A 113,894-nucleotide genomic window follows, 5' to 3' on the forward strand; every position below is an offset into this window, starting at 1 on the left:
CCTGCACAGAGATACCACTAGGTGGCAGTAGGTTCCACAGTTGCATGGCAACCACTTGCAGGAGTATGTATTGAAATTGACTACACCTGTCTCTTGTACTATATTTCTATTTTAAGTATACAAAATGAAAATATAAAAGTCATATGTTATACTTTCTTTTTAGACAATAGTGTTAGCACCAAAGAAACATATTGGATACCTTCTTCACTAATAATACCAGTTGAGCCAGTTAAACCTAATTAGCCATAACAGACTTTGGGCAAACTACTTCTCAGTGTTTTAGTTTTCTTCTGTAAATGAGGATAGTAATACTTTTCACCTGACAGGACATACTCAAGCTAGTCAGTCTCAATAAAACCCTCAACTCTAAAATTTTAAGGATGCCTCTCATAGTCCAAAACACTCCCCACATTTTGTTTTCACACTTCAGGGAAACTTACTTCAAAACTCCTTTGGGACATCATTGGCCTTGGATTCTCTGTAAACCAACTAAAGGTGGTTTAGTGGCTCACTTTGGACCAGTAGAAGACATCAAAGAATCCCTTTGCCTCTCTGATGTTTCTGATCAATTGTGAGCTCAATGCTGCCCTTTCTCCTGCAGAGTTCTCTGACTTCTCCCCTATATTTAGCAAAAGCAAGAATGTGGAATGAAAGTGTTAGTCGTATACCTTAGCTCTGTCCACTCAGAGGCAAAGCAGTACTTGGGGAAAGAGAAGAACTACTTCTTACAGGTCACTTGTCAACTAGTATAATCAGTACAAGATAGAATGAGGCTACCTACTCCATAATGTGAGAAACAATTGCTTATTGACTTAAAACTATCTGATACTTGTACTTTTTCTTAATTTTCTCACCCTGATTCATTCCTGATACAGGATTATGGGTATAAACAATTTGGTGAGAATTCTATTTTTAAGAGCTATGGTAGCCAGGCACTGGTGGCTCACACCTGTAATCCTAGCTACTCAAGAGGCTGAGATCTGAGGATCATGGTTCAAAGCCAGCCTGGGCAGGAAAGTCTGTGAGACTCTTATCTCCAATAAAAACCACTAGAAAACCGGAAGTGGCATTGTAGCTCACGTGGTAGAGTGTTTGCTTGAGCTGAAGAGCTGAGGGACAATGCCCAGTGCCCACAACCAACCAAAAAAAAAAAAAAAAGAGCTATGGTAAATGTCAGATGACACCTAAAGACAGAAACTTGACAATGTAAGTAAGGCACATTGTGCTCAGGACTACTAAGAAGAAGAGAGAAGGTACTGTGAGACCTCTGAAAGAGAAATTTTAACCTGAGAAGTAGAGTAGTAATCAGGCAAGGCTTGCTGTAGAAGGGAATATTAATCCAAATTGGGTATGTAAGGAAGCATTTATTGAGCACCTACCATGTATCTGACCCTAGATTTGATAGTAATGTTTAGAAGTCAAGAAAGGAGAAAAAAATACTGTCAACAAATATTTTTTTCCACAGCGGCATTGGGATTACATCCATGAACCTGGAAGTCTCCTAAAGAAACAAGATTACTAGGAAAGAGAAGAAAAAAAAAAAAAACATTACTACCTGAGAGGTGATTTTTTTTTTTTTTGTCAGTCAAAGGGCTTGAACTCTGGGCCTGAACACTGTCCCTCACTCTTCAGCTCAAGGTGAACACTCTACCACTAGAGCCACTGCACTACTTCTGGTATTCTGAGTGGTTTATTGGAGATAAGAGTCTCATGGACTTTCCTGCCCAGGCTGGCTTTGAACTGCCATCCTCAGATCTCAGCCTCCTGAGTAGCTAAGATTACAGGTGTGAGCGGCCAGCGCCGGGCTTGAGGTGACTTTTTTTTTTTTTTTTTTTTTTTAAGAAAAAAGACAGAAGTAAGATGAGGTAGTTTTACTTAGTGACCAGGAAAGGGCTTTCTAAAGCAAGAATGGTTAAGATAGGCTTAAAGGTTAAGAGCCAGACACAGAAAACATGAGAGGAAAGGCAATAGTATGTGCAAAGATCCTTTGTGTATTTGAAACATTTCAACACTATTGCAGAAGAAACATGACCAGCAAAAGGAGTAGTAGAAGATAAGGATGGAGGAAGCAGGCAGTTAGGCAGGTTTTGGATTTTTACATCCAAGTATAACAGGATGCCACTGAAGGACCTGGAATAGGGGATACAGAAAACCATCTGACAAATAGATGTGGTGGGGACAGGCATGGGGAAGCACCCCATGGAGAGTGGCCGTGAGCTCATTTAGAGGTGAAGGGACACAAGAGCATGAGGGTGGGGAAGGTATGGCTGAGTGCAAGGTTGCAGGGACTGGCAGGTGTGTGAACTCAACTTTGAAACTTTGAAAGCCACTTTTCAGGCTTCCCTGATGATTTTAGCAGGTGTAGGAAAACCAGGGCCAGATTCTGAGCCAAAGAGAGCTGGTCTGGCTCTGTTTTAGAAAACAGCTAATGGGAAGGTTATGTTTCATGTTAGTAAGAATCAACTTGAAGTCAGGTGCTGGTGTCTCAAGCCTGTAATCCTAGCTACTCAGGAGGCTGAGATTTGAGGATCGCAGTTCAAAGCTAATCTGGGCAGGAAAGCCCATGTGACTTATCTCCAATTAACCATCAGAAAACCAGAAATGGCGCTGTGGGCTCAAGTGGCAGAACACTCACCCTTGAGCTAAAGAGCTCAGGGACAGCACCCAGGCTGAGTTCAAGCCCCACGACCGAAAAAAAAAAATCAACTTGAAGCATGGATTGGATCTGTCAAAATTAAAGACCAGAGGAGAAGTAGTGGATGAAGAAGGATCCCAACCAGGCTTTGGATTCTTGAGAAGATAGTTCAGGCACATTCACGGTAGGGTCTCTGAAAGGGTGAGACTCCTAGGACAGCAGATGTGAAAGGAAGAGTAGCTGATAATCTTTATCCAAACAAGGTGTGGACAAATCCATTTCTATCTCTGAGCCTCAGTTTACCTGTTGATATGTGAAAGGAGATAGAAGAGAGTGACCTGACAACAACCCTTTGCTGTCAAAGCTCAGAAATACGTTTCTGTTGTGAGCCTAGATACCCAGGTAGCAGAGAGAAGTGTGGGTGTATGTGTTCCTGGGCCCTGCTGGTTGTAACAAAACCCAGAGGAAAAGAGCCCCAGGCTGAGAGATGGTAGGTCATTCAAAACTTGGTTTCAGGGCTGGGAAGGTGGCTCAGTGGTAGAGTGCCTGCCTTGCATGCATGAGGCCCTGGGTTCGATTCCTCAGCACCACATAAGCAGAAAAATCTGGAAGTGGCTCTGTGGCTCAAGTGGTAGAGGGCTTGCCTTGAGCTGAAGAACTCAGGGACAGCGCCCAGACCCAGAATTCAGGTCCTAGGACAAAAAAAAAAAAAAAAGATGAAGAAAAACTTGGTTTCATCCCAGTCTTGCCATGTCCAGTTCTGGACAGACAACAGAGCACTTTGGTCAACTGCAGGATCCCTGTGAAGTCGGCAAAGGGATGAGATTGTAACCATCAACAAACCGAAGGGAAAACTGACGCTAGGACAAGTATAGAAGGAAGCCATCCAACAGGGCGCAGGGCGGGAGATAGAAATCAAAATTCTGGGTCCGCCCATCATGACGCCAGGTTACAAACTACAATTCCCATGATGCTTCTTGGCGGTGGGCCGGAAACGGAAGTGGGCGAGACCAGCTGTGCGCGCTCGACGCTGCGCTAGACGACGGAAGCAGGTACGCTGGGCTGAGCGTGGGGTATGGCGCGGGCCGGGGCTGCGCTCACAGGCAGGTGGGGTACTGGGAAGGCAGCGTTACTCCCACCTTCTTGGGGCTCCCTTGCCTGTCTTCCCTTGCATTCGCAGCCTATCGACCAAGGGCACCCAGGTTCCCTCGGGCTTAGTGTTCCTCCAGGTGTTCCGGTGTTGGGGGGTGGCAGAGAACGAGAACATGAGAGAAGTGTGCAGGCGAACGCGAGTCCGGCGCTCAGCGCCCGCGAGGACACTCGCTCATCCGATCGGGGAGCTCGGGGGGCGTGAATCCAGCAAGTAGTTACTGAGCCGTGTAAGCAAATAGAACAGATGCCCGGATTGTAGGGATAAGGGAATCTGGGACAAAAATCAAGGAAGAGCATTGGGCGTATAGACAGTAGCAAGTGCAGAGACCCTGGGGTGGGCATATCTTGGTATTTGGGGGGAACAGCAAGTAAGTCAGAGCGCAGAGGAAAATTGATGGAGGCAGACCTATATGGACCATAGTCCCAAGGCAGGATAGATAAGGGGAGATGAGGCATGGTAAACAGCTGCCAGGAATTATAAAATTTAAGCTTAAAGCAAATACAGGAGATAAACATCCATCTACCTCCTTTAAGATTAAGGGGCCAAAGTCATTTTAGGGGAAAATGAGGCCTGGTGAAGGCAATTCAGAAACAAGGTATTTAGAAACTCAGAAGCACTGTCTTTGCTTCAAAGAGAGACAACAGGATGCATCCCTTCCTGAGAAAAATGTTCCCCAAAGTAACTAAAGGGAGGACCCAAAACATAAAAGACCAGAATGGTAAACAAAAACCAGGAATTTCAAAAGTTGTTCAGACAACCACCAAGAAAGATTGAGAGCAGATAAACACATCTTTTCATAACTTTAAGTTAGAACCCCTCCCTTTATCATATAAATATCCTTGATGCCAAATACATGTCTCTCCTTTTGAGCACCCACACTTTGTTAAAGTGTATTTCTGCCTTCCTGTTTGTCTACATGCCTACTTGCCTGTTTGCTCATTTGCCTACTCAATAAATCACCAAGTTTTCTTACCATTGTGACATGTCACAAATTCTTATTCTGTGAAGAGTCTCTACTTTTAAAGGGAAACTTTACACATCTTCATATGTATATGGTGACAGTCCAGTAGACAATAGAGGCATTGTGTGGATTTTGGCTTTCTCTTAATGTTGACAGTTCTAAACAGAAGAATTAATGGCTACTAAACACCTAGGATGCTTACTCTGCAAGGCTCAGTATGAGTACTCGAGGTGTGCATAACAATTAATCTTTTCTTCCCTGGAAGGGTTGGTATGGAGAATCAGGTAGACCAGCCATGGTATAAGGCTTAGTCTGATCACTGGAACCCTATGAAAACAGAATAAATGCCATCCCCAAATCTCCAGCAGGTACCATTATTGTGTCAGGAGCTTTCTAATTCTTGAAGTAAGGAAGGCTCAGAAAAGGTTTTTGGTAGTAGTGGTGATAGTGGTGGTTTGCTTTGAGATAGTTTTGCTCTGTAGCCCAAACTGGCTTTGAATTCATTGATTTTCTTGCTTCAGCCTCATGATAGGTGGGTCCTACAGTGTCTAACTTTAGAAGGTATATTTGATTTAAGAGTGAAATACTAAATCTGGGCACTGATAGTCTCATTACAGGTTCATCAGATCTGTGTTTCTTAATGTTCAATTTGCTCCTTTGCTTGCTGAGGATCTCTAGTCGGTGTTTACTGAGCTTATATTTTAAGCAAGCCCATCATAGACAAAGATGAAAGAGTGTTGTATCTGCCTTCAGGAGTGCCATATTATAATTATAGACTTTGTGGGTAGTGGTTGGGATGACTTTCAAGATTACAATTTTTTTTTATCCAAAATTCTTGGATAAAAAAACATCCGTAGGGACTAAAGGTATTTAGGGAGGTGTACAGTACAAGGAAAGGAAAAGAAAGAAGGAAAATGGGAGTGATGACCATCGTACTCAGTTTTAATTAAAGACCAAACATTACTGTTAGCAAAGTCCTTTCAGGAATTAAATCAGTATCATTCCAAGTTTTCCAACTTTGTTGTGTGTGTCAGTGCTTGCACTCAGGGCCTCAGGCCCTTGCGCTTAAGGCTGGTGCTCTACCACTTACGCCTCCAGGTCTGGCTTGTTGATGGTTAATTGGAGAGAAGAGTCTCTTGGGGTGGGGGAGGAACCAGGTTTCCAACTTTTTAAGTGACAGTCTTGGAAAACATGTCAGACTACTGCTATCAGAGTTTGTTTTCCCCCCACTTCTCAGCCAGAGTTCCTCCAAAGAAGTATCTACATTCCATTATTCCCCAATAGGGACTACCACATAATGAATGGTCTAACAGGAAAGAATACAAAATGCCCTGAAGTTCAAAGGAGGAAGAAGATCACAGATCTGTTAAAAATGACCACTCTTTTGTTTTGTTTTTGTGGTCCTGGGGTTTTATTTAAAGGCCTATGGCTGAGTGCCTGTGGCTCATACCTATAATCCTAGCTAATCAGGAACCTGATATTAAGGATTGTGGTTCAAAGCTGGCCCAAGCAGGAAAGTCTGTGAGACTCATTTCCAATTAACCATCCAAAGAGCTGGGAGTAGAGCTATGGCTTAAATGGTAGAGTGCTAGCCTTGAACAGATAAAGCTCAGGGACCAATACCCAGACCCTGAGTTCAAGCCCCAGGATCAGCACCAAAACAAGGGCATGGGAGGTTATGATTGCTAGGCAACTGCTCTGCCACTGAACCACATCTTTAGCTCTGCTGTTCTTTTTGTCATTCTAATAAGTGGGATTGTCCATCATTGGACCAGTTTATTCTAAAGCTTCTATTCCCTTTAGTTTTTGGTCATATGATCATGACATAATATGTAAAAATATTTAAATTTTTGTAGTTGTGTGTGATGGTGCACACCCATAATCCTTGCACCTGGGAAGCAGGATTGAGAATTTGAGCCTATTTTGGGCTATATAGCAAGATGGTGTCTCAAAAATCCAAGAGCGGGCTGGGAAGGTAGCTCAGTGATAGAGTGCTTCCCTTGCATGTATGAGGTCCTGGGTTCAAATCCTCAGCACCACATAAGTAGAAAAGGCCGGAAGTAGCACTGTGGCTCAAGTGTAGAGTGCTAGCTTTGAACTGAAGAACTAAGGAGCAGTTCCCAGGTCCAGAGTTCAGGCCCAGGACCAACAACAACAAGAAAAAAATCTGAGAGCTAGGGATGAACTTCAGTGCTTGTCTTTCAGATACAAGGCCCTGGGTATGATTGCTAGCAGAATGAATAAATGAATGAATTTGACAGAGTGTTTACCCACTATGTGTGAACCCTAGTTCAAGCCCTAAGCACCATACAAAAAATAATAATCATAATAATTTAATTTGTATTATTAAAATAAGGATTTCTAAGTGGAACTACAAATTTTTTATTTTTTTAACTTTAATTTTTGCCAGTCCTGGGGCTTGAGCTCAAAACCTGGGCACTGTCCTGAACTTTTTTTGTTCAAGGCTAGCACTCTCCCACTTGAACCACAGCACCACTTCAGGCTTTTCTCTTTATGTGGTACTAAGGAATCAAACCCAGGGCTTCATGCATGCTAGGCAAGAACTCTCTACCACTAAGTCTCATTCCCCGCCCAGTCAAACTAAACTTTAGGCAGGCAAAAGTATATAAACTTCTAATCTAAAATTTTGAAAATCTAGAAAATAGTTTACTCAGCCATCTTAGGAGTGGTTCTATCACATGATGTGTAGAGGATACCCAGAACTTCTCAGATGACTTATATTTTTTAGAAAACTGTAACAGTAATGCTAGAAGAGTTTTGGATAGTAGCAGTAACAACCAGTCCTTGTTTTTCATTAGGTAAGCAACATGTACCTGGTCCTTGGGGCATTTCTTTGATGTGGTTCATCTCATCAAGCAAATCTGTGACAGCTAGTTAAGTGTTTTACCTGCTGTTTACTACTCAGAAGTGGGGAGTTGGAAAACATGGCTGAATCCTAAAATGCCTATTTTCCCCTTAAAACAGCCTGTCTAAAACAGTATGTCTAAACTGAAAACTAAAATGTGGCTTAATTTTGATCACTTAGTAATTAGAGCACATGAACAAAACAATATGAAATCAACAATGGGAAAACAGAGCTGTAGGACACGGCAGTGTGTGAACCTCTTGGAGTTCTAATATAAATGCAGCATTATTGGGGATTAGACAAAACATAATCATCATGGCAAAGTGTAAAATCTGCTTTCACCTTGATAAACTAATGTCTGTTTAATAGACCTAGAAAATTAAATGGAGAAGTCCAGAGATAGAGGGAAAGGATGGTTTGGTTTGGTTTGACAGTCTACTGGTATAGAGATTTGGACTCAGTGTCTTGCAGAAGCTGTAGGTTGGAGTATCCTGGTCTGAGCTTAGGCCTGGGCAGAAATGTAAGATCTTACCTAAAGAAATAAAAAGACTTAGGGGTATGGCTCAAGTGGCAGAGCACCTGGTTAGCAAGTGCCAGGCCCAGAGTCTAAACTCCAGTGCTACAGAAAAATAAAAAGTAAAAATGGGTCAGTATATACCCTTCTACCCGTCACTAACACAGATTTGGCTTTCAGGTATCGGGAATTAACCATGTACATGAAATTATGTCATATCTTACATGCTTGTGCCTTTTCCCACTTTGAAAGGACAGAAGACTTGGTGCATGGATGGGGAACTGGAAGGGAGGGCTCATGGAAGGGAGTCACCAGTGCTGCAAGGACCAGAAGGCACCCTAGAGGCCACGGGTGAAGATGGACTCTGGGAGAGTTTCCAGCTTCTGCAAATGGACATGGACTGCGAGCGCAAAGACAGAGAAGGGCTCCCCACGGGCAGCACAGCCTGCTCGGTGAGGGTTATGGGTGCTGCCGAGGCCTGTTCCGTAGAACCCTGTCCTAAGTCCAAAACAGGCTAGGAATAAGTTTGGAATATTCTAAGTGGTGAATTAATTTTCTGCTAATGGGTTTAAAGTTTGCGTTTCATTTGAATCATAAGAAAAGTAGGTAAAGTTCTTAAAAGGGTCAGGAACTGTAAATTACACTTTTGGCCCTGTCACAATGATTTATTGTGTCCTTGAAAAGTCTTTTTAGGGGCTCTGTTTTTAGTAAAAGGCGAAAGATTTATACGATCTGAAGAGAAACCAGAGTATTAGGGGCTCTGTTTTTTCTAAACACCTTCTACTCTTTTTTTGTTTTTCCTTTATTTCTTTGTGCTGGGCCTGGGTGCTGTCCCTGAGCATTTTTGCTCAAGGCTAGCACTTTATCACTTAAGCCACAGCTTTACTTCCAACGTTTTGGAGGTTAAGTGGGGATAAGAGTCTCAGGGACTTTCCTGCCAGGGGGCTCAATTTGAACCACGATCCTTGGCCTCCTGAGTAGCTAGGATTACAGGTGTGAGCCACTGGCACCCAGCTTAGATTTTGGCAGGTTTTGTTGTTGTTGTTGTTGATCATGGGGCTTAAATTCTGGACCTGGATTGTCCCTGAGCTCTTTTTGCTCAAGGCTAGTGCTCAGTGCTCTGTCACTTTGAACTACTGTTCCACTCTGGTTTTCTGGTTGCTAATTGGGAGATAAGCATCTTGTGGTGGCTTTTTACCGTGACCCGTAGTTATCAGCCTCCTGAGTGGCAACAATTACAGGCGTGAGTCACTGCCTGGCTTTGTTTGTTTTTTGCCAGTTTTAGGCCTTGAACTCAGAACCTGGGCACTGTCTCTGAGTCTCACTGTGCTCAAGGCTAGTACTCTACCATTTGAGCCACAGTTCCACTTCAATTTTTTCTGTTTATGTGATACTGAGGAATTGAACACAGGGCTTCATGCATGCTAGGCAAGCACTCTACCACTAAGCCACATTCCCAGGCCTTAGATTTGTTTTTTAAAAAACTTTTCCTCTCTTTATATGTAAATGAAAAAAATGAGTAGCTGTTCCTAATATTCATTTTCCTTTTTGGTGTTTATGAAGTTCTCAAACAATTTTGTTTTCTGGATAAGAAAAATGTCCAGAGAAAACAGAGACATTGGGAAAGGATAGTTGCAGCAAAGAAGAGCAAAAGAAAACAAGAAAAAGAAAGAAGAAAAGCCAATCGTGCAGAAAATCCAGGTAATGATAAGTGAGAATATTGATAATCATATCTACATATCTGCCTTGAAGGGTAGGACTTAATCTAGTTTTACTGGAAAACAGACGACCACAAAGCAAAATTTAAGATGACCCTTTAAGTATAGCTGTCTAGTAGACACATATGGTGTTTAGTATTTTTTTTTTGTCTTTTGCTTTTGGTGCTGGGGATCAAACTCAGCATGTTGTATTTGCTAGGCAAGCACTTTGCCACTGAGGTACATCCTAGCTTGTGTTTAGCATTTTATTAGCATAAATTAATTACACAAAGAGATTGCATTATGATACTCACATGTACAAACAATGTACTTTGATCAAACTCACTGCACTGATATCACTTGTTCTGAATCCTTTCTCTCCCTTCTAATGGTTTTTGGTGTTTTTTTTGTACTGTTTTCATACACATATATAATACACATCTATAATATTCAGCCTCTGTTCCCCTCTCCTCCTCCCTTTCTTCACCCATTAGTTCTTCCTCTCCAACAGACCTTCTTTTACAGTCAGGAGGACATGTGTATTTATAAGCTGGAAAGTAGAAGAAAGGATACCTCAAACAGCCAACATGTATGTATACAGTGTTATGTACTAGGTTCAGTTCTAAGAATTGAAGGGGTGGGTGCTGTTATATCTCATTTTGTAGAAGAAATAGAGGCCCAGATAAATGAAATAATATGCCAAAGATAATTTGGTTAATAAATTAATCAGATGGGAAGGGAAGCCTCTGGCAAATGTTGGCTGAACAAACTGAAGTTGGATGTAAACATAGTATGCTCCAGGTTACACACTCTGTACTGGTCTACCATACATGTTCGATCTAATGAATGAATACCTGTAGAAGTCACAAGTTTCTCTCAGTATGCAAAGATATAAAAAAGAGATGTTTTTTACAAAACACTGTTCCTCTGTATTCCCTTCCTTTTTTATATTTCTGCCATAGGCATTTGCCCCCAGCACAGCAAACGTTTTCTGAGAGCCCTGACCAAAGAGAAACTTTTGGAGGCCAAACACTCAGGACCAAGACTATGTGTGGATTTGAGTATGACCCACCACATGACAAAGAAGGTAGAACATGCACTAAGCCCAGGAGGGTGGAGCTTTTACAAAGAGAATGACCACTGCCAGCATCTGGAGCTCTTTAGTTTTCCAGAAGTATTTGGATTTCTATACTGAGCCACTTAGTTCCAAGATGGCTGTTGGGAAGAATGTGGGTGAGAACATGTGGCCCTAGGTTTTGTTTGCAAATTTTACTTGGTTTTCTGTTCTGAGCTACCACCTTTGCCTCTCTGTTCGTGGCCTGATCTGGATGGAACCTTTCAGATTCCATCTGACTCTTTGTCATTTGGCATGAAAGAGGAATATTTGCTTCATAGCATGTTGTGGGGAGGTTATTTGGTGGAATGTCTTCTTGCTGGGTATGTGTTTTAATACATTTTTGTATCTTTCTCATTCATCCCATTCATGAGGGACTTCTACCGGAATTCTGGAGGTGGCTGAATATATGCCACCTGATAGTGGACAGAGGAGACTGAAGGCAGTTTATTAGTCTTATACCCTCACAACCCAAGGTTAGGAGGCTGTTGCATACTATACAAGGCCTTGTAGGGTTGATTTGAGAACAGAATGAACTACCAGGGCCTGTGGGGTGTGGGCTTTGTTGTATTAAGAGGGCAAGTGCTCTCTGGTTGGTTGCTTGGTCTGGACAGTTCCGTGGGCTGGTAGAAACTAAAACGTGGTACTCAGGGATAAGCAGGAACTATTTCTCATCTCCTTTATAGAGAAGGTTTTTATGAACTGAGTCTGGGAAGACTTTAGTGGTAAGTGGGAAGATTTGGAGAAGTGGCTAGACAGGGGTGTTGGGAAGTGACTAGGAAACCAGATGGGAAGGGAATCCTCTGGCAAGGGTTCATTGTCACATTCAATGCAAGAGGATTAAAAAGCAGCTGACTGCCTGGCACAAAGCTGGTTTCTTCTAGGAATTTACATGGTGGGTGAGGAAACAAAATGTGTCATGCAGAATAGATGAGCTGGTAATGAGTCAGTGCCAACAGGCTTGGGCCAGGTAGAGATGGACCAGGATGGAGCAGAGGCCCATAGAAAGCCCAGTATTGGGCCTTGATGAAAGTTTGTTTCCACAGAGTGGATGGAGAGTTCTGCAGACGAAGTACAGAATTTGAGCTGCAGGCCAGGCTGGTCTGGGGCAGTGAGAATCTTGGATAGGGACAGAGTTGTAGAACTGTAGAACTGTGTACTGGGTTTCTTAGCCTAGAGCTACAGAAGGCCCTGAAAGTAGAAGAGACTCCTGCCAAGAATCTAGGATATTCTGCAGGTAGTATTGTTGTGTAGATTTTGTCCCCAAGGCAAGGAAATACAGCATATGCCTGTGCTGAGGAACACATACCTGAGAGACTGAGGTGGGAAGAGTGCTTGAGCCCAGGAGTTCCAGGCCAGCTTTGGTAATTAAAAAAAAAGGCAAAACAAAACAAAGAAACAGGACGAGAAGGCGCCAGTGGCTCATGCCTGGAATCTTAACTACTCAGGAGGCTGAGATCTGAGGATCATGGGTCAAAGGCAGCCTGGGCAGGAAAGGCCATGAGACCTCTTTATCTCCAGTAAACCACCAGAAAAGTAGAAGTGGTAAAGTGGGTGGTAGAGTGCTAGCCTTGAGCTGAAGAGCTCAAGGACAGTGTCCAGGCCCAGAGTTCAAGCCCCTTGATTGACAAAAACAAACCAAAAAAACAAAAACAAAAAAGAGGAGGAAGAAAACACGATTTTCATGAAATGATAGGCAGATCAATAAATGAACTTATTATAACTATGTAGAACAACAACAAAAAAGAGAAAAACAAAAACCATAGGGGGAGAATGGTAGAAAAAGTGACAAATTAAGATGCATAGTACTTGAGCTGGATGCTGGTGGCTCACACCTGTAATCCTAGCTCCTTTGGAGACTGAGATCTCTGGATCAAGGTTCAAAGCCAGCCCAGACAGGAAAGTCTGTGAAACTCTTTATCTCCAACTCCAGAAAACCAGAAGTGGAACTGTGACTCAAAGTGGTAGAGCACTAGTCTTGAGTAAAAGAGCTCAGGGATAATACCTAGGTCCTGAGTTCAAGCCCCATGACCAACAACAACAACAAAAAAAGAAGAGGCCTTGGAATGTGTCTTAGTGGTAGAGTGCTTGCCTTGCATGCATGAAGCCTTGGGTTCAATTCCTCAGTACCACATAAACAGAAAAAGCCGGAAGTGGTGCTGTGGTTCAAGTGGTAGAGGGCTAGCCTTGAGCAAAAAGAAGCTCAAGGATAGTGCCCAGGCCCTGAGTTCAAGCCCCAGGACAAGCAAGAAAAAAAAAAAAGATATATAGTACTCATAAACTGATGTGTTGAATTGAAACCCCTTTGTATAACAATTTAAAGATTATTTTAAAAATTAATTTAACTGAAAAAAAAAAACAAAACAGGAAAACCCTAATTGAAACTGGGAGCATCTGGAGACATTCTGGGTTGCCACACCCTTGCGTCAGTAGGGATGCTGATTCCTGGTGGGTTGAGACCACACATCCTGTGATGCACAGAGCAGTCTTGCAGCATGCCAATAATGCTGAAGTTGAGAAGCCCTCCCTGTTCTGCAGCATGGTAGACTTTCTCTACAAGTAACCATCAGTTTTCGCTGAGTCTCTCATTTCTCTCCTCTCTCCCTTCTCTCCTCTCTTACACACTCTCTTGAGTTGAACTTAGGTTCTTGTGTTTGCCATCATTTTACCATTTGATTATTGTGTCTTGTTTTTGAGATAGAACCTCACTAAGTGACCAGGCTGACCTTAACCTTAATCTCTTTTCTGCCTCTGCTTCTGGAATATACCATGCCTGGCTTCTCTTATTTCATGCATTTTCAATGTTAGTATCTGTTGGTGGGGTGTTAAGTGAGGTTGCTAATCTTATTTGTTAGTATCTGTTAGTGGAGTGTTAAGTGAGGTTGCTAATCTTATCTGTGGGAGTAGAGTTTGAGGGGAACTTGAACTGAGCCATTTAAAATCCTTCACCAGAAGTCAAGGCAGCCAGGTACTACTGGGCCTCAATTTTAGGTCTTATTCCACAGTATATAAATTTCAAACAAATCTATTTTCAGACTTCCTTGTTGTATGTGCTGGTGTCTGTATGTTTTTCAGAGTGGAGTTGGAGTTCTTTCATAGAACCTCTGTAGCTCTCTGAAGGAGTTAACAAGATTAGCTGAGATAATCAGGTGAATCAATTTCTCTGTTGAACAAATTAGACTAAGTTGTGAAACAACCTTCTAGAAAACAAAGGAAAGTTAAAGCTTCCAACCCTGTAGCATCTCTTAGGGAGAAAGGTGCTAAATGTATCTGATGGAGTACAAGAATTTTGGTCATCTCTATTTTAAAGCATACATATCACATAGTGAATTTCATGTATCATACTAAATAGACAGTAGCAGGGTCAGTAGGTAGAAGAGTTCAGGTTTCATTAACTTTCATCTGTTAAGCTGTAATGGTTAGAGGGTGTAACATGTGTGTGGTCATCCCTGGAGAAGCCATCCTTCTGGATGTAGCCTTTCTGGAGTAGGGTTCATTGAACTTGTTCATGATAGTATATTTAGAGTAAGCTGGCATGTCTCCAATCTGAGTTGTCCATATTCCTTTGAAGGAATTGAGTAGGCTGGCTGGACAGATCCGAAGGTTGTACGGTTCAAACAGAAAAGCTGACAGGCCCTTTTGGATCTACCTCACTGGATTCACAACTGACAGTCCTCTCTACAAAGAATGTTTGAGGATGAATGATGGATTTTCTACTTACCTGGTAAGTACCTTTTTGCAGGTTGTTTATATTTCCTAAAAAGTACAATAGGGTAATAATATTTGCTTTGTTTTACTTTTTTATATTTTGATCTATAGCTAGTACTCTGTGGGTTCCACAGTAATCTAGAGATGAGGGTATGCATAGCTTACCAGTCCCCTGTAGATTTCAAGGGAATATTCCAGTTTTGGTTTTTTGTTTTTTTTTTTTGGAAAATGTCCTAACTCCTCTCCTAACTCCTAATACACTCTAGTGTGAAATTAGGAAACATGATTTTTAGATGAAGAGAAAAAAATGCTTCTAGAAGTAGTATGGATTTGACAAGTTATAGGTAATACTAAGTCTTTTCTACTCTTTGCCTAGGATCTCGTAAATGTAACAGATATGCAAGTGAGACTTCAGATCAGTTTCTAAGAAATGTCACTGAAAATCATGTAGTGTTTGTACAGTATAGCTGGGACTGAGCAATCACAGCCTTCCTAGGAAGGCTCATGGGGGCCATGAGCATGAGGGATGCACTAGGTGGTGCTGCTATTACTGTCCTACTAATCTCCCCTGTAATACAGCCATTTCCAGTTTTCATTCTCTGCACTTTTCTATGATTCTTGTATGTAAGCCAAATGGACCCATTTCTAGGGCTGTGGGGTTCCCTTGCTTTTCTGCCTTCTTGCTTTTCCTAGATGATTTCCTTGGTTGAATTCTTTCCCTTTCATATGTGAATCTTATCTCAACAAGTCATCCCTGGTGATGTTACTCCCTCACCATAGTCCTGGCACAAGTCCCTGTCCCTGTGTGAGAGCCCCATGTCACTGTTGTTCTCAATTCAATGTTTCAATGCCTATGCTTTTCTAAGATCCCTTCTCCAACTGAGAAGTTTTCAGACATGTAACTCCTTAATATACACTAGTAGTGGGCTGGGAAGTTGGCTCAGTGGTAGAGTGCTTGCCCCTCATGCATGAGGCCCTGGGTTTGATTCCTCAGCACCACATAAACAGAAAAAAGCCGGAAGTGGCACTGTGGCTCTACTGGTAGAGCGTTAGCATTGAAGAGCTGAAGAGCTGAGGGACAGCACTTGGCCTGAGTTGAGGCCTCACAATCAACAAATAAATAAATAAATGAAATACACACACATACCTGTGAGAAACCTAGTAACTAGTTACTTAGTAACTACTAGTTGAATTGTGAGCTACATTTTAACCTCATTCCTATTACATTAGATACTTTGCATTTTCTAGCTAGACATAACCGAAGATGACTGCTTTAGTTTATTTCCTCTGGAAACCCTTGTGTACCTGACTCCTGATTCAGAACACGGTACGTATATAACTGCATGGATTCATATAGTACTTTTGTTCCTAGTTCTTTATTTCATTATTTCCTGTGACAGTTTGTTAAGCCACTTAAGGAGTATCTGAGAAAGGGGAGGTACATAGTCACTGCATGCTTTGCATCTACCAAGTATGCACTGGAAACAGACTTAGACCTTCCTCTCAACTGGACCTCATGTTCTGCCCAGCGACCCAGGTTCCCTGGGCAGCTCTCACTATTGCATTCTTGGATCAATGTTAAGTTTTCTTCCTAGAAAATCATTTATTTGCTGGGCGCTGGTAGTTCATACCTCTGGCTACTCAAGAGGCTGAGACCTGAGGATCATAGTTCAAAGCTAACTTGGGCTAGAAAGTCCATGAGACTCTTTATTTCCAATTAACCACCAGAAAACTGGAAGTGTGCTGTGGTTCAAAGTGGTAGAGCAATAACCTTGAACAAAAAGAGTTCAGGGACAGAGCCCAGGCCCTGAGTTCAAGCCTAGGACAGATGACAAAAAAAAAATCTTACTTCACATAATTTTCAAAACTTCTAGTATTGATTATGATATTCCCTTCTAGTTACATTCTTCTGTAGTTTTAATTTTGTTCCTTTTCTGAATCTCATGTTGATTTGGATTTCCTACCTTTTTCTTCATTAGATATGTCAACAGGTTGTCTATTTTTATTGGTATTTTCAGAGAATCAATATTTTGTTTTATTGTGTTTACTATATTTTTGTTTTCTGTTCATTAAATTTCGCCTTTTATTGTTAATATTGCTTTCCTTTTGCTTACTTTGGATTTAGAAGTTATAAACCACTATTTCATTTTTTTATTAGCTCTTGAAGAAATTGATCTAAACAAAGTTTACATTCTTGGTGGGCTTGTGGATGAAAGCATTCAGAAGGTAAGATTTTAGCCTCAAAATCTATTTCTGAAAGGTACTTTTAGAGGCTTTTTGCCTCTTTCCTAAAGGGCTTAGGAGCTTAGAGGAGAGATAGCTCTTCCTAAAGTCACTGTCCTTCCCCAGGAAGTCCCTCTTCTCAGCAGCTATGTCCATATTCCTAACAAAAATCATGAATCAGCATTAGTTTGTAATTACATACTTAGCCACTGTTGAGCTTCTTTAGTTCTGAAAAAATAATTCTGATCTTGAACAAATAAGCATTGACTCAATATTCAGCAGTTTGCTCTTGGTGAGGGACTAATTTTCTATTTCCCATACTAACTTTTGCTGACATATCTTATTCCAGAACTTTGAACTCAGTAGGGTTTTCAGATTTCTTTTTTGTTTCTATTTGAAGTCTTTTCGCTCTACAACGTGAGCCATGACTCCAGCCCAGCTTTTCCCAGTTATTTTGGAGATGAGGTTTCCAGACTTTTTTCCCCAAAACTGGCTTTTAATTGGAATCCTCTGATTTGCTATGTGTACTATTATCAGAATATATTGATGTATAATTTCTATAATGAAGATGTTTAACTGTGATTTACAGAAGGTAACATTTCAAAAGGCCTGGGAGCACTCTGTCAAGACAGCCCGTTTGCCAATCCAAGAATACATGGTTAGGTGCCAGAATGAGAAAAACTATCATTCAGAGATACTGGCTATCAATCAAGGTACTGCTCACATGATCCATACCCAATGTATGCTAGTTCTTAGGCTACCTTGCATGTAGTATGTGTATGTGTCCCTGAGCTTTTTCTATAAAGGCTAGTGCTCTATCACTTAAGCTACAGCTCCATTCCCTGTTTTTTGTTTTGATTAATTGGAGATAAAGAGTCCCACATACCTCTCTGCCCAGGCTGGCTTTGAACTAGGATCCTCAGATCTCAATCTACTGCTTAGGTAGATTACAGGCATCAACCACCAGCAACTGGCTTGCATGTTTTAAGTATAAATGCCTCTTTGACTCTAGAGGCCTCCTGTAACTTATGACTAGACTTCATTGTGTACATTTTGTGGCCTTTATTCTGGCCAGAGAGGCATTCATTTTTTTCCCTGGTCTCTAACTGTGTTAGATACTTGCAATTGTTCTCTTTACTTAGAATGCCTTACCCTCAAAGCTCCCATTAGCCAGTCACTCACTTCTTGTTATCCTGGATTCAATGCAGGAACATCTTAGCTGGAGCTTCCCTCCCTCTTGATGGCCATGTAGTTGTTTTCTTTGTTCCTGTGGAACTGTGTTACTGTGTTGTAGTACTGCCCATTCACAAGCCTGTCTCTAGGTGTAGGTTGAGGTTGTTGTGAACAGGCAGATCTTTTCCTTGCTTCTGTCCCCTAAGACCTAATACATGTGTGTTGCAGAGAACATTCGTTCAGTAAAATATTCCAGAATACCCTTTTCTCATTAGCTTATTTCCTAGTTCTCTTTTCCCTGTATGGTCATTGTATATTCTGTTTACTCTCTTAACAGTATTTGATATTCTGTCCACTTACTTTGAGACTCACAACTGGCCTGAAGCATTGAAGAAAGGAGTATCGTCAGGAAAGGGCTATGTTCTTCGGAATTCAGTGGAATGATAAGTAGCTACAGGAGGTGAAGTTCCAGAGATGTCTTGATGAAAGAACAGGGTAAAAGGTGGCATTGGCATTTGCCTTTACTTGACATCCTCCATGTTTGTAGTATAGGCTAATATCAGGGACCATGTTTTATCCACAGTGCCTAGTTCACAGGAACTTTCCTGCTGAATGTCAAGTTCATAAAACGTTTACATAGCCAGGTGCTGGTGGTTCACACTTGTAATCCTTAGCCACTGAGGAGGCTGAGATCTGAGAATTATAGTTTAAAGCTAGCCCGGACAGGAAAGTCTGACACTCTTTATCTCCAGTTAACCACCAGAAAACCGGAAGTAGAGCTGTAGATCAAAGTGGTAGAGTGCTAGCCTTGAGTGAAAAAGCTCAGGGACAGCGACCAGGCCCTGAGTTCAAGCCCCAAAACCAACTAAATAAATCAATTAAAAAATGTTTACACAAGGAATTAGCCCTCAAATTACATGGCTTTGGATCTGTTAATTCATCCTTTGTATATCTACATGTATATTTCTGAAAGAACTTTTAGAAAAATCATTGTTTAAATTATTAAATAAACACTGCTTTATCAACTTTTCACTGAAGTAGCTTAAAAATTACCTGGCTTTCTCCAGCTCCACTGAGCACATTGATCTTCCCATGCTTAGTGATGTGCTACACATAATCTTGGCACCACCAGCCTTGCCCAGCCCACACAGCACTTCACTTTCTCCTGTGGCTTATATCCTATTTTCCCTTGTTTCATATATGGACATGGAGGGCTTCTCTTCCAGTTTGAGTGAGTGGCTTTGTATCCTGTTGGGCTCTGTACAAAGTAGCTTTATACTCACATGTGCACAGACTCACAAACTAATAGATCAAATTGAAAAGCAAAAACATCAATAAATCTAAGTTGAAAATATGCTGCATTCTGACACATGAGCTTGTCAGATAACCTACCTCTTAGTATACAAATTTATTCCCTTTCTTGTGTCTTAGATATAATTGCTTTAGTTGTTCTTGTCAGTTGGGTTAACTTCTTGGTTACACTGACTGCAATTTAAGAAAATGCATTCTAGGGGCTGGGAAGGTGGTTTAGTGGTAGAGCGCTTGCCTTGCATGCATGAGGCCCTGGGTTCGATTCCTCAGCACCACATAAGCAAAAAAGAAAAAAGCTGGAAGTGGTGCTGTGGCTCAAGAGTGTTAGAGCGATAGCTTTGAGCTGAAGAGTTTAGGGACAGTGCCCAGGCCCAGAGTTCAGGCCCCATGACCGGACCAAAAAAAAAAATGCATTCTAGCTCTCAAAGGAACTCATCTCAAATAAAACTGATTTAAAACTGCTGAACTTTTATCTACTGACAGTCTTCATTTTTATCTGTAAAGACTTTGCTTATATAGTAAACTGTATAGGATTTTCTCTCCAACTTTATCCCAAACCTTTCCCATTTATCCAAAAGTCAAACAGGTAGTTTTGTTTGGCCTCAAGGAATGACTTCTGGTCCCAAATCTTGTTAAAAATAGTTGAAATTGTTCCCTTTGTCTATAATGCCCAACCTTAAACCTCACTGCTTTCAGAAATCCTCATCATACTGTTTTATTACATAATATTAAAAATGAAAATTTCCAAAATATCCTATAATATGAAAATTAAAATTACTGAATTTTAAGAATTATGAAATGTATATTTTGTTAGAAGTAAATAAAGTATGTTACAAAGTAAGCTATCTTTAAGGGACTAGAGACATAGCTCAAGTGGCAGAGCATTTGACTAGCAAGTGCAAAGCTCTAAGGTCAAAAACAATACAGCCAAAATATAAACTTAATAGTGTTACCCTGTAATTCCAGTTTGAAAACATACATACATGTAGTGAGTATGAACATATGTGCTTAATTCTGTGACTCAATTTTACTTGATGAAGAGTGTGTTCCACAGTCACTGGAATGGGTTCATCTATGTAAAAGCACTTGGAACAATGCACAGGGTAAACATGATTACTAGATATTGTATATTCTGGTCCTGACGGTTACAAATGACTTTGATTTGTTTATAATTTCCCTATATAATTTATATGTATTTGACATTTCATGGCTAAGGAATCTTTTTTTTCTAACTAGGATTATTGGATATTTATAACATCATTGGAAGACCATACAAAATTATTAATACTAACATACAGGCTGTGGGCAGTTGACCAGAAACATACAGGTCTGTTCTGTCATGTACCAAGTTACTTTGTAGACCTTATCCTGTCTGAGGGCCAGATGTTCCCCTAGTTTTAATCACAAGAGAATTGTAATGCCAAATAGAATTATAAAAAGCGATAGGTAGCAAAACTAAAAGAGTTAACATCAAATATAAAGTAACTTTTAGTAACTTTATTGTATAAAAAATATTTTATTCAATTCTAAAAGATGGCATGAACATTCACATCTTGTCTTCTGAACATATAAGTTTACCTGAAAGTTTCTCCATGAAACCCATTCTCTTGGCTTATCTGACTCAATAGAGTCCACATATATCAACTTTCTGCCAACCTGGCAAAGATTTGTTTTCTTTGCTCTGATGTCATATGTTCACATGCTTCTAAAATGTTTGCCAAAATTAAAGTCTGTTGGATGGTTTTTGCTTTAACCCATATTCTTCCATTCATTCCAAATACAATCTCCAGAGGATAGAGTTTTCCCACTTCCTGTATGATTTCACAGTCTGGAGCTAATAGCCTGGTGAGGAAGAGGAAGGAAAATGCAATTTAAGAAAGTGATAAGTAGGGTATGTCCTGGCTCTTAAGAGACACCTTTTCTAGGCAGTTCTTTGTAGTCACTGGAAACCTTACCAGCATCATTCCAAGAACAGGGCAAATGATGGCATAGGCTGCCTATGTTTTAAGTTTTGTCTTTTTGAGACTAGAGTCTCCCTATGTTGCCAAAACATGTTTCCAACTCCTGGGTTCAAGCTTCAGCTTCACAAATAAAAAAGGAATATTAGAAATGTGCTACCGAGTCCAGCTTTGTCCCTTATACTCAGGAAACTTTCCATATTCAAGGTATGCAGAGGTCACAATAGTGAGCTACCCCCAACATATCAAAATCATTATGTGATCAATGTTGTGTAATGGATAAATATATTGTTCTTCCCTGAAGTTACTATAACATCTTAATTGTAGATTTTATAACCAGCTTTTGAAAAATTGTTACTGTGCTAAGAGAATTTATTTGTGCTTTTTTATTTGGTGTTTTTATTTATTGGTGCTTTTATTTATTGGCCCTGGGCTTGAAACTCAGCCCTGGGCTTTTTCACTCGGCTGGTGGTCTACCTACCACTTGAGCCACAACTCTAGTTCTAGTTTTTTGGGGGTTTTTAGCAGTTAACTGGAGATAAGAGTCTCAATAGACTTTCTTGCCCAGGCTGGCTTTAAACCATGATCCTCAGATCTCAGTTTCCTAAGTAGCTAAGATTATAGGCATGAGCCACCATTACCCAGCTGAGAATTCTTTAAACTTATTTTCCTAACCACGTAAGTTACTTCCTGGTAATTCAGTAATTGGAGAGGAGCAGGTTTAAAGTCACAAGAGTGTTTGCTGCTCAGTTAATAGTGTGTTTTTCTATATTCAATCTCCAAGTCTGAATGGGTAAGCAAAGAGAAACCTAGAAGAGACCTCTGAATGCCAATAGCTGTAGAAGCAAAGCATTTAACATGATATAGTTTTGGGTAGGTTCAGTCTTACATGTCTAACAGAATATGTCTCAGTAGAACTACTGAATCTATTCGGACACAGTGGAAGAGCCTTCTAGAAATGCCTACATAATATTCTCAATCCCAGGAGCCTAGCTGAATTTTTTTTGGTCAGTCGTGGGGCTTGAATTCTGGGTCTGGGTGCTGTTCTTCAGCTCTTCAGCTACCACTTGAGCCACAGCGCCATTTCCAGTTTTCTGGTGGTTATTTGAAGATAAGAGTCTCATGGACTTTCCTGCCTGGGCTGGCTTTGAACTGCGATCCTCAGATCTCAGCCTCCTGAGTAGCTAGGGTGAGCCACCAGTGCCCAGCTCTAGCTGCAATTTGACCATTAGAAAAACCTGATAATTTTGTACAGTGCACACTGTACCTGTATGCATACTGCACCTGTATTCAAGGGACTTAGTACGAGGGGAAGCTGGTTATATCAGTTTTTAAAAAGCAGGAAGCCTTCTGGGGGAGAAAAAATGAGTAAGATTCTTAACCCAGATATCACAAAAATACACAAATAAATCTGAATATGATATATTTCAGAAGGGGCAGAAGTGAATGAATATAAAGAGGCAGAATTCATGAGTTTTCAAATATGCTAAAATAAGATACTGACTTTTAACTTTGAAGAGAATTTCAAGTGTTAATGAAGAATCTAAATTCATCAACTTTGTAAGCAAGTAATTTTTTTTTTAAGGCAAGTAAGCTAGTGGACATCAGTACTTACTTTCTAATTAAGCCCAGAGTCACTTTAAAAAGGAGACCATCCTGTCCAATCACACCCATTCCATTGGCCCGTCCACAGCTGTCAATACAGACCATCTCTGGTTCCATATCTTTATTAGCAACCACAAATTGGCCATAGATGAGATCTCCAACCTTCAAGATAATAAAACACAGTTACTTCCTCTCAGCAAACCACTCCATAGGTGCTGCTACTAGCTCTTTCTCATAGGGATCAATGCCAGTTACCTATAGTTCGTGATTACAGGACTGGCTAAACTCAGGATTCCACTTTGGAAATGAGTTCTGAAAAAGGGGAAGTTAACAGATAAAACCTCTCTTTACCTACCAAGAAATCCTCAGACCAGTAGCCATCCCAAGGCCTAAGGTACTCCAAGGGTGCAATGTCTAATATGGTAGCTAGTAACAGATAAAACCTCTCTTTACCTACCAAGAAATCCTCAGACCAGTAGCCATCCCAAGGCCTAAGGCACTCTAAGGGTGCAATGTCTAATATGGTAGCTAGTACCTAGATGTAGTTACTTTACTTAACCAAAATTATTTAAAATTTAGTTCCTCAGTTACCCAAATTTCAAGTACTGAAAAGTCATGTGTATCTAGTTACTACTGTATCTGATACCATTAGTTGAGACAGATTGAAACAGTATCACTGTAGAATATTCTATCAATACTATTCTAGTATTTAAATATATGATGGCTACTTCATGAAAGACTTATGAGAGTTGAACTTCAAGATTATAAAACTAAGAAAATAAAAAGCAAAGTTTGCCGGGCACCGGTGGCTCACACCTGTAATCCTAGCTGCTCAGGAGGCTGAGCAGGTGGTTCAAAGCCAGCCTGGGCTGGCAGGAAAGTCCGTGAGACTCTTATCCAATAAACCACCAGAAAACCAGAAGTGGTGCTGTAGCTCAAGTGGTAGAGTGCTAGCCTTGAGCTGAAGAGCTGAGAGACAGCACCCAGGCCCAGAGTTCAAGCCCCATGACTAACAAAAAACAACAACAAAACAAAGTTTTTCTGTTCACTTATTTGTTTTCTTCTTTTTCTTTTTGTGCCAGTCCTAGTGCTTGAACTCAGGGCCTGGGCACTGTCCCTGAGCTTCTTCTGCTCAAGAATAGCACTCTACCACTTGAGCCACAGTGCCGCTCCCAGCTTCTTGTTTATGTGGTGCTGAGGAATGGAGCCCAGAGCTTCATGCATGCAAGATAACACTCTACCACTAAGTCACATTCCCAGCCCTCTGTTCATTTATTAAGTAAATTTTTATTTTTTTGTGGTCGTGAGACCTGGGCACTGTCCCTCAGCTCTTCAGCTCAAGGCTAGCCCCTCTACCGCTTGAGCCACAGCACCACTTCTGGCTTTTTCTGCTTATGTGGTGCTGAGGAATCGAGCCCAGAGCTTCATGCATGCAAGGCAAGCACTCTACCACTAAGCCACCTTCCCAGCCCTCTGTTCATTTAAGTAAAGTTTTTTACTAGAGGAACTAGAGAGGATCAAAAAACACTTTATGCCTTTGAGAAGCATTTGGTCCTACAGAGGGCAGTGGAAGTACACATAAACAACAACTTCATTCAAAGCTAAATTCAGTGTTAGAGGAAAGATACAAAAAAAGTGATGATTAGAGGTGACTTTACAAAGGCAGTCATGTTTAGTCTGGGCCTCAGATGATAAGCATGTGTTCCACAGGCTTACAAGAAAAGTACAATCAAGATAGAAAAACAACGGGAACAAAGACAAAAGGGCATGAAGTTGAGTTCAGTGTTGTTTGGTAATGGTTTAAGCTATTATGGATGAATCAAGACTCCTGAAGTATGAGACAAGCGTGTGAGTATGTTAGCTCTCTGAAAGGAGAAGGGGAGGATAAGAACCAGGGGCCCAAGGCTTATGCCTGTAATAATAGCTAATTGAAAGACAGATCTGAAGATCACAGGAAGCCAACCGAGGCAGGGAAGTTTGTAAAATTCCAGTAATCTATCAAAAAGCCTGAAGTGGAGATGTGGCTCAAGTGGCAGAGCACTAGCCTTGAGAAAAAAAAAAAAAAACACAAAACCTCAGGGACAGGCCCTGAGTTCAAGCTCCGAAAAAAAAACAAAAAAAGCAAATGAGGAAGTCCTAACAAAAGGGAGCTACATTAGCTAAGCGGAACCAAAGGATGGACATGCAAAAGATCAGAGACAAAGCCCAATAGGACCAAAATAACATTAAATACTTATTAGAGGTGAATGAGCCAAGTTTCTGGCTTAGGTACAAAATACAGCTATACTTCTTGAAAAAGACCAAATTGAAAACCTGTGTTTAAAAAAAGATCACCTCTGTTAGCTCCTAGAACATACAACAATTAATAGCCATCTGTCCAGATGGCTATTAATGACAATGCATATTTTGTCCCTCCTCCCTGAGCCTGATGTCTATTTTCTTGTGCAGTAGACACAGGCAAAACACAGCAAGGGGGATAATAGGCATAATCTCTCAACTCAGAAGACTTACGAAGCACCAATGTAAAACTAGTATGTAACTAGCTCCGGTATTGGAGTGTGGCATCTATAGAACTCTTGGATCTTGGAACCATTAAACAGACGCTAGGAGATACTGGAGGACTTGGAAAACAGTTTATCCAGAAGCTATCTGGATATTGGATGTTCTGAGAGGAAAGGCTGTTTTTTTTTATGATAAAATCAAAACTTCCATCATTACCTGCACATTTGGTCTGTTTCTTTTAGTTGCACCTTCAAATGCCAAGTAAGACAAGGAAGCTGGCTCACTCCCTCCAACATCAACTTTGAATATATCTCCAGATTTCGCTGTCACTATGCCAATCACATGGTCCCCTTTCACTGGCACATACTACAAAAGAAAACAAGACAACAGTGATAAATGACAAGATGTCACTGGATGATATCTTCAGCCAGTCTTATCTATGTTTATGCTGGTCTCCAACTTCTGGGCTTAAAGACCAGTCTCGACCTTCCTCGCAGTAGCTGGGTCTACCAGAGAAAAGGAACCTTTGAAGTGCGGTGTGCAGAAGCTACACTCAGCTTCCAGCTCAAATAGTTCATTTGAGTCAGTGTCCCATACTTCATCCTTACCCAAGTCTCTTAACTTCTTTCCCACATGCATCCAAGTGGCAAGGTGATCCTCACAGCCAGGAATGCCTAGTCTGTTGTTTTCCTATGTGGAAGCTAACTATCCCATAAACAAATGTGTCTGCCTGTAATTTTCGTTATTTGAAACTGGTTCTGGCTTCTGAAACCCCAAAAGGCAAACTTAACTCTTTTGTGACACTGGGATTTTGAAGACTCCCATGACAGTCTATAGATGCCTTTTTCTCCGGGTCGTTCTTCTCGAGCTACATGACTACTGCTCAGGGGCCCTCTAAGGAAGGGGGGCAGAAGTGGGCACGGGACTACGGTGATTCTAAACTACTCTCCATGAAGGAGGCCCCGTGCCTGCTGGACCCCGCCTTAGGGTTGCACAGCCTCGCCAAAGCTCCAGCTCACCCGCTTCTGTTGCGAATCCACCCAGTAGACGCCGCCGCCGCCGCCACCGGGCTCCTTGTGACGGAGGCGCCCACATTTAGTGACCAGCAAGCGGTCCCCGCAGCGCCGCAGGCCCGGGCCGCAAACTACCCGCACTCGAGAGCGCGCCCCAGTGTTGAGGCGCAAGGGTCGCTCCCCAGTACCGCCGGGCCCTTCTGGGTCCTCCTGTTCCGGCAGCAGCAGCTCCTCGCCGGGGAGAACCACCTGCCCTAACACGGCACGCGCCGCCCGCACGCCGCGGTCCGCGGGAGACGCCGTAGACACCACTCCAGCCATCGCGGGCTCCACCAACCCCTCCCCCAGGACTTCCGCTTCCTGCGCCGTGTCCAATCGCCAGCCCAGCTGCAGCTCAGCTTTCCGGCAGCGGCGTTTGCTGGGACTTACTCTGAAGTCTCCGTAGTGCGATCGTCGTGAGCGGTTCGGGCGTTCTCGGTTCCTTCTCGCTTCCGGGTGCCCGGGGTTTCCGCCCCTTCACCTGTCCGTGGCTCAGTGTGAGAAATGCACGGCTTGAGTCGACTGAGAAGCCTCGCTTGCCGGGGTGGAGTCGCGTGTGTCGGATACAGGATGCTCGCAGAGCTGCACGAGAACTCTTCTGAATTGCTTTGAGGGGATTCGAACTCTCAGTGCGGGCTGGCCTCGGAGCTCTCCTGACTTCGCCCACAGAAAGGTGGCCGAATTTTTAACAGGATTTTTTCCCCCGAAAAATAAAACCATTCTAGTGGCTGCTGGAGAATTTTCTTATTAACATTGTGGAAAATAGAAGAATTAAAAATACAAAAAATAGGGGCTGGGAAGGTGGCTCAGTGGTAGAGCGCTTGCCTTGCATGCATGAGGCCCTGGGTTCGATTCCACAGCACCACATAAGCAAAAAGAAAAAAAAGCCGGAAGTGGCACTGTGGCTCAAGTGGTAGGGCACTAGCCTTGAGCTGAAGAGCTGAGAGACAGCGCCCAGGCCCAGAGTTCTAGCCCCACAATTGACACACACACACACTCTCTCTCTCTCCATATATAGATATATGTATATATCTTTTTATCTATTTGCCTTCCTTGATATGATCTCATCTGTAGTTCCAATTCTTTATGGCTCAAGTTCTGGCATGCCTGGTGGAGCTTCTCCCCAGACCTTTAAAAACAACAACAAAAACCTGAAAACATACTTACATGATCTAGGAAAGTAAATTAAACCAATCCCTGGTCCTACTTTCACTGGAGCACACTTCATTTGCTGATACAAAAAACAACTGAAACCCAAATCCACAGTACAGGAATTTCAGGGCTTCAATTTTCAACTTTTTTTTTTTTTTTTTTGGTTAACTGAAGTCACTATCATTAACATCTCTAGATTTAGCAAGATGCGGGGCGAGGCACTTTCATGGAGCGTAGTAAAAAGCAAACATATATTCTTTTGAATTATTTGTTAACTAGTTCTTTACTTCTCTGGCAGGGGTGGGGGAAAGCACCCTGGACAGAGAAAGTACGTATTGCGATTTTCTCTTCCCTATCCCAAGCTGGGTACAAGAAGGTGCTCAAGGACTCCAGGTCCTGGCCTGGCAGACAAGAGGTCGGTAATGTTTACTGGACACTCTCAGGCTCCACAAGTCAATAGTGAGGTGTCCTGGAGAAATTAGGTACAGATCTAGAGGAAGAGTCCTACCAAGGCATTGTCTGTGGAGCAGCTCGCGATGTTCCTTCTACACCCATGTGATCACAGAAAACAACTGAAACTTGGTAGGTAGGGCGTCCCCTGAAGATGTAGAGCTCCCAGGCCCGAGGGGGCGTGGCGCCAGCACCTTCCGGGCTCCGCCCATTGGACGCGCCTCGAGGGTCCCACGTGCCGGAAGGCCACCGAGCAGCGCATGCCGCCATGTCGCTGCTTCGCCTGCTCGGCGTCCTGTGGCAGCAAGTGAGTGTGGCAGCAAGTGAGTGCGGCGCGCGGGCTGGGCTGGGGCAAGGTGGGGAGTCTTCCCACCAGCAACTGTTGGGCGTCAAGGTTTCCTGGTGCCTGGGCCTGCAGCCATTGGAGAAGAAATAGGGGGCCCGGGGAACAGTCCAGGCGAGGTGGTCACTGTTTTCTTGAGTGTGCCCCAGGTAGATGAAGTTCCGTCTGGAGCCAAGGCAGAGAAGTCCACTGTGCCTTCAAATGCCTCTGGTTTTCATTTCCACATAGCCAAGTATTTCCCGAGTAGCTGAGATTATAGATGTGAGCAAACACACCCCACTCACATGTTATTTTATCTCTCTGAATACCTGAATATATGTATATGTGGGTGTATACACACACACACACACTCACACACACATACATACGTATATATCCTGCAGAGCACTGCTCTCTCATGTCTGTAATCCTAGGTACTCAAGAGGCTGAGATCTGAGGATGGCAGTTCAAAGCCAGCCCAGGGAGGAGAGCCCATGAGATTCTTATCTCCAGTTAACTACCAGAAAACTGGAAGTGGCTCCATGGCCCAAAGTGGTAGAGCTCTAGTCTTGAGCAGAAAATCCTCAAGGACAGCATCCAGGTCCTGAGTTCAAGTCCCATGACTGACCAAAAAAAAAAAAAAAAGCTTTATTTGCATAATACAGACTGCACTCATTTTCAGTCAGCATTGGGCTTAATTGGGGAGGAGGGGGAGCTGGTCCTTGAGCTTTCTTTGTTTTAAGATTAGGATTCTTACCACCTGAGCTACAGCTCTACTTCCTGCTTGTTGCTGGTTAATTAAAGACGAGTCTCACAGAGTTTGCCATCCTCAGATCTCAGACTTCTGAGTTTATAGGATTACAGGTGGTACCCAGCATCGATTTATTTTTAGTAAACTTTTGGATTGTACTGCTACCATGAAAAATTTAGTCCTACAAATTTCTTTTCCTCTCTCCTCCTCTTCTTCCTCCTCCTCTTCCTCCTCAACCTCCTCTTTTTCCTCCTCTTCTTCCTTCCTTCCTTCCTTCCTTCCTCCTCCTCCTTCTTCTTTTTCTTTTTTCTTCTTCTCTGGGTGCTGTCCCTGAGCTTTTGCTCAAGTTGGACGTTTTGGTGGTTAATTGGAGATAAGAGTATTACGGACTTTCCTGCAAGTGCTGGCTTTGAACTTAGATCCTCAGAGTGAAGCCTCTTGAATGGCTAGCATTCCAAGCTGTTTTGCCTGTAATCGTAGCTACTCAGGAGACTAAGATCTGAGGATTGTGGTTCAAAGCCATCCCAGGCAGGAAAGTCTGTGAGACTCTTATCTCCAATAAACCACTAGAGAACTGGAAGTGGCTCAAGTGATAGAGCACTTGCCTTGAGCTGAAGAGTGCAGGGACAGCGCCCAAGCCCAGAGTTCAAGCCCCATGACTGACCAAAAAAAAAAAAAATTAGATTGCTTTTGTCTTACTAAGTTAAAAGAGTTTTCGTATTTTGGATTTAAGTCTGTTTTTTTCCTTTATTTATTTATTTATTTTTGTCCGTCGTGGGGCCTGAACTCTGGGCCTGGGTGCTGTTCCTCAGCTCTTCAGCTCAAGGCCAGCGCTCTACCACTTGAGACACAGTGCCACTTAAGGCTTTTTCTGCTTATATGGTGCTGAGGAATCAAACCTACTGCCTCATGCATGCAAGGCAAGCACTCTACCACTGAGCCACCTTCCCAGTCCTTCTTTTCATTTCTTAACTGGCATATATTAACTGTACAAAATAATGAGCTTCAGTATGACATTTTAATATGCATATTAAATACCTTGATGGTATTCACTTCCCTACTTATCTTCTCGTCCCCCTTCTTTCCCACTGGCCTCTTCCCAAATACTCCTGCTTTCATATAGCTTGTTTTTTATTTTTTGCTAAATTTAGACTCACATGAGAGAAAACATGTATCATTTGTCTCTCTAAGTTTGGCTTATTTCATTTAACCTGTTGATTCATTTTCCTGCAAATAACACAATTGTGTTATTTGAAATTCATTTTCGTTATGGCTGAATAATATTTTTTTTGTATTTTCTTTATCCACTAGTCCACTAATGGCAGCCTGACTTATCACTGGAGTATAGTCCAGGAGGGTGTGTATTTTTTGGTGGTACTAGGGTTTGAACTCAGTCTTGCTCTTGTTGGATAGGTGCTGTACAATTATAACCATACTCCAAACCCTTTATGTTTTTCACACAGGGCCTTGTATTGTTTGCCTGGACTGGCCTAACCTTCAACCCTCCTATTTATGCCTCCTGCATGGCTGAGACGACAGACATGTGATGGAGATTCTATCTCCAAACCACACCCAGAGTGTTTGTCGAGATAGGGGTTCGTCTCGCTAACTTTTTGCCTGGCTAGCTTCAAACCACAATCTTCATGATCTCTGCCTCTCTAGTAGCTGGGTTATAGGCATGAGCCAACACACAGGAGGAGGAGGTTTTTTGACCTGGGGGATAAAAACCTCAATTCATATCCTGGTACCCAGTTTTCTTGAATGTGTCAGAGAAGAATTTTAGTGGACAAAATATTAGGCAAGTAAAGCAAAGTATAACAGCTACTTAGAAACTGCTTTTGCCTAAAGCACCAAATCCTCACTGGGACTGCAAATGCCCAATGGATAATTAGTGGGATAAAAAACTTGGCATTTCTTGAACTCCAGATTCTGTCTTTGCTCTGAGCCATTCTCTTTGCAGCACCAAGGAATCTAATATTAACCAATAATGTTTTTATGATAAGAGTAAAAAACTCCCAAGAAAAAGATCAGCAGAGCCTCACAGGACAGGACAGACATGAGAACAATTATATGTGATAATCATTCTCACAAACTGATCATCTCATGGGAACCATATTGCTCCCATCAAGTAATAAGAGTGTAAACGACCTTTTCGAAACCCCTCACAGAACCAGAACTGAGATAATCAACCATTTGGTCTAAGATTTATGTATTATGAGATTATGTATACATATCACTCTTGCCCCACATCTTTCCCTATTTAAATCTAAACTCATGTCTGTACCTCAAAGATGGGCTGAAATGTATACTTTGCCTTTATCACATGTCTCTGCCACATTAATAAAACTTTCTATCCCTTTCACCAATCCTGGTGGTGGCTGGACCTGGGTCATGGAAGCCTGAAGTTAGGCCTGTGTCCTCTAATTCTGGCTACAATACTTCCAAGTGGAGTGGAATACAGGTATAGAGCTCAGAGCTCTCCTTTTGGAGCTATTTGTATTAGCTAAAGTAGGTTAGAGGGTATAGCTTAAACTTTCCTGCAGATAAATGATTTCTTTGTATAAGAAACTAGGTGATAGGGGCTGGGAAGGTGGCTCAGTGGTAGAGCGCTTGCCTTGCATGCCTGAGGCCCTGGGTTCGCTTCCTCAGCACCACATAAGCAGGGAAAAAAGCCGGAAGCGGCGCTGTGCCTCAAGTGGTAGAGTGCTAGCCTTGAGCTGAAGAGCTGAGGGACAGCGCTCAGGCCCAGAGTTCAGGCCCCATGACCGGACCCAAAAAAAAAAAAAAAAAAGAAGCTAGGTAATATTTAATTATTTTGATGTTACATGTTTAATGTTTTTTCCCAAACATAGAGGTATTGGGTCTGGAGTAATCTTACAAATGATAGGATCTTATAACATGGGTGCCTGTTTCTGTAACTTGTGGACATTCTTTTGATTAGTAGAAGTGTTAGATTAAGCTAGGCAATGGTGGCTCAAACCTATAATCCTAGTTATTCAGGGGCTGAGATCTGAAAGGAGCCAGCTCAGGCAAAAGAGACTTTGAGATTCCATCTCTGAAATAAGTAAAAAAAAGATGGACTAGAGGTGTGAACAAAAAAAGTTCAGCAAAAGCTTGAGGTCCTGAGTTTAAGCCCTGGTAATAGAAACAAACACACACACACACACACACACACACACACACACACACACGCACGCACGCACGCACGCACGCACGCACGCAAGCAAGCTGGTTACAGCCGGAAACCAGTGGCTCAAACCTGAGGATCGAGGTTTAAAGTCAGCCCAAGCAGGAAAGCATGTGAGACTCTGATCTCCAGTTAAGCAACCCCTGTGGCTCCAGTGGTAGAATGCTAGCCTGGAGCATAAGAACTCAGGAACAGCATCCAAGCCCCAAGACTGGCAAAACAAAAACAAAAATGGTACATAGTGTTCATTATGTAAATTATTGTTACTGTAAGTGAATGCTGATCCTGACAGTCACTTGGTAGACCTGGCACCACAGAAAATCCTCATGGCCAAGAAGAAACCCAGGTTTTATAGTTATTGGATGATACCTGACATGGACTTTAAGGCAGCTTATGTGGGCTACCAGCTCCTCTTCACAAGTCAAACACTCCCAACTGATTACAGCTTTGTTTCATGTTGGACCCAGGATCCTTTTTAGAACTAAGTACTTCAGATCGGGAGATGAAACTGTTAGCAATATCTCCTTAAGGCCCAGATATATTGTAGCTATTTAAGCCATTCCTTTAATAGCTCATCCAAACCTATCTTTGTTCCCTTTCAGACTCCACTTGGCCTTCTGAGAAGTAGGACTGGGAAAAAATTGCCTGTGGTGACCCTGAATATGCGCCTTTATTGGGATCAGAAGGAAAAGCGGTTCCAACCCATTGGTCGTTATCCCATTCCCTACAAGAAAGACCTGCCTTTTGACATGGTAGAGCTCATGGAGGAGGTAGAAAAGACGGTGAGATATCACCTGGGAGTAACTGCAGTGGAGTTACTGTGGAGTTACTCTTCAGAGGGAGTTACTGCAGTGAGGTCTGAGTGGAACCACCTTACTGGTAGTGATTTTGTCATTTGTCCAAATCCCCCACTGTGGATGGGTCCCTCCCTACCTGCGGGCCCTACCACAGTACCATACATTTTTCTTCTCAGCTTAGGTACAGTGTCCTGGTTCTAGGATCCTTCTTTGTCACTCAGGCCTCTTCCCACTTGTGACAGAGATGTGTTCTGCAATTCAGGTTAGCACGTATATAACATGGAAAATATGTGCTAACTACTTAAATATGAAATGTATCTTGTTCTTTCCTATAAAAATTAGTAAGAAAATTCCAAAATAATAAAAATCTGATTCTGTTATACAAAGCCAACCACTAATAGCATTTGATTTGTTTTCTTTTTTTTCTATTTTTTTTTTTGTTTTAAATATACAAGCAGATTTTCTTTAATGAGGCCACATTATCTGTTTGTTTCTAGGTCAAAACATTATTTTAGTAGCTCCATGATATAGTATTGTATAACAGAAAGATCATGATTTATTTCAACAATCTCCAAATTCTGTTTCATAAGATTACTTAACAAAAAAATCACCATTGTACACCTACAGAAGTAACACTTAACAATCCCCTAATGGTGAAAATACTGAGGTTCTATCTGACATTCAGCAGACAATATGAGGAGTGCTGAGTTTCTGTGTGTCTATTCTGCTTTTAGTTTTCATTTTTTGTGACCCACTTTTTTGCTTTCCCCACAGATAGGATTTTTACCAAATACATTTAAAGTGCTATCTTACAGACCAGTGGAATTCAGGGCTTTCTTTGCTTATTACAATGCTATCATCAACAAAGAAACAGGTAAATGGATAAACAATACTAAATCTCTCTTGGATGAGATCCAATGTCTGCTTCCATCATTCCTTCCCGTATATCCCAGATCACTAGTGTTAGTAAGAAGCTTAGCTTCTGTGTCATCTCCGGATGCAATTTTTATAGTTATAGAAAAGATAGTTGGCTGGGAATGTGGCACAGTGGTATAGTACTTGCCTTGCATGCATGAGGCCCTGGGTTCGATTCTTCAGCACCACATAAGCAAAAAGAAAAATGCCGGAAGTGGCGCTGTGGCTCAAGTGGTAGAGTACTAGCCTTGAGCTAAAGAGCTGAGGGACAGCGCCCAGGCCCAGAGTTCAGGAACCACGACCATACCTCCCCCCCCCCCCCGAAAAAAATGATAGTTGGGTGCCAGTGGCTCATGCTTGTAATTCTAGCTACAGTAAGATAAAATTCTGGCCAATGGGATGAAAATGGAAGAAATACATGCAACTTTAGTCAATGACCTTAAAGGAAGGGACATATGCCTACCAGTGCCTACCAGTGTTACTAGCAGGATGGGATCTGAGGATGACAGTTTGAAACCAGCCCAGGCAGGAAAGTCTGTGAAAAAGTTGGAAGAAAAGTTGGAAGTAGAGCTGTAGCTCAAGTGGTAGAGCACTAACCTTGAATAAAAAGAAGCTCAGAGATAGTGCTCAGGCCCTGAATATAAGCCCCAGTACCAGCACAAAATACACACACACACACACACACACACACACACACACACACACACACACACACACACACACACACACACACACACACACACACACACACACACACAGAGCTGAAGAGTAAGTGAGATTATATATGTAAAACTCCCAGAACTGTACCAGGTACCAAAGTGGGATGCCTCTCTCTGTGTTTCTCTTGACCCCCAGGTAGTAGATTAGGAATTCTCTTCCTTCTTCTTCCTACTTCCTCCTCCCCCTCCCTTCTTTCTTCTTTTCTTTCTCCTCCCTCCCTCCCTTCCTTTCCTTCCTCCTCTTCCTCCTCCTTCCTTTTTTACAACTATTATCCCTGTACTTGATGGACCTCATAAAATATTCCTTCAGTTTTGTAATTTATTTAACATATCTGAGCAACTACTATATAGGTTCTCCACTGGGGATATAGTGATAAACAAGTCTGAAAAATGTCTGGGCTTTCAACCTACCCTTGAGAGGAGAAAACAGACAGGGAACAACTAAACAAAATAGAACAAGTTGACTTCAGAAAGTATTAAATACCATGAAGAAAATAAAATGGGGTTGTGGGTAGTAAGGGCCTGGAAATGAAAGTATAAGTTCACAAGTAGGTGAGTAGGTAGAACCTGTTGCTAAACATGGCATGTATATAGGTCTCCTTTCCTCTTCCCTCCAGGTAAGCTCAGCAGAGCTGACAAGGAACTTATTATTATAGTGACCAGCCTGGCCAACAATTGCCTATACAGTGTGATAGTCCATAGTGCCAAGCACAGGGTCTTCTCAAAGAACCCAGAGCTTTCTGATCAGGTTAGTGCCTTTCTCCCCTGTGGCAGTTTTAGGACCTCTATGTACCTGAAGGACAAAATCTGTAACACTGTATTATGCAGGGAACTCCTGCTCTTCTCACTGTTGGAGTTCTCTTCTGGACCCTATCACTCTTCCCAACTGTGTTTGTATGTGTATGATGCTTGCGAGTAGCAGGTGACTGAGCCTGAGCTCTAGCCAAACATGGTATTGGTTACTTGATATACATTCTCTTGAATGTTCATAACTCCCTAAGGCAACCCTTATTTGTACCATTTTATACCTGATGTTCAGAGTGGCAGAGTCTGTTTTCAAAGTTTGTCTTCTACGTGTATTGTTTTGGCCACCCACTAATTATTCCTAATGGGCTCTAACCAGCTTGTTAGGTTTTATTCCTTTCTGCTGGCTCTAGACTTTGGCCTGTCTGCTTATCATTTTGGAACATTCGTTTGTATTTAGTTTTTGAGTTATGGCCTCACCTTGCCCAAGGTGACCTACTTTTACATCCTAAGTTAGTAGGATTACAGGTAAGTACCTCCGTGCCTGGTTAAGCTATGTGATCTTGGGGAATTCACTTCAAGTCTTTGAGCTGTAAATAAAATAGGGAGAAAAGTTTAAAAAAATAGGGCTGCCTAAGGTTTTGTAAGAAGTAAGATATTTGCCAGATGCTGGTGGCTCATGCCTGAAATCCTAGCTACTCAAGAGGCTGAGAGCTGAGGATTGTGGTTCAAAGCCAGCCCAGGCAGGAAAGTTCATGAGATTCTTATCTCCAGTTAACCTCCAGAAAACCGGAAGTGGCACTGTAGCTCAAGTGGTAGAGTGCTAACTTTGAGCTGAAGAGCTGAGGGACAATGCCCAGGCTCAGTGTTCAAGCCATACAAGCAACAAAAAAAAAAAAAAAAAAGGAAGAAGTAAGACATTGAATATGAAACACTGACCATATTCTTAGCATATAGTAATAGCTAAATGTAAGCTAAGCTCTCAATTTTGCAAATATTGTCTTGTTTGGGATAAATTAGGGGCAAAAGCGTAGTCTTGGAACTCTACTTTTCTCATATGAAATATCTATGATTTGGTTCTGAGATTTTTGAAGTATGCATGTTTAAAGGAAAAGAATTTACTTTTATTCCGCCTGCTCCCAGTTTTTATGAGACATAGTCTTGGAACTATCATCTCAGTTTCTTGGGAGGTCAATATCCAAAGACTGAGATTCAAGGCCAAAAAGTTAATAAGACCCCCATTTTAATCAATAAGCCTGAGGTATGTAGTGGTATTTCATCTGTAATCATAGCTATGTGGGAGACTGTAGGTAGGAAGATTACAGACTGAGGCCAGTCTTGGGAAAAATCTTGAGACCTCATCTGGAAAGTAACAAAAACAAAAAAAAGCATTAGAGGTGTGGTTCAAATGGTAGAGCTCCTACCTAGCAAGCATGAAGTTCTGAGTTCAAGGCCTAGTGTCATCAGGATGAGGAGGAAGAAGAGGAGAAAGAAGAAGAGAGAGAAAGAGTGAAAATCTCTGTTGTTCAAGATGGCTTCCAACTCCTGGACTCTAAGAAATCCTTCTGCCTCAGCTATGCAAAAGAAAACAAAAACAACCAAACAGAAAATTTGGTAGAGGTGGTACTGAGCTAGATGTCCAGGTTTATATGGACTTGAATGAATTATCCTTCTTAGAAGTTTGTTTTGATCTGAATTTTCTCCCTTTATTCTAACCTTGAATATTTTCAATAATGCCAATTTTATTAGGTCTTGTGTTTTTGTTGTCTGAAATACATAATAGAGATTCAAATGCTGATAATGTACTTTCTTTCAGGTATGTGTCAATTGGAGAAAGTCCAACCTCCCTGCTCGGGAAAAAGCAATGCTAGAGTTTGCACTTGCTGTTTCCCAAGGTGATGACATAACAGATGACCATTTCACAAAGCTGGAGGCGCATGGCTTCAATCGAGAAGATGCCTGGGACATAGCTTCCATTTCAGCTTTTTATGCCATGGTCAACCGCTTTGTTAATTTTGTCAATCTCATTCCCAACAAAGAATTCTATTCGATGGGAAGAACCAACAATTCTAATAGCATGCTCAGTGATCTCACTGGCCCCTGACAGGAGCAGTAACAGGAAAGGCCAGTGTTTATTATTTCAGTCATGTAACATACCAGTTGGTATATTACAAATCTAGGCATTTTTTTTTAATCTAGGCATTGGATGGAAAAGAAAGTAAATAAATAATTTTGTTCCCTGCTCGCCTAATGAGATAGATTCTAAGTGCTATCGGTATCTGGGGGAGATTGTTACTTGGACCTGGGGGACATATTTCAGAAAAATCCTAATTTACTTGTGTTGTGATCTAACAGGAACATCAGGGGCAAAGGAATTAAGAGGATGCATTAAATATTTTTGAAGAACTGATGATAGCTAACATACCAACTATTACGGTTGAAAATTTTTTAGTTTTCCAAAGTGGTATTACACAGAAATCAATCTGTACATAATGATTTGAAATGAATTCCTTATAAGCAGAGTTAACATGGTTAACAGAGTTAAAGGCTCTCAAAGGTAGGAGCAGCAGCAGGCTCAGTTACAGTTTAGTTTTAGTACCTTTCAATTAACCTGAGATGTTTTTCCTACTGATGTACTTTAGCAGTCCTTATATCAACGGGGTTTTTTTGTTTGTTTGTTTGTTTTTTTGATTGTGGGTCTTGAATTCTGGGCCTGAACACTGTCCCTCAGCTCTTCAGCTCAAGGCTAGCGCTCTAGCATGTGAGCCACAGTGCCACTTCCAGTTTTCTGTGTGGTTTATTGAAGATAAGAGTCTCATGGTCTTTACACCCGGGCTGGCTTTGAACCTCGATCCTCAGATCTTAGCCTCCTGAGTAGCTAGGATTACAGGCGTGAGCCACTGGCGCTTGGCTGTATTTTTTTTCTCTTTCATCTCAGCAATTCACAATTTATTCCTGCACCATCAGCTAAAAATCTGGCAAACAAGCACACAGAGCAGGCAGACTGCCCCCCCCCCCCCATTTATACCTAACCTGCAGGCCCTGCTTCTTTATTTAGATTGATTGAGCTCAGGTTCATAATCTGCTTGTGATTGGCTTTTTCAGAATAAGGTAAAATGTATTTACACAAGGTGACTTTGAAATAAGATTGACAGTGTACAAGTAATCTCAAAATATACCCATACTCTCTATATCATGTATTCTTATTTTCAGTTTTAGTAAAAACTATTTGGAGTACTCACACTGTATATAGTAACAATTTAAAAAACTGGCAGTTTTAAAAATTATCTGTGTTGAATTGCTGCCTTAAGTTTGTAGATGGCATTTCAAGAATCATCCTCATTAACTAACAGTTACATGCAAATCTACAAAATATTTTTGCTCCTAGATTCTGAGTTGTCAGTGAACAGTTTTGATCAGCTTTGAGGTTATGGTATATTAATTCTGAATCCGTTGAACTTGAAATCTGGTTATCTTGTTCCTTGCAGAACACATGTTATTCTATTGGAATTAAACTTAAAATATCTTGGAATACATAATCTATCAAAGCTGAACATTGAGCCAGCACCGGTGGCTAATGCCTATAATCCTAGCCAATAAGTGTAAGGTCCATTCCTGGATGGCGAGCAGACCCCACCCAGTACCTGCGTTACCTAGGCAATTGGGACACCTGGAAGAGGTCACATCTGCATCCCATGAGGTCACATCTGAATCTGATGTGGCCACACCTTTCTCCCACCTGGTCCCACCTCTTACCTGGTCCCACTTCCCTTTACCTGGACACACCTTTCCCCGCCCCTACTCTATATAAGGCATAACCCAGGGCCAGACGTTCTCTTTTGCCAGCCGAGTGGAGTGCCAACCTTGCCTGGTCCCAGCAGGTCTACTAAATAAACCTACCCCTTACCTGAATACCACGTGCGAGGTGCTGTTCTTACTCGGCTACCTCTTTTTAAAATCCTAACACTTAGGAGGCTGAGAGGATCTTCATTCAAAGCCAGCCAGGGCATAAAGACTGTAGGACTCTTACCTCCAATAAACCACTCAGAAAACTGGAAGTGGTGCTGAGCATCAAGTGGTAGAGCACTATCCTTGAGTTGAAGAGCTGAGGGACAGCGCCCAGTCTGAGTTCAAGCCCCACAACTGAGAAAAAAAAAAGTTGAGAATTGTTACTAAAAAGATAATCATCTGGGTGCTGGTGGCTCATGCCTGTAATCCCAGCTATTCAGGAGACTGAGATCTGAGGCTGTTGGTTCAAAGCCATCTCAGACAGGAAAGTCCATGAGAAGCCTATCTACAATAAACTACAAAAACAGCTGGAAGATATGGCTCAGGTGGTAGAACACTAACTTTGAGCCAAAAAAGAAGCTCAAGAACAGCGCTGAGTTCTTGAGTTCAAGGCCAAGGGCCAAAGCTGAGTAACTCACACTTGTAATCTTAACTACTCAGGAGGCTGAGATACAGAGGGGCTCAGTTTGAGGCTAGTCTGAGCAGGAAAGTTCACTAGCCTCCATCTCCAAACCAGTAAAAGCAGAGCTGGAAGTGTGACTCATGCGGTAAAACACCAACCTAGCAATTGTGAATTCAAACTCTGGTACTGAAAAAAAAAATCACATTGGCAAATGTATCATGGTCAAGGTTTTGCAGGTCATTAAATTTTGACTATAATTTGGGGATGGCAGTAGCAAAGGGCCTCTACTACTTGTTGCAACTAGAAGTTGTGGGCCATAGGCACATTATTTGTTAATCATGAAACATGATGTTAATCATCTTCTGCTTTGTAGGGTTAATGTAGGAAATATATCAGCTGTCTTGATCTTTAGATAGACATTTACTTCTTATCCTTAGATCATGGACAGGAAAAACTGAGCAACTCCTCATAGAATGACTAGCTAAATTCATTCCTTTCCTCCAGAAATCTTTCCAGTCTATCCTCACAGGCTAGACCTTCCAGATTATCGCCAGCTGTGAGCTACAACACTGCTTTTGTTCAAGGCCTAGAAAAAATTTGTTCTTTCTATGCTCCCCAAGCTCTCATTTATCAAGGACTCTGATTCCCTCCCCAAAGAAACCCTTAATCCCTGCTAGGGCTTTTCTGCAGACAAGTTATATGTGGTCATCTTCGGCAGCTATGGTCATGTGTCACATTTGTCTTAGTCTCTATGACTGTCAGATGCAGTAGAAGCAGGACACTGTGGGATGCCTCCTGAGAAGTTAATTGGATTCAGGCCTCCAGCTCTCCAGTTACTTCAACATTGGTATAAATGTTTCTACCTACCTGGAGAAAGCTTCTGGCCTTGATAAAAACCTCCTGGGAGTGGGGTAGATATTCAGAGCACCAATAGGCCCCCTCTAGGCATTTTCTTTTGCCAGCGCTGTGAATGGAAGTTAGGTTTTTGCACTCTAGCCATTTGGGTTATACCCCCAGCCCAGGACCTCGGTTTCTAGCTGCATAAGTTCTTGGCATATGTCCTTGGATTCCTAGAGGGAGCAGGCCTTAAGTCATGCCACTTTACTATCTATTCGGCACCTGCACGATGGGGACGACAGTACGTGTTCCTACCCAGCCACAACGGGGGCAGTGGCCCGCCGCCCCCTGACGGCCACCGACCGACTCTCAGTCGCACGCCGGGCCCAGTGCGGTCCCGGCTTCCTCTGTCCCCCTCAGGTCACAGCTTCACTGCTCGGGACTGGGATCCTCCGAGGCGGCGGAACCCGGAACCTGCTGGTGATTCCTCTGTCCTGGTCCCCGGAAGAGGGCAGCAGAGCGCAAGCGCAGGTTTCCTAGCCGACCCGCTTAGGACGCCGCACCCGGAAGTGGCGCTGGAGAGGGAGCACCGAGGTGTAGGCCAGCGGGACGGCGTCCTGAGCTGGGGGTGGGGGTGTCGGTCATGTTTCCCTTCTGGCCCCGCAGCCCGGGAGGAGAGCGGGCGGCCGGGGCGGAGGAGCCGGAGCCTCCCGCGGGGCAGGCGACAGCCTCCAGGCTGCCCTCTCCGGCTCCCCTGCCGGCGCCTCCACAGCCGGGCGCTGATGCGGTTCCTCAGCCGGCCGCCTGGAGCTCTCGCCTCCCGGGCACCCCGGCCGCGCGCGCCACCGAGCTGGCATCGCCCGGAGCTCGCGAGTCGTCGGCTGCCTGCGCCCAAGAAGAGCCGTCGCCGCCCTCCTCGCCGCGCCTGCGGCCCGGGCCGGACTGCGGGGCGGCGAGCCGGGGCCGGCAGGGCCCGAGCGCGGGCCTGAGCGGCCCGGGCGCCAGGTTGTTCGGGTGGCTGAGAGAACGAAGCCTGGGCCGGGGGCTGTTTGTGGACCCGGCGCGGGACAATTTCCGCACGATGACCAACCTGTATGGTTCCATTCACCCGGCGGACTCGGTGTACCTCAGCACCCGCACCCACGGGGCGGTCTTCAATCTCGAATACTCGCCCGACGGGTAAGCGCGGCCCCTCGGAGGGCGGGACCGCCTCCCCGGCTCTGCCCCGGGGCCCGGGCACAGGTATCGGTGCCCGGGGCTCGCTCTGCTCGACTTGCTCGGGCTGAGGTTCTGCCAGTCCACGGGCGGCCTCCAGCCACCAGGCCTTGGTTCTTTCGGAAGCGCGCGTTCGCTGTGGAGCCCCTGTGACCTTTTGAAAGGAGTTAGGCAGGCTTGAGTTACTCCCCTTGCCTTCAGATCCAATCAATAGCTAAGGTTTTTTGGCACACAGTAGGCGCTCGATAAACACATTTAAGATGAGTTTTTTTTTTCTTTCCTCAGTCATCCTACGCTTGCATTTCTTTCATCTAAGCTGGTAAGAGTAGAGAATGCCTGCAGAATCTCTGCCCTTGCCGGAATCTGTCGGGAAGTGACAAGTGTGCATTCATCTGCTCGAGATAGATGCTAAAATAGACCCTAAAATAGAAGGACGTTTGTTATGATTTAGGCCATTATAAAGTTTCCAGGCTAGACTATTTGCATCTGTTAAGAACATCAGCTTTTTTTCTTAGCTGATTAGGTACTTGATGTTTGGTCTCGATATACTTTGGAGAATTTGAAGCATGATGTCTTGAAGCCGGGCCGCGGTGGCTCACGCCTGTAATCCTAGCTACTGAGGAAGCTGAGATCTGAGGATTGCAATTCAAAGCGAGTCTGGTCAGGAAAGCCCAGGAGACTTATCTCCAATTAACCACCAGAAAACTTAAGAGCTCTGTGGCTCTTAAGTGGTAGAACGCTAACCTTGAGCAAAAGAGCTCAGGCCCGGCCCTGAGTTCAAGCTTCACAGCAGGGGAAAAACAAAAGAAAGTATCTTGTTTATATTTAAAACCCTGTTCTGTGAGTACACAGTCCAAGAGACATGTCAGGAAAAAAAAATTGCACACAGTTCCACCCTGTAACGACAGTTAATTCTTATCACATCAAGGCCTCAGAGTTGGGAGTATTTGTTTAGTTCCTCCTTCAGCAAATGTTTCTTGAGTACATGCTGTGTTGTAAATGTAGGGATAACATTGATGGTGACTAAAATGAAAGCAGTTCCATCCCTAAGCTAATTTTGGTGGAAATATGTGTCCATTTGCGAATCTTTCTTGAGCAGATAAACGCACACTTGTCACCTCCTGGCAGGTTCTGGCAAGGACTAAACCCTATTCTTAAAGCTCCCTTCTTCCTCCAAGCACCGACTCTTCTATTCCCTATATCCTCTCTATAACTTTCTACCTATACTTTATAGGACTTTGCAGAAGTTGTGTTTGCCCTTTGAAGATGGTGTTTTAGGTACAGAATGGTGATGGTAGAATGAATTAGGAAAATTGAATTCAAATTTGCAAGGGCTATTAGAATGACAGATAATGCTACCCATAGTTCTTATTTGGATCTGGACTGCATTTTCCCAGAGACATTTTAAAAGGTGGTTAGGTATTCTGATACTTACAATAATAATTCAACAATTTTTAGTGACACTTATGAAAAGTTTAGGCAATAAATGAGCTAAACAGCACTGTGATCCAAGATTAAATGGATTTCAAGAAGCTGGGTGCTGGTGGTTCATGCCTGTAATCCTAGCTATTATGGAGGCTGAGATCTGAGGATCATAGTTTGAAGCCAGCATGGGCAGGAAAGTCTGTGAGACTATCTCCAAGTAATCACCAAAAACCCCCAAATAGAGCTGTGGCTCAAGTGGTAGAGTGCTAGCCTTGAGCAAAAAAGCTCAAGGACAGTGCCTAGGCTCTTGAGTGCAAGCCCCAAGACCACCAGCAAACACCACCCCCACCCAAAAAAAAGAAAAGAAAACAACCCAAGGATTCCAAGGAAATTTTCCTTTTATTTTTAATCTAAACATATAACCATACCAATTTGTAGCTTGCCTTGTTTCCTTACAGTATATTGTGAGCTACTTATGTTAATGAGTAATTTTAACAGTGTTTTCAAATTTTTCATTATCTTAAAATATCTGTGAACAAATCTTTTTGATTTATGTCCTTAGAATGAATCAGATATTAAGATTTTATTTATTAAGGTTCTGTCTGTGAAAATCCTACCAGTTCTCATTCCTCTCAAACATGTGGAGGTTCCTATCATCCCATACTCTTGTCAACACTGTATATGACCACATTTTTTTCATCTTTGTCAAGATAAAAGTAATTCAATTTTTGCTTCATCTATTCTTAGGCCCGACATGTACACTGGAGCTAAAGTAATTTTATAGACAGATCATTTGTCTGTATTTATATCAGTGAGTTATACATGCTTTAATCATTTTGCCAAATAGACCCACTGTCACTTTCAAGGGCTTCTCAGTACAGAGACGGATCAAAAAAAAAAAAGAATCTGAAAAACTTTCCTGTTCTGGCTGGCTTTGAGCCGTAGTTGTTAGATCTTAGCCTTGTGGGTTGCTAGGATTATAGGCATGAACCACTGTATGAGGCTTGAAAGTGTTATTCAAAAGGTAGGTGAGATGCCAGAAGGAATGAAAAACAAAGAAAATAGTAAATATGTTTGTAAAACTAAATGTCTTTGAGATGAACAAAAATGGAGCACAGAAAGACAATATATAATGAAGAAATACTGTAAGTTCCTGATATTTTTGACATATATATTTATTATGATATATAACTTTAATAGGAATACTAAAATTCTCAAGGAGCCAAAAGTAAGAAAATATAATTTTCACACTAGTAGAAGAAAATGTAAAGAAAAAAGGGAAAAGTTCCAAAAGAAGGCAAGAAAAGGAAAATCAAAAAGGGCAGGGTCGTGTAGTTCAATAGCATATATAATACATATATGAAGTCCTGAGTTTGATCCCCAACACTACACAATAAAAAATAATGTCTAATAAAAAGTATAAAGAGTAGCTAAAAATCCAAATAGTACTTGTTAGAATATTAAGGTACTAAATGTTCTTATTAAAGTACAAAGATTACCTCGGTATGGCGGCATATGCCACCATAGTCCTAGCTACTCAGGAGTTGGAGGCAGAAAGATTACTTGAGTTCAAGGCCAGTCTTAACACAGTGAGACCTTATCTCAAAAAATAATAAAAGACAAAGATTGTTCAATTACTGGAGCGAAGAAAGTAAAAGGATATGAAGAGGTATCAGACACATTCTAAAGAAAACTGGTAAACTATGTTATTATAAGAATAAAATTTGCTTCAAGAAAAAAGTTACTAGAGATAGAATGTCTCATCATAACAATGAAAATTCAATTCTCTGAATATGTGCCTGTAGATTTTAAGTGAGTCTGAACTTGAGTAAGTCAAAATTTGATATTTCAAAGAGAAAAGCAAATTTGCCATCATAGAGAAAAAATTAAAAAATTTTAGTGTACATCATTTAGTAACACACATATAAGGGGATACACAATATATGAACATTATCATTTCAAATCTTTAAAAAGCATTATAGAATACTGGGTTCATTCCTAATATTAAGCTAGTATGTACAGTAATTCAGCTGTACCAGTGATTAAATAATGATTTATAGCCATAGTTGTTGAATAGTTATTTCTTCAGTCTTGTTAAATGTCATCCTAGCACATCAGCTAGCACATTATTTGGGATTTCCTAGAGTAATCCATTATATAGTAATTAAAGAGTTATAAACTGGCACAGCAAGTACCTATCAACAAACATCTCCCTGGAGAACTATGGACTGTTGTCTATGTAATTGTTCCTTATCCTTGCTTGGCACCTCCCGACCTCTCCCTCTCCCCCATGTGTGTGTTTTCTGTGTTTTAATCTGTCTATGTCTTTGTCTGTCTGTATGTCTGTATGTATGTTATTCATCGCACACACAGGTGCCCATGCCTGGTCAAATACCCAGGGATCATCTGGCTTCCCTAAGAGTTTGGAGCTACTTAACTTTCTCAGGCATTCTCTCTCCTCACCTCTCTCATGGTCGCTTGTGGATGTGCTGCTTCTGGAGAGATCAGAAATGAGAGCAATCAAATGAGAATAGTAATATTTCTACAGGCATCATCAAACATGATCTCTCTAGGCACCAAATATATTCTGATGGAGGAATAGAATGCACAGCAGATGAACCAGGCCAATGGAAACAGTTTAGGGATGAATGTAGATAAATATAAACTCCTGGCATGAAAATCCCTAATTTTTAATAAATCTCTTTCGTTGACTTGTACCATTATTTGATGGGGTAAGTTTGCCAAAACTTATTGAATGCCTGTTTACCATAGGCATTAATAGCTCTTATTACACGAATAAAAATGACCACCAAAATAAATGTTCTCCGTGCTAGGTTTGTTTGGTTGGCTACCTGAGAAACAAAAAGGTCATTAAATACAAAGGATTTGTACCCTGGCTTATGTGCTTAACTGTCTGTACTCCATTAACCTCATCTGGGCTGAGGGATTAACTTTAATGTAATCAAGTGTGATATGTCAAATTATTTTGTGACTATAATTAAACAGTATTGAATATATAAAATTGACAGTAAACTGAAGAGCTAAAAAAATTGTTTATTGTAACTTCAGTAAAAGCTGAAAAAGGATTCAGCACCATTTTGTTGATATTTAGAGTGATTTTTTTAAACTTAGGACTACAAGTTACTTAACTAACCCTTAGAAGGCTTTTATGTAATTTTCTATTCAGATAAGAGAGTCTAAGTCAAATCAAAGATGATGAGTATCATTTCCAAAGTTAATAAGCACATGTAAATTGGTAATTTCCAGAAGGTAGTGCATCTAGCATATTTTGATGAACAATTTCAACTACAACTAATATGACCTAGTAAGCACTTTTATAATCTAGGTGTTAGTTTATTTAGAAAATAAACAGTTGTGGTTTTTTTGGGTCCGGTTGTGGGGCCTGAACTCTGGGCCTGGGCACTGTCCCTCAGCTCTTCAGCTCAAGGCTAGCGCTCTACCACTTGAGCCACAGTGCCACTTCCGGCTTTTTTTTCTTTTTGCTTATGTGGTGCTGAGGAATCAAACCCAGGGCCTCATGCATTGCAAGGCAAGTGCTCTACCACTGAGCCACCTTCCCAGCCCGGTTTTTTTGTTTTTGTCTTCTCTTTTTTGGTACTGGGGATGGGACCCAGGACGTTCACTTGCTAGGCAAGCGCTTTGCCACTGAGCTACATTCCAGCCCGAAAATAAACTTTTATTTATTTATACTACCAGTGATTATTTTTTTTTTTTGAGGGGGTGGCTGTAGGGCTTGAACTCAGGGCTTGGGAGCGTTCTCCCTGAGTTGTTTTACTCAAGGCTAGTGCTTTACCACTTTGAGCCATAGCTCCACTTTCAGTTTTCTGGTGGTTAATTGGAGGTAAGAGTCTCATGAACTTTCTTGCTTGGATCCTCAGATCTCAGTCTCCTGATAGCTAGGTTAACAGGTATGAGCCACCAGCACCTGGCTGATCAGTCTTTCTGAATATACTTGACTATATGTAGCTGCTGCCTCATGCTTGCTGTTTTCAAACACAAATACATGTAAGATTTTTACATACAAGACCAACAAAATTTTTAAATGTGTTACTATTAAAGTGTTACACAGAGGTGTTACCATTTCATAAATCAGGTAATGAGTACATTTCTTTTCTGGACAGTGTCATCCCTTCTCTTGCTTTGCCCCAGTTTCCTCCTCTAGTCCCTGCCCACAAGTTACATAGTTCATTTTCCATATAGTGTATACTGGATAGCATGATTGCGTTCATTCACTCTTCCTCTCTCCCTTTCTGTACCCCCTAAAAAGAAAAAAAAAAGCCTAAAAGCAAAACCACAGAATACCACCAAAAAAGCCCTAAACGAAACAAAACAAAAACCCATGTTTCCATTTCCGGCAATTAATTTCAATAAATATTATTTTAAATGTTCAAAGAAGTTACACTTTTGAGTTCCTCCCCTAAGGGCATCCTCCTTTAGGATGACAGTTTGTGTGTGAATGCCTAGAGTCTTGTATAGGTTATCATGTCCAATTATACTATTTATCTAGCTTCCACATACACATATGAAAGAAATGTGCTGTTTGTCTCTCTGAGCTTGGCTTAACTCACTTAACATGATTTGTTATAGGTCCATACATTTCCCTGCAAATGACATATTCTTTCTAATGGATGAGTAAAATTCCATTGTGTATATGTACCACAATTTATTAATCCATTCATCTATTGAAGGGCATCTGAGCTGTTTCCATAGCATGGCTATTGCGAGTAGTGCCACAGTGAACATGCATGTCAAGTGTCTTTACAGAATCCTGACTTGTGATGTTCTAGGTAGATGCCCAAGAGTGGTATGGCTGGGTCCATAGGGAAGTTCTATATTTAGTTTTTTGAGGAATCTAAATCGCCTTCCAGAGTTGTTGTCTTAGTTGACATTCCCACCAACATTCTAATAGGGTTCCTTTTTCCCCACATCCCCACCAACATTTGTTGTTGTTGGAATCCTTGATGTTGGTCTATCTAATTGAGATGAGATGGAATATTGAGGTTATTTTGGTTTACATTTCCTTTATGGCCAAGGATGTTGAGCTTCTCCTCATGTGTCTCTTTGCCATTCTTTCTTCTTCTGAGAACTCTCTCTTTAGCTCCTTTGGCCATTTATTAATTGGCTTATTAGTTTGGAGGGTGGTTAATTTTTTTAGCTCCTTGTGTATTTTGGATATTAGGCCTTTGTCAGATGTATTGCTGGTAAAGATCTCCCAGTCTGTTGACTGTGGTAGAATGTTTGGCTTGCATGTGTGAGGCCTTGGGTTCAAGTCCTTAGCACCACATAAAGCAGAAAAAGCAGGAAGTGGCACTGTGGCTCATTTGCTAGAGTGCTAGCCTTGAGTTGAAGAGCTGAGGGACAGTGCCTAGGCCTAGAGTTCAGGCCCCATGACCGACAAAAAAAAAAAAAAAAGTTCCTACATATGTCTGTAAGTTCTAATGTTTCTCCTAATCCATCTTGCAGTAGTTGAAGTTTCAGGTCTGACATTGAGGTCTTTGATCCACTTTGAGTTGATATTAATGCTTCTGACAAACAAGTATCCACTTTCCACTTTTAGTTTTCTGCTTATGGATGCCTAGTTTTCCCAACACCAATTATTGAAGAGGTTATTTTGTTGTTGTTGTTGTCAGTCGTGGGGCTTGAACTCTGGGCCTGGGCCCTGTCCCTCAGCTCTTCAGCTCAAGGCAAGCACTCTACCACTTGAGCCACAGCGCCACTTCTAGTTTTCTGTGTGGTTTATTGGAGATAAGAGTCTTACGGAGTTTCCTGCCTGGGCTGACTTTGAACCATGATCCTCAGATCTCAGCCTTCTGAGTAGTTAAGATTATAGGCATGAGCCACCAACACCCGACTATCTTTTATTCTACTGGATATCTTTGGCTTCTGTCGAATACCAGATAACTAAGTATATAGCTTTATTTCTGGGTCTTCTCGTTTGTTCCATTGATCTTCTTCGGGCCTGTTTTTATGTTAGTACCAAACAATTTTGTTATAGCTGTGTAGTAAAGCTTGAGCAAGATCATTGTTTTTTGTGTTTGTTTTAAACATTTGCTACTAACTAGTTTATTATAAAGAATGTTACAAAGAAAGAATAAAGAAAATAGAAGAACAGGACAAGGTAGAGGGGAAGAAGTTTGGAGCCTGCATGTTCTAGGTATGTTGTTCACTAGGAAACTTGTATATTCAACTTTCTACAAGCTCTTCAGACCCTGCCTTTTGAATTTTTAAAAAAACTTTATTGTTAATACAAAGGTGATGCACTGATGAATGAAATCAGATAATGAATATATTTCATTTTGGACAGTGTAATACTTCCTTTTATTCTCTCCCAGTTTTTCCCTCCTGTACCCAGCCACAAGTTATATAGTTCATTAAAAAAAAAAGTTTTATTGCTAGGTGCTAGTGGCTCACGCCTGTAATCCTAGCTACTAAGGAGGCTGAGATCTGAGGATGGAGATTCAAAGCCACCCAGCCATCCGGGCAGGAAAGTCCATGAGACTGTTATCTCCAATTAACAACCAGAGAACCAGAAGTGGTATTGTGGCTCAAAGTGGTAGAGCACTAGTCTTGAGCTGAAGAGCTCAGGGACAGTACTCAGGCCCAGAGTTCAAGCCCTATGACCAGAAAATTAAAAAAAAAATTATTGCTGTTATAAAGGTGATATACAGAAGCATTACAGTTGTCAGGTCTTTTTGGACAGTGTACCCCTTATTCTCTTCCAGTTTTTCCCTCTTGTCCCCACCTACAAGTTGTATAGTTCATTTTCAACATCATGCCTAATGAATACCACTGCTGCATTTATTCACTCTATAGTCCTCCATTTTTGTGCTCCTCTTAACCTCTCCCCCAAGACAGAAAAATGAACAGACAAGAAAAAAGAAAAAACATCCTCTTGTCTCTATTTCCTGGAATTCATTTTGAGAAATTTTTTTTTTAATTTTTTTGTTGGTCATGGGGGTTGAACTCTGGGTCTTGGTGTTATCCCTCAGCTCTTCAGCTCAAGGTGAGTGCTCTACAGCCATTGTACCACTTCTGGTTTTCTGAGTGGTTTATTGGAGATAAGAGTATCTTAGACTTTCCTGCCCAGGCTGGCTTTGAACCACGATCCTCAGATCTCAGCCTCATGAGTAGCTAGGATTACAGATGTGAGCCACTGACACCCGGCATATTACAGATTATTTTATATGATCAGAGGCACAGAGGCATTAGCTCTGTGTTCCTTCCTTAAGACTATCCTCTTCTAGTTTCACTGTATGTGAATGACTAGAGTGCTGTATAATTTATCATGTGTTTTAGATCTAGCTTCTGCATATGAGAAAATGTGCTGTTTGTCTCTCTGAGCTTGGCTTATCTCACTTAACATGATTTTTTTCTAGATCCATCCATTTCCCTGCAAATGGCATAACATTATTCTTTCTAATGTCTATGTAAAATTACATTGTGTATAGGTATCCCTTTTTTGGATCCACTTATCTATTGTGGGGGTATCTAGGCTGTTTCTATAGATGCCCAGGAGTGGTATGGCTAGGTCATAGAGAAGATCTATATTTAGTTTTTTGAGGAACCTCCAGACTGCTGTCCAAAGTAGTTGTATTAGTTTACATTCCTATCAACAGTACAATAGGTTTCTTTGCCATTCTTATTCCGATAAGTTCCTTGGCCCATTTAGTGATTGGTTTATTAGCTTTGGGAGCTCCTTGTATATTTTGGATATTAGGCCTTTGTCAGATATATTGCTGACAAAGAGCTTTTCCCAGTTTGTTCGGCTATCTTTTTAGTTTGATTTAATACCATTTGTCAAAGTGTCTCTCATATCGGCCATGCCCCTGGGAATCTTCAAAATTTTCTGCCTGTGCCTATGAGTACTAGTGTTTCTCCTATTCCCTCTTGCAGTAACTTTAGTAACTGTGGTCTAATGTTATGGTCTTAGATCCACTTTGAGTTAAAATCAGTGCATAATGACAAACAGGGATTCATTTTTAGTTTTCCGCATATGATTGCCCAGTTTTCCCAACATCAATTATTGAAGAGGCTATCTTTTTTCCACTGTATATCTTTGGCTATCTTATAACTGTAAGTATATGGTTTGCTTTCCAGGTCTTCTAGTCCGTCCTATTGATCTCTGAGTCTATTTTTTGTTGTTGTTGTTGCCAATACCAAGCTGTTTTTGTTATTATAGCTCTGTAGTAGAGCTTGAGGTCTGGGATTGTGATACTACCTGCATTGCTTTTTTGCCTAGAATTGTTTTGGTTATTCCAGGTCTTTTCATTGTTCCATATGAATTTTGGATTGTTTTCTTTCTTTCTTTTTTTTTTTTTTGGGGGTCCGGTCATGGGGCCTGAACTCTGGGCCTGGGCGCTGTCCCTCAGCTCTTCAGCTCAAGGCTAGCGTTCTACCACTTGAGCCACAGCGCCACTTCCGGCTTTTTTCTTTTTACTTATGTGGTGCTGAGGAATCAAACCCAGGGCCTCAGGCATGCAAAGCAAGCGCTCTACCACAGAGCCACCTTCCCAGCCCCTGTTTTCTTTATCTTGAAGACCACAAAATTTAAGATTAATATAATACAAACTAGTTTTTCATCACATGTTAGAAGTTTATGGATGTATATGTATCCTAGGGCTAAGGGTGAACCAAGTAAATAGACTTCATAGAGACTAAAGATGAACTTCAAAGAATTCCTTAGGAAGATCTTATTATAGGTATCTGGTTGAACTTGCGTCCCATAATGAAATGTAAAAAGATAATGCCATTCGGTTCTTTGTATGATTTTTGTAGTTGTTGTATTAATAGTGGGTGGACATTCAGTAAAAAAGTATCCTGGCATACAAAAACATTAGTTGTCTGAACAGCCAATAGAACTGATACATCATAGAAATACAGCCCTAGCAGGGGCTGGGAAGGTGGTTCAGTGGTAGAGCACTTGCCTTGCATGCATGAGCCCTGGGTTCAATTCCTCAGCACCACATAAGCAGAAAAAAAAAGCTGGAAGTGGCGCTGTGGCTCAAGTGGAAGAGTACTAGCTTTGAGCTGAAGAGCTAAGGGACGGCGCCCAGGCCCAGAGTTTAGGCCCCACGACCGGACCCCCCCCCCAAAAAAAAAAAGAAACGAAAAGAAAAGCAATACAGCCCTAGCAAATCCTGACAGACCTTTCTCAGTACATTTTACAGATACTGATAAAGAAATGTATGACTTGCTAACCTAATTTTCTCCCTTAAGTTTCATGATCATTCACGTTTGTTTTTAACTAGTAGTTATCATTAAAAATATGTTTTTGGAATTCTTTCATGGCCATTCAGAAGTTTGATGAAATCTCTCCTCATTCCACTGTCCCACTCAGGACATGAGTAATCCCTTTGCTCACTGTTTCCACACTTATGCACTACCTACTTGTTAGTCACTTAGACTCTGTCTTAGCTATCAGATTAATTTATGGTTTCATGGTGCTTGTATTTAACCCTTATTTTAGGTAATAATAGCTACAAAGCACAAGAGTAGTGATGCTGGCAATTGGAATATGCCAAAGAGAAGCCAAAAAGTTCATCCTTTAAGTGAAAAGGTGAAGTTTTGTTTTGTTTATTGCTGGTATACAAAAATGAAACTGAGTTTTAATATTGACTACTTAATCATCATCAGTCTTGTTATGTTTTGGACATATCCTCCAAGAATAAGGTACCATGGCTTATATAATCATTTGTTCCCTCCTTCAGACAACTTTAAGTTACTTTCTATTTCTCCTTTTTACAACAAAGCATATTTTATATGTGTATCTTTACATTTATATATATTTCTGTCAAATTAATAGAAAACATTGCCAAGACAAAAGGTATGTATGTTTAAAATTATAATACTTCAGAGATGCTCTTCAAAATGCAACCTGTTCTAGTTTACACTTCCTCTGTTACGTCTGAGAGAGTACCATTTTCTAATTTTTTTTGGTTGCTATTGTGTTTTTAAATTTGTTTTGGTGCTGGGGTTTAAACCCAAGGCTTTTCACTTTCTAGACAGTTACCACTTGAGTCATGCCTCCAGTCTTTCTTTTTTAACTGGTTGTGGGACTTGAACTCAGGGCCCGGGCACTGTCCCTGAGCTCTTTTGCTCAAGACTAGCACTCTACCACGTTGAGCCACAACTCCAATTCCAATTTTCTGGTGGCTAATTAGAATGAAAGTCTCATGGACTTTCATGTGCGGGCTAGCTTTGAACCTTGATCCTCCTGAGTAGCCAGGATTACAGGCATTAGCCCCCAGCATTCAGCTTTCTTCTTTCTCCTCCTCCTCATCCTCTTTTTGTTGGTCATGGGGTTTGAACTCTGGGCCTGAACACTGTCCCTCAGCTCTTCAGCTCAAGGCTAGTGCTTTACCACTTGAGCCACTGTACCATTTATGGTTTTCTAGTGGTTTATTGGAGATAGGAGTCTCACGGTCTTTCCTGCCCGGGCTGGCTTTGAACTGTGATCTTCAGATCTCAGCCGCCTGAGTAGCTGGGATTGTAGGCGTGAGCCACCAGCGCCCGGCTTCTTCTTCTTCTTCTTTTTTTTTTTTTTGTTGGTCATGGGGCTTGAACTCTGAGCCTGGGCGCTGTCCCTCAGCTCTTCAGCTCAAGGCGAGCGCTCTACCACTTGAGCTACAGCGCCACTTCCAGTTTTCTAGTGGTTTATTGGAGATAGGGGTCTCACTGTCTTTCCTGCCCCGGCTGGCTTTGAACTGCGATTCTCAGATCTCAGCCTCCTGAGTAGCTAGGATTATAGGTGTGAGCCACCGGCGCCCGGCTCAGCTTCTTCTTTTTTTTTAAACTTTATTTTTCAGATTGAATCACCTACTTTTTGCCTGGGCTGGCCTTGGACTGCAGTCATCCTGCCTGTTTCCGCATAGCTAGGATTATAGACATGAGCCACCTACGGTGCCTGCTGCCATTTTCCAGTGTCCTTGCTAACAGTAAATAGTATCAATCTTTTACATATTTGCTACTAACAGAAACATGGGCCACAAAAAGAGTTTTCATCTCTATGTAATTGTAAATGAATAAATTAGAGAATACTAGAAACCCAAACAAAATAAATATGTTATTGTTTCCAGGTCAGTGCTGACAGTTGCTTGTGAACAGACTGAAGTTCTGCTTTTTGACCCTATATCTTCAAAGCACATAAAAACACTCTCTGAAGCTCATGAAGACTGTGTAAATAATATAAGGTGAGTATGATAGTGAAAAGGCAAACTTGTAAATTGTGATGTTTTCTTTTGGAAGTTAGTATTTCATGCCTTATGGTGCTAACTGATCCACATAATTGGATTGTGATTCTAATTCTTGGTGGAACTTATTCCTTTAATTACAAAATTTACTGTCAACCTTTTTGATTGGAATCTTTCTGAAATTGTTCACTTCCATGGTTTTTTCTTTCCTTTGTATAGCAAGGTCATAATTCTGAACATCAGCCATGTATTCTACTAGTAGTTTTGCTTTACATCTCTCATCAGCATCCCAAAATCCAAACCACTGACAGTAAAATACACATCTATATCGAGAAAGCTTCTTTGTAGTATTATTGGAAGCTCTTTAAATTCTCAACAATTTTTAAGTAAGTACAGATGAACAGTTTGGTGGATTAAAATGCAATTATTGAAAGGATGGCTATATATACCATATAGCAAATGGTTGAGATAATATAAGATAAAATCATGATAAAATTATATAAGCATGAAATGATATAGAAAAAATAGAAGGAATTATTTTTTAATGTTAGCAGTTTAATTAGAATGGGTGGATTACCATTGATTTTCCTACTTGCTAACCTTTATGAAATGAGATTATATTAGTTTTATAATTAAAACTTTTGATGCTTAAAAAATGTAAAGATTACTTCTAGGCAAGATCACATTCTGAGTTTTGATATTTCTCAATTGCTTCAGATACTTAGAGTGGTAGATTAAGTAGCATATAAGGTATAGCAAGTTTCTAAAACAATATAATAAATACCCTGTGGGCCAGACACAGAGCTTTAAGCAGGACTGAAACCACAAGCCCACTAGGTTTTCATTCTAGGACCAACAGTTAGTAGTAAGTGATCTTATCAGGTAAAAGGATTAAAAAATGCTAACGTGTTTCATGTGATGTAGGAACAAGAATCAGAATCACTACATGAAACCCAGATTTTGGTTGAGATGTCTGTCTCATTAGTGAAAAACTGATAAAAGAAAAAAAAAGATTACTTGGGCTATAGATTTTAGCTGATACAATCATAGCCTCCTCAAATGAACCTGAATTAAACTACTTGCTGAGTCACTGACTGAATGTACATGTGTGATCCTTACAATATTATCATGGAACTGGAGCCCTGAAAAATCATCGTAAAGCCTGATTGGATTGGGGGCCCAGATGGCCAAGTAGAGGCAACTCTAAAATAATTTAAAAGGAAGAGAGAGAAAAGAAAGTTAAAAACTTTTCATACTTAAGCCAATAACCAAATTCATGAAGACATCTAATATTAAGATAATAGATTTCAGCCACCAGGCCTGGCATGGTTGCACACATCTGTAATTCTAGCACTTGGGAGGTAGAGATACAGGGCTGTAAGTTTAGAGCAGGCTAGGCTTCACAGCAAGTTCAATGTCAAGCTTAGCTATATAGCACAATCCTGTTTCAAAAAGCAAGGATTAGGAGTATGGTGTAACTCAGTGGCAAAGTGCTTGTCTATCATGTGTAAAGCCCTGGACTCAACCTACAGATCTCAAAAGCTAAAGAAAACCCACCAGAACAGACATTTTCTTTGGAAGGAATTAATTTTAGACAATAGTCCAAGAAAGACTTTATTTAAAAAATAAATTATTTATTTTTTTTTGACTAGGTAATACATGCACGTGGTACAAAATTCAAAGGTACAAAAGGGTAAACAGTGAAAAGTAAGTCTATTTCACCTCTGTCGCCTAGCCACCCAGTTTCCCTCCCCAGAGGCAACCACTGTTACTAATTTTTTGCTATCCTTTCTGAGGTAGTTTATGTGTGTACAAGAATATATATACATATATACACATGTGTGTATACATATATATGTGTTTATATACAGACACATACATATACTTTTATATAAATGGTAGCATTCTACACATATTTAAATGCCTGCCTTTTACACTAAATATATTTAGAGATCATTCTGTTTACTATCCATGGGATGATCTTACCCTATTTAACAGTTGTATAGTATTCCATTGGTTGAGAAAAATGTTTAAGCATTTTTAACGTACTCAAAGGAATAAAGAGAGCTGTTAAAAAGTGCTGAAAATTATAAAAGAGGTGAAACAAGAACAGGTTAATGATTAAAAATTAGTTGGTATGTAAAAACTTGGAAATGTGAGAGGGAGGTTGTAAGTGTAGCTTTGTGATAGAACACTTGCTTAGCATGTGCAAGGCCCTAAGATTGATCCCTAGCATTGTTAGAGAGAAACAAAATAGGAAGTTGGTGCTGGAAGAGGCATGTCTTGATTTTAGGTCTGGTAGTATAACTCAGAGGTAGAACAAGTGCTTAACATGTTTGATGACCTGGGTTCAGTCCTAGCACCAAAATAAGAATTAAAAGTAAAAACTTCAATTGAAATAAGCCCTACCCTTTTACCACTGATGAATGTATTGGTGGATTGGAAAATAGTACTAATCCTAACACTGGAGAGGTTCAAGAAGGAGGATCTGAGTGGAAGGGCAGCCCTGGCCTACACATTGATATCCTATCTCAAAAAGAAAAAAAATACGTTATTTAATATGCTATGTCCAAAATATTTCAACATTAATCAGTATAAAAATTGTTGATTTTTTTTTTATTTTTTATTTTTTCAAGAAATGTCTTTGAAATCCTGTGTGTATTTTTTTTTCTTTTTTTGGTCAGTCGTAGGGCTTGAACTCTGGGCTTGGGCGCTGTTCCCTACGCTCTTCAGCTCAAGGTGAATACTCTACCACTTGAGCCACAGTGCCACTTCCGGTTTTCTGGTGGTTCATCGGAGATAAGAATCTCAGGGACTTTCCTGCCTGGGCTGGCTTTGAACTGCAATCCTCAGATCTCAGCCTCCTGAGTAGCTAGGATTACAGGTGTGAGCCACTGTTGCCCGGCTCTGTGTGTATTATTTTTTATTTTATTTTATTTTTTTGTCGGTCCTGGGGCTTGAACTCTGGGCCTAAATGCTGTCCCTCAGATCTTCAGCACAAGGCTAGCGCTCTACCACTTGAGCTATAGCGCCACTTCCCTTGTGTGTATTTTTTTATACTTACAGCACATCTCACTTGATCCAGTCCACATATCAAGTATTCAGAAATTAGATATGACTAAATGACTGCCATATTGAACAGTGTAGCTCAGTTTCAGACAGTGACAACAAATAGGTTGAATGTTTGAGGGAGTTTTGTTCAGTGAGGGACTATAATATATAAGGCCCATATTATATTTAGACACATTTATTTATTATTGTGCTGGCCCTGGGGCTTGAACTCAGGGCCTCATGCTGCTCCCTGAGCATTTGTGCTCAAGGCTAGCACTCTACCACTTGAGCCATAGTTCCATGTCTGGCTTTTTTGGTGCTGATTGGAGAGAAAAGTCTGATAGACTTTGCTATACATGCTGGCTTTGAACTGTGATCCTCAGATCTCAGCCTCTTGAATAGCTAGGGTTACAGGCATGAGCCATCAATGCCCAGCTTTTCAGAAACTTTTAGATCAGTACGTAATTAAATGTATACAATGAAAGAACTAAAAAGACCTAAAATAAGGATAAACAATTTGTAACTCAGAGGCAGGAGTGAATTTGATCAGTTTAGTAGAAAACAGAAAAGTTTAAAAAAGTTTTAAGTATTTAAAAGAGATGATAAATAGAAAACAAGAAATAGAAAGGGTTCCAAATACGAGTGAGTGACAATATTGACCCAGTACTGGGGCTTGAATTCAGGGCCTCACACTCTTGGCTTTTATTCTGATGGCTAGCACTCTACCACTTAAGCCATGCCTTAAGTTCTGGCTTTTGTTTTGTTTTGTTTTGTTTTTTTGCTAGTCTCCTGTATTTCTCTGTCCAGAATGGCTTTGAACCATGATTCTCAGATCTCAGCCTCCTGAGTAGCTGGGATAATAGGTATGAGCCACTAGCAGCCTGCTTCATCCCTCCCCTCCCCTCCGCTCCCTCTTTCCTTTCTTTCTTCCTTTCCTCCCTCCCTCCCTCCCTTTTTTCTTCCTTCTTTTCTTCCCCTCTCCCTCCTTCCTCTTTCCTTCCTGTCCTTGATGTTTTGTACTCAAGGCTAATGTTCTACCACTTGAGCCACAACTCCACTTGTGACTTTTTTTTGGTAGTTAATTGGAAATAAGAGTCTGACAGGCTTTCATGTTGGGGCTGGCTTTGAACCACAGTCCTCAGATCTCAGCCTCCTGAGTAGCATGAGACACCAGTGTAAGACTACGTCCTTCATTTTTAAAAGGCACAGGAGGGCTGGGAAGGTGGCTCAGTGGTAGAGCGCTTGCCTTGCATGCATGAGGCCCTGGGTTCAATTCCTCAGCACCACATAAACAGAAAAAGCTGGAAGTGGCGCTGTGGCTCAAATGGTAGAGCACTAGCCCAAGAGCTGAGGGACAGTGCCCAGGCCCAGAGTTCAGGTCCCACAACTGACCAGAAAAGAAAAAGGCACAGGGAGAGCTGGGTTCTAGTTGAACATTGGCCAAGCAGGCCCTGAGTTCAATCCTTAGTACTACAAAAGAAAGAAGAAAGAAAAAGGCACAGAGTCAGTAATTTATAAGTTGAAAAATAAATGAAATCATCAAGGGTTAGGGTGTGGCTTTAGTTGAGCCACCTGCCTGGTGAGCAGGAGTACTTGAGTTGAAACCCAAGTGCTCCAAAAAAGAAACCAACAAGCTGGTGCCAGTGGATCATACCTATAATTCTAGCTACTCACGAAGCTACTGACAATCTGAGGATTGTGGTTCAAAGCCAGCTCAGGCAGAAAAGTCATGAGATTCTTATCTCTAATAAATTACCCAAAAAGCCAGTCAAGGAGCTGTGGCTCCAATGGTAGAATGCTAGCCTTGAGCAGAAAAGCTCAGGGATAGCATCCAGGCCCTGAGTTCAGCCCCAGTACCAATAACAACAAAAAAAAGTGAAAAGAAAAAAAAATACTCATGTAACTGTAATCCCTCTGTACAGTATCTTTACAATAAAAAAATTAATAAAGAATATTTAAAGAAAAAAGAAAAAAAAAAACAAAACCAGAATCATCTATGTATACTTTTCAGATGTATGGATATACCAGATATTGCAACCTCCCTCTCACATATACTCTCAGAAATGAGAAAAGAAACCTGATGGAGATTATCAATATCAAATGAAAGATTAAAGCCTAAATAAAGATAAAATACAACAGTACATATTAACAAAAGGAAAAATAAACTTAAAACATACAATAATCAAGATGTATTTTCCCTTGATGGTACTGGGGTCTGAATTCAAGGCCTTGTGCTTACTAGTAAGGCAGGCACTCTACCACTTGAGCTACTACATCAGTCCATAATCATGAACTTCCATTTCCATACACCTTAAACATTACCGTGAGTCAAGTGCTGTGGTTTGTACCTGTAAATCCTACTTACTGGGAGACTGAGATCAGGAGGATTAGGAACTAAACCAGGGTTTCCTGCTTACTAGACAAATGCCTTACCACTTGAACTACAACTCAGCTCTCCCTGTTTCTTTTAATTTAAAAAAAAAAAAAAATATATATATATATATATATATATATATAATCTCCAGGTCACCCTGGGCAGAAAATTTGTGAGACTTTCTCTTAGCCAATAAGAAGCTGGGCAGGATGGCATATGCCTGGCATTTCAGCTATGAGGGATGCATAAACAGAAGAGTGGAGATCCAGACTGACTCAAGAAAGGAACTAAACTCTATTCAAAAAATAATTTACAAACAAAGGAGGAGGCAACAGTGCTTGATAAGAAATGTACTCATTACCTTGCTCATGTGATTGTAACCCCTCTGTACAGTATTTTCACAATAAAAAAAGTTATTAAAAAATAATTTGCTAGCTGGGTGCCAGTGTCTCATGCCTGTAATCCTAGCTGCTCGGGAGGCTGAGATCTGAGGATCCTGCCATCTGGGGTAGGAGAGTCTGAAGACTTATCTCCAGTTAACCACCAGAAAACCAGAAATGGTGCCGTGACTTGAAGTGGTAGAGTAGTGTGAGCCTTGAACAAAAAAGCTCAAGGACAGCACCCAGGCCCTGAGTTCAAGCCTTGTGACTGGAAAAAAAAAATGCAAAAACAGTTGCAGATGTAGTTCAAGTGGTAGAATGCCTGCCTAGCAAGCTCAAAGCCCTGACTTAAATTCTTAATGCCAACAGTAACAATAAAAACCTTGAAACATACAAAACGAAACAAAAACAGTTACAGTTCCAAAATCATAGATTGAAATTTTAATAGCTACTCTATATCTAAAATTAGTAAATCAAGCAAGTTAAAAATTATATTGTAGAATATTTTTAAATATCCTAAATAATCTTTCTACTAAGAACACAAATGTTGGGTAAAATATATATGTAAATATGTGTATATTTTAATATATAGTTGAGTGGCTAAAAAAGGAATCGTTATGCCAAAAGTGAAATGGAAGGAGGAATGCAAAAAAGTGAACAGCTCTTCAGCTGGCTTTTATCCTAGAAGCATCTGCCAATTGCTGGTGACCCTGAACTTCTGTTTTGACAGGTATGAGGAGCAAGGGACAGGAGAGTTAATTCTAGAGTAGTAGAAGACTGCATAAATCTGGAAACCCAAAGAGCTTACTTTGAACATAAAAGCAATGAGATATACCTCTCTTGGTCTAGATTAGCATCCAAAAATCTCTGTGATTATATAACCACAAGTTAATGTGTTAGAGAACAAGGATGTCCAAATTTACACTACCATTTGGCTCCAAACCTCCAACCAGCAATTTTAAATTGGATCCAGGTTGGAAGGCTGTCAGGTACCTGTAAAAAAAAAAAAAATGCAAATTGTCCCTGGAGAAGAAAACTTACGATAATAAATAAGTGTATTCTCCCCAAATTACTCTTACTAATTCAACAGCAGAGGTATTACAAATTATTCGGTGGAAAAATAGAGAGGAGGGAGTTGGTTATATGAAACAAAAATTTAGGCTGGGCATCAGTAGCTCACACTTACACTAGTTACTCAGAAGCCTGAGATCTGAGGATAAGGTTCAAAGCCAGTCTGGGCAGAAAAGTCTTTGAGATTTTTATCTCCAATCAACCACCAAATAAACCAGAAATGGAGCTGTGGTACAAGTGGTAAAGCACTAGCCTTGAGCACAAAAGCTGAGAGACAGTGCCCAGGCCCTGAGTTCAACCCCACAATCAGCAAAACAAAGCAACGTATAAATGTCATTTTCTACATGGCAGGACAGGCATGTAATGCTTCTCATTAGCTGCCTATGGCCCATCTTCTGTATTGATAATTTTGTATGGTCCATGAATGATGTTACAAATATCCTAATGGTCCTTGTCAGAAATAAAAGGTTCTCTACTCCTACAGCTTTAGAAAAAAATATAGAACATATTTGGTAGGGCACTAGCCATGAGCAAAAAAAGCAGAGTAAGATTATGAGACCCTGAGTCCAAGCTCTAGTACTGGCACCAAAAAGAAAAAAGGAGGAGGGCTGGGAATGTGCTTAGTGATAGAGTGCTTGCTAAACATGCATGAAGCCCTGGATTCAGAAAGCCAGAAGTAGTACTGTAGCTCAAGTGGTAGAGTGCTAGCCTTGAATGAAAGAAGCTCAGGGACAGTGCCCAGGCCCTGAATTCAAGCCCCAGGACTGTCAAAAAAAAAAAAAAGAAAAGAAAAAAAAAAAGGAAGAGGAGGAGAAGAAATCATAACAGTATAAATAGATATATAGGCTTATAGGAAAAGGTATTTATTTTTCAATATCATGACCAAAAAAAAGAGATTAGTATCCAGAATTAGTATTCAGAATATATAAGACCTGTGGCAAAAATATGCAGAGAATTATAGGAGAAAAACTAGTGAATAAGATAGAAATATTTTCAAGCTTAATTAGTTATGGCAATGAAAATAAAAGTACAAAATATTTTCAGAGATGTTAAGAAATCTGAAACCTTAAATATTATTGATAGGATTATATTTATTGGTTAAAATTATTTTGAAAAGCAATTTAGCAAAATATGATAAAATTGAAAATTATGCTACTTTCTGAGAAATGAGTGCCCATGATAATTAACCAAAGGTGTGTTAAAAGGGAAGGTTCATTATAGCACTGTTAGTAATAGACAAGGGTTTGGAATGAGTTGAATGTCCATGAAAAGGAAAAGAGGTTGGTAGACTCTCAAATGGAATACTGTACATCTGTTAAATAAAGTCATCAACATCTCAGAAACAAGGTTGAGGCAGAAAACCTAATTGTAGAATGAGCTATACATTGTGATACCATTTATATAAAATTTGAAAACTTTACAAACATTAGCTTGATGATACCTACAACTGTGCCTTTTGCACAGTGGATGCTCATTAAATATTTAGAAAATATATTAATGACAAACAATATAAGTTATTGATGGATATATACATAATAATTCTTGATATTCAAAGCTTGCCTGGGGATTGACAGTAAATTTTGGATAGTGGTTTCCTCTGGAGAGGGCAAGGGGAGGGGACTGGGATTGGGGAGGGATATACAATTATTTCAGCTGTGTTTTGTAAGATTTAAAAATACCTGAAAGATAACAAAATATTAGAATTTGATAAAGCTGGGTGGTGGGTATCACAGGTGTTTGTTATATTCTTTGCAGTTTTTTATTTCTAATTTATAATTAAAATTTTTCTTATCTCAAAAAGAACAGACTTGGATCAGATTGTTTGTCCCTACTCAAAACATGCTGGCTAATCTATTAGTGTTTGTTCTTTATCAATGTCAGCTTTCATTTGCTACTGTCAGTGTGCCTGCCCTAGTTCCTCAGACCTACAAACTAGAATCTTCTTCTGATCTGTTGATTAGAAAAATGGATTTTAAATCTTATTTAGAAGTACATATAACTTAATAACATGAGTTTAAAGTAGGGACCTAAAGGGTCTTCTGGTGCATGAGCTTAAGTGTGAATTTCTTAATAATTCTAACTTTTGAATGCAGTATTTGCCAAACTTTCTTTGAAGCAATTTTCATATATTATATTGCTCAATCACTTATTTTTCTACTCTTTTTGAATAAAAATAATTATAAATATATAGCCCAGATTGACTTTGAACTTGTGATCTTCCTGTCTCATTTTGTCTAATCTTTATAGTTTAGCTATGTGAAACAGTTAATAGACTTGTTTTAAGGGCTAAATAAACTGCAACTCAGATAAGGAGACATATATTAAATGGTAGAAGTATACTCATAGAATATGAATTAGAATTAATAGTTAGAATTCATTTTATTAGACTACCTTTCAAAGGTTCAGAGATGTGGACATATATTTTCTGGTTTAGTTCTGGGTAGTCATTTTGTACACACTTGATAATGTCTTCTAGTTCATAGTTTTGTAACTTGCTTATCTTGTAAAATAAAAATAATACTGTTGTAGAGAATATTTTCATTACCTCATGTTTAGGGAAAGGAAAAAAGGTATACTTTAAATATAAACACCTATTTATTGTATAGGCTCACTTCTCATTCATGAAAGCTTTTGTATTTGGATTTAAAGGTCACCCACAATTATAAGGTTGCACACAGAAGCCTCAAGGTCACCATAAGAATATTTACTTACTGATGTGAACATCTAAAATGACTCACAGTCTATGTCACCTTCACTATCTGTCTCTGGATGATTGCTTATCTTCTAACAATATAATACAAACACAGTATTTAACAATGCAAACATGACATTTATATTGGAAACAGGTGTCAGTGGCTTAAGCCTATAATCATAGCTACTCAGGAGGCTGAGATTTGAGGGTCTGGGTTTGAAGCAAATCTGGGCAGAAAAATCCAAGAGACCTATAGCTCCAATTAACCAGCAAAAAAATCTGGAAGCAGAGACATAGCTCAGGTGTTAGAGCTCTAACCCATGAGTGCACCAATATAGATAGATAGATAGATAGATAGATAGATAGATAGATAGATAGATAGATAGATAGATAGATAGAGATATTGCAAAGGATCTAGAATTCTACACAATAAATACTTCTGAAAAGTTGTGAATATCTCACAATACTAAGGGAAAGCTGTTAGGAAAATCGATAAAACTTAAATGTTTATACATAAATGACAACATAATATAAAACTCAAATGTGGAGAAAGAATGTTCAATAGTAATTTTGTTGTAAAGATTATTTTTAAAAACCCAACACAATTTATTGCTGTGCTAAGAATTTGTATGTAGCTAAGTAAATAGGAAATTTTTATTTTCATGAGTTTTAGTTGAGTTTAATTTTTTAAAGGTATTCAGGTTTTTTTACTTGGAATGAAATATATGTACAGCTATTATAATAGTTTCTTTTTCCTCTCTTTTGCCCACTGATGATGAACTCAGTTTATGCAAATCTATAATAGTCATATGTTAAAGTTTTATGGGAACATTGACTTGTGATTTCAAGACACTTGAATTTCAGTATATGTGAAGGATTGTCACAGAATGTGGCAATCCTTTCATTTATCACAGAATGTGGAGTTATAAATGCAATTTTTAACTTAGATCATGCTGAGTTTTAATTGGAGAGGACTGGGCTACATCTCTGAGAATTTGTCAAACATTTCCCATGCTCTACATCTACTTATTTTGGATAAAAATTATCCTAAATATTTTAGCTAACTTCGTCATCTATGCTATTATTATTCTAGGATTTAGTCTCTTTAGCAGTGATTTTTGTTGTTGTTGTTGGTCATGGGGCTTTAACTCTGGGCCTGGGCTCTGTCCCTCACCTCTTCAGCTCAAGACTAGCACTCTGCCACTTGAGCTACAGGGCCACTTCCAGTTTTCTGGTGGTTTATTGGAGATAAGAGTCTCATAGACTTTTCCTGCCTGGGATGGCTTTGAACCGAGATCCTTAGATCTCAGCTTCCTAAGTAGCTAGGATTACAGGCGTGAGCCACTGGTACCTAGCATTAGTCCAAAAAATTTTAACAAGTAATATTTTGGGACACAAATAAGCCAATTAAAAAAAAAGTATTGAGTTTTTTTTTTAAGGTGACCTTATTTAAAAATTATTTAGGGCGGGGCTGGAAAGGTGGCTCAGTGGTAGAGCACTTGCCTTGCATGCCTGAGGCCCTGGGTTCGATTCCTCAGCACCACATAAGCAAAAGAAAAAAGAAAAAAGCCGGAAGTGGCGCTGTGGCTCAAGTGGTAGAGTGCTAGCCTTGAGCTGAAGAGCTGAGGGACAGTGCCCAGGCCCAGAGTTCAGGCCCCACGACCAGATCCCCCCCAAAAAAAAATTATTAGGGCTAGGAAGGTGGCTCAGTGGTAGAGTGCTTGCCTTGCATGCCAGAGGCCCTGGGTTCCATTCCTCAGCACCACATAAGCAAAAAGAAAAAAGCCAGAAATGGTGCTGTGGCTCAAGTGGTAAAGCGCTAGCCTTGAGCTGAAGAACTGAGGGACAGCTCCCAGGCCCAGAGTTCAGGCCCCACAACCGGACCCAAAAAAAAAAAAAAAATTATTAGCTTTGGCCAGATGTTGGTGGCTCACACCTGTAATTCTAGCTACTCAGGAGGCATTGATTGGAGGATTGCAGTTCAAAGCTATTCTGGACAGGAAAATCTTTTCTGCCCATGAGAATCTTACCTACACTAAACTACCAAAAGAGCCAAGTCAAGCTGTGGCTCAAGTCATAGAGTACTAGCCTTCAACAAAAGAAGCTCAGGGCAGCCGGGCGCTGGTGGCTCATGCCTGTAATCCTAGCTACTCAGGAGGCTGAGATCTGAGGATCGCGGTTCAAAGCCAGCCCCGGCAGGAGAGACCGTGAGACTCCTATCTCCAATAAACCACCAGGAAACCGGAAGTGGCGCTGTAGCTCAAGTGGTAGAGCGCTCGCCTTGAGCTGAAGAGCTGAGGGACAGCGCCCAGGCTGAGTTCAAGCCCCACGACCGACAAAAAAAAAAAAAAAGAAGCTCAGGGCCAGAACTCAGGCTCAGAGTTCAAGCCCCAGGACTGGCAAAAAAAAAAAAAAAAAGAAGAAGAAGAAAAGACAAAAAATTAGCTTTCATTTCAAGATTTATTTTTCTATACTTTTGGCATTAAAAAGAATATAGTTATTAAAAACTAAAAAAACTGATTCCCATTTTACTTTATTTTTTAACAAAAATCTAAGTTTGAGAATCTAGTCACCTAAGACATCTTCCTAAAACTCTAATTGTCTCAATCTGTTTCTTAAAAACCCTTTAAGTGACCAGACACTTGTCTCATGCTATAATTCTAGCTATTCAGGAAGTGGAGATAGGAAGCTCATGGTTTGAAGCCATCTCAGGAAAAAAAAAGTTCAGAAGACTCTTACCTTCAATTAACCAGCAAAAAAGCTGGATTGGAAGTTTTGACTCCAGTTGTAGAGCACTGGCACGAGGCTGAGCAAGAATGTGAAGCCCTGAGTTCAAGCCCCAGTACTGGAACACACACACACACACCCCTTTCAGAGGGAACACACACACACACACACACACACACACACACACACACACACACCCCTTTCAGAGGGAACACACACACACACACACATACCCCTCCCTTTCAGAGGGACCACACACACACACACACACACACATACCCCTTTCAGAGAGACCACACACACACACACCCCTTTCAGAGGGACCACACACACACACACACACACACACACACACACACACACACACACACACACCCCTCCCTTTCAGAGGGACCACACACACACACACACACCCCTTTCAGAGGGACCACACACACACACACACACCCCTTTCAGAGAGACCACACACACACACACACACTCCTTTCAGAGGGACCACACACACACACCCCTTTCAGAGGGACCACACACACACACACACACACACACACACCCTTTCAGAGGGACAGTGTCATACATAGTACTATAACCCAGTATAATCTAAACTTATATTAAGTAGTTTTTTTTTTTTGGTTTGTCGTGGGGCTTGAACTCTGGGCTTGGGTGCTGTCCCTCAGCTCTTCAGCTCAAGGCGGGCGCTCTACCACTTGAGCCACAGCACCACTTCCAGTTTTCTAGTGGTTTATTGGAGATAAGAATCTCACAGACTTCATTATCCTGCCCATGTAATTGTAACCCCTCTGTACAATATGTTCACAAAAAAAATTAAATTAAAAAAAAAAATCTCACAGACTTTCCTGCCCAGGCTGGCTTTGAACCGAGATCCTCAGATCTCAGCCTCCTGAATAGCTAGGATTACAGGCGTGAGCCACTGGCGCCCGGCTAAGTAGGTTTTTAATATTGTCAACTAAATATTTCCTGTAAGGAAAATAAAGTAGTTTTGACTTTTTCTATTTTTTTTCAAATATGTGGATACTCAGTTTAAAAGTTTGACCAACTTTTTAGTAACTTTTCATGTTTTTAAAAATGTTTTGAGGGCTGGGATGTAGCTCAGTGGCAAAGTGCTTGCCTAGCAAGTGCAACATCCTGGGTTCGATCCCCAGTACCAAAAAAGAAAAAAGCCAAAAAAAAAAAATACAGTTAAAAATGTTTTGAGCCAGGTAGTGGATACCTGTAATCCTAGTACCTGGAAGGCTGAGGAAGGAGGGTTGTGACTGTATGAGAAAAAAATGGACTTGATATAAGAATTAAAATTTGCATGTAGTGAGAAAGCATCTAGACTATGTCTGTCTAAAGGATAAAAATATATGTGGAAAACATATGAAACATGTTTGTATAAAAATAGCATAATGAGGGGCTGAGAAGGTGGTTCAGTGGTTAAAGCGCTTGCCTTGCATGCCTGAGGCCCTGGGTTCGATTCCTCAGCACCACATAAGAAAAAAGCCGGAAGTGGCGCTGTGGCTCAAGTGGTAGAGCGCTAGCCTTGAGCTGAAGAGCTGAGGGACAGTGCCCAGGCCCAGAGTTCAGGCCCCATGACCGGACCAAAAAAAAAAAAAAAAAACAGCATAATGAGGGACTGTGAATGTGGCTTAGTGGTAGAATGCTTGCCTAGCATGCATGAAGCCCTAGGTTTGATTCCTAAGTACCACATAAACAGAAAAGGCCGGAAGTGACGCTGTGGCTCAAGTGGTAGAGTCCTAGTCTTGAGCAAAAGCAGCTCAGGGACTACTGTACCTAGGCCCTGAGTTCAAGTCCTAACACTGGCAAAAGAAAGGAAGGAAGGGAGGGAGAGAGGAGGAGATAGCATAAAGAAACTCATAAAAACATTAAAAGGGAAGGGAGGGAGGGTGTTAAGAATGAGCAATAGAAGAGGTAAATTTGATTAGCATATTATATGCATGTGTGGAAGTTTTTCGATGAAACCTCTTTGAGTCAGTCATGGTGTTACCATCCTATTATTCCAGCTACAAAGAGGTGGAGATGGAAACATTATGGTTTGAAGCCAGCCAAGACAAACAAAAGTTAGTAATACCCTCTTTCAGTAAATAATGCTGGGCGCCAGTTGCTCATGCCTGTAATCCTAGCTACTCAGGAGGCTGAGATCTGAGGATCACCGTTCAAAGCCAGTTGGAGCAGGAAAGTCCATGAGACTCTTACCTCCAATTAACCACTAGAAAACTGGAATAGGTGCTGTAGCTCAAGTGGTAGAGTACTAGCCTTGAGCTGAAGAGCTAAGGGACAGTGCCCAGGCCCAGAGTTAAAGCCCCACAACTGACCAAAAAAAAAAAAAAGGGAGAGGGAAGCATTTCTGGAGGGGATGATATCTAAAACTAAAGGGGATAATATCTAAAACTAAAAGAGAAAAGATGAGTTTGTTAAATCAAAGTGCAGGAAGAAAGTGGGCCTGGTATTTTAAAAGCCATAAGAAGTTTCGTTAATGATAGTGTTCATGGTGTTCATGGATACTGAGGTTGATTTATTTTTTTGTTGAGGTCTTTTGGTTTTGGGTTTTTGTTTTTTGTTTTTTTGTGTTTTTTTTTTTGTCTTCATGGGGCTTGAACTCTGGGCCTACACGCTGTTCCTCAGCTCAGCTCAAGGAGAGTGCTCTAGCACTTGAGCCACAGCGCCACTTCTGATTTTCTGATGGTTTTTTGAAGATAAGAATCTCACAGACTTTCCTGCCCAGGCTGACTTTGAAACACAGTCCTCAAATCTCAGCCTCCTGAGTAGCTAGGATTACAGGCGTGAGCCCCCAGCACCTGTGAATTACAGAATATTTTAATTAAACCTATCTTCTGATTTTGACTAGTCCTAATAAAATTTCATTAAATTAGAATATTTGGGAAATGCTTTTGAGTTAATAGATTAAAAATATGGAAGCTGGGCATGGTGGTACACATCTGTAATCCCAGCACATGGAGGTGAAGGTAGGGGAATCATGATTTCCAAGTCATCCTGAACTATATATATGGAGGCCCTGTCTGAAAAACAGAATATGCTCAATAGTAGAGCCTAGAAAGCACAAGGACTGAATTAAAACCCCAGTACCACTAGGAAAACAAAAGTGATGGCAGTTTGAATAGTGATTTTCTGTGTAAATGTGCTCTAAATAGAGATGTTACTTGTAGCAGATATTTCTCATTATTTAGAATCCTTTATACTAGTATACTCCTTTTCAACAGTCAAGTCTGAAAATTCTCTTACTAAATTCTCTTCTGTAAATTTTAAAGTTCTTGTCTTTCTATCACTGTTTTCCAAACATACACTTTTATTTCCAGTTCCAAACAAAAATCAATAATTTAAAGGAAATGGATTATAACATGGATCATAGCCTATATGAATTTTACTCACTGTTTATTATGTATCAGAATCACTAGACTTATACAATGAACTTGTCCTTCATTTTCTTCTTTCTTGATAATACAGAGATTGTTTCTCAAATCACATTTTCTTTAAATAGAGATTAAATGAACCAGTTTTTCTTTTCTGCTTTTGTAGATTTCTTGATAACCGGCTGTTTGCAACCTGCTCTGATGACACTACAATAGCACTATGGGATCTGAGAAAACTGAACAGCAAAGTATGCACTTTACATGGTCACACTAGTTGGGTGAAGAACATCGAATATGATACTAATACAAGACTCTTAGTAACGTCAGGATTTGACGGAAATGTCATTATTTGGGACACTAACAGGTTTGTGAATAAAAGACAGGATTATAATGAATATGATAAGTTGAAACTTTTTAAAATATGAGCAAATACTGTGTGCTCTTCAAACTTTGAGAAGAAAACCTGGCTTTAAGAAAAAATTATTCAGGTGGGCTTCGGTGGCTACAGGTGGATTACACCTGTAATCCTATCTACTCAGGAGGTTGAGATCTGAGGATCGCTGTTCAAAGCCAACCCAGACAGGAAAGTCTATGAGACTCTTATCTCCAGTAAACTAATAGAAAACCAGAAGTGGCGCTGTGGCTCAAGCAGTAGAGCGCTTGCCTTGAGCTGAAGAGCTGAGGGACAGTGCCCAAGCCCCACGACAGACAAAAAAAAAAAGAAAGAAAAAGAAAAAAAATTCCATCTTTGATTACTTATTCCTACACAGATATTGCCACTAAAGGTTTTGGACCTGAGTGTAGTGCTAGTGTACTTGCCTAGCATTTGTAACCTGAGTTTCATCTCCAGCACTGCAGAAGGATAAAGGGGGAGAGAGGATAGAAAGGGTGAGGTAGGGACAGGAAAAGAGGGAGGAATTTTGGACACTATTATGTGAACACAAAAACTGGTTTATAGAATGAGTTTCCTAAGTTAAAAATATTTCTGCTACATCCTTTGTGGACCAAAATTGTTTCACATTCGTTGCCTTTGGTTCTGAATGTATTTGTTTTGTAATTTTTCCCTTTATTTTTATGCATTAAGAGAGTTTCATTTGGGGTTCTTCTGATCCCAAAGGGAATATTGGACAATAAAATTTGGTGCAGTTTTGGTTGTCACTGCGAATGGTAGATACCTTTTGACATTATTTGGCCAGGACCATAATTTCTAAACATTGTTTTACTCTAGACAGTTCTATACAATAAACCAGTTTTCTCACCTAAAATACCAGTTATGCCTCAGTTGAGTAAAATGTGTCCTCATGTCAGTAAAATGATTCTTCAAAGAGAAATTGATTATTTGAAGTGTTGAAGTTTGAGAAATAAAATATGCGGTTGTTATGGTCAAATGTCATATCAGGAACATTTCTGAAATTTTGTTTAGAGATCATATTAAAAGGGGGATTTTCTTGTTAAAGATTTCTAGCTACACATAATTGAGTGAAAAATAGAGGATAGAGGGCCTGGGAAGGTGGCTCAGTAGTAGAGCGCTTGCCTCGCATGCCTGAGGCCCTGGGTTCGATTCCTCAGTACCACATGAGCAAAAAGAAAAAAGCTGGAAGTGGTGCTATGGCTCAAGTGGTAGAGCGCTAGCCTTGAGCTGAAGAGCTGAGGGACAGCTCCCAGGCCCAGAGTTCAGGCCCCATGACGGGACCCCCCCCCCAATAAAAAGAATAGAGGATAGATTTTATTTAGACAGAGATACCTATTAAAGTAAACAGCTGGTAGAATGCTAGCTAATGGGTAAAAGCATCAGGTATGGAGTTGGAGTTCCAGTCCAACCAAAAGAAAAAAAGAAGAAAAAAGGAAAAAAACAAACAAGGATGGACACCTGTGGCTCATTCCTGAAATCCGAGCTACTAGGGAGGCTGAGTTCACAAAGGTCATGATTTAAGGCCAGACTGGGTAAAAAAAAAAAAGTTCTAAGAAACCCCTTCTCAACCAGTACAGTGGTACAGACCTGTCATCCTAGCTACATGAGAGGCTGAAATTGGGATGATTTTAGTTTCAGGCCATTCCAGGCAGAAAAGTCTGAGAGACTCCAATCTCAATAGAAAGATCACAGTACAGGTGCATACCTGGGCAGGAAGCAAGATCTCTCAAAAATAAGCAGTGCAAAAAAAGAGCTGAAGATATGGCTTAGTGTTAGAGTGCCTGCCTAGCAGATGCAAGACCCCGTGTTCAGTACCTCAGTTCGGGGGCGGGGGTGGAGGGGACCCACCCAGAGTAAATAAGCATAAAAACAGGATAGGCATATACCCTAAATAGCAATCTAGATATCAGTAATCATGAAAAACATATATGAACTAAACTGTCCAGTTAAAAGGTAAATAATGCCAGATTGGATTAAAAAGTAAAATTAAACTATGGTTTTTACAAGGAACACCTAAAATATGCAAAACCAGAAAAGTTGAAAATAAATTAGAAAAAAGACTACCTCAGATACATAACAGATAAAAAGATATAGTCATACTTGATTGCAGACAAAATTAAGAGTTTAAGGCAAAAAGCATTATTATTGATAAAAAGGTACTATAAAGATTCATTTCACTAGAAAGTAAATGAATTCTCTTTGTATGCACCTAGAAAGAAAGTTAGGCCATAAAATGCAAAACTGGAATCACAAGAAATCCTCATGTAGTAGAAAATACCAACACCATTCTCTTTACTAATAGATAAATTAAAAAAAAAATCAATAAATAAAAAAATGAGTAAACCTATAGAAGATTTAAGTATTAATAAGCTTGCTATATTAAATACAATTATGTTCTCAAACTGTAAAGGTCTAGGTCTGAGGCAGACCTAGAACAGGCACAAAATTTTAGAATGTAGGGGCTCAGTGGTAGAATGCTTGCCTTGTATGCATGAGGCACTGGGTTCGATTCCTCAGCACCACATAAGCAGAAAAAGCCGGAAAGTGGCTTTGTGGCTCAAGTGGTAGAGCACTAGTCTTGAACTGAAGAGCTTAGGGACAGTGCCCAGACCAGAGTTCAGGATCCATCACTGACAAAAAAAAAAGAATGTACTAGATTATAAAGTAGGTATCAACTGATCTCTAAGACATGTTATCACACATGCTATTTCCCCTGAACTCAGTAAAATCAATATAGTTAACTATCTAACTAGATTAGAATAAAAAGATGGTACAGTTAAAAAAAATGTAAAAAGAGGTATTTCTTTTAGAAAGGAAGTCTCAGTCATTTACAGATGATAGAATTCAGGAATTGGTAAACTTTCTATTAAGGACCAAGTAGTAAGTATTTTAGGTTTAGGTACTATGTGGTTTCTTTTCTTTTTTTCTTTTTTTTTTTTTTTTGGTCTGTCATGGGCCTGAACTCTGGACCTGGGCGCTGTCCCTCAGCTCTTCAGCTCAAAGCTAGCTCTCTACTACTTGTGCCACAGCACCACTTCTGGCCTTTTCTGCTTATGTGGTGCTGAGGAATCAAACCCAGGGCCTCATGCGTGCAAGGCAAGCACTCTACCACCGAGCCACATTCCCAGCCCTATTATGTGGTTTCTTAGCAGCCATTTCTACATCAGCAGTATATAAATGGGTGTTCATATAAAATTTATAAAAAACAAACCAGTGGGTTAAATTTAGCCCATAGTTTTCCAACCCATGGTTTATATATAAAATCCTAGAAAATTCTCCACAAACATAATCAAAATTTGTAAGAATTAATCAAGATAGTTAGATGTAAAACAGAAGAGGTTCCTCAATTAAAAATAAAGCTGTCATATAACCCAGCAATTCCTTACTAGATACATATATCCAAAGGAAATTAATGTCAAAGATCTACACTTCCATGTTCATTGCAGTGCATCATATCAAATCACCATAAGTGTACATCAACAGATGAATAGATTTAAAAAAAAATGCATTACAAGCACATGCTTATAATCTTAGCTACTCAGAAGGCTGAGATCTGCCAGCCTGGGCAGAAAACGCCATGAGACTCTTATCTCCAAATAACCGCCAGAAATCTGGAAATGGCTCTGTGGCTCAAAGTGGTAGAGAACTAGTGAAAAAGCTCAGGGACAGTGCCCAGGCCCTGAGTTCAAGCCCCACAACAGACCAAAAACAAAAAGCATTACTTAGACATATAATGTAAAACTATTCAAGTTTTTATAAAGAAGGAATTCTTAGCTGGGCGCTGGTGGCTCACACTTGTAATCCTAGCTGCTCAGGAGCCTGATGTCTGAGGATTGTAGTTTCAAATTCTATACCAGCCTGGAAAGGAAAGTATGTGAGATTCTTTTCACCAATTAACTACTAGGAAAAAAAAAAGCCATACTCATTATCTTGCCCATGTAGTTGTAACTCCTCTGTACAGTATTTTTATAATAAAAAAAAAGAAGACAGAAAAAGAGCCAGAAGTAGAGCTGTGGCTCAAGTGGTAGAGTACTAGCTTTGAGCAAAACTCAGGGACTGAGTCCAAGCCCTGAGTTCAAACCTTATGACCTATACCTCCCTCCCTCCAAAAAAGGAATTCTTGTCATTTACAAGAACAAGGATGAACCTGGAATATATTATGTGTCAATTAAAATAGAATAACAAAGATTATCAAGTACAAAATAACACAAAACTCAACTGTTTCTATTGATTATTTTGGTTATGTCTAAATTTTTTTTTTTAATTTTGAGATAGATCTCAACTCGACTTCACTATTTTCCTGCCTCATCTAGGATTACAGGCATGCGCAACTACTTTTTTAAAGTAAAGAAGCACACTGAATACTGAATTCAGAGCTTCTCAACCTCTTTCAGTTGATGGACCAAAGATAACATTTGGAGCCCCTCAAAAATGGCTTCATTCTGAGTACTGGTGGCTCATGCCTATCATCATAGCTACTCAGGAGGCTGAGATCTGAAAGATCACAGTTCAAAGTCAGTCTAGGCAGCAAAATTTGAGATTCCATCTCCAAAATAATCAGCTAAAAGTTAGGCTGGAGACAAGGTTTACATGGTAGAGTGCCATCTGAGCAAGCTCAAGGCCCTGAGTTCAAACTGTAGTACCAGGAAAAAAAAAAAAAAAAATATATATATATATATATATATTACAAAAGGCTTCAACTAGGTACCATGTCTCACAGTTACAATTCTAGCTACTCAGAAGACTGAAATCTGAGGATCATGGTTCAGAGCCAGTCCAGGAAGACAAATCTGAGAGACTGTCTCCAATTAACCAGCAATTTACAATGGAGGTATGGCTCAAGTGGTTTAGAACACCATCTGTGAACCAAGAAAGCTGAGTGAGATGATGAGGCCAGGAGTCTAAGCTCCAATATACTGGCAAAAAAGAAAAAAAAAAGGTGTTAACCTATTCATTTAGTTAACCCTATACTCAAATCCCAGTCAGCTTTAATGCCTCTTAACCATGAACCACCAGTGGTAATCAAACATGAAAAAATTAAAATCTCCCAATATTGAGACACAAATGATAAAAGAATTTTTTGAATAAACAGAGGCAACATAGGGAGGGGAAAAAAAACCCCAAAACTTTGAAAATAACTATCATGCCAGGCGTGTAATAGATCTTCAGATATATATCTATATATATCTATGTATCTGTTTCACTCTATGCTCAGATCTCAGCCTCCTGATCTCAGCTCAAAGCCAGCCTGGGCAGGAAAGTCCTTGAGACTCTTATCTCTAATAAACTACCCACTTGAGCTGTGTCTCAGTGATAAGAGTGCTGGCCTTGTGCTTGCTTCGACAGCACATATACTAAAATTGGAACGATACAGAGAAGATTAGCATGGCCCCTGCGCCAGGATGACATGCAAATTTATGAAACGTTCCATATTTTTTTTTTGTTACTTTGTATGTTCCTCCCCCACGGTATAACCCCTGTTTTCACTGTATTTGATGTCGGTATAATTTGGGGAGGAAAAGGGAAAAAAGAAAATGTTTAAATATGGATACAGGTTGACCCATTGTAACAATGAGATGTACAAGACACTGGTTTTTTTTTTGTTTGTTTGTTTGCTTTTTGTCAGAGGTGGGGCCTAAACTCTGGGCCTGGGTGCTGTCCCTCAGCTCTTCAGCTCAATGCTAGCACCCTACGCCATAGCGCCACTTCGGGCTTTTTCTGCTTTTGTGGTGCTGAGGAATCGAACCCAGGGTCTTATGCATGCAAGGCAAGCACTCTACCACTGAGCTACCTTCCCAGCCCACAAGACACTGTTGAACATCAAACTTTACAATTTAGGTGGGGCTGGGGGGAGGGGGGGGAGGGGGAGAGGAGGACAGGGAATTGTAGTTGTGGAAGTGAGAGGAAAGGGATGGTAGGGGAAAAACAAAGGAGGAAGCAACAATGCTTGATAAGAAATGTACTCATTACCTTGCTCATGTAAATAACCCCTCTGTACAGTATTTTCACAATAAAAAAAAGTTATTTGAAAAAAAAAAAAGAGTGTTGGCCTTGAGCACAGAGAAGCTCAGAGACAGAGTTCAGCCCCAGGATCAGAAAAAAAAAAAAAAAAAAAAAAAACCATGAAAAAAACTATTAGTGGTCTAGAGATAAAGCTCAGTGGTAGAGTACTTGCCTGGCATGCAGAAAGCCCTGGGTTTAACCCTCAGCACCACCAAAAAAAAAAAAAAAAAAAAAGGGCTGGGAAGGTGGCTCAGTGGTAGAGTGCTTGCTTTGCATGCATGAGGCCCTGGGTTCGATTCCTCAGCACCACTTAAGCAGAAAATAGCTGGAAATGGCACTGTGGCTCAAGTGGTAGGGCGCTAGACTTGAGCTGAAGAGCTGAGAGACAGGGTCCAGGCCCAGAGTTCAACCCCCACAACCGAAAAAAAAAAAAAAATTAAAAACTATTTGAGAGGTAAGAAATCACAATACTTGAAGCAAAGAACAAGATGCAGTAGAGGAGAGAAAGTGCTTCTAAAATAATAGTACTCTAATGTTTTTATTTATGTGCTTGTCTGTAGATGGGGTATGGTTCATGGTTTAAAAAATCAAGGAAAGAAGGAATAACTTGAGGGCAGAGGTGGAAGTAGGAATCATGGGAGAGAGCTATGGAAGTAGTGGCATTTATCAACATGCATTACACTCATAACCTGGCTTTAGGAATTGTAACCTTTGTACAACTACTTAATAAAATTTTAAACAAAAAAAAAAAATAAGGAATAAAACAGTCAAGGAATAAAAATCTTACAGAGATACTAGGCAGGCAGATTTTTTTTTAAAAAGTCAAATAAAACTTGAAATAAAGGACTTGGGAGTATGGCTTAGTTGTAAGGTGATGGTTTGAGGTCCTGTGGTTAAAAAAAAAAAAAGAAATTGGAAACTTAAAAAACAGGTCTGGTCAAATAGCAGGTTATTTGAAGCTCCAAAAGAATAGAGAAAATGGGCCGGGTGCCAGTGACTCACGCCTGTAATCCTAGCTACTCAGGAGGCTGAGATCTGAGGATTGTGGTTCAGAGCCAGCTCAGGCAGGAAAGTCCATGAGACTCTTATCTCCAATAAACCACCTGAAAACCAGAAGTGGTACTGTGGCCCAAGTGGTAGAGTGCTAGTCTTTAGCTGTAGAGCTGAGGGAAAGCGCCCAAGCCCACAGTTTTAGCCTTACAACACACACACACACACACACACACACACACACACACACACACACACACACACACACACACACACACACACACACACACACACACACACACACACACACACACACACACACAATGGGTGAGAGGCAATATTAGAATAATGTCTAAACATTTTTCAGAATATATGACACACACACACACACACACACACACACACAAAATGGGTGAGAGGCAATATTAGAATAATGTCTAAACATTTTTCAGAATATATGAATAATATGTTTAGGTTTTTTTCGGTCAGTCATGGGGCTTGAACTCTGGGCCTGTGTGCTTTGAGCTCTTAAGCTCAAGGTGAGCACTCTACAACTAGAGCCACAGCACCACTTGCAGTTTTCTGGTGGTTTATTGGAGATAAGTGTCTCATAGACTTTCCGTTTTGGGCTGGCTTTGAACTGTGATCCTTAGAGCTCAGCCTTGTGAGTAGCGAGTATGAGCCACTGGCGTCCAGCAATAATATTGATCTTAAGATTTAGAAAGTAAAATGAATCTTAGTAAGATAAATGAAAAAAATCCAAATTTGTGCAAAAAAAAGTGAAATTGCAAAATTCTAAGGACAGAAGACCAACCAACCAGAGGGTTAAAAAAAAGTAAGCTATCTAAAGTAACATGTAGACAGATGGCAGATTTATAAGTAAAAAACATAATTCCATGGAATTTTATTCTCAATATTGAAAGAGAAATAACTCTGAACCTTAAGTTATATGCTGTTAATCCTTGTTCAAAAAGAATGAAATATTGGGCTGGGGCCAGGCTCATGTGGTAGAACACTTGCCTAGAAGCATAAAGCTCTTAAGTTCAAACACCTGCACTGCCAAACAATAACAGCAAAAGAAAATGAAATAAAGATTTCAAACAATTGAAAGTCTATTACACAAAATTTTATTTTAAAAATTCTGGGGATGTGCTTCAGAAAGAAAGACGATGATCTGAAAAGGTCAGAGATAAAAGAAGGAATAGTCAGCAAAACAACTGAAGAGTCAGGGTATATGGTACACATGATAGAATATCTGCCTGGCAAGCTTCAAGCCTGAGTTCAACTCCCAGTATCACCTCTTCCCACAAAAGAGTTGCAAAGTATATGCATGAATCTAAATACACATTGAATTACCTATAAGTTTTGCCTTGAAGAGCAAAATAGTTTGACTAGCACTGAGCTATTATGTTTTTTAAATGTATTTTAAAAATTATTATTAGAAAGGTGATGTCCAGTTGGATTACAGCTTCTTGAGTCAAGTAGTAAGTGCATTTCTTTTTGGAAAATATTACCCTCTCTCTCACCCTTTCCCAGTTTTTCCCTCCTCTCCCTCCCCACAAGTTGTACAGTTCATTTTCAACATTGTGTCTAGTGAGTACCTCTGGCCATTATATCTTTAACAACTAGTTTTATTGGTTTAATTATAGGTGTACCGAAGATGGGTGTCCACATAAGAAATTCTTTCATACACGTTTTCTCATGCGAATGAGATTAACACCAGATTGTTCCAAAATGTTGATCTCAACGTCCTCTGGATATCTCTTGATTCTGCATGATCTTGACTTAACCAAATCTTTGGAAGTAGGTAGCTACCCCATTTTGAGAGCCAGAAGAACTACATCAAGTTCAGGTACGCTTTTCTGATTAATAAGGTTTCTCAAAATTCTGAGACAAAGCAGGTGATATTGTCTATAATTCTCAGAAAGCTGAGATCTGAGAACTTGATTCAGCCATCCCAAGCAGACAAATCTAACTTTTTTTTTTTTTTTAAATTTTATTTTATTTTATTTGAGAACATACTGTACAGAGGGGTTACAATTACATGGTCAGGATAATGCATACATTTCTTACCAAGCATTGCAGCCTCCTCCTTTGTTTACCCTTCACCTCCCTTCCCAGCCTCCCCCCTCCCCCCCACCCAATCATACCCCCCCTCCCCCCCCTCCGACATTGTAAAGCTGGTTTTGACATGACATTTTGTACTTCTCATTGTTGCAACAGGTCCACCTGAATCCTTAAACGACTTGTTTGTCCCCATCTCCTCCACATGTTATACTGACATCAAATATAGTGAAAGCAGGGGTTACACTGTGGGGGAGGGACATACAAAGCAACCAAGAAATAATCTTATAAATGCGTTAGAAACACATGCATGAAAGAAACAAAAACATTAAAATACATATTTGAGGGTTCGTTTTCCTAACATCACCTTCTCTGACTTTTTCCGCTTGACTCATACCTATACTAGATATTGCAAATAAGGGAAACCATGGGACCTATGTTTCTTTGGGCCTGGCTTACTTCACTTAATATAATTTTTTCCAAGCCTTTCCATTTCCTAACAAATGGGGCAATGTCATTCTTTCTGATGGAGGCATAGAATTCCATTGTGTATATATACCACATTTTCTTGATCCATTCATCTATTGAGGGGCATCTGGGTTGGTTCCATATCTTAGCTATGGTAAATAATGCTGCAATAAACATAGTTGTGCTGGTAGCTTTAGTGTGGTCTTTTTTGTAAACATTAGGGTAAATGCCCAAAAGTGGGATTGCTGGGTCATAGGGGAGCTCTATGTGGAGTCTTTTGAGGAACCTCCATACTGCTTTCCAAAGTGGTTGAACAAGTTTACATTCCCACCAACAATGAAGTAAGGTTCCTTTCTGTCCACATCCCCTCCAGCATCTGTTGTTGTTAGAGTTCTTGATTTTTGCTGTTCTAACTGGAGTGAGGTGATATCTCAATGTTGTTTTGATTTGCATTTCTTTTATGGCTAGGGATGTTGAACATTTCTTCATGTGTCTATTGGCCATCCTTCTTTCTTCTTCAGAGAAGCTTCTCTTTAAGTCTTTCGCCCACTTACTTATTGGGCAGTTGTTTCTTTGAGGATTTGTTGTTGGGTGGTTTAATTTTTTGAGTTCCAAGTATATTTTAGATATGAGACCCTTGTCCGTTGTATGGCTAGTAAAGATCTTCTCCCAGTCCGTGGGCTTTCTATTGATCTTGCTAGCTACAGACAAATCTAACTTTTATCTTTAGTTAACTAGCAAAAAGGCAGAAGCGGAGATGTTTCAAGTGGTAGAGTACCAGCTGTAAGCAAAAAAGTCAAGCAGTAGCACAAAGCCCTAAGGTCAAGCCCTAGTATCAGCAGAAGGAAAAAAAAGCATCTGGGACATAAGGATAGTCTGAGATTATGATAGATATGTACCTCTTTTGAGAATAATAACATGAAAAAGGGAAGAAGATGGAAAGACATCCGACATTGTACCTTTGTGGCACATACAGTCTAGGAATAATTTTTTTTAAGTTTCTGTTAGCGGTCTTTAATCAGTACTTTGGAATCATTGCTATCTGAAAAATTAGTGATGGTCCAAGGCAGTATTAATCTGAAGTCCTTGGAACCCAGCAGACCTTTTAAGTTGTGATCATTATATTAGCTTTAAATATATGTGGTGTCATAGACTTCGAGATGTCTAGCACACTCTTGTTAGATCCCTGTCCCTTATCTCAAAGCTGATTCTACTAGAATTAAGTCAAGTTGGGGTTCAGGAAAACTTAGGTACTATATTTTAGTATATGTGCTGCCGAAGCAAGCACAAGGTACTACATTTTATCAACATTATACAATAAATTATATTTCAACTTTGAAAATGAGAAGACTGGTATGGAAACATATTTATCACTAATGTTTTGTATTTATGAACAAAAATCCAGAGGAAAAAAGCACTTATTTAGAACACAGAATGTTCATTAAAAAAACTTCAAATGTTTGAACTCTTTCTCCTGTGGGCCTAGAGCCACTCACTCCTGAAGACTTCTTTGGGAAAATACAAGCATATTTAGACTATAGTTGCCCTGTTTTAACTGTTAAAAAGTAGAAATTTAAATTTTACCAACTAACTTGCAAACAAAGGGTTCATAAATGTGTGTGTAAAGTTGAGCTTCTCCAAAATTGTTTCATGCCAGTGGCTCGTGCATGTAATCCTAGCTATTCAGTAGGCTGAAATCTGAAGAGGAAGTTTGAAGCCAACCCAGTTCCAAAATGACCATGACTTTAGACTTCCCAGCCTCCAAACTATAAGGAGGAAATCTCTGTTTTTTATGAAAGAAAAGGAGGTAGTGATATAGCACTTGCCAGTAAGTGCAACATCTTGGGTTTGAGTCCAGGTACCAAAAAGAAAAAAAGACCAAAAAAAAAGGCATTGCCTTTAAAAAAAATGAGGGATAGATACATTAATAACCAACCTTAGCATAGTGTAAAATGGTAATCTAGAACATGTAGTTGACTTTTTTTTTTTTTGACTCAAAAGCCAAGCCGCCCTCAGTCCTCAAAGGGTAATTCTGATACTAAGTATCATAGGAAATTTGATGAATAATAACTTCAAGCAAAGGTATGAGACTATACTGGGAATGTATGATGAAACTGAAGTTGCTATTTGAATATATCAACTACATATATCCAATATTTTGTTTTTTCTGCATAGATTTTATCATAAAGCTTTATATTACATTGCAAAGATAGTACTTATGTTATTTCAAGAATGATAATAGAAGTTTGTCACATACTTTAATGAAGATTTATACATGATCCCCGTAATGGGCCTGTTGTATAGAACCTGTTCTATCATTAAATAGTCTTAAACAGCTGTTTTCATTTCATTGAATTTTCTTCTTTCATCTTAATACAGAAATGAAAGGAACTAAAAATGTTTATTTATTTATTTGGTTTTTGAGTTTTATGTAAGCAAATCTTTGATATAAAGATTTTAGGACATAAACAGAAAAAAAGAGTTGTCCTGCCCTGTTCTATCTTAGTTATATCCTAGTTTTGTTTTTGTTTTTTGTTTTTTGTCGGTCGTGGGCCTTGAACTCTGAGCCTGGGTGCTATCCCTGAGCTTTTCAGCTCAAGGCTAGCACTCTACCATTTGAGCCACAGAGCCACTTCTAGTTTTCTGGTGGTTGATTGAAGATTAAAAAAAAAAATCTCACAGACTTTCCTGCCTGGGCTGGCTTTGAACCTTGATCCTCAGATTTAAGCCTCCTTAGTAGCTAGGATTACAGGTGTGAACCACTGGTGCCCAGCTAATTATATACTAGTTTTATGTGAGCTTTTCTTGGTCACATTTCAGATGGGTTTTAAAAAGTATGGGTCAGGGTTGGAGGCATGGCTTAGTTGGTAGAGAGAGCTAAGCCAGTGAGCAAAAGTGGTAGGTACAGAGTTTTAGTTCAGGACTCAGACTTAAAACAAAAACAAAAATTAAAAAAGAAAAGGTATGGGTTAATGAGCGGTGCCAGTGGCTCACACCTGTAATCCTAGCTACTCAGGAGTCTGAGATCTGAGAAAATTGCAGTTCAAAGCCAGTCTATGCAGGAAAGTCTGTAAGTCTCTTATCTCCAATTAACCACACCAAAAAGCCAGAAGTAGAGCTGTGGTAGAGTATTACCATTGAGCAAAAATGCTCAGAGACAGCACCCAGGACTTGAGTTCAAGTCCTAGGATTAGCACAAGGAAAAAAAAAGTATGGACCAATGAAATATTAAAAAGTTGGAGAGCTGGTGGTGGTATGGGTGGTGACTCATGCCTGTATTCCTAGCTACTCTAGAGACTGAGACCTGAAGGATCAAGGTTCAAAGTTAGCTGAGACAAGAAGTCTATACAACTCCATCTTTAGCCAACAAAAAGCTGAACTGTTGGTGTGACTTAAGTGGCAGATCTCCAACAGAGGAGCAAGCAAGCTGAACAGTCTTGAGACACTGAGTTAAAACTCTGATACTAGCAAAAAAAGAAAAAGAAACAGTTAAGAGATACTACAGGTAATACTACAAGTTTATTGTCAAACTTTCTTTTTCTTCAAGATTTGACTACTTTGTCAAGTTCATCTGGTCCTAGAGTATTTGGTTCACCTTGTCATCACAGTGACTCTAATTCATCTTCTGAGAAACACATGTCACGAGCTTCTCAAAGAGAAGGTAGGTTAAAAGTTGGATTTTTCAGTCTTACCAACAACAAATTCAATCAAATGTTTTTTTTATAAACACTTTCTAAACTGCTTTCTTACAGTGTCAATTAAAGCAGTTTTTCACATAACAAAGGAATATGATATATCCCTGTTAGTAATAATGTCTTAATAGATAGTCATTTTCTTTGGGGGCTAGGTAGAAGAAAACAATGTGGAATAGTAGAGTCACCAGGAAGATGGTGTGATTGGCAATGCCTTCCGTTTCTTGTTTTGACATGCCTCCATGTGAAGTGTCCTCTCTCGTCACCATAATTGTAGTTAATTTCCTCTTTATAGAATAGACAGTTTCCAGTTTAATAGCTGTCCAACTTAATGACTATTCAGCTGGCCTAAAAATGATATGTGTTTAATAGAAATCACACTTCAAATTTGAATTTTGATCTTTTCCCAGACTAGCAATATAGAATATCATAGTCTATCATGATTCTGGAAAACAACACAATTATGGAAATAACCAATTCTGTCCAGTATATTATATTGCTGATCTATGCTGTTCAGTAGGTTAGGTATATTTAAATGCATTTTCAACTTACAATAATTTAAACTTATAGTGAATTTATTAACCCCATTGTAAGTAGAGAAGCATCTGAACTGTTCTGTCAGATTACTATAGTTCTTAATGAGCTTTTTGAACCAGTAGATAATTGGTGATTCATTGTAGAAACTTGGATTCTTTGTACTCATCCTCTTTCCCCATTCCTTTTCTACAAACTCAAAAGCCATATGTTCACAGACTAAGGGATAAAGGCATAGGAGGTGGCTGCCAGAAATCACAGCTTTGTGAAATGTCTTAGTCCTTGCATTTGGATAAGTTACATCCCAAATTCTCATTTTCTTGTATCTCAGGAGTTTCACCACGAAATAGTCTTGAAGTCTTAACCCCTGAAGTTCCTGGTGAGAGGGACCGTGGAAACTGCATCACATCCTTGCAGCTGCACCCCAAAGGCTGGGCCACTCTTCTTCGGTGCTCAAGCAACACTGATGATCAGGAGGTATAGGCAGCTGCACTCTTCTCTCTCTCTCTCCTTCCTTTCTTCTTTCCTTCTTCCCTCCCCACTTCCTTCCCTCCTTTCTTTCTTTCCTTTTTTGCTGGGCCTGGAGCTTGAACTCTATGCTGAGTGCTATCCCTGAGCTCCTTTTGCTCAAGGCTAGCACTCTAGCCCCAGTTCCACTTCTGGCTTTTTCAGTGATTGATTGGAGATAAGAGTCTCACGGACTTTCTTTCCTGGACTGGCTTTGAACCAAGATCCTTAGATCTCAGCCTCCTGAGTAGCTAGGATTATGGGTGTGAGCCACTGGCACCCCCAGTAGCACTCCACTTTCATCAGAGTTCATTGGACAAAATGTCGTTGTCCTGTGTCCTTAGGCTGATTGCCTGCCCTTCAGGGGCATACTGTCTGCTTCTCAACTTTTCCTGTTTCTGTTCTCTGCTCCTTTATATTATCTTTATCCCTTAGAAAGGTTTCTTCCTCTTCTGTGTGTAAGCTGAGAAGAACTCTAAAAATCATGATCAGCCCAGTTTATACCTAGCTGCTTAATTCTTGCCTGCTTTGTCTCATTGTTTAAAAAAACAAGAAACAGCTTATATATTAAACACAACACTGAGATATTTCAGCTAAGTTGTCTAAATGTGATATTTGGCAAGCCAATTATAAATTTCTCTTTTTAAAAATCTAAGAAGCTGGATGCTGATGACTCATGTTGTAATCATAGCTACTCAGGAGGCTGAGATCTGAGGATCATAGTTCAAAGCTACCTCGGGCAGGAAAGTCTGGAAAGTCCATGAGACTCTTATCTCTAATTAAGTACCAGAAAACCAAAAGTGGAGCTGTGGCTCAAGTGATAGAGAGCTAGCCTTGAGCTGAAAAGTGCCCAGGCCTAGAGTTCAAGCCCTACAACTGACCAAAAAAAAAAAAAAAAAATCTAGGAAATCTCTGGTCCCATCATTCTGGAAAGAAAGGCTCTTCAAGGATCTCTCTGACTCTAGAGAAAGGTGTTCTAAGGGCTTGGATATATTCCAGGAATTTTTTTTTGTTATTGTGCATGTGTTTGTTTTGCCAGTCTTGAGGCTTGAACTCAGGCCTAGGTGCTGTCCCTGAGCCTCTTGTGCTCAAGGCTAGAGCTCTACCACTTGAGACACAGTGCCACTTCCAGCTTGTTCTGAGTAGTTTATTGGAGATAAAAGTCTCATAGATTTCCCTGCCTAAGTGGTTTTGAACTGTGATCCTTAGTTCTCAGCCTCCTGAGTAGCTAGGCTTGCAGATGTAAGCTACTGGTGCCCAGGCCAGGAATGTTTTAAATATTAAGATTATTGTTACCCTCAGAAAAGGAAATGTATTACTATGGAATACATAGGCATCTTCAGAGAACAAAAGGCTTTAAAGCATCACAGTGCAGAATCACTTCAGCTTATGAAGACAGAAAATTAGACAGGTTTTTGTCAGTTGGAAGGGGGATAGCATTCATCTGATATATTTCTTGCAATAATCTGTGGTTTGGGCATTTAGTTTGGCTTTTCAAAGATGAAGTATATGTGTAGCACTGTTTGGGGCTTGATAACTAGTTTGTCTCTCTTTTCTTCCCCTAGTGGACCTGTGTCTATGAATTCCAAGAAGGAGCTCCAGTGCGACCTGTCTCACCTCGCTGTTCCCTACGACTGACTCATTACATCGAAGAAGCCAACGTAGGCAGAGGTTATATCAAAGAACTTTGCTTCAGCCCTGATGGGCGAATGATTTCTTCTCCACATGGTTATGGGATTCGTTTGTTGGGATTTGACAAACTGTGCAGTGAACTAGTTGACTGTTTACCCAAAGAAGCCAGTCCCCTCCGGGTGATCCGTTCTCTGTACTCTCATAATGATGTGGTACTGACAACAAAGTTCTCTCCGACACATTGTCAGATTGCCTCAGGGTGCCTTAGTGGACGAGTTTCTTTGTATCAGCCAAAGTTTTAGGCACAACTTATGTCAAATAAGGGACTCTTTGGGTGTTTGACTTATAAATTACTTCCATTTAGGTGAAGTATTTTCTTTTTAGAAGATCTTACAAGTTTGGGTCAAGACCCTGGTTCTTAGGGGTCTATGAACATACCCGTGACCTGACTACTTGGTCATCCAGCATCATTACGGGCATCTCCAAGTTAGACTCTATGCAGCATCATCTTTTTCAACATTCCTCTGCTCCTGCTGATCTGTGCCATTGAACTCGTTCTTCTGATTATTTTGCATGGTAGATCTTGTTAAATTCTCTGCCTTCCTAATCTCTGTCCCTCCTTTCTTTTCCCCTTTTCTTTCCTTTTCCTTTTCTTGTTTTGGTTATCTCACGAATTTTGTGGACATTTGGCAGGAATTTGATTGAGATAAAAGAAACTCATGGCACTGGTATTAAATAAAACCCAGAAGTAGTAGGCTGTTAGCATACCAGTTGTTGAAAAAGACATTTCACCTTCATTTATTAGTATATTTGGCCTTTTAAAGTTGCTATTATATTTCTCTATATTGAACATAGAGAATGGAGTAATTGTCATAAGAGTTTAGTCAGTGCAACAAAATGTCATTTAAGTTTCCTGCTAAAATTACAATTTTTCATTTAACAAAGATTTTGTTGTAAAAAATAATACCATCCCTCTTTCAATAATTTACTTGTATGAATTTTAAGTCTTGAGCATGTGTCCTTAATGGTATTTTGTTGTTACAACAGCATTGCTAAAAAAGAGAAAAGGAATAGGCTTTATCGTTTCTGTTGTACAGAAAAGGATTTATTTTTTAGATTAGCAAATATCGAGTCAGAGAGTGATAAAAACATTGTGATTTTCTGTGATTCTTTGAACCACACAGGATATATTAATCGTATTGGGGTTGAGAGGGGAATCAAGAGTACAATGGTGACATTTTATTGTCTTTCTTCCTTGTGCCAGGAGTCATAGGCTCAACTGTTTCACTATTAGTAAGCAGAGAACTATAGTCCTATTCAAGGTGTTGTTATAACCCTGGAGTCAGTCACATGGATGGCAAGACTAAGTGCCCATAGGAATACCTGTTTTCGATTTTGTTATGAAATGTGTGGCAAGTAAAAGCATCAGGCAGAGACTAAGCACAAGAATGCTGCTCTGTTGAATGCCATTGTGTTGAGAAGTGATTTCCAGAAGCTGGAGTAATTCAGGCCACAGCACTAACCTTGTCCTTTTACGTCACAGACTTCTTTAGGCTAAATATAATGAAGGGAAAATGCATAAACCTGGGCCTTACCTTCAGGAAGGGGACAATAGGAATATGTATTTTTAACAGAAACCTTCAGTAATTTTTATTCAAGTAGTCTCCAGATAATAGTTGGGGATGGGGGGGGAGAAAAGGAAACCTTTATAAACAGCACTCAGTACTTCTGTATCCACTTGGTGCTTAAAACAGTCCCTACAAGATGTTTTGAATATTTGAATAGTAATAGTAAATGAAAACAATTTTAGAAGTAGAAAATAACTTGGAATGGAATGAGTTGTATTATTTGAAAAAAAAAAAAAGAAAAGGTTATGCAAAGTTAAAAGCAAAGCCAGTGCTTGAATTCAATCCTCCTAATTAAATTCAGATTTCCTGAGAAACTTGCTCAGGGCAGTTTCTACTCTATTAAGTACTATAAAGATGCTTTGTCTTCAAGCAATATTGTTGTGTACCCCTAAGATGACCAATAGATTTAAATGGAAGGCATGAGAGTAAATTCTGAGAATTTCAGTCATGAGAAGAAAAGTATTTTAAACCTGAGAGAAATGTTAAAGTGAGCCAAATACTTGAATAAAAATGACATTTCTTTGTAAGACATGAAGAACAGCCATTTGCATACACTCATAAGAGGTGCTATCTCACTTGGAACTATATTGGCTCTAGGATACATTTTTATAATTAGATAATCTTACCATGGATATTGCAAAAATTAAAATTTTGTAGTTATTGAAAAAATTACTACAGAACACATTAAAATATAGGCTTTTCATAATTTTTTAAAAAATTAAAAGCAAATACTGTTTTGAAGGAAAACACCCAAAAACATTAAAAATAATAATGATCAAATTGATATGTAAGATTCCATAAATTGTATAAATTTGGAAAGGTTTGATGTCAGACGCTGAACCTAATGTCACCAAACTCTAAATTCAGTCGTGATTCTTGATCCACTAGTCCCAAGTATTATGTGTTAAATAATGTGCCTACTTTACTATTAGCCCTCCCCCCAAAACTTGCAAGATAGGTAGAATGACCCTCAAATTAACTTTGGAGGTTGTGATAGGTAAGAAAGATTAAGTGACTTGTCCTGAAGTCACAGTTGTCTATGGGTAGCTGGACTGGGATTCAAACCTAGATTTGTCTGTTTTATCCAAAGATTGCTTACTACTCTATCATTTTACCTTTAATTGGTAAAGGCTGGTAAACTGGCCTATTACTTTGCTTGTTTAGTATCTTCTGGAACCTTTTCTTATTACCATCTGTACCAAGCAAAAAAATATTTACAAGACTGAAAGTTTCCATGGGAATGAAGATAATAAACTTGGGGCATACACATTATCCATTCCTAACTAAATATCCTCAAGCAAGATAAGATGAGCTAGAAAAAAAACTGGAGGATGAATATCCTTATGTAAAAATAGAGCCATAAAAATGAGAATTAGCAACAGCACAAACAAATTTTGCCCTCTTTGAGGTATAGTCATATTTAAAAAGTCACCAAGAAATATTAGTCAAGGAATTAAATAGCCTTATGAATACAACACTATTTGAATTACTCATTACACTTTCCATGTCCCATTTTACTTAGAACATACCTAAGCTGATTTTTTTTTACTCTTATAGTCAATCATTTTTATTCATGATAATTGGTAAGCATATTATAATTGGTAAGAAGCATTATTGGTAAATGTATAAATTGTTCTCCTGGTTAAAAGCTGACTCCAGACAGTATGTTTATGGTAGTGCCATGTTGAATCAGTTACATACATCAAATATAGAATGTCTTATTTTCAGTTTTGAAACCCAAGTGGCCAAAGACAAAAATACTTCTAATTTAGTCTTTTAAAAATATGTGTACTCTTTTTTTCTCAGAAGCCCAAAGCATTTTGTTATTTCTTGTTACATCCCTGAGAAGATGTTATATCAAAAGTTAAGAAAACAAGCAAGGAGAAGGTAAATCACATATTCCCTGTTCTTGTGTCTAGAACCAAGTTCACATTATATCATTCTTAATGTTGTGTTCTCTTAGAAAGTGCAGTATAGGGAAAATGTTCTGAGACTCTTTTAGAAGTTAAGTGGTTCCAGCATTAGAATATACATGGTACTGGTATCCATAACTGTCTGTTAAACTTGTGTTTGCAGGAGAAATGTTTGACAACTTACTGATGACAATCATCCCCACTTAATGGCCAGCTATAATTGAGTGCTGTGAAAATCCACTTAGAAACACCTTATGTTGGTCAGGAAGAAACCATATATATGAATTTTGGATAGCTAATGCATATCTCTTAAGTGCCAAATTTTAAAACTTGTAATTATTTTTGATGCAAGTCTTTCAGGTATGTTAGTATACTTCCCTGCCTTCTTAAATAGCATGTTCAGTATAATTCACTTTTTCATGATGAAAAGTTATATTCGTAATGTGTTATGAAATACCCAATGAGCTCTGATACATATAAATACATATATATCCCATTTCATAAAATTTAAAGGGCTATAACAAATATGAGTTAATGTCTCTTACAATGTGATCCCCTCAACTCTGAGGTTAAAAAAAAGTGTTTTATATCTGCTAAATAGTGTGTTCTGTCAACATGCTCCCACTTTTCTTCTAATGTGCTGTTTCAACCATTATAAGCTGGGACATGAGATAATCAAGCCTGTTCAGAGTCTGCTGAAAAAGCTGGACAAACTTGGCTGCACAGTCTGTGAGGTAGCTCCTTTGATTATTTTCTACTTACTTTCTAGCTAACAGAAGCTCCCAGGTAAAGCCTAAACTAGTGATTTTTCATTTACTCTTCAGTAAGATACTACAAACTAAGGATGCTGCTAGATTAAGCTATAAATAGAAATGTACCAAAGTACAGCAATGCAACAACAAAAGCTCTGTATTTGCACAGGGGTTTTATGTTTTTACAAAAAAAAATTAAAAAGCAGGAAAAAAAAAGAAAGGAAGAAATCCAGATAGATTTAAGACTATTTTAGTAGCCACGAAACTTCGTCAGTAACCATTAAAATATATGATTGTTACATTGTTACAAAGACATGGTTTAGTCTCATTGTAGAATAAAATTGTACTAAAATGTAATCTTAGAGATGATTCTAAATGATATCCTAAGAATGTCTCCCATTCAAATGATAATGGAAATTTTTATGAAAAGAAAAATCTCCAATTTAGCTTTATGCTGCTCTCTTTAGTTGTAAATGAATTAATGGCAGAGATGTGGGTTTTATCAGTGGCAGCAAGGAGCACATCTCATACGCACCTCCCATGTATGTGTATAGAAAATGTCACTGTAAGTGAAAATGTTACCCAGAAATAATAAAATAATTTTTCAAATTTAAATCTGGTCCAGAGTCTTTAAAATAGGTAGTCTTTAGCTTTCCCATTTCTCCCCCATTTATTTTTCATGCTTTTCACATTTAAGACTATTTGAACTGCCTCCTAAATTTTTCTGCATCTTTCATTTCCAAACTGTACTTTCTGTTAAATTTGATTCATATTTTTAGGAGTCTTGGAATGTTCTGAATGATATGCTAGATACCCAGAAAGCTTTTTCAGTAGTTTCTAAGGTGCCTTGAATTTCATATACTAAACTAAGCTCCTAGAGAGTAAAAACTATCTCATTTATTTTTGTATGCCTAGTGCCTGATACAGGCAAGACTGACACAGAGTAGTTGTTGAAAGAATCAAATAAACTTTCGGCATAGGTGGCCTCTGGCTCCCATGAAGCCAGAACATCATATGCAAATTATTCAGCACTAGTGAAAGATCATTTATTATTATAATGAGGAGACTGTCTTCATCTGGGTAAGATTTATTCTGACCATAAATAAGCATGTCTCATTGACTTGAAAAACTTCAAATTAAGACTCAGGTTTGTTTCATATTTTTGCCAGGTATAGTGGTACATACCTATAATCCTTGTACTTGGGAGGCTGAATAAAGCCAAAGGATCAAGATTTGAGGCCATCTTTTTTGGGGGGTGGGAGTGGGGTCCGGTTGTGGGGCCTGAACTCTGGGCCTAGGCGCTGTCCCTCAGCTCTTCAGCTCAAGGCTAGCGCTCTACCACTTGAGCCACAGCACCACTTCTGGCTTTTTTCTTATGTGGTGCTGAGGAATCGAACCCAGGACCTCATGCATGCAAGGCAAGTGCTCTACCACTGAGCCACCTTCCCAGCCCTTTGAGGCCATCTTGATTCCATAGCAAGGCCCTGTCTCAAAACAAAGCAAAAATTTGTCTTTCATTCAGCAAACATTTTGTTAGATATGGCTCAGGATGTTGTGTTGCATAGGAATAAGGACACCAACTCAAGAGAAACTAGGCGGCTGGGCACTGGTGGCTGACACCTGTGATCCTAACTGCTCAAGAGGCTGAGACCTGAGGATCACAGCTCGAAGTCAGGCCAGGCAGAAAAGTCCCTGTGAGACTCTTATCTCCAATTAACCACTAGAAAACTGGAAATGGCACTGTGGCTCAAAATGGTAGAGTACTAGCTGTTAGCCAAAAAGCTCAGAGATAGCACATAGGCCCTGTGTTCAAACCCCGCCCCACAAAGGATGATCATTCTATCACCAAGTTTTGTTTTTCTATGATGGAAATCAAAACTCAGGGTTTGCCCTTGCTAGACACTTGCTCTGGAACTGTTAGTTTTTTTTTTTGTCAGTTGTGGGGCTTGAATTTGGGGCCTGGGCGCTGACCGTCAGCTCTTTAGTTCAAGGCTAGACCTCTACCACTTGAGCCACAGCGCCACTTCCAGCAGCTTTTGCTTATGTAGTGCTTAGGAATCGAACCCAGGGCTTCATGCATGCAAGGCAGTGCTTGCCTATCATTGAGCACTTTCCTACCCCTCACTACCACTTTGAGCCACAGCACCACTTCCAGTATTCTGGTGGTTCATTGAAGAGTTTCATGGATTTTCCTGCCCTGGCTGGCTTTGAACCATGACACTCAAGTCTCCTGAGTAGCTAGGATTTATAGGTGTGAGCCACCAGCACCTGCTGCCAATTTACTGTTAAAGAAATACTTACAAGGCATATACCCTGAAGCAGGTACACACTGTGCAGTGGGAACTGAAGCAGTTTTTGGCATTCAGATCGGGGATTCCACATGGGCAATAGGCACCAAGTAATAAAACAGGTTAAGTACAATGAAAAAAACAGAACAAGGTGACACAGGAAGCACACCAGGGAACCTCATCTAGTCCTGAAAACAGGCCCTCCATTTTCCCAAGAGGGACAAGACATCTGAACTGAGGTTTATGCTTGCAAGAGTCCCTAAGTAGAGAAAGATAGCATTTAGCATGTGGTGGTTAGAGTGCAAAAATGTAGTCAGGCCATTTTATCTGGAAGGAGGCAGAAACTACCTACAGATCATGATGAGGTATTTGGTTTCAGTGGCAGAGAAGTGTTCATTTTTTAAAGATTCCTGACAGAAATATGTAGGCCAAAGGAAGATGGCTTGGTTAATACCAAGGTGAGTCTGGGAATTGTTCTTAAGCCCCGCCAAGGCTACTGCTCTACTGCTGGAATCACAGTTCCACTTCTGCATTTTTTGATGGTTATTTGGATGAGTCTTACGGACTTTCCTGCCTGGGCTGGCTTTGAACTGCAGTCCTCAGATCTCAGCCTCCCAAGCAGCTAGGATTACAGGTGTGAGGCATCAGAGCCCAGCAAGGAAGATAAAATTTAATTTTGTTTTGCCTCAAAATCACAGATTCATTTGGGAAAAATATTTCCTAGCAGGGAATTTTAATTTCCTAGCTGAAACTGGGAGCTAGCACCTGGGAGGTTGGTGGTATGGCCACAGCTGGACAGAGCTCCCCAGGGCCATTTCTGGCCATGCTTAATCCCCTCCTTCTAGGGGAGACGTCTAGAACTCTAAGCCAGCAGTAGGCAAGTAAAAATGACACTTTACCAGATAAGATGATCAAATGTCTTCTCTCCTTACTAACTCTTAAGTTTAAAGTTCAAGATATTCACTTACTGTGGAAGCACCCTAGAGGACCGCTCCTGTGCCTAAGCACCCTTCCATAGGCACCCTCAACTATTTCTAGGGACAGGGAACAGTCATGTAAATGGACATTATACAATGTAATGAGTAACTTTACATTCTTCCAACCAATTAGCAACACTGAGAAGCAACTATAAAACAAAAGTAACATAAATGGTCCAGTTAACTTGGGGGTAAGCTTTACCTGAAAGAACACCATTACAACAGAAATGACTGATAGGCTGAGTTTGCCAAGAAAGTTCACATTCAGTAAGAAAGTTTATTACAGTTGAGGAAAACTTTAAAAAAAAAAATGCTTTACAGTCATCTGGAAAGTTAACTTAAGTGGAACCCCTCCTGGTCACATAGGATGGGTAAATGAAAATTTGTCTGATGAAACAAGTTCTTAAGTGAATTACTAAACATCAAGACAGCATGCTAAAATATTTATCAACAAAAATACTGACAGCCTGCCACAGAAAAGGACAGGGCTACCCAACCACAAAACATCAAGTAAGATGGACTCCCAAAACAAACTTCATTCCAGTTACCAAAAACAACATGTCAACCAGTAATCATTTAATGCCATCAAACTCATAACTCAAAAGAGCTAACAAAATAGTTCTGTGTGCTTAGCCACTTTTAAAGAAATTTTAAGAGAAGAAACATTCAGAGAGCTCTCACCCAATTTGGGATCCATTTAGGCATTTATTAGCAAAAAGATAGCACTAAAAACTAAAAATCCTTAAGCTTAGAGAATGTAATTCAAGTCTTTGATGTACATTTTATTCATACATTAAAAGAAATGTGTCTTAACATAAAGGAACCCAAGTCTGAGAGCTTACCTTTTTTCTTCCAACATAATCTCCTGCCTAGCCTTCATTTTGCCACTCCAAACACTACAATATGTTATCCACACTGCACCGGTTTTAGTTCAACATGATTGACTACGCAAAGTCAGTCCCTTAGATACCATGTCATATATCTTGTTATACTTACTACTCCCTTACAGGTTGTTACAGCTTGTATTACCATTGTAATTGAGCTATACAATTGTATATACACGATTCTGTTTTATTGCACAGGTAACAGTGTATTAATTACATAACCAACCAGAAGATGAAGACTATTTAGACAAAAACAGCAACTTTCTCCCCAAGCACAAATGAAGTTAGATACAAATTTGCTACCATACAAAGGCTGTGTTTACTCTGTGGTACAGTCCTCAAGGGCTCATACCACTCCAAGTATGTTAAATACAGCATTCATAACACACTTCTGGTGGCATCAGACCCAAAGCATGTGACACAAGACTTCAAATAAAGTCTGTGCCTATGAACTGCCTGTGCCACATGTGTAACAGAAAGGCCACTTTGAAAGACTTTCAGGTACTCAATCATGTTTGCCTTTAAAAAATCATTACCACACTAGTCATATTGAATGCAAAAACACTAGTTAGAATTTATTATACATTTGACCTTAAAATTCAGATAAAGCTGTTTCTACAGATTCTGAACTTTGTCAAATTTAAGAAGTGTATAGGACAACATAACACCATCGCTAGTGATCTACTTGCAGTTTGGTCTTCAAGAGCTGTAAAGAGTGACAAAAAATTAAAAACCATGAAAAATCATTACAATATTAATAACTTTCTAAACACCATGCTTGGGACGGCAAAAATGAAAATGTTTTTCTTTTTAATTTTTCCCTTCACTTCTATTTCACAAAAGTGCTGTACAACTTAAAATCTTGACCACCTACATGGAGTGTTAAAAAAGAAAAAAAAAGTCTCAGCACTGAAAACCTAGTGAAGCCCATTCCCTGGTTAACTCACATGCCTGTGGGTGGCGAATGAGGTGATCTGGAACCAAGGTGCTATCTTTTCAGTGCTGGAACCCACCTCCCTTCAGTTCTTGATTCTATAATCCAAAGGGCACTACTCAAATTTATTTGGCATCAAATTATTGATTTCTGAAACTCTCACATCTGTATTTTGATCCCTGATGTATCCGCACAAAATTGCCCACTAGAGCAGTGTGATGCTAATTAGCCTTGCTTGTGCTTTATATGCTTCCCACTCCTTTACTGCTAGATGAAGAATGTCCACTTTAACCATACTGTTTTAGATTATCTTCCCAGAAACTCAATGTACCAGTTGAAGATGATTTCATTTTGGTTGGTATGAGCACATATTTGCATGCAATTATCTAGAGAGATGAAAAACTGGTCATAAGAAACCTACCTTAAAAGCATGGAGGTGGGGCTGGGAAGGTGGCTCAGTGGTAGAGCGCTTGCCTTGCATGCCTGAGGCCCTGGGTTTGATTCCTCAGCACCACATAAGCAAAAAGAAAAAAGCCGAAAGTGGCGCTGTGGCTCAAGTGGTAGAGCGCTAGCCTTGAGCTGAAGAGCTGAGGGACAGCGCCCAGGTCCAGAGTTCAGGGCCCACGACCGGACCCAAAAAAAAAAAAGCATGGAGGTATGGCTCATGGTAGAACACTTGCCTACAATGTAAGGGCTGGGTTTAATGCCTAGCACCAAAAAAAAAAAAGGGGGGGCGGGGAGGGGTACAAACCTACCTACCTACTGCCTCATGTCAAATTTTAACTAGTATTTACAGATTAAAAAAAGATCATAGTCAGTTGCCAGTGGTGCATGCCTATAATCCTAGCTACTCAGGAGGCTGAGATCTGAGGACTGTGATTCAAAACCAGCCCAGGCAGAAAAGTCTCTTATCTCCAATTAACCACTCAAAAACTGTAAATGGTGCTATAGCTCGAGTGGTGGAGTGCTAGCCTTGAGCACAAAGAGGCTAATGGACAACGCTTAGGTCCTGAGTTCAAGCCCCACAGCCAACAAAAAGATTCATAAGTTACTTCTCCAACATCTCCATGATGTTTCTATTCAGTTGGGTGTATGTGAGTCAGTTTCGTTTATTTGGCAAAAAATGTTCTTAGTATTTTCTGATTCTTTGGACAATTTCATTTATTATGTGAGGGATGAGGATGCTGCATTGTTAATATCAACCTCTAAAATTCAAAATAACCCTTCCAATATGTTTAGATCATGTGCTCTTAAACTACCTTGATTTAATGACAGTGGTAAAACTGGGTTCCACAAATGTCACAATCCTAAAGAAGTTAATAAAAGACAGCTAATGCTGTGGGGCAAGAGCTGTCCTGAGGTCTATTTTCTCCCTTGTAACATTTAGAAACCGAGCAAAAAGAAAACTTGGGACTGTATTAACAGACTTCCAAAATAAACTTTTATGGAAGCGTTTTTTAAAAAGTATAGTTTCAGGAGAACAGGCTGCTTGAATCGGACAAATGACACTAGGGGGAGAGGGGAACATCTTCTACTAACTTGGCACTAATAATTGAAATAAACCAAACTAATCAAAGATCTATGTGCAATTAACAATTTACTACCAGAATGAAACAGTTAAGATAAGTTAGATGGGCTTAAAGTAAAAAACTAAACAGAAAACTTTTCAAGCTAGATAGTTAGCAAATTGGGAACTTTTTATTAGCTGGTTGATTCTACCAAGTTAAAACAAACAGTCTACATAAAGACTATCTCAACAAGTGCTTAACTAATACCAACGAACTCATCAAGAAATAGCCTTACAACTAAGCTGTTTTTCTCCTCTGTTCTGTTCTACCATATTTGAGTTTAATAAATCTTTTGCAAGTATTCCTTAGAGCAAAGAAGAAATGGAGTAGCACATTAAGGAAGCCTGAGAAGTCACAGGTGTTAAGAGCATTTCCTTTGGCTGCTCAAGGTCATTAAGTTTCAATAGAGAAAGCTTAAAAGCTATTTCAGGAGAAAAATGAACCATATCTTGGCCATTAGGTTACCCTTTCAAAAGCAATCAGGTATCTTTTTGCCAGGCAATTAGCCTAAATCTCTTGGGTAATGATTAAAAACAAAAGAAAAACCTTACTTTTTCCTACTGAATCCTCTTAGTCTTTTTTGTCGGTGCTTAACAACATCATTGCCCATAATTTACTGTAGTATGGACTTTGTATCAACTTCATTTAGGCCTATTAGTAACAAGACCAAACTATTCTTCTTAGGTCTGTTTAGTTGATAAGTGGCATTTCACTGATGACTTTTTCATATAACCTTCAACAAGAACTCGTAAGTTGCATTGATTATTCCCCAAGAGATGAGGGACCGATGATAATTCAGATGTGCACCTCTGAAAAGATTTGCCACTTTTCTGTCCCGTTCTAGCCAGATTGTTTTGAAAACCTTGGAGAAAGACTGAAATTCCCCACCAATCTGAGACTGTATGCGAGTTTTTACAACATTAACTGGGAAAAACAAGAATCCCAACACGGCACCCAAAAGACCTCCACAGATGAAGTCATTGACTAAATGAGCACTGCGAGTTGTTGCAGTAGGGAGATGATCCTTAATGGGACCCCGAAGGCCAAAAAAAAGGACATTGCTGCATCCATTACGGAACAGAATAGGTACCAAACCTCGATAATACTCTCCAATCCCATGGCATTTGAGTGCCCGGAAAGCCTGATATGTGTTTGTGAATTTGTCATGATGTTTGTGGTCTTGAAGTAATGTCTGAACTCTTTCCAATGGAGTGAAAATGGCTTCTGTGGTCCCTGCAAGCACTGCAGCCACACTACGAGTTGCAAACTCGGGAGCACTAACATGCTTACGGAGAATGCAAGATAAATCCTCATACAGACCAAACATAAGGGCCAGTGTCGTTGTTTTCTGCATTAATGGGGGAAGGATTCCACGATACAAGTTTCGAAATCCATCCTTTCTCAACTGAAGTACTGCATCCCGGGTTTTGATTCCATACAGCTGCTGCCTAAAGAGGAGCTTCTGAATGGGAAATGTGACGGCTACATTGTTGAAAGCTGCACAACAACCACAGAAGTAATGCTTCATTTCACCAACATTTGTAATGTGAGGTGACAGTTCTTGTTTTGAAGATGTTAAAATGGGTGACCTCTTTTCATGAGCTTCTGAATCCATCATGTTGCTTAAGATTGTTCTTCTTCATGAAGGATTTTTTTTAACCTACAATTAATACATAACACAGGTTTTATATAAAGTCAAAACACATAACTTTCCTCCAATTTATGGACATTATGGACTAGATCAGTCCTTATTCATATTAATAGAGTTCTCATTTTTGTTTTGTTGTAATTGACAGGGTCTCATTATGTAGCCCGGTTTGGCCTCAAACTCAAGATTATCCTGCCTGCCTCTCAAGTGTTAGGATTAAAGGACTTTGCCAACACACCTGGCTTTAGATCAGTGGTTCTTTTGTTGTTATATGGAAGTATTGGGGTTTGAACTCAGAACCTTATGCTTGGTAGGCAGGTGCTCTAGCACTTGTGCCATTTCTTAGCCCTTTCTGCTTCGTTTGTTTTTCCAATAGGGCCTCACATTTTTGCCTGTAGTGAGCCTTAGACCCTATCTTTCTATTTCTGCCTTTCCTGTAACTGGTATAACAGAGGCAGTTCACCATTCCGGTTTGTCACACAGTGCTCTTTCTTACTAGAAAATGCTGAATACTCAACAGGTTCAACAATAAGGAAGAGGAAGATGGATCTATCTACATGATGAGATGTTACACAATTCTGTGTGTGTGTGTGTGTGCGCGTGCGCACGTGCAGTGATTCAGGGGCTAGAACTCAAAGCCTGGGCACTGTTTCTGAGCTTTTGTACTCAAGGCTAGCCACTTGAGCCATAGCTCCATTTCTAGCTTTTTTGGGGGGTGGTTAATTGGAGATAATAGTTTCATGACTTTTCTGGCTGGGCTTGCTTTGAACTGCATCGTCAGATCTCAGCCTCCTGAGAAACTAGGATTAATCTTCTTGTGTGTGTGCCAGTACTGGGGCTTGAACTCAGGACCTGAGCTCTCACTCAGCTTTTATCATTTATGGCTGGCCCACTACCAGTTCAACTATGTTTCCAGTTCTAGCTTTTTGCTAGTTAAACGGTGACAAGAGTCTCTCACATTTCTCTTCCCTAGGCTAGCTACCAACTTGGCTCTGAACTAAAATCCTCAAATCTTAGCCTCCTGAGTGGCTGTGACTGGCAGCATGAGCCAGCAATGTGCCTGGTTTATTATACTAGCATTCATTTGTTTTTGTCAGTTGTGGGGTTTGAACTCAGGGCCTGGGCTCTGTTCCTGAGCTCTTTTGCTCAAGGCAGTGCTCAATCACTTTGAGCCACAGCCCCACTCCCATTTTTTGAGTGTTTCATTAGAGATAAGAGTCTCATGGGGACTTTTCTGCTCCTGATACCATGATCCTCAGATCTCAACCTCCTGAACAGCAATAGGATTACAGGCATGAGCTACCAGCACTTGGCTATTCTATAACCTTTACGAATAAAGGAATACTTGAAAACTGCTTTAAGGTTTAGTATCAAGTTTTGAATAGTTAGTGATGTTTATGAAATTTAGATGATCCCTTATTCAATCAATAAACAGTACTACAGAAAAGAAAAAGGAGGGCTGGTACCAATAATCCAGTTCACACCTGTACTCCCAACTATTTATAGGAAGCCTAAGAGGTGGACTAAAGTCCACACACACACAAAACAAAGACCAGCTAGACATTACCTAAAAAACAAGAGGCATGGCTCCCTCCAGTGGAAGACAACTTGCCTAGCAAGTTAAGGAGCCTGAACTCAAACCCCATTACTGACAAAAAACAAAAACAAAAATCACCAAAAAACAATAGAGTACTTTTTGACATAGAATAGTACTATGAAACAATCCCATTTTTATCAAAATACATTTGTGAAAAAGCTAAAGTGATTTTGTTTATAATGCTATGCTTCCCCTTTTAATACCTTTCACATTAAGTCATTCTTTTCTTTTTGGTCAGTCATAGGGCTTGAACTCAGGGCATAGTCACTGTTCTCTCTGAGCTCCTTCTGCTCAAGGCTAGTACTCCGCCACTTTGAACCACACCGCTGGAGGGTTTTCTAATAGTTCACTGGAGATAAAGAGTCTCATGACTTTCTACTTGGGCTGGCTTTGCAGACTCTCAGATCTCAACCTCCTGAGCAGCTAGGATTGCAGGTGTGAGCCACTGGCACCTGGCTCAATTTGTCATTCTTTGAAACTGATTTAAAAAGTTGGACACTGGTGATCATAATAATATGGACAACAAAAGGCCAACAATAAGTATAGACATGATAAAGTTACAATGTGGCCCAAGCAAAATGCTTTACCCTTCTGAGATTCAGTTTCTATAGCAATCATTGAGGCTAATACCATCTACTCCGCAAGATTAGAATAGAAATTAGATGAAGAGTATGCATGTCAGATGAGGTAAGATGGCAAGTAATTCAGCTACAAGCTAACAAATGCAATCTTTGTTTGTTTTTTTTTGTTTTGTTTTTGGGTTGGTCATGGGGCTTGAACTCTGGGCTTGGGCGCTGTCCCTGTGCTCTTCAGCTCAAGGTGAGCACTCTACCGCTTGAGCCACAGTGCCACTTCCGGTTTTCTAGTGGGTTTTATTGAAGAGTCTCACGGCCTTTGCTGCCCAGGCTGGCTTTAAACTGCGATCCTCAGATCTCAGCCTCCTGAGTAGCTAGGATTACAGGCGTGAGCCACCAGTGCCCGGCTACAAATACAATCTTTGAAACAAGGAGTCAAAACCCCACAGAAAAATAAGTCATTAACTAGCAGCTTAGGAAGACAGGCAGAATATGGCCTCTGGCCTAGCTTGGAAAGCTCAACTGGAGTCACTATGTACATGAGGGTGAAACATTCTGGCCAAAGAGTGGCACAGGCCGAGGTATGATACCTAGGAAGCATGTTTCACACTCTTGGAGTTGGGCTGCTGGTATATCCAACAACTGAAAAAAAAATCCATAAAAGAAATGTTCAGGGCTGGGAAGGTGGCTCAGTGGTAGAGCGCTTGCCTTGCATGCCTGAGGCCCTGGGTTCGATTCCCCAGCACCACATAAGCAAAAAGAAAAAAAGCTGGAAGTGGTGCTGTGGCTCAAGTGGTAGAGCGCTAGCCTAGAGCTGAAGAGCTGAGGGACAGCGCCCAGGCCCAGAAGTTCAGGCCCCACGACCGGACCCAAAAAAAAAAAAAATGACATGTGCAGAGGGAGAAAAAGCTGTATATCCATTAGCTATACAATTAAATATAAAATAAATATACTTTCCTCCAAAGTCACTGGTCTACTTAAGTCTCCCTTGCTAAAGCCTCTTTAGCAATCAACCTGACTTAAGTCATACTCACTACCTCTTGTTCCCTTCTGTCTCCCAATCTACCCATTAGCTTATTTAGAAAAATAAGCAAAAAGAGCAGCAATGATGGCTTCTATCTGTAATCCTTGCTACTCAGGCTAAGATTTGAGGATTGTGGTTCAAAGCCAGAGTGGGCAGAAAGTCCATGAGACTCTTATGTCCAATTAAACACCAGAAAACCAGATGTAGAGCTGTGGCTCAAAGTAGTAGAACACTAACCTTGAGCAGAAAAACTCAGGGACAGACCCAGGCCCTGAATTCAAGTCCCACGACCAAAACAACAACACCAACTATTAGGTTTGAAGAGCAAGGTATATAATAATATACTGTAAAATCTAATTTGAAACCAAAACTACCTCAGGGCCTTGTATGATGGCATAATCCTGTATTAAATGGGTTTAGCATACATAATTTGTCCTGTTCCCTCTATATATGATCATTATTACTCTTCCCTTGTGTGTGTGTGTGTGTGTGTGTGTGTATGTGCACTTGCGCGCATGCAGTACATTGGTACTGGAGTACAGGTTGGTGCTGGAACTAAGGCCTTCTCATTTTCAATTGGCTGGTGACTCCTAACTGGAGTCTTGGCTTTGTTTGCCAGGGTTAGTTGGCTTCAAACCAAGATCCTCAGATCTCAACCTCAGATCCTCAGATCTCAACCTCTTTAGTAGCTAGGATTACAGATATACCTTGCTACTCTTCCCTCTCTTTTACCTTTAAACAATGTTGACAAACTTGACCTGGATGAACTGTTTTTCCATTTAAATCTTTTAAATAAGATTCAGCATTTTTCTTTTTTTTTTGTACTAGGTCCTGGGGCTTGAACTCAGGGCCTGGGTGCTGTACTTGACCTTTTGTGCTCAAGTCTAGCACTCTACCACTTGAGCTAAACCTCCACTTCTAGCTTCTAAGTAGTTAATTAGAGATAAAAATTCTACAGACTTTCCTGCCCAGGCTGGCTTCGAGGAGCTGTGATCCTCAGATCTCACTCTCTTAAGCAGCTAGGATTACACGTGTGAGACTCTGATGCCCAGCCATTTATTGCTTTTTTGGTGCCGGGGATTAAATTAAACCCAGGGCCTTGCGCATGCTACACTAAGCACATGTTCTACCACTGTGCTATATCCCAGGCTGCAACAATGCATTACTATACCATAGATACTGAACACCATAGCTTAGCAACAGAGTACCAGTTGTTTACCCTTGTGATTGCATGGCTCATCTGGAGCTGTGCTCACTGCTGCTGCCTTGTATCTCAAGACAGCTGTCACTATCCAAGAAACAGACAAAACTCAAAATAGGGTTTCTTATTTTGTGTGTTGGTCTTGGGAGTTAAACTCAAGAAAGAGCCTGGATGCTGTTCCTGAGCTTTTGTGTTCAAAGCCCTCTACCACTTCTCTTTTTTTTTTTTTTTTTGGGGGGGGGGGGATGGCGGAGAGGAGAAAGGGGCTTAGAGATAAGTCTCATGGACTTTCCTGTCTGGGCTGGCTTCAAACAGTGATCCTCAGGTCTCACCCTCTCAGCCCCACCAATGCCCACCAAGTATGGTTTCTAATGAATACACAGGATTTTTGTACCACTAAAAAATTCAAAATAGGAACTGGGATACAGCTCAGTGGTAGAAGACTTGCCTAACATGTATGTGAACCTTCATTCAATCTCCAGCACTGAAAAAAATCTCCAGGCACTAGTGTATCATGCCTATAATTCTACCTACTCAAGAGGATGGGATTTGAGGATAGAAGTTTGAAGCCAGCCCAGGTAGCAAAGTCAGTGAGATTCTTCTCTCCAATTAGCCCCTAAGAAGCCAGAAGTGGAGCTGTCGCTTAAGTGGTAGAGTACTATCTTGAGCACAAAAGCTCAGGGACAGCATCCAAGCTCTGAGTTCAAGCCCCAGGAATGGCACAAAAAAAAATTTTTTTTTAAGTAAAACATATTAAGTCACATTGTAGTATACATTATCTACCCTCTTGGCATGGAAATGAATCCTACTTAGCATATGAAAAGATACTGCTACATAGTATTTGCTAATTTTAGTTTCTGGTGTTGGGGATTGAACCGAGAGTTGGTTGTGCATTAAAAAAGTGCTCTCCCACTAAGCTATGCCCCTAGTCCACCATCTGTCATTATTTTAACATTTCTTAAAACTGCAGGCAACAGACCAAGTTTTCAGCACTAGTACTATCTCCACCATGGAGTTTTGTTGTTATAAGCTAGATGCCGAGGACTCACACCTGTAATCCTAGCTACTCAGGAGGCTGAGATCTGAGGATCACAGTTCAAAGCCAGCCTGGGCAGGAAAGTCTGTGAGACTCTAATCTCCAATTAACTACCAGAAAACCAGAAGTGGCACTGTAGCTCAAAGTGACAGAGCACTAGCTTTGAGTGAAAAAGCTTAGGGACAGCGCCCAGGCTCTGAGTTCAAGCCCCATGACCAGCACCAACAACAAAGAGTACCATTGTGTTCCCCTATAAAAAGAATATGACTTTTCCTTATGCTGGGGAACAACTTTATCAATACTAGCTGTTCCTGGACAGTTTAAAAGAATTCATTCACCTGAGATGCCAGCTGAGCCTGGTGTTGTGGAGGACAACGGCTTTTTGGTGACTTTCCCAATTTCTTCCATTGTTACTGGTCTGCAAGGTTTTCTCTTCTGGAGTCAATTCTGATAACTCGATTTCCTTAAAAGAAGTAAAATAAAATCCAGCTTAATTTCTATAGACTTACAAAGGATTTACTGTTCAAATACTTTTTTTTTTTTTGTCAGCTTGAACTCTGGGCCTGTGTGCTGTCTCAGCTCTTCAGCTCAGGGTGAGCACTCCACCACTTGAGCCACAGCACCACTTCTGGTTGTTATTTTTTTTTTTTTGTCGGTCATGGGGCCTGAACTCTGGGCCTGAGCACTGCCCCTCAGCTCTTCAGCTCAAGGCTAGCGCCCTACTACTTGAGCCAAAGCGCCACTTCCAGCTTTTTCTGTTTATGTGGTGCTGAGGAATCGAACCCAGGGCCTCATGCATGTAAGGCAAGCACTCTACCACTGAGCACCTTCCTAGCCCCCCACTTCTGGTTTTCTGGTGGCTAATTGGAGATTTTCCTGCCCCGCTGGCTTTGAATGAACCAGATCTCAGCCTCCCGAGTAGGTATGATTACAGATGTGAGCCACTGGTACCTGTCTCAAGTACTATTATTTCTAGCCATGTCTATTTATGTTCCCTTTTTCTTGAGTAGGGTTGCACCAGTAGATCTAACTTTATATCTCTCCAGTCCTCAGCAAAGAACCATCTCTTCAATGGTCAATTTTGTTATTTTTCAGTTAAGTTTATTTTCCTCCATTACCTTTCTGATTTTTCGTTTGGGTTCATTTTCTTCTAATATCTAACATTAGTGATTTTAATTATCCCCCCACTTCATGATTTAACTTTATAAAATTATTTTCCAGTATTTTGTTTTAAAATTTCACATTTTCCTTTGCATGTTTAAGATATTCTTCATTTTATTCTAGTTCTGTGTGTTCTACAATCTTCAGCTCTGGCCAGATTATTATAATAAAAATGGTGTTTAAAAAATGGATCCAGGAGGTTATCTAATCCCCATATTCACTTCTTGATGTACTATTCTTTGGTAACATTATGATAAATTTAAGAAAATGTTTAAGCCAGAGACTGGTAGCTCACATCTGAAATCCTACTCAGGAGGCTGAGATGCTCTGAGGATCAAGGTTTGAAGCCAGCCCAAGCAGGAAAGTCCTTGACTCTTATCTCCAAATAACCACCAAAAGCTGGAAGTAGAACTATGACACAAGAGGCTGAGCACTAGCCTTGAGCAAAAAAGCTTAGGGGCAGCCTTGAACTCAAGCTGAGTTCAAGCTCCAAGACTGGCATACATACATGCCTACACGCACACATACACACACACACACACACACACACACACACACACACACACACACACACACACACACACACACACACACACACACACACGTTTATAGATGCTTAAGAAAATTTCAAAGGTACAAAGCTTATTAAGTGGCCACTTTTTAGTGATGTATTTGCCAATCTAAGATTAACCAATATTTCAAAAACTAAAATTAAAAACAAGCATAGAAATGCTGGATATCTATGTAATGATTTGCTTTTATTTTGCAACTAAACATATTAAAATCAATATAAATATTTAATATACACTTTTATATAATCTGACAATTTACAAATGTTAAAACATTTTCTGCCAGGTGTTGGTGGCTCACACCTATAATACTAGAGACTCAGGAGGCTGAGATCTAAGGATCAAAACCAGCCTAGGGAAGTCAAGCTGTGGCTCAAGTGGTACAGTGGTACAGCACTAGTCTTGAGCAAAAAAGTAAACTCAGGGACAACAGCATCTAGGCCCTGAGTCCAAGCCTCAGGACCAGCAAAAAAGGAAAAAAAAAGGGCTGGGAATGTGGCTCAGTGGTAGACTGCTTGCCTTGCATGCATAAGGCCCTGGGTTCGATTCCTCAGCACCACATAAGTGGAAAAAGCTGGTAGTGTCACTGTGGCTCAAGTGGTAGCCTTGAGCTTAAAAGCTGAGGGACAGTGCCCAGGCCGAGTTCAGGCCCCATAACTGACAAAGAAGGTCTAGGCAGGAAAAAGGAATTATTATTAAAACCACCTGAACTTCACAGATTTAAGCTTGTTCTCTAGTTGTTTTTTTTTTTTGGGGGGGGGGGGGAATACTGTACAGAGGAGTTACAATTACATGGGCAAGATAATGAGTGCATTTCTTACCAAGCACTGTAGCCTCCTCCTTTGTTTCCCCTTCCCATCCCTTCCCATCCTCCACCCTTGTCCTCTAGTTTTAACTCATACTTGAGGAAGGTGTGAAATCAATCTTAATTTAGTAGTAAAAGTAAAGGAAGGGGCTGGAAAAGTGGCTCAGTGTGGTAAAGTGCTTGCCTTGCATGCATGAGGCCCTGGGTTCAATTCCTCAGCACCACATACGCAGAAAAAGCCAGAAGAGGCCCCACGACTGGCAAAGAAAAAAAAAAAAAAAAAAGGAAAGTAAAGGCAGTGAGCCTAGTATTCTCTGGCATGTTTACTACACTATGAACATGGCTGAATTTGTTAGGATGAACGCTACTTAAATTAACATGAGTACTAATTCTTTGTGACTTACGGCACAATTCATTTACCGTATCTACATTTGCTTGATACCTAAAGCACTCAACACAGTCAAGCAAAGTTGATGGAAGCTGACTTGCAAGCGACTTGCAAGGGTCAAAACTTCCCTTAAGAAAGTTACAAAGTCTACTGTAATTTACAACCCACACAGGTACACTAGCACCCAGATGTGATTCCAGGACAAAGGTCTTTGTGTACAAACAGGGCCGAGGGTGACTGTAATTCTCAAAAGAAGTGGATTCCCACTAGTCAGCAGATCTCAGTCAGCATTGAGAACAAGGTCAGCTGGGGTACTCACTCTACTTAAGACCCTATCTTGCCACTATTAATACAAAGCCAAGTCTATGCCTCTACATTTACTAATCTGAGCTTTCGGTTTGGTCTGATGCCGAGATGCACTATGGGAGACTCCAATTCCCAAGCATCTCACTTGTGCCCTGGAACCGCTACGATTCGGGAGACCTCCTGGCACCCTTCACGATTAGTTAGTTCTTCAAAGTAAAGGTGCAGGAAGCTCCGACTGCCATGGCACACAGGTACTTGTTTTCCCACAGATTATAGAGAAACAAGGAGGAAATCAGACCAGCTGGGAAGAGCTGTCAGGTTATGGCGAAGCGACAAACACGGCTGAGGTGTTGACGTATTCCAAGTTGCTAAACTTGAGTCATCCGTAGAGAGACAAACAGCTAACACTGCCATCCTGGACGGCCGCGCCGTTTCCAAGACGGCAATGCAACGCGGTGTGCCAAGGCAAACATTCTCCCGGCCTCCAACTCTCGTGTAAGGAAAGCGGGGTGGGGCGGGGGGGGGGGGGGGTGCGGGGGAACACCACCTCCCGCGTCCGGGCTTCCGCGGTGGGCAGGCCGCACGCACCCCGCAGGCCCGATGGGCCTTGGGCCCTTCCGCGGTCCCCAAGCCGCTGCAGCCCCCGGCTCCGGCAAAAGCCCTGCCCTTCCCCTGCCTGAGCGGTTCCAGCTGGCCGGGGAGGCGCCCCACCCAGTCCCGAGGGCGCCCCACGAATGCACGGCCCCGCCGGGCGGGGAGGTCGCCCGGCGGCCCAGGCGGCCCGCGAGCCGGCCCGGGGCGGAGGGGCGCCGCGGGTCCGCGGGGGTGTGGGGTTGGGCCTGCAGCCGCCAGGCCCGGGGACTCAAGCTGCACTGGGGACGCGATGCGCGCGCGCAGAGCCTGGTCCCGGGGCCGGCGGCCGCCCCCCGCATCCTGCACGCGTCCCCTTCCTGCAGCCCGACACGGAGGGGACACACAGACTGCCCGACCCCCGTTTCGCACTCACCCATGGCCGCGGGCACCGGCCCTACGCCCCGAGCCGCCCGCCCGCCCGCAGGACGGCCGGCGAGCGAGCCCGCGCCCGCGCAGGCGCAGAGCTTCACCGACCCGGGCGGAGGGGGCGGGCCCGCACCCGCGCAGGCGCAGAGCTTCGCCGACCCTGGCGGAGGGGCGGGCCGTATCCGCGCCGCGGAGTCACGTGAGATGGACGCCCGGCCTCTCTCTGTCCCCGAGGGGGCGGCGACGCGGTGTTTTCCTTTGGCCGTCGCGGCTGCACAGGTGGAGGCTCACGCAGTCACACCTGTGGGGTGGCTGTGGGGCTCCGCTAGTCCGGGTACCTTACTCTCAGGCCATACGGTGGCCTCGCCGGGCCAGAAACAGGCAACGCGTCCTTTAGCGCGCAGCCTGCGGGAGGTGCCCGGGGGCTGGAGGGGAGGGAGAGGCGGGGAAGGCCGGGACGGGGGTGGCCAGCGCCTGGCTCCTGGGGGCGGCCTCCGTTAGTTGTCCTCCGGCCATGAGAGTACCTTTGTCAGCTCATAAAACAACTTGCATGTGCTTAAGAAGACACGTGCTTTGTAAAGCCTTTGCCCTGTTTGGACGAGCACTGTAAAGGATCGTGGAGAGCCAGGTCAGAATCAACCCGAGCAGTTTTTTGAGTCAGTGACCTTGGACAAGTCACCGGTCACCCAGCTCCAAATCCCTAAGGGGAAAGTAACCTCTGCCTTACATCGCAAACCCTCCGTGTTGTAAGGGACATTTGCGGACAATAATGATTCTGGCTCGTAATTTGTGACTTGGAGCACAGGCAACAGAGGTGAGGAGTTGAAGGCAAGGGCAAGGGCAGCCTGGAAGGGGAGGCACTTCAGGAGACTTGTGAAATGATGACTGGTGTGCATTTTCTGTAGGCTAGCCAAGGGTAACCTTACCAAAGAGGAAAAGTCACCACAGGTGACTTCCCTGACCCTGTGCCCCGCATTTACCTGCTTCTCAGGATATGGGCCAGCCTGCGGTCTACCCAGAATGCTCAGAATACAAGTTAGAATACAAGTAAGAATTACAATAAGAATACAAATACAGACCAGTGAGTTCTTCCCTCCACACACACACACCCCCACCACCCATGGATGGATGAATCTGGATCAGTGGAGAAAGCCATCACTGTGGAAGATAGTATTATGAAGGTGAGGTGGTGGTAGGCCTACCAGTGCCGACCTTACCTTATCAGATGTGGCTGCCTGGCCTCTAATTAGTGCACAACACATAAGATGTTGGACTACAGGATAATGACAAGGCCACTCCATGGTCTAGAACAATTCATCAGGCAACAGTTGGGGGAAGAACATTTACCTCAAAATTATGTTTGCCCTGACTTGTGTGAATTGCTATTCAAATGTATTATTCAAAAAATAAACCAGGCAGGCATCTAGGGTATTCATATGTATGAATAATTAATTTCAGATTCGAATGTAGAGGTTATTCTCCTGAGGTGGCGAGGAAACAAAGAGAAGGAAAGATTGAAATTAAACATGCCATTGGGGCATAACTGACTCAAAAGAGTGGGAAATTTTCTTGTCACTATGAATGCTGGTGTCTGATGTGGAACCTGTTTTTATTATGCTGTAGACCACCGCACAGACCTTTGTATTTTCCCCCGCCCAATTCTTGTCAGAAACCCTTAAAACTTCTTATTGACTCTTCTTGAACATTTGAATGGTGAAGGTCATAATTAATTTCTTTTCCTTTTTCCCTCCCTCCTCCTCTCTCTCCCTCCCCCTTTGTCTCTCTGTCTCTCTCTTTCTGTCATGGGGTTTGAATTCAGGGCCTGGGTGCTGTCCCTGAGTTTTGGCTCAAAGGCTAATGCTCTACCACCTTGAGCTACAGCAACATTTCTGGTTAATTGGAGATAAGATTCACGTAGGTGTTCTTGCCTGGTCTGGCTGCGAACCTCAAGTCTCAGATCTCAGCCTCCTGAGTAGCTAGGAATACAGTCAAGAACCACTGGAACCCAACAAAATTTCTGTTGTTTTTTTGTGTGTGTGTGTTTTTTTTCCCCTCCAACTTCATGATAAAGTTCATTTCTCCATCCTCATCCACCATTCCTGCTTCCATTATTTGGTCTGCATATCTCCATCGAGCCTCTGAATCAGCTACCAAGTAACATCTTCTAAGCCCATCTGCTACCATGTCACTCCTCAGTTTAGAAACCTTCTCTAGATCCCATTTGACTTGTCACTCAGTCTAAACTCCTTAACTTGGCACATAGGTCTGACCCTGGCCTGGTCTCTCTGCCTTCCAGCCAACTTTACCTTCAGCTCCCTTCTGTGTATCCGTGTGGACAGTGCACAGTTCCTCATATTTTGCAAATCCTCGTATCCCTTAAGGTTGTTATTCCCAAACCTTCACCAGCTATTCAATGGATTAAGGGCTAATATCCAGAATATGCAACGACCTAAAAATAATCAGTAAAAGAACAAATAATCCAATTAATAAATGGACAAATGAACAGATAATTCCTAGAAGAAGTACAAATGGCTAATGAGTACATGAAGAAATAAATGTTCAACATCCTTTGCTATAAAGGAAATGCAAATCAAAACTGTATTGAAGCCAGGTGCTGGTGGCTTACCCCTGTAATCCTAGCTACTTAGGCTGAGATCTGAGAATCACAGTTCAAAGCCAGCCTGGGCAGGAAAGTCTGTGAGATTCTTATACTCCAGTTAACCACCAGAAAACTGGAAGTGGCGCTATGACTCAAGTGGTAGAGCGCTAGCCTTGAGCTGAAGAGCTGAGGGACAATGCCCAGGCCCAGAGTTCAAGCCCCACAACTGATAAAACAAACAAACAAAAAACTACACTTTGTTTCCATTTTACCTCAGTCAGAATGGTAATCATCAAGAAAAAAACAGAAACTCTGGGGAGGAAAAAAACCCTTATACCCTATTGGTAGGAACACCAATTAGTACAACTGCTATGGAGATCAGTATGGAGGTTCTTGAAAAAAAACAAAAACAGACCTTCCTTATGACCCTATCATATGTGTTTTGGGCACATATCCAAAGAAGCCTAAAACATTATTCAGGAAAGATACCTGCACACCCATGCTTATCATAGCACTATTCACAATGCCACACCCGGGAATCAGCCTCCGTATCTTCATCAACTGATGAGTGACTTTTTAAAATGTGATATACATAGAACAAAGAGTATTATACATAGAACAAAGAGTATTAGTCATTAAGAATGAACCGTATTTCATTTGAGGAAAATGAAACTGGAGATCGTGTTGAGCAAAAGAAGCCAAGTTCAAAAACTGTTTTTTTGCGTGTAGGAAACCTGCCAAATATTCTTTGGAAGAGTGGCTGGACGTGGGAGAGAAAGGGAGGTAAAGGAACACAACAAGGAGCATGCGGTTTGTCAAGGCACTGTGCATATGCCAGTGGAATTATCACAATGATACTCCCTAGAACTAGCAAACCTTTGCCAAATATTTGATCCGAAAAGGTCTCATTGTCTTCTCCTCCTAGAAGCCTTCCTTGGTAATCCGGGCAGAATTGACTGTGGTGGCATAAAGTTTGGGACATGCTGACCTCCTGCCCTGTGTTTTGGTCTTGTATGAAGGTATCTCTTTCCAACCACCAGCTCATGAAGGCAGAGCTGTCTGGCTTTTTCCTGACCCTTTAACTCTGGTCTTGGCAAAAATGGTGTATAGGAGATATTTGCTAAAATGAAATGCTGGTAGAGAGCAGAGTTGTTAAGTGGGGGAGGGGGACCCTGGAGGTTGGGGATGTGTCTCTATTGTAATGTACTTGCCTAGAAAATACAGGAGGTACTGGATTTGATCCCTAAAAACACAAACGTGATGACTGGATTCTTATAAAAGGGACATGGGGGAGTGTTGATGATGGATCATTGCTTAAGCACTCCCCCAACCCCCCCCCCAAAAAAAAAAAAGCTTTATTGAAGGCTGTCTAGTATTCCAGGGATTCACTAGCCCTATGTCCACAAGGACAGCTTCGTGCAAGTTGTCAGTGAGTCTCGGCTCCTGTGTGTGGCTCTGCCTAGATCAGGTCGCCTGCAGTCATCCTCTCACAGCGAGCAGTGACCTTTTTCTGCCCCTGTTGTTTCCCAGGTCTTTATAATCAGTCATCCAGGCCTGTCTACCACTCCCCTTCTCAAACTCTGGGCTTCATCCACAGTCCCAGTTGTTGCAATTCCCTTCCCTGAAAGATAATGGGGCACCTGCATTGTTTTGTGCTTGCTAGGAACAGCACATTTTGTCCTCGGTGACCTGAAGACAATGTTCTGTTCATTGTTCAATGCTCAGTCTAAACAGGCTCCTCTGCTGCTGACCCTGGTCTCACCTCAGTACCTGTGTGCTCTCTCTTCTCTCTCTCACACACACACACACACACACACTCACACACTCACACATCCCTCCTCTCCTCTCCCCCTCCCTCCCTTCCTTCCTTCCTTCCTTCCAGCAACTTGGGATAGACTGAGATTAGAGACGAGTTCAAAGCCATCCTGGACATAAAAGTTCTTGAGACTCCATTTCAACCAGTGGCTGTGTTCAGTGACATGCATCTGTCATCCTCCGCCACATAGGGGAGTACAAAGGGTGATTGCAGCCTAAGCTGGCTTAGGAATGCAGTGAGACTACCTCAAAAATAACCAATGCAAAAGGGAGCTGAAAGTGTGGTTCAAGTGGTAGTGTGGCTGCCCAGCGGTGCAAGACCCTGAGTTCAATTCCCAGTACCGCCCAAATCAAACAAACAAGAAAATGAACCTCCAGTGAGAATTTCCAGGGGTAAGTCCAATGGGCCTATATACATTTGACCACAGGCCCAGGAAATTCTGTGTCCTAACTCATACTAATCTGTAGTTTGAAATGAGTCCACTTAACAAGAATCAGAAATGTGCAAGTGTGCTAGTGACTCACATCTGTAATCCTAGCTGCTCAGGAAGCCATAATCAGGCTTAAGGTTTGAAGCCTGCCTGGGCAGGAAAGTCTGTGAGACTCTTACCTCCAATTAAGCACCAAAAAA

The 113,894-nt window shown here is 40.8% G+C and overlaps 5 protein-coding genes and 1 non-coding gene across 6 annotated transcripts; 4 read left to right on the top strand and 2 right to left on the bottom strand.

The window, feature by feature from the left end:
* The first annotated feature begins 3,667 nt into the window (after positions 1–3,667).
* Positions 3,668–18,755, top strand: Trmt10b (tRNA methyltransferase 10B). The gene is made up of 9 exons (XM_042698174.1): positions 3,668–3,687; positions 8,382–8,581; positions 9,722–9,830; positions 10,789–10,913; positions 14,512–14,664; positions 15,897–15,975; positions 16,807–16,874; positions 17,461–17,584; positions 18,382–18,755. The coding sequence occupies exons 2-9, from the start codon at positions 8,399–8,401 to the stop codon at positions 18,486–18,488; spliced, it is 948 nt and encodes a 315-aa protein (XP_042554108.1). The 5' UTR covers positions 3,668–3,687; positions 8,382–8,398; the 3' UTR covers positions 18,489–18,755.
* Positions 18,756–20,832: 2,077 nt separating this feature from the next.
* On the bottom strand, positions 20,833–26,771 carry Exosc3 (exosome component 3). Its single transcript, XM_042696150.1, has 4 exons — positions 26,440–26,771; positions 25,637–25,786; positions 22,929–23,080; positions 20,833–21,197 (listed from the first exon to the last, which is right to left on the bottom strand). Exons 1-4 carry the CDS (start codon positions 26,752–26,754, stop codon positions 20,996–20,998), a joined length of 819 nt encoding a protein of 272 aa, XP_042552084.1. The 5' UTR covers positions 26,755–26,771; the 3' UTR covers positions 20,833–20,995.
* Positions 26,772–28,312: 1,541 nt separating this feature from the next.
* Positions 28,313–37,653, top strand: LOC122121820. The gene is made up of 5 exons (XM_042696005.1): positions 28,313–28,381; positions 32,937–33,116; positions 33,906–34,005; positions 35,383–35,513; positions 37,326–37,653. Exons 1-5 carry the CDS (start codon positions 28,343–28,345, stop codon positions 37,611–37,613), a joined length of 738 nt encoding a protein of 245 aa, XP_042551939.1. The 5' UTR covers positions 28,313–28,342; the 3' UTR covers positions 37,614–37,653.
* Positions 37,654–41,138: 3,485 nt separating this feature from the next.
* Dcaf10 (DDB1 and CUL4 associated factor 10) lies at positions 41,139–91,504 on the top strand. Its single transcript, XM_042695993.1, has 7 exons — positions 41,139–41,936; positions 54,494–54,607; positions 70,461–70,658; positions 79,349–79,551; positions 83,779–83,892; positions 84,789–84,934; positions 86,530–91,504. Exons 1-7 carry the CDS (start codon positions 41,401–41,403, stop codon positions 86,896–86,898), a joined length of 1,680 nt encoding a protein of 559 aa, XP_042551927.1. The 5' UTR covers positions 41,139–41,400; the 3' UTR covers positions 86,899–91,504.
* LOC122124270 lies at positions 76,037–76,143 on the top strand. The gene has a single exon (XR_006150513.1). It is a non-coding gene; the product is annotated as a U6 spliceosomal RNA (small nuclear RNA).
* A 5,807-nt stretch (positions 91,505–97,311) lies between the features above and the next one.
* On the bottom strand, positions 97,312–108,936 carry Slc25a51 (solute carrier family 25 member 51). The gene is made up of 3 exons (XM_042697568.1): positions 108,857–108,936; positions 104,960–105,084; positions 97,312–99,200 (listed from the first exon to the last, which is right to left on the bottom strand). The coding sequence occupies exon 3, from the start codon at positions 99,156–99,158 to the stop codon at positions 98,265–98,267; it is 894 nt and encodes a 297-aa protein (XP_042553502.1). The 5' UTR covers positions 99,159–99,200; positions 104,960–105,084; positions 108,857–108,936; the 3' UTR covers positions 97,312–98,264.
* Between the last annotated feature and the right edge of the window lie 4,958 nt (positions 108,937–113,894).

This window comes from Dipodomys spectabilis, unplaced genomic scaffold (genome assembly GCF_019054845.1).
Source record: "Dipodomys spectabilis isolate Male_0828 unplaced genomic scaffold, ASM1905484v1 ptg000006l, whole genome shotgun sequence".
NCBI classification, from domain to species: Eukaryota; Metazoa; Chordata; class Mammalia; order Rodentia; family Heteromyidae; genus Dipodomys; species Dipodomys spectabilis.

What these genes read in the sequence shown, in the direction of transcription:
- Slc25a51 (XM_042697568.1), bottom strand. Translation starts at nt 99,158, where the DNA reads ATGATGGATTCAGAAGCTCATGAAAAGAGGTCACCCATTTTAACATCT.
- Trmt10b (XM_042698174.1), top strand. Translation starts at nt 8,399, where the DNA reads ATGGATGGGGAACTGGAAGGGAGGGCTCATGGAAGGGAGTCACCAGTG. An exon ending in CAATCGTGCAGAAAATCCAG is followed by an intron (nt 9,831 to 10,788) that starts GTAATGATAAGT and finishes TTTCTGCCATAG; the next exon opens with GCATTTGCCCCCAGCACAGC. An exon ending in ATGGATTTTCTACTTACCTG is followed by an intron (nt 14,665 to 15,896) that starts GTAAGTACCTTT and finishes TGCATTTTCTAG; the next exon opens with CTAGACATAACCGAAGATGA.
- Dcaf10 (XM_042695993.1), top strand. Translation starts at nt 41,401, where the DNA reads ATGTTTCCCTTCTGGCCCCGCAGCCCGGGAGGAGAGCGGGCGGCCGGG. An exon ending in GACTGTGTAAATAATATAAG is followed by an intron (nt 54,608 to 70,460) that starts GTGAGTATGATA and finishes CTGCTTTTGTAG; the next exon opens with ATTTCTTGATAACCGGCTGT. An exon ending in GCAACACTGATGATCAGGAG is followed by an intron (nt 84,935 to 86,529) that starts GTATAGGCAGCT and finishes TTCTTCCCCTAG; the next exon opens with TGGACCTGTGTCTATGAATT.
- LOC122121820 (XM_042696005.1), top strand. Translation starts at nt 28,343, where the DNA reads ATGTCGCTGCTTCGCCTGCTCGGCGTCCTGTGGCAGCAA. An exon ending in TATCATCAACAAAGAAACAG is followed by an intron (nt 34,006 to 35,382) that starts GTAAATGGATAA and finishes TCTTCCCTCCAG; the next exon opens with GTAAGCTCAGCAGAGCTGAC. An exon ending in ACCCAGAGCTTTCTGATCAG is followed by an intron (nt 35,514 to 37,325) that starts GTTAGTGCCTTT and finishes ACTTTCTTTCAG; the next exon opens with GTATGTGTCAATTGGAGAAA.
- Exosc3 (XM_042696150.1), bottom strand. Translation starts at nt 26,754, where the DNA reads ATGGCTGGAGTGGTGTCTACGGCGTCTCCCGCGGACCGCGGCGTGCGG. An exon ending in TGGATTCGCAACAGAAGCGG is followed by an intron (nt 25,787 to 26,439) that starts GTGAGCTGGAGC and finishes TTTCTTTTGTAG; the next exon opens with TATGTGCCAGTGAAAGGGGA. An exon ending in GAAACAGACCAAATGTGCAG is followed by an intron (nt 23,081 to 25,636) that starts GTAATGATGGAA and finishes ATTATCTTGAAG; the next exon opens with GTTGGAGATCTCATCTATGG.